The sequence below is a fragment of the Chlamydotis macqueenii genome, chromosome 7, assembly GCF_036417535.1.
Source record: "Chlamydotis macqueenii isolate bChlMac1 chromosome 7, bChlMac1.mat, whole genome shotgun sequence".
NCBI classification, from domain to species: Eukaryota; Metazoa; Chordata; class Aves; order Otidiformes; family Otididae; genus Chlamydotis; species Chlamydotis macqueenii.
Genome location: NC_141562.1, coordinates 24,238,037 through 24,356,239, shown reverse-complemented (window position 1 = coordinate 24,356,239; position 118,203 = coordinate 24,238,037). Strand labels below are relative to the sequence as shown.

Genomic DNA, 118,203 nt, shown 5'->3' with positions numbered 1-118,203 from the left:
GCTCAGCAGTCCCACAACACTGGGGACAGCAGAGCTGGGACTGGGGGCTGCTTGGGGACCAGCCCAGTCCAAATCTCGCAGGCTGCCGGAACAGGGGCTTCCAGAAGCACGAGTCGCCTTCTCCTGCATGAGCAGCTGTGACGGATATGTCAGACAAAACCAAATAATTCCAAAATACGGATTGTTTTTCTCAAAGTCGTTCAAGTACAGCTGTTTAAAGTCCGAGCCGAACGCAAATTCACATGTAAGTGCGTGCGAATGTGCTAATTTGAACTGAAAGTGGGTGAGAGACCTTGATGTTAAAAGTCACTTAGAACAATGCAAGGATTAAATATACAAATACTCATCAAATACTTATTCAGAAAGTGGCTTTTAGACAGTGAACAGACTGGGCTGCAAAAAAAAAATTATTTGCTGATTAGTATTGAACTCATTGAGGAATTTGTGCATGCGGCAGTATTTGCATGAATTAGAGAAGGGGAAGTATGAACAACGCCGAAGACAGAACACTCCTCTGAAAAAAAAAGGAAAAAGCACAAACTTGAGCCAAAAATGAGGCTCCACTTAAAAAATTATTCCTGGACTAGTGAGGACAGACAGGACTGAACCCAGACATAGGTTGGAAAGGTGGAAATTGAGGATTTTTATTATTATATCTAGATAGAATTATTCTTATTAACAATGTGAAAAATAAATTATAAAACTTATACTTATTCAATATAAAAATTACTGAAATTTTTCTTAAGCAAAAATAATTAGGTTGAAAACTATTTTATGGAAACTATTTTTATTTAACTTTTCAATTAGATATTTTGAAACAATTTTTTTCTTTCAGTTTCCTAAATCAGAAAGCTGTTCAAAATTTAAAAGAGCTGTGTTTTTGTCTTTTCCTTGCCTTCTTTTTCTCCCCTGCCCTGAAGCTGCTAGAAGACCGCCTGACGTTCGCGCCAGATTTCCTCCTCTCTTTTCTCATCTTTTCTTCCCTGCGCTGACACTTTTCAAAGCTTTTGCACTCTTGTAAAAGGAAAAAATAAAAACTTTAAATGCAATATCACTTGCTCAGCTATTGAAGGGTTGTAAGAATAAAAGGAATAGAAGAAAGAAGAAAAGATTTTCAACGTTTCAATAATTTTTCAGCTGTAGTAGAAGCAATTTGTGCCTACCTAGAAAATGGAGGGGCTTACAGCTGAATGAGCCTGGATTTTTTTCTCTTTTCTTTGCAAATTTCTTTTCTGAAATTCTTTAATTGTTTTGTTTTGGTTTTTGGGTGTTTTTTGATGGGGCAAAATCGGGGACTATTTTCTGGGGCACTACTCTCCGATTAGCCAGAATGATTAAGGCCCAGAGGAGACGAGGGCAGGGCAGAGCACCGGGAGCAGCAGCAGGGCGAGGGAGCGGTGATGCCCCAGCCCACCGGTGGGACTCAGCTCCCACGCTGCTGGGTGGGGAGCAAAAGCCCCTCTGTCTGCAGCACCGGGATCTGCGGCTTGACCTGCAGCCAGACCCTCCAGCCAAGGGAGTGGTGTTAAGCGGAGCAGGGCTGCAGGGCTTGGAGGAGACACGAGGCGTGGGGATGAACCCACAGCTGTCGCAGCAGTGGGCGTGTGGGGCTGCAGAGCCCCTGGCCCCGCAGCAGGGGAGATGCTGGCACTGGGCACAAGGACCTCACACACCTGTGGTGCAGCTAAAGGGAGGAAAACCACCACGGCTGGAGTTTGGGAAGGAGGGTGAGACGTCCCTTCACCTTTCCAGCTGGTCAGCTCAGTCCCAGCTCCAAGCCCAGGCACCACGAGCGCCGTGAGTGATGCCATGGGTCCCCACCCCATGCAGGGACCATGACTAGGAGCATCACCACTTCCTAGGGCCCAGGAAGGCAGGGGCAGATGGGGGCTGTGGACTTAGCCCCTCGCTCCCTCTGCACCGGGGTTCTGCCCCAGCTCCCCACACCTCCAAGTGTCCGCCGCGGGACAGGACCTGGGCAAACGCCGAGAAGGGGGACTGTCACTCTGCAGCGACAAAACAATAGTGAGTGACAATTATTTATTTTCCAAATAAATCAGCGGGTCCTGCAAGCAAAGGGCTGGAAAGCAGCAAGTTTAGATTAGACCCTCCCCAAACCCCGGCTGGGCCTTGAGCCACTGTCAGGGCTGCAGAGAAACAGCAGCGAACTCTCACGCAAATGGCCTATAAAAAAGGCCCCTGTCAAAGGCACCTTGACCTGGAGGCTCGGTTTGGTGCTGGGCTCCCCAGCGGCCCTCCCCTCCCAGGGCTGCGCTCTCCTCGCATGATGTATTTCCCCTGCCTTTTTTAGAGCTGCATTATGTTAGCTCCAGGAAACAGCCTCTTCCTTCTTATAAACACAGCCCTGGGTTACTGACCAGCGGCCCTGCCACTCCACAGCCACTCTCTGTCCATCCATCACACCTCGCTGTCACCCTGGCAACATATCTCTTGGACCGGTCCGGCTCCAGAGATGGGAGAGGCGGGAGGCCGGGGGGGAGCAGGGGGGGTCACATACACAGAGCACAATTCCAGCCTGCTGACTAATTCCCTGGAAACCCTGGGGCTGCACAATGAGAAAGCCTTTCCGAGGGTTTCTTGAGCGTTACTGGAAGGTCAGGCGAAGGTCAGCGCAAGGACATGGCTCCTACTTTCCCTGCCGTCAGCAAGGGCGGGTGCACGGGGCGGACGTGGGCGAGCCACCGGGGTACCACGGGTGCACGGCAGGAGGGATGTTTGGAGAAGCCAGGGTGCCTGGGCCTGGGCAGCCCCGTGATGCAGCAGGGTGCCCGCTCACCACTGCCGGCTGCGGGGGACGTGCCTGGGACGGGACCAGCAGGGTGTCCCGGCAGCCAGACAGGCGTCAGCGCTTCCAGCGGGACGGAGCATGGCCGGCGGCGTGGCCTCTTGCGTCCCTGGCAAAGGAGGGGATGAGGAAGGGAAGAGCTGCCTTGGCCTCATGCTAACTCCTGGCTGCCTTCACCATGGCCCCAGTGCCCTGGGACCATTGGCCTGACACAGCATCACTGCACAGGTCATTCCCAGTCCTGGGGAGAGCATCCCAGCTCTCCTTGGTGACAGTGACCCAGCACGGCTGCCCATGGCCTCCGGTGCACTGGGAGACCAGCGGCACAGGGACAAGCATCAAGAGACCCAGGCTGTCCTGTAACTTCTGGCACAGGGACACATTTTGGATGAGCCTTCTGTCCAGCCAACCTTTTGCACGCAAGCCAAAGCACAGCAACCACGGCAGGAGGGATCTGGCCATGCGCTGCTCCCGGAACACCACCCTCGCCCATCCCCACCTGCTTTGTCCTTCACGTTAAGCCATTGTCTCCAAGAGGAAATGCCATTTACAGGCAGGTATTCCAAGAGAAATGGGAGATCTCTGCTCTGCGAACAACACAGCACCTCGCTTCTACCCATTCCCAATGTAAAGCCAGGAGTCGGGTTTACATGGGGATAAAAAAAAAAGAAGGCAAAGCTTTTAAGGACAGATCTTCACAAACCCAAACCAAAGCCCCATGAGGGCAAATCCTTTCTAATCCGTGCTCTTCCTTAGAGGTGTAAGTGGAGTGGAAGGGTGAAGGGGGAAGGATTTAAATCTGGAAAACTGAGTTCCCTGTCCCTTCTGTCTGGCAGAGAGCCTGCCGATAGACTAACAACAAGTCTGCAGAAAAGCCTGTGTGGGATAATCCAGCTCTGGCCCCCGAGGGGATGAGAACAATTAGGAATCCTCTCTCAAGTCTCCACTCCAAGATAGAAAAACAGTTTATAATTTGGTCCAGAGTTGTTGTTAGAAAGTTCTGAATCATCAAGACACACTAACAATTTCTGCGCAGTAATTACAAGGAGAATTCATTAGGCGGACTCAGAGATAAACTATTAACAGAAGCTTTCGAATCTCCCACCTGCCTGCCTGCGTGCGGGACTCGGGGGCTGCTCTATTTATACAGCGGCCGTTGGTGTGGAGCTGTCGCAGGGGGGAGCAGCACGAGCAGCCATGGCAAAATATGAAAAGTATTTTAAAGGAAAACGAAAGAATGGGTGTTTATTAGAAGCGCGCAGACCAAGCACACGCTCCGCCGTTAACCTTTCCGGGGCCGGCAGCCGGCCAGGGAGATGTGTGCTGTCGCTGCCCCTGAACATGCCACAGTGCCCACCCGCAGCGACCATCCCGCTTCCAGAGAAAAACCCGCCACGGCATCAGAAGCTGGCCCGTGGTGACCTCTGGAAGCAGCATGTAAAATGCTTTTCGGCCGAGCTTGCCAGGCTCTTGTCCCGTATTTATGCAGCGGAGACAGAAAGGATGAGGTTCCCCAGCCCCTCTCCTCCTCCCTTGCCCCTGACTGCAGGTAGGTGCAGAGTTTCATGGCAAGTCAGGGGCTATTTGTGCGCAACCCTGCTGAGGTGGCCAGTGGCGACTTACGGCTGAGAAGATGAAGCCATGCAACAGCCCCCGGCTGTGGGTCCCCTCGGAGCCAGTGGCAGCCCCTGCACGTGACTGCCAGCAGAGCCAAGTGAGTGCCACCGCGGACAGGCAACTGCCTGTGCACCGCCCCATCGTGCGCTCAGGCGAGGCTGCAGCGCAGTTTTTGCCCAAGCTGGTTTCTGCATCTTTTCTCAGTCTGATTACCTGGAAACCACCCCGGGAGACCCCCAGCTGTGTGCCAGTTTTGGCACAGGTTTGCCGGCTATGGGGGCAGCCATTCCAGGGATGGCCTCGTCCGCACGGGAACAAGCCCTGCTTGCAGCCGGAAGAATCTTGATTAAGCACGGAGAGAAGTGGGGACTGGCTGCCAGGCAGATGCCCTAAACAAGAGGAACTTATCAGCTCTGTTTCCAAGATGAGACATGTGTCACCACCTCGCACAGATCCGTCCTGGCCGCTCGCTCCCCAGCAGCACGCCCTTATGGAAGCGCGAGGGCTTCCCTCTCCCTGAAGGACGCCTGTAGAAAATAGCCACAGAATAAGTTGCGAAATTTCTTCTAGAAAAGGCTTTGCTTGGGCTAAGGAAAGCATTGCACCCAGAATGCTTCAGGGGAAGGCGCTGGACGGGAACGGGAGTCAGCGGGCAGCTGCGCTCCCAGCCCCGTGCGTCTGTCAGCGGGCTGGCCCCCGCGGCTGCGCAGGGAGGTCCCCAGCCCGGAGGAACACCGAGCGCCACGGACAGCGAGGAGCCACCCCGCCAGCACACATGCAGCAAAGCTCGACATGGCTAATCCCTCCTGTTTATTATGTAATAAAACGCTTTCCAGACCTGTTAAAATTTAATTGGTTTAATCTGAATTGTTCCATTTTCTACGGCACATGCAAACACAGAGCCTGACCCTGCCACTCTCGTGTGAACCGTCCCGCGGGCTGCGGTGGGAGCGGGATGAAACCCGCTGACCTCAGCAGGATTACGTGCATGAATCAGAGTTGCAGGCCTGGGCTCGGAAGCTGAAATCCAGCGCCGGGCAGGCCGCCAGCGCAAGGCCCAGGGTCCACTTAGGCTCCACTTAAGCCTTACGGGACGCAAGCGGTACGCGGGCCTGCGGATGCGAGCAGTGAGCGAGCCTCATGCTGGGATCTGCTGAAGGATGAATTTCAGCCCAGCTTCTTAACCTCATAGACGCAAACGTGCAGCAACGGCTTCCAAGGCACGGAGCAAAGGCGCTCCCAGAAAGGCGGCGGGTTTTGCTCTAGCAAGGAGGTGGTGTACGTGTGTCCACAGCAGCGTCCTCCTTCGGCTGGACAGGGGACCTTCTCATGATGCAAGCAATGAATGGTGATTTATGACAGCTTCTCCTCCAGAGGAAGAGGTGTTTTGCTACCCTCTGCACGTCCACAGTCGCGGGGCTGGATTGTGCAGCAGGGTGGCTTTGTGAAGCCTGGATATCCTTTGTGCACAAGAGACGCCAAATAAAAGTGGGCGGGAGGGGGACCTTGGCACTGACACTTCCTATCCCATGTTGCCTCCGATGAGATGACCTTTACCTGCTCCCGCAATTCGGCTCTTACCGAGTGCGACGCATCAGCCTCAGTTTCAGAGGCCCATCGGGCACTGAAATCAAGGGGCAGCCTTCCCTTTGGGGTCCAAGCCTACAATGACCAGCACCCTCACACGCGCTGCTCCTGTCCCCACAATGTTCTGAGTGCTGAATGTTGCCCACGGCTATCGGTGCCCCTTAAGTGAAGCTCCCACCTTGGAAATGTAGGCATTTTTCAGGGCACTAAAGAATCTGACCCTCAGAAAACACATTTCTCACTGAGGCTTTATTTTAGGAGATTATTTCCAGATCGTACAACCCTGTACTGTGAAGAATTGTGAAGCAAAAGTAAATCAGCCAATGCCAGTGCGGCAAGAAAATACTGAAGAAAAGCGAATATTTGCAGTGATGTATTTCTCAAGAAAATGGGCATAACGTGGGTGGTGCTCAAAAAGCCAAGCCAAGGGGTTCCCAGGACGCTGAGAGGTGGAGGCAGGTGTCAACTGGAAGACCCAAGTGGGCAGGGCCACCTGGGCACTGCCCGAGTGGGCGGTGGGAGATGAAGACACTGGGCAAGCGCACAGCATCCATCGCCTAAACCTGGCTCCCCAGCCTACAGGAGCTCCCTGCTCTCCTGCCGAATAAAGAAATTAAAAAAAAAATTGTGGAAAAGAGTCATTCCTGGGCAAGCGGCTGGGATAAAAGCCGTCCCTTACCCCGGGAGGCGCGGCGGGCCAGGACCATGCCCAGACGGGTGCGGTGGGCCCAGGCTGGGAGCTGCAGGCGGTGCCGCTCCGTGCCCGCACCCCCCCCGTGCGTGGAGAGCATGGGCCCGCTGCCGGCAGGTGCCCGTGCATGCGGGACCGGTGCGGGCCGGCTCCCCATCGACGGCTTCGTCAGTGGGGTCGCTGCCCCGGCACCCAGCCGCTTCTCCGCGTGGCATCGCCGGCCCCGCCGTTGCGGGGGCGTCCCCGGGAGCGCTGCGGTTCTCACATAAATCAGGGCCCAGCCGCTGGGAAAGGGCCATCCTTCACCGGGCGCTGCTGACAGAGAACGAGAAACAGACGGGCCCTGAGATAAACCACGGCGCGCAGCGTTTACACAAGGGCAGGCTCAGTGTAAATAGAGCCGGGTGCGGTGGGGCAGCTCCCGGCGGCACGGGTCCGCACCGGCCCCGCGCCCGAGGGTCTCCGGGACGGCGGGCAGGTGGGTGCCGCCCGCCGAGGGCCTCCCGTCCCCCTCGTTGGCTCCCCCAGCAGCGGAGCTGCGGAGACAGGGCCGGATTAACGTGTTTGTTTGTTTACGGCCATTAGCGCGGGGTCGGCTCCAGCGCGAGACTAATGGAGCAATTAGCAGCCCTGGGGCTTGATAGCATCGCCCCGAGCGAGCCCTGCTACCGGGCTGCCAGCGCCTGCCGCCCCGGGGTGCGGGGTCCGGGGGCGGGACGCCAGCCGCGACGTGCGGGGCCGCTGCAGGGCTGCTCCCCCCGCTCCCCGGACCCGAGTAGGGGGGGTAAAGGGTGGGGGGGGGGGGTCTTGGCTCCGCTGCAGCATCAGCACGGCGAGCTCCATCCATTACAATAATCCCCTGTCTAAACAAGAGCGCAGGAGCGGTCGGGACAACAAGGCCCCGCTGTAAACAGAGCTCAGGGGACGCCGTTAATGATATAAATAAAATAACCATTAATAGCCTGCTGACCCCAACCCAGACGGTTTGGGAAAGCCCCGGAGCCGCGTACCGGGGCTGCGCCCTCCCCGGGTTTCTGCACCGCCGCGCCGTTGGCCCTGGTCCGGTCATGCCCCTCGGCGCCCGCCGCTCCGGTACCGGGGCGGCGGGCGCCGAGCGGCACGACAGGGCCCGAGCATCTCTCCGCTTCCTCGGCTTTTCCAGCCGGGAAATCGCCGCTCCCGTTCCGCCGAAGCGGGCCTGATCCTGTCCCACCAAAGCAGGGATGCCGGCAGGGCTCGGTTGCCGGCGTGGGACGGTGCTCCCACCCATGTCGGGCTCGCTCCCTCCGCGGGACGTAGGTTCCCCAAGCACTTTTCTAGAGTCGGCGGCTGCACGATTGAGGGAGATCCCGGTGGAAAAACCGCTCCCACTGCCGGGGAGATGTCCTGAAGCGCGTGGGTTCCTTGGGGATCCCGGGGAGCCTGGCTCGGTGCAAAGCCCCCGCTGGGCCTCCATGCCTGCAACCACCCGCAGGAGCAGGGCCCTGAGGCGGGCGGGAGCGGGCAGGGCCGCCGATGTGTAACACCGATAAAGCGCTAATTATTGCTAATTGTTATTGAGGCCGCGGCGGGCTTCTCCGCGCAGTGGCGGCACGGGACAGAGCCGAGTCCCGGTCAGGCCTGGTTACGGCTAGCGCCTTTCCCGTCCACCGTCCGGACCGGGCGGCTTCAGGGCGGGAGGAAGGCGGGTGGCACGGGGAGCGGCGAGCAGAGATCGATTCGCCGCGATTTAGGGCGAGAGGTTCGAAGCGGCGCGGTGAGAACGATCCGGGAGAACGGGAACCGGCCCCGCCGCGGCACCAGGAACGCCCGAGCTGCTGCGAAATGCGCAGGGGCCCAGGCTCCCGTTTCGGGCTGCGCCGACGGTAAACGGGTTCCTCCGGGGCGTGCGGGAGTCGGGGAAAAGAGGGCACCGACAGAGCCGGTAAACGGCGAAGCCGCCGGCCGGTAAGGACCCGAGAGAAGCGTCCGGGAAGGCCCCGCGCAGCCCGGCCCGGGGACACTCACCTGCCCGGTACTGGCGCCCGGCTCCCCGCGGCCTCGCCCCGGCGCCGATCCGAGCTCTGTGGGGCGGTAGAATTTTAATCACAACGAAATGTCTCTCCCGAGACCCCCCGCCCCGCCTTCGATGCACTCGTTCCCCGCGTCGCGGCGGCGCTGAGCCCTTGGCGGGGTTCAGGGGACGCGGGGCACCGACGGGGGGCCGCGGTAACCCCCACCGCGCAGCACTGGGGTACTCGACTGGTGTTGGGCGCAGCCCCGGGACCGAGGGACTCGCGGTGCGGAGGGGGATCGGCAGGCTCGCTCGACGCGTTACCGGCCAGCACGGCGGCGTGGCGGCTCGGTGGAGCCGCTCGCCGCCTGTCAGCGGCTGGAGAAACGAAACAAAACGAAAGAAAACGAAAGAAAACGAAAGAAAACACCGAAAGACGCAGAGTAGTGCAACCCACCCAGCCCCGCGCCTCCGCGGCCCCGGGCTGCCCACCCGACCCGGTCCGGCTGGGCCCGGCGGTAGCGGGGCTGCGGGGCCCGATCCGGTGGCGGCGGCGGAGCGCGCTTCGGCTCGGGCGGCCGCGCCACGCATCGGCTGCGGCAAGCCGGGGCGGGCGGCAGATTGTCCCGTTGCAGGGGGATCTGCGGGGTCACCGGGGACGCGGAGCGGGTGGACTAGGTGTACATCACTCGGCTACGGTCCGCCCGGGGCGGCGGGGCCGCCGTCGGCTCCGGGGGTGTACGGGGCGGCGGGGGCGAACCTCACTCCGCGCCGCGCCCGGGCCGGCGGGAAGCACTTGCGGGAGCGGGCGGCCGCGCTGGCGGCGCGGGGAAGGCCGGGCCGGCAGGCCCGCATGTGTTCGCCGCTCTCGGGGCCGGACCGAGGAGTGTGCGGACAGGGGCCTGCGGGGCGCGGCGGGGCGGGGGTCCCTACCTACCTACACGTGCTTAGCACTGGGAGGCGCGGCGGCGGCGGCCGCGGCTCTCTGCGGGGACCCCGGAGCACCGTCCCCGCGCCCCTGCCGGGCGCGTACCGGGCCGGCGAGGCTCTCGGCGGGGAAGCGACCTCCCCGAGCGCAGCCTTAATACATTGCTATTTCTGGCCGGGCGGCCGGAGCCGGGCAGGGGGCCGGCTCTGCCTCCCCCTCCCTCCAATGGCGAGGCCGCCCCCGGCCCGCGGCCCCTCCTCACCGTGACGTGCCGGCCCGGGGCAGAGGAGGCTCCCGAGCCCTTGGCTGTCCCTGCAGAAGCTGTAACAAAACGCAGACCCCCCCAAGCCGGGCTAATGGAGGCAACTTAGACAGGAGCAGGCGCGGCCCCTCGTCTCTCGGCGCTGCCTGCTTCCCTCCCCCGCCGCGTCCCGCACCGGGTGCGGCCCTCCCCGCCGAGCCGCCGCCGGGGCCCGCGGGACTGCCTGGCCGCTTGCGCTGCCCCGATGATGTTACCGAGCCCCGTCACCTCCACCCCCTTCTCTGTCAAAGACATCCTCAACCTGGAGCAGCAGCAGGACCCGCACTATGGGGCCCAGCTCCCGCACCACCTGGAGCACCACTTCCACCCCGCCGCCTGCCTGCTGGCGGCCGCCGACGGCGCCCGCTTCTCCGACGGCGAGGAGGAAGAGGAGGAGGAGAAGCTCTCGTACCTAAGCCCCATGGCAGCGCCCGGCAGCCAGGCGGACGCGCGGATCTCCGCCGACAACTACGTTCACGCCGTGCTGCGCGGCTCCTGCGAGGCCCCCGGCCCGGGAGAGGAGCTGGACCCCGCTACCCGCGACCCAAGTGAGTATCGGCCGCGCCGCGCTCCCCGCCACCCCAGCCCCGAGCGGGACAGGCCCGCGCTCGCTCCCTGCGGTGCCTTTCCAGCCCGCTGGGCATCGCCCCGCGGAGCACCGGTCCCGGCGCTGCAACCTGGTCCCCGCCGCCACCGCGTCCCCGGGCACGTCGAGCCGGGACCGGCATGTCGTGGGGCGGCCGCCGCGCCCCTCTCGCCGCCTCCCCGGTAAGCGCCTCCTCAGGGCCCCGGAGCTGCAGGATCAGGCCCGCGCTCCGCAATTTCGGTAGCGGAGAGGGAGGAACGGCGGCGGGTTGGGCCCGACCCGCGCCCGCTGCGGCTGGGCCCTCCGGGAGCAAAGCAGCGGAGCAGGTGTCGCTGGCCCGGGGTCGGCCCTGCCGTGCCGCGGCGGTAACCCCGCCGCCCGAACCGGCCCTTCGCAAGCGCGGGCGGTGCTAGAGGCGGCCGGTCCCGGCGGTTGCCCGACGGCGGGTCCCGTCGGGAGCAGCGAGTGCCGCGCGTCGGCGAGGCGCAGCCGTGACCTGTGCTCCCCCCGTGCAGAGAGCTGCGTCCTGAAGAAGCCGCTGGATGCGGCGGAGAAGGCGGAGGAGGCGGAGAGGCCGAAGCAGCGGAGCCGGAGGAAGCCGCGCGTCCTCTTCTCCCAGGCGCAGGTCTTCGAGCTGGAGCGGCGGTTCAAGCAGCAGCGTTACCTGTCGGCGCCCGAGCGGGAGCACCTGGCCAGCAGCCTCAAGCTCACCTCCACGCAGGTGAAGATCTGGTTCCAGAACCGGCGCTACAAGTGCAAGCGGCAGCGGCAGGACAAGTCGCTGGAGCTGGGCGGCCCCGCGGCCCCGCCGCCGCCGCGCAGGGTGGCCGTGCCCGTGCTGGTCCGCGACGGCAAGCCGTGCCTGGGCGGCTCGCAGGGCTACAGCTCGGCGTACAACGGGCCCTACTCCTACAACGGCTTCCCCGCCTACGGCTACGGCAACGCCGCCTCCTACAACCCTGGCTACGGCTGCACCTATCCGGCGGGCACCGGCGGCGCCTCCGTGCAAGCCGCCTGCAGCCCAGCGGCGGCCGCCGGCCCCTTCGTGAACGTGGGCGGCCTGGGGGGCTTCGGCGGCGGCGGGCAGCCCCTGCACCAGGCGGCGGCGGGGCCCTCCTGCGGCCAGGGAGCACTGCAGGGCATCCGGGCCTGGTAGCCCGCACGCACTGAGGGCCGGGAGCGGACCGGCAGGACGGCCCGGTGGCTCCGGGGCCCTGTTATCACCCGCAATACGCGCCCCGGACCGGAGGAGCGGCGGCGGTGGCGGAGGGACGGCGCGGTGGGACCCCGGCGCTCCCGCAAGTCGCGGTGCAGGGGCGGAGCGGCAGGACAGGACAGGACGGGACGGGACGGGGCCGCCCGAGCTCGCAGCGAAGCGCAGCCGCCCCACGGAACCGCCGCGACGGCCGGGCGGGCCGGGGCCGATCGCGCCGCGCCAGCGGAGCAGCTTTGCTTGTAAAAAGCCGACGGCGGGGCCCGGGGGTGGGGGGTGTCGCGGCCCCTCTCTCTCCTCTGTATCGGTTACCGCCAGCGCCAGCTCGCCCAGTCAGTCAATAAACCAGGTGCAATATCCGCCGCCCGCTCCTCCTTCGCCCGCCGGGGCCGGGGCCGGGGCCGGTGCCCGTCGGCGGGGCGGTCGCGGCGGCGCGCCCGCGGGGCAGGGCGGCCCGGCCGGGCTTGTGAGCGTGCCAAGGGCGCTGAATGGGGCCGCGCAGCTCAGAGCCGGGCCCATTGTGGCCGCCGGGCCGGCACTGAAAGGAGCCGCCGAGGAAGGTAGCGGGAATAGGCGCTTATTGGATTCGGGAACAAAAGGTGTGGCAGGGAGGCGAGGGACAAAGGGGCCCCGGCGCCGAGATTGACGGGCCGCTTTGCCCCCCACTGAGGCCCAGGCCCGGCGCTTTATGCGCGGGGGCTGCAGAAACGTGCTGGGTTTTGTTCCCCTTTCTGGGAGCGCCGGGGGAGAGAAGGGGGGTCCGCGGGCCGCTGATTAGGGCCGGCCGGGCCGGGCAGCCTGAATGCCGGGGCATTATTGCTACATGTTCAGCCATTTCACTCGGCTGCAGGGGGAGGGGTCGGCCGAGGGCCCCCGAGCCCCGCGGGACCGGTGGTGGGGTCGCCCCCCGCCCGCCCCGTCCCGGCCGCCCCGTCCCGCCGCTGCCGCCGCCGCCGCCGCGGAGCTCTCCGGGCGGTCCCGGCCCCGCCGCCGCAGCCGTGCCTCTGCTGTGCGGGTCCCGCCGAGCGCCGGGGCCGGGGCCGGACCCGCGCCCGGGGAGGGCCGAACCCCCCGCGGAACTCCGTCTGGCTCGACCCGGGCGGCAGCGGAGACCGGAGCCGCGGGCAGCTTTCCCGCACCGTCTGCCCGGCCGCGACGCCGCAGCTCCCGAGGATGTTTCCAGCGGAGCCTTCTCAAAGCCGCCGGGACGGACGCCGCCCAGCCGCTCGGTACGCCCCCCACCTTGTCCAGCGATGCCCACCGTGCCGTCCCCATGCCCTCCCCATGCGTGTCCTGTGGCGGTCCCTCTGCCACGGGCAGAGGACCGGGTTTTTTTTTGTCTGCTATTGCAGACTGTTCACGCTGTTAAGCTCGGTTTTACGCCGTGCATTTCCACCGCGCGAGCTGAATGCGCACCCTTGGGGTTTGCTGCTTGAGAGGAACTGGAGAAATTCTCTCATCTGCAACGTTTTGGGGATGGAGTGGGCAAGCAGCAGGCCCCGGCTGCCAGCCCTGGCTCGGCACGGCACCCCGCTGTCCGGCGGGCCACCCCGAGGCCGGCAGGCTTCGTGGGGCCAGTGCTGGGAGAGGATGCGGCACACCCAGCCGATTGTTTGCTGGATGGTAGCAAGGTGTCGCGGGAGAGGAAGCCCAGGCCCTGCTCTTGGCTTTCAGAGATGAGCGGTTAAGGCCCCGTGGTCTCGTGGGTAGGAACAGGATAGCCAAGAACAAAGATAGGTAATGCTCTCCCTGCGCCGCAGCAGTCAGGCTCGGGAGATTTGTCTCTGCCATAGGAAAGAGTTGCACTTTCCTCCATGTTCTGCCAGACTTGTCTGCAAAAAACAGGGGACCCGTGTGAGTTCGTGCCTTTGCGTGCAAACCGGAGGAATTGTAACCACAACAAAAGCTCCTCTGAAATCAGGGTGTGTCAGAGGAGCTCCCAGCTTAGCACATCCCCTTCAAGTACGTGGCAGCTGGTTAGAAATCCACTGCATCCCCAGCAGCTCCCAGAGGCTCCCGATGAGATGAGAGCCCTGCATGGGACACGCTGCCCACATCTGTAGCCACAGTCTCTGGAGCATGGACAGTTAAGTAAAAAAAAGGGGTACGCGGGGACCCCACGGCCGCATTGCAAGAGGTAACGCCGGGTAGTACCATCATTATCAAGCACCAACAGCACCCAGCATTGCCGTAGGCATGAGGTCAGCGTTGTCCTCATCCCACTGATGCCTGGTGACACCCATGTGTGCTCCCTGACCCCGCTCTCCCCATGCAGAGCTGGAGCAGTGCCCAGCTAGGGGGTGCCGAGAGGCCCGGCTGCAGGCCGATGTGGCACGGCGGTGGAAGTTTCTGGATGTCCACCATAGCAAGCCCCATTCCTGGGACAGATCCCAGCTGTCCCACCAGCTCAGACTGGGGGGAGGGCAGGGGCTTAGTGGGAGGGACCTCTCTCCAGATGCTCGTCCAAAGCGCCCGAGCCAGTGGGGAGGATGGCGCAGCACAGAGACGGCGATGCCGGAGAGCCTGGCGCAGGGCAGCGGAAGTGAAGTGCTCCAAAGAGGAGGAACAGCCGGCGGAGGCCAGTGGGAGGGAGATGGTGGGAGACCGTAGATTGGTTGGGCTGTCCAGGGAGGGGAGATACAATGGAGGGAAGTTGCTGCGTGGCTGCGCTGGAGGCAGCGCCTGCCTGTGACGTACCTTGTCCCCCGCGCCCCGGGGTGGAATGGGATGGCGCTTGCGGGTTGAGAAGCGAGAGGTGCAGGGCGCTGGTGGAAATCCCTCCGACATGGTCCCGCTGTGGCAGTGGTGCGGCTGGAGGGACATCGGGGAGGGAGCGATGGGGAGGGCCATGGTCAAGGGGCAGAGGGCACATGTTGTTTCTTCCTGGTTGATCGGGGGATTTACTGCTGTTTGGAAGTCAGGGAGGGGAGGTGCCGATTCATTTCAGACAGGGACGAGGTTCCCTAAAACAATGCGCCGACTTAAAGCAAGGGAGCAGCCAGGCTTTAACTACCAGGCCTCAGGCCTGCTCTGTGCACGGGCTCCAGCTCTGTTTTTCGTTCAGGTTTCCTGGCCAAGGAGGAGCCCATGAGCAGAACACGCCTCTGTCCAGCGGTTCCCAGGGAGGCTCTATCCAAACCTGAGTGCTAGCTGTTTTTCCGAGGCCTCTCCATCATGCTCAGGACCGTGCGGGAGCAGCACTGCTCCCTCTGCAGCACCACAGATGTGCTCTGTTTTCCTCTCCGTCCAGACATCTTTTTCCATTCCTGCCCACTCGCTCCCCATGGCGGTCATCCCTCCTCCTCATGCCCTTCGTCCTTCTCTCTTCACCACCCACTTGCTGCCATCAGCAAAGAGCTTGCCCGGGTGCGGAGCAGGATGCCTGCTCCCAGCGAGGCTGACCAGGCTGCCCATGGACCCCGGCAGACCTCACTGAGTTCTTGTCCCATCTGCTTCCACCCAGGCACAGCCACCTGCTTGGGGCCGGGAGCCCGGGAGCCCAGCTCCATGCTGGGGAGGTGCAGTGGTGCTCTCTCTGCGTTGGAGCTGGGTTGGAGCGGCAGCTCCTGCTTTGCGGCGCTTCCCATTGTAGCCGCCCCGCGCCTCGAACTGGGAGGCCGCTTGGCCTCTGCGGAGCTGTCGGTTCTCAGTGGGCAGCCGATGCCGGCAATGCTGGACGCTCCTCCTGCCAATGGCAATGCACGGCTGTGGCACAAGCACTCTCCAGGGGGCAAAAGAAGGAAGCTCTGGCCAGCCGTGGGTCAGGTAATTAAATAAAAATGTCGGTACTTGTGCCTCCTGCAGGGATTTCTCCCACTGCCCTTCCTTGGATGACTGATTGGCAGCCACAGACACACACCCCCGCCCAGTCCTCCAGCCTGTCCCATGTGTCATGAAATTACTACACCCGACTAAGCGGGGTGGGGGGACTCGCATGTTTTAGCTGTTCCTTCAGCTTCCTGCACCGGTGAGACCCGGCGCCGTGCTGCGACAAGGGATTCAGGTGACCCCTCCAGAGAAGAGGACTGCATCTTCCTTCCCTGCAGAGCAGGGCGATGCTGAAGGCCAGAGCCTCCCCCTGGGTCGTGCCCGAACCCCTCCCGGCTGCAGCGGGCCGTGGTTCGCTGTCTGGGACACAAAATTCCCGGTCGCTTTCCCGGGGAGGACCCCTCGCCGCGCCCGGGGCTGCTGCAGGCGGATGCTGCTGGAGCCGGGGAGGGTCCCCGGCTGGGACCCCGGGGCTGCCTGCTGGGACACGGCTGCGAGGTCCTGTCCCGGAGCGAGATGCGCCACCGCCATCTACCGGCACCCGGGGACGGGGAGCGACAGGTGCTCCCTGTCCCTGCCGCCCCGGGGGCTGCGCGGCTGGTGCGGGATGGGGTTGGGGGGGGTGGCCGGGTGCCCCTGCAAGGCTCTGCGGGAGCTGGTGGGGAGGGGGTCTCCTGACAATTTTGACGATTATGGTGTCCAGCGCCTGGTGCCCGGTGTGGCTGCATCCTCACCAGAGGGAGCTGTGTCCCTGCCGGAGGCACAGCCCCAATTTTGGCCCAATTCCCTGCTCCCTTCCCTTTTTGCAGCCCTTGGCAATGCTCAGGGTGACACACTGCTCAGGTTTAAGAAGCACCCAAAGGTGCCAGGGACAGAGGAGAAGGCTGCTTGGGTTTGTATTTCTCCTGGCACCCGCTGTGCCACGCCAGAGGCGACCTGCGCCCTGCTAGGAAGCTCTTATGTCAGCCCCCGTGCTGTAGATGTCCTGGGGGCTTGCAGGGTTTCTCCGGGGCCAGCACTGCCGCCAGTGCAGTACCTGCAGGTGTACTGGGCTGGAGTCATTAGGACTGGAGCTCCCCCCATCTCCTGGGACAGCCTGGCTGTTTCTGAGACTGACCCCAGAGCAGGCTCTAGTGTCACGGCACACTTGAGCTGTCCCCCCTGTACCCAGCCACGTGCCCCTGGGAGAGTAAGCCCTGCTGCCACCCCTGTGCCAGCCCCATCCGGCCCGGGAGAGGCTCTTATCCTGCCTCTGCCACCTTCCCAGAGCCACACGCCGCCTGCTTGCACCCCAGCTCCAGCCAGGCAGCACCTTCCCAGGGCCACTTTGCGCTAAGTACGGGCATTCCCAATATTTCCCCATCAAACCAGACACACTGAGAGCAGTTCCAGCCCGGCTCTGGGAATTGCTTCCTCTGGTGACTCTTTACAGCCAAGAAAGCAGGTTTTTGGCCTCAGCTTCACCTTCCAGGCTATTCCCTCCCTTCCTGCACCGAGATGCTCTGCTGGAGCCAGGCAGGCTGGAACCAGCCCAGTCAGGGGTTGTCTCTCAGTATTTTAACCCAGGCAGCAACGTGGGTCAGAAGAGGGTTTCCCAGGGCCCACCAGAGGCAATGTCTGCTCTGTGTCCAGGCAGCCCTGGTACCCACGTTTACCATTGCTGTAAGGCCATGGGGTCATGAGAACTTGTGCAACTTTATTGGGGTCTGACAGAGCCCTGAGAAATCCCAGAGCCAGAGTGGGTTGGGGCTGAAAGGAGGCTGGGAGCCCACCTCTGTGTTCCCCGTGGGCTCCCGCCACCTCCTCCCACCAAGCAGGGCTCTCCGGTACCCACTGCAGAGGGACTGGGAGGCAGGAAAGCTTGGAGTAGCCCAGGGGGCTGGCAGAGGAGGGGCAGGGATGTGGTTTGGTGGGATGGTGCCTTGCCTGCTCCCTGCCTCCCACCAAGGAGGGCTAGCAAAAGCCCCTGTGGGCTGGGACCCAGTGCCCTGCGTGGGGTCCCTGAGACAGGAGCCGCTCAGGAGCCCGCCAGCCCTCTGCTGAAGATATAGGGCAGACACACTGGAGGGGTGCCCCCTTCTTGCTCTAGGGGAGATGAAACAGCCCCAGCTCCCCTCCAGCAGGAAAGAGCAACTTGGTCCCCAGCGCTGCCCTTAACCCGCAGGAGTGCAGGCGTCTCCAGTTCCCCCAGGAAGGTGGCCGGGGTCTCCTGAGCTGCTCCTGGCACGGCAAACTTGGGCTGCCTGAAATAGCTTGGGCTTGTGCCACTGCAGAGCCACGGCAGCCCCAGATCTGTCACCCAAAACGGGGCAAGGCTGGCAGCGCTGCCTGTCTCTGCCTGCTCGGGGGGCTGCAGGGCTCATCCCCACCCAGGACCCCCCCAGCATCAGCGGCAGAACAAGGCTTGAGCGGGCAGTTGGACATGGGAAAGCAAGGCAGCAGATCCCTGCCCGTGCTGGATGTGGCTGGGAATCTTGCAAGGAGGCGAAAGGAAAAAAGGGGTTGTCTCCAAAACTCTGCCGGGATGAGAATGGCTTCCTTGCTGGAAAGCCAAAAATAGTCTCTTTACTCAGAAGAGGCTGTAGGAGGGATCTCACTCGAAGCGCAGCCAAATACCTAGGAGGCCGTAGGACAGACCCAGAGCAACACGGCTTTGCTGAGGCATTACCAGGCCTTGGAAAGGCAGCGGCCATGGCTGAATCAGCCAATAACTCCGTTACCTCTGGGCATCTCATCGTGCCAAAGGTGCCAGAGGAACTGGGCCGGCTGGTAAGGGGACACCGTGCCCCAGCAGAGATGGGGAGCATCTGTGCGCCGCCATGGCCAGCCCTCGGTCTGAAGCAGAGGTTCAGCTCAGGGCATGGAGACGGCAGCAGGACAGGGGCTTTTTCCAGTCTTGGACTGGCCCGAAGGATATCTGGAAACCCCCTGGGTGGCTCTGCCGTCCCTGCAGCGCCAGACCCCTCACAGGCAGCACCATCCTCCGCAGGGCTGCTGGTGCCTGCCCTGGGCAACACCCAGCTGCTGCTGGATAAGCTGGCAAAGCGCGAGGAGACCAGAAAGGCCATGCCCGTGCCAGGGGCCAAGTGCTCACAATCTCTGCGCTGTGCTGACTTATCTCCCCATTGCCGGGGGTCTTGCTTCCTCCCCCAGCATTTCTGTGGCCAGTTATTCCTGGAAACATCTTGGAGTCACATTCAATCATGCCTTCGCCCGCTGACATTTATAGAGCTTCTTCCAGCAGCTGATGGATTTAATACTGTGAATCTCTCCGCAGCCCGTGTTTATGCCTTTCCCTCTGCGGGGTCTCTCATTGCCCCGGTGAGTGGTGAGGGCTAAAGGTGAAGCTGCAGCTCCACTACCAACAGCTTTCAGCTTATGGACTGGGAAACCCGTCCTGGCAGAGCCCAGTTGTACTCGAATTCTGCCTAATGCCCTGCCCGCCAAGCTAATCCTCCCCTGGTCTCTCCCAGCCATTTCTGCTTCTCGGATTTCTCCCTCTTGGGTGGAGGAGCCGCAGGGCTGCCAAATCTTGCAATACTCAGGCTATTTCTTAAAGCCCCAGCTCCTGAAATGGTGGGAAAACTGGAGGCTCCCGCCTTCCGGTGGCTTTTGTTTCTTTAAGGAGTTTCTCATCCTCCTGCTTGTGCAGAAAAAGCAGGGCCGGGAGCGTGCAGCCCATGCCAGGAAGCAGAGGATGGGCACACAACCCAAGCAGACCCAGGCTATGGTGGCTGTGGCCGCTCTGTGCCCAGGGACGCCCAGACCTGCCGAGAAGCCAACGAAAACCCCACTGGCGGTTGCTCAGCATCAGTCACCCACGCTCAGGAACCAGGGACAAGAGAGCTTCTTAAGAGAAAGGTGGAGCTGGGGCTGGGCTGGGGCTTCGGCGGAGTATCAAGCACCCAGCCCTGCAGCGTGGGGGTCCCTGCCCTCCAGCCCCCTGGCAGTGCTGGGGCCCAGTGCCCTTGAGGACTGCACATCCCCCCCTGCTCACTCAGCAGCCTTTCCAGCCGCAGGAAAATCCCTCCTTCCCCTCGCCACCCTAGCAGCCCACCACGCAGGCCAGGCCAGGCCGGTGGATCCTCTGCAGCAGCCCCAAGCTGCTCACCAGCAGCACATACCACGGCTGTGAACGCATTTCCTCCAGGGAGTTATTTTGGGCACGGCACTGCGGGACACATGCCCCTCCTGCAAGCACTATGGGAGCATCCCGCGAGAGCCAGGCGTCACCCAGGGGCAGCTGGCTCCAGAAACTCAGAGCTCTTCTCTGGGAAGGTCAGCGCACCTAGGTGATACTTTGGTGCCCAGCACGCAAGACAACGAGGCTGGCTGACAGGTCCAGAGCTGGGTGGGACCCTAGAAGAACTCGTTATCAAGACAGCTAATAAAATGGTAAAAAAAAATCACGTATTCTATTAATTATCATCAGATTGGAAAAAATATTAGCATTTTGAGCAGGCGTGTGGATAGCGTTTTAAGATGCCCAACAAGGCACAAACTAGTTTCATTACTCAAAATGAGGAGGCAAAAGCCCTGCTGAGCCCCTGACCTCCTCTGCAAAGTGCACGAAGCCCTCCAGCCTCACCCAGTGCCAGAATTCTTGTTCTGTCCCCAGCACATGCAACCCAGGACCCTCCTGCCATCACTTCCATTTAGAGTGGTCTGGCGGCATCCTGAGGACCCCCATCCGACTGGGGGTGCAGGACTGCCTGGCTGAGGAGCATAAACCTCAGCTTCTCCAGTGGGGTCACAGCCCATGCCAGTGGCAGGCTGAGCCAAAGGTGATGGAGACCGTCCTCTTCCTCCCTGCATGTTGCCAGGGTGGCTGGGCCAGGCGGGCCTCCTCCTGCCATCGCCACCTCCAGACCCCATTTCTCTTCCCCCTCTGGCACCCATCAAAAGAGCTCAGCACCGGGCACAGTCAGAAAGGCGCAGCGCTGGGAGCTGGGCCATGCGGGAGTAAGAAGGGGACATGAGGATAGAGCAGAACAGTTTTTATTGGAGGTGTCAAGAGCAGGAACAAAAACAAACCTACAGGCTCCCCTCCTCAAGTGCCATCCTCTCCCCCCTCCACCACCACTGGGGCAGTCAGCATCACGTGTGCGTGCTACAAGACAACGGCAAGGCTTACACTTCGCTTCAGCCAAAAGCCAGACAAAGTCCCCAGCATCCTAGGCAGTGCCGCCCCCTCCTTGGCGACTGAGAGCTCAGCTTGACCCTGCCAGAGGCAGGGCAGGACATTCACCTTCTCCTCCGAGGAGGGGCAAGCTTTGCGCGAGAAAAGGTTTTTGTTAAGGGAAGGAAAGGAGCACAGCTCCACCGAAGTGCCAGGGGACATGACCTGGGCTGCAGCTCCCAGCGGGACATCTCAGAGAACCCTGGGAGAGAGCAAGCCGTGCAGCTTGAGCAGAGCTGCAGCAGCCACAGGCAAGAAATGGCATTGCTAAGCCCCGAAGGGCTTTGCTGCCCCCTCTCTTCAACACCAACCAAACTGAAAGGGAGAGGGGTCAGAAGACAAACCAGGAGGGGAGGTGAAGCAGGTCTGGAAGGGCGTTCGGCTCTGGCTCACTTCCCAGCCCGGCGCTCCTCCTGGCGCTTGGTGAGGATGTATTTGAAGAACTCGTACACGGACCAGGCAATTGCTGTCGAGGGCATCTGATAAATGACTCTCGCCTGGACCCCTCTGAAGTAGGCGGTCACACCGCCCACTTGGTACACCGTCCTGAAGGCATTGGCCATGCCTGTGATATGTCCGCTGATGTTGGAGCTCAAGGCCAGGGACTCCTGGGTGTTGAGCAGTGTTTTGCAAACGTCCAAAGGCGTAGTGGCAGCGGCAGCGACAGCCCCCGCACAGGCTCCGGAGACCATGTGGGAGCCTGGGTTGTACTGTCTGTGGGGGTTGAGCTGCTCTTGCAAGAACTCGTAGGTCATGAAGTGAATGGCTTGGAAGGGGATGTTCATGGTGAGCTGGGTGGTGTAGCTGCGGTAGAAAGCTCCGGCCCCTTCGTTGCGCCACACAGCCCGCACACAGTCCGTCACACGCTGGTAAGGCGAGTTGTACATCTGCATCCTCTGTTTGACCACTTGGGACAGACGGCGGCAGCCAGCAGCAGCAGCCAGGACCCAGGCGTGGAGAAGAGGAGAGAGAAAGGGTAAGTGTGAAGCCAGGCTTCCTGCGAGTGCCCAGAGTTTAGTCAGGCTGGCTTAAGAGCTAATGATGGACAAGAAAGACCAGCAGTGCCCTGCGCATCCCCAAGCAGGAGTGCAGCCATTTAGATCTGCTGAGGCATCATCGTTACACACACATCACCACCTGCAAACCCCACAGCTGCCGCAGCCCCCGGGAACACCCCAATACCCAGGCGCTTATACTCCAGATCCACCCTCGCTCCCAAGCGACCATGTCTCCCCATCCAGTGCTGCAGAGCTACTGCACAGTCAGGAGAATCCCCTCTGCATCTCTTATATTCCAGACGGCTCTCGATCTGGATGAGCCTGTCCCTCCCCAGCCGCCCCTGCCACAGCCCAGAATATCCACAGCACGTCACAGAGCCCACCAACCAGGCATTGTTAGTGACCGCTGCCGAAATGCAGATGCGCCAGGGCAAGAAACAAATGCCAAGCTCCCTCCAACACATCCAAGAGCAGGGCAGGGGAGCCCAGAGCGCAACCTGCCTCTGTCCTGCCTCCCCCTGTTTCAATATGACCACAGGAACTAAAAATGATGTGACTACAAACTACTACAGTCGTGGTAAGAAGACGAGCTCCAGGGAAGGAATGACAACGCTCTGGCCATGCAGCTGCCTGCTCCTCAGAGTCCCAGCCAGGCAGCAGGCAGGCTGGGCCCAGAAGAGCTGAAGCCTGCACCATCACGAGCCCTCCAGTTTCAAGAGGAAAAAAAAAATGTTTAAAATAAGTCTTTCCTTGTTATTCCTCCTTTTCTGACCACATTCACAGACTTTAATTACAAACTCTCTCCACCTTTTCCATACATACCAGGCTCAACAAAATCAGTATCTTCCAGACATTTCACAACACATGATCTCCCTTCTCCTGAGTTCTCTACCGTGCCTTCTGTAGCCTGTTCTTTTAACTGTCCTCCTGAACACAGGCCCAGAACCGTACCACACCTCCCTGAGATCTCAGCACAGCAACGGCCAATTTCCACACTCAAAATGAATTCAGCAGCACAGATCACACCCCTCTTGCCTTCTCTCCTGCTCCAGGTAACTGTCCCCAGCCAGCCCTGGGCAAAAGGCCGGTGCTCTCCTGGCTACTCCTAATCTGGGGTTTGCTGTGCTCCCTAGAATGAATCTCCTCTATCTACCCTCTCCGTAACAGGCAGCGACCGGACTCCTTAACTGGAGCCACAGCCACTGGCCCCCAAAAGATCTTTGCAGTCAGGTGAGCAACAAGCAGAGCACCCTCTGTGCCGTAGAGCGGACTCGAGTGGCCCGGGCAGCCCCTGATTCTCCCCTCCCCAGGAGGCCAGGACCACCGTTACCTTCAGCAGGGTTCATGGCTGCATCGTGGAGCAACGTTGCTACACACCCGGCTGCACCTGCAAAACAAGAACTGCCACATGTGAGGCTGGGGGGGGGAGGCGAGGGACCCCAGGGCTCCACCACAGCCCCGAGTCGCCCGCCAAGGCACAGGAGGAGGCCCCTGGAAGAGGGCAGGATCCGAAGGTAGCCTCCGTCTCCCCTCCAAGAGGCGGGCTGGTCCTCAGCAGTTCCCAGCCGGAGAGAGCTCAAGGAAGAGGGAGAGGATTGCGACAGGTTGTCAAGTCCCGTGGGCTGACCAGGACTCACTCAGGGACAGGCCGATGGGGACACACCACCAGGTGACTGGGGCCCAGAGGACAGCGAGCGTCCCCACACCCCACGGCAAAAGAGAAACCTGACGGCACTCTGCCGCATGCCTTCCAAGGGTGGGACATGCCCCGCTCTCCCCTTAGCCCCGTGCTTTCCCCACCACAGCAACTCATCAAGATGAGTAATGGGCACCACGGCAAGACGGGCTCCAAAACCACAGGCGCTCCTAGAGCGAGCTCCAGCACCGACCCACGCAGTCGCGGCCAGTCCCAGCACGTCTGCGGGCAGTTCCTGTCCGCCGGCATCCTCCTGAGCCAGGGCTGGTGTCGGCCACTAACCTGCTTCAAGCCAGATACCTGGGAGCAGCTCCAGCAGGCGTAGGACCAGTGCTTCCCGCTGCCCGGCACCGCGCCAGCACGGCACTGGCTCGCGGCTGGAGAGAGCGCGGGGCCTTAGGACAAGCACGGCCCCCCGGCCCCGCAGCGGCTGACACCCGGCGGCTGAGCGGGACCAGACCAAGCGTCCCTACGGCCGCGCTCGGCCTCTCCCCACCCCGCTCCCCACCCCGGGGTGGCAGGGGGGCGGCCCCCGGCCCCCGTGGCTCCCGGGGGGGGTCGGGAGCAGTACCGTTGGCCACATGGCTATTGCCCCCCGCGTGGATGACGTCGCTCAGCGTCTTTTTTAACTTTTCGTAGCAGGCGAAGTAGAGGGCGTGGGCCGGGCCGGCGCCGGTGGCGGTGATGTTCAGGCCCCGCATGGGCCGCCAGACGCCCTCGGTGCGAGCGATGCGCCACAGGGCCTCCAGCACATTCCGGTAACGGGCAGCGGGCTCCGGCCGCAGGCTCTGCATCCGCGTCTGGAACACAAGGCCCGGGCGGGCGGCCCGTTACCCCCGCGGGGCCTGGCCGGGGCACCTCCCGCCCCGCCTCTCTCCCCGGTAGGCTTCGGTTTGCCCTCCACCCCGTGTCCCCTTCCGCGCCGCGCCCCCGCCCCGCCGCCGGCACCTTGACGCAGTCGACGGGGTACATCACGCAGTGCTCCATGACGCCCGCCACGGCGCCCGCCAGCATGTGCGTGGAGACGGCGGCGCCCTGCGGCAGCGCCTCGTAGTCAGGGGCAGGCGGAGAGCGCGGCTCGGGCCCCCCCGGGCCTGCACCGGGACCGGGACCTGGCCCCGCCTCCGCGCCGCCCCGCCGCGCCCGGCCCGCGGCGCCGCCGCCGCCCATCAGCAGCAGCAGGACGCGGCCCGACTCCGCGCCGCCCCGCGCGCCGGGGCCCGGGCCCGCGCCCGCCCCCGCGCCCGCCCCCAGCTCCATGGCGCCGCCGCCACCGCCGCCGCCGCCGCCGCCCCGGCCCCGCGCAGCGTCGCCCCGCCCCCCGACTCCCGCCCAGCTCCGCCCCGCAGCGCCTATTGGCCGCCGCAGCCCGTCCCCCGCCTCCGCCGGGCGCCCACTGGCTCGGCCCCACCGCCCACCGCCCCCGCACGCCGAGCTCATTGGCCACCTCCGCCGCGGCTCGGACGCCGCCACTGGCCGGCTGCTCCCTCCGGCGCGCTGAGGCGCGCTGCCCGTTGGCCGCCGGGACTCCCCACCCCGCGCCTCTGCGCAGGCCATTGGCTGCCTCAACTTTACGTCCCGCCCCACCGCGCAGTTCATTGGGCTGCAAGTCAGCGACCTTTGGCCCTCCCGCTGTTCCTCTCCGCGGGGCCAGAGGGCCGCCATTGGCCTCCTCGCCCGCCATTCCGACTCTCGGCGCGTGTTGTTTATTTGGGCGCTTCGGATTGGCTGGGCGCTGGCGGTAGGAAGTCTCCCGGTGACGTCTCCCGGCGAAGGTCGGACGCGGGAGCAAGGGCGAAGCCAGGCGCGGCCCTCGGCCGCCTGGGGGCGCCGCTCCGCCCCGCCCCGATTGGTCACCGGGCCGCGTGGGCGTGGCTCCGCCGGCCGGCAGGGGCTCGGCGGCGGGGGCCCCTATTGGCCGCGCCCCTGGTGACGTGGCCGCCGGTGCCGGCGGCGGGTGCCGGCAGCGGGGCGATGCGCGGGCGTGCGGCGGCGGGCGCACATGGCCAGGTGAGCGGGGCCGGGCCGGGGGGCCGGGCCGGGGGGCCGGGCTGGGGGGCCGGGCTGGGGGGCCGGGGCTCGGCCCGGGCCCGGCGCTGAGCTGTGCCGTGCCCTCTCTCCGCAGGATCGGCGTTTCCTGCCCGTCGTGGCGCTCAGCGGCACCCTGCCCGTGGCCGCGGCAGCGCCCGGCGCCGCTGGGGCTGGCCCTCGTCCTCGCCGTGGGGCTGCTGCTGCTGCTGGCGGCCGCCGTCCCCCGCCGCTGGGCCGCGCCGCCCCGCGCCGCCCGGCGCGACGAGAGGTGAGCGGGGACGGGGGCTGCCGGGGGCGCGGGGCTGGCCGGTGCCCGCCGGTGCTGAGGCGCCCCCGTGTCCCGTCCCCGCTCCCCCGGGCCGCAGGAACCTGGCGCGGGTGGAGGAGCTGACGGCCACCGACACCGAGGACTCCGCCCTCAATTACGGGGTGGTCGTCGACTGCGGGAGCAGCGGGTCCCGGGTCTTCGTCTACTTCTGGCCCCCGCACAACGGGAACCCCCACGACCTGCTGGACATCAGGCAGATGAGGGACCGGAGCAGCCGCCCCGTCGTCAAGAAAATTAAACCAGGTCGGTGCCACCCCTCTCCGCTCCCCGGTGTGCTCCTCCGCCGCGCACCGGACGGGCACGGCCGCTGCCCGCGGCGGGGCTGGGCCGGTTCGCAGCCTCCCTTCCCCGGGCAGGCATCTCCGTGGCGGCGGCAGCCCCGGAGCGAGCTACCCCCTACCTGCGGCCTCTGCTTCAGTTTGCGGCAGCCCATGTCCCGGCTCCGAAACACAAGGAAACTCCGCTGTACATCCTGTGCACGGCCGGCATGCGGCTGCTGCCCGAGAGGTGAGCTCGTCGGCCCACGTCGGGGGGGGCCAGGGACGCGCTGGGGTCCCTCAGCTGCGAGAAGGGTGAAGAGAACTACCTTGTCTCGAGCCTCATGGGAGAATTAGGAATCCTGGGGGGGATTTGAGAAAGGAGCAAGCAGCGAGGGCTGCAGAAGGAGGGTTTGAGCACACTGGGAGCAAGGTGAGAGGAGACACTTGGGACTGAAGTCTCAAATGGACAGATGTAGTTTCTCATCTCCAAAGCGCATTGGATGCAGCAACAGGACTCATGGGGCTGGACGTGGGGTGTATTGCCACAGGATTCCCACTGTCTCTTGCGCTCCCGCAAAGGAGCGTCGCTGGCGAAGGTCCCTCAGCATCTCTTCCTCTCCTGTGCCCTTGCAGGCAGCAAGCTGCAATCCTGGAGGACTTGGTGAGAAATGTGCCCCTGGAGTTTGACTTCCTTTTCTCCAAATCACATGCAGAAGTAATCTCGGGGAAACAGGAAGGTAGGAGCTGCCGCGGAGCACTGCTTGGTTCCCTTTAGCATACTGCAGTAATGACCTTTTCTGTCTCGTACAGGTGTCTACGCGTGGATTGGCATAAACTTTGTCCTGGGCCGGTTTGATCACGAGGATGGTGAGTCTGACTGCTTGCGGGGCGGCTGGGAGGGGTCTGAGCAGAGCCCTGCTGCTGGGGCTTGCCCCGGCGCTGGACTTAAGAGCAGGCTCTGGAGCAGGCAGCATCTGCCCCTCAGGTCAGGCAATGCCTGACCCCAGCCATGCGCGTGAAACCCTCCTGGACCTGGGGCCTGGAGTGGCACCTGCCCCGGTCACAGGAACAAGTCCCTGCACGAGGCAGACACCTGCAGCATTTTGGGAGAAGAAGCAGGGAGAGAGGGTTTGTGGTGGTGTTCCTGTAGCGGCTTCCAGTGGTGGATGCTCTGGGGGCTAGTGGTGGAAGGGACGAGATGCCACCCCAGGCCCTGCCCCTTGCTGACATGTTGCTGTGGGTTGTAGAGGAGGATGCTGTGGTCACCGTAGCGCTGGGGGACCAGGGAGAGCCCTTGGTTCGGAAACGAACGGTTGGGATCCTAGACATGGGGGGCGCCTCCCTGCAGATCGCCTACGAAGTGCCCGACTCCGGAGCCTTCTCCCCGCAGCAGGTGCGTATCTGGCTGGCCGGTCCTGAGAGCAGCCTCTGCCTTCCCTGGGTCACTGCTGATCACAGACCTCTCTGCGTCCCCAGGAGGAGACTGCTAAGAGCTTGCTGGCAGAATTCAACCTCGGCTGTGACGTGCAGCACACTGGCCACGTGTACCGTGTCTACGTCAACACCTTCCTGGGCTTTGGGGGCAATTTTGCCCGGCAGCGCTATGAGGAGCTTGTGCTGAACCAGACCTCTGTGCACAACCGGTATTGCTGCCTCGCCTAGCGGTGCCCCGGCTGGGGTATTGTGAAATGGGGTGCTGGTTCCTTCACGCCAGCTTCTTCCCATTGGGTTTGCCCCAAGAGCTGCCCGTGGTGATAACAGCTCCCACAGCCACGCTGGCAGCAGCAGATGCCCTGGCTGGCACAGCGTGCACAAGTACTGCCCTTCTCCAAGCTTGGCAGGCATTACCAGTGCCACAGCACCCTGCCTTCCTCCTCCTCCCTTCTTGGCAGGCTGTGGGGAGGCCCCTCTGGTGGCTTTTGGCTTTTCTTGCTCTGACTTTCCCTCCTTCTCTAGCACTGATTCACTCAGCACATCTTTCCATCGCATCCCCACTTCGAGCTCGGTCTCCTGTCTCCCCTTCCCAGAGCGCTACGTGAAGCTGTTGCCAGAGGCGGAGAGGCTTGGTGCTCAGGTACTCCTGTGCCAGGAGCAAACCCTGCCTCCAGCTCCCCGGGGGCTGCGCAGGGGTGCGGATCTCTGCGAGCTGGGTGGGTTGGACTGTGCCTTCTTGCACCCCGCAGGTGCTCAGGGCACATAGCCACAGGTCAATGTGACAGATCTGGGGAGTTTGGCTTTGGCAGGAGGTGGCAGGGTGGGTGCCAGCACCATGGGGTACAAGGGGACATGACCTGGTCTGGTGCAGCGTGTATCCGGCTGCGGGCCACTGCTAGGTGAGGCTTTTGGGAGGTGGTACAGGATCCCCCATGTGATTGCCTTTCCTTCCTGCCTTGTTTTTCAGCCTGCACAGCCAGCAGACAGGGCTGAGCCCCGAGACGCCTTTCCTGGACCCTTGCCTGCCTGTGGGGCTGGAGGACACGGTGGCCAGGGGTGGCCAAACCCTGTACATGCGGGGACGAGGGGACTGGCCGGCCTGCAGAGAGCTGCTGCAGCCCCTCCTGGCTGGGCCCAACAGCAGCCAGGCCTCCCTAGTGGGGGCCTACAAAGCACCCATCGACTTTGGCAACAGCGAATTTTACGGCTTCTCTGAATTCTTCTACTGCACTGAGGACGTGCTGCGCCTGGGGGGCCGCTACAGTGCCCCTACCTTCACCTCCGCCGCCCAGGTGGGTGCTGCCCCAGCCCAGGGAGCTGGGACCCAGGAAGTTCCTGGGACCGGGAGGGAGTGGAGGCTGTTCCTCTGCTCTGACCCCCAACTTCTCTGTTCCCCAGGAGTACTGCAGCCAGCGATGGGAAGTGCTGACCCAGCGCTTCCGTGGCGGTCTCTACTCAGCACATGCTGACCAGCACCGGCTGAAGTAAGGGGCTTTGCTGGAGGGGGTGCTGCTGCTGGAACTCCTTGGCGGTGGGACTCTGGTGTAGGTGACAGCATCTGACTGATGCTCCCGCATGCTGTGTCTGCAGGTATCAGTGCTTCAAATCAGCCTGGATGTACCAAGTCCTTCACCAGGGCTTTCACTTCCCCTTGGACTACCCCAGCCTGCGCACGGCCCAGCTGGTGTACGACCGGGAGGTGCAGTGGACGCTGGGAGCCATTCTCTACAAGACTCGGTTTCTGCCACTCAGGTACTGGGGGTGTCACTCAGGGAAGAGTGGTTGGGGAGGAGCAGGAGTTACTGCACTGGGTGAGTGCTCTGCTGCCCCAGCAAGGGGAACAGCAGCGCAGGACCCTGGTAATACCCCATGGCATCTCACGGCCAGGCCTGACTCCTCTCTGCAGGGATCTCCGGCAGGAGAGCGTTCGGCAAGTACACACCTCCTGGCTGCGCCTCTCTTTTGTCTACAACCACTATCTCTTCTTTGCTTGCATCTTGGTCGTAGCGCTGGCCATAGTCCTCTACCTCCTGCGGCTGCGCCGCATCCACCGCCGGCAGCTGCGCTCGGCCCAGCTCACCCTGCTCTGGCTGGACAAGGTGGTGGTGCCGCCAAGCCAAGGAAACGGGCCGTGACACTGGTGGTACCCACTGTGCAGTTGCACCAGCAGAACCAGGACTGGCTGACAGCCTGGGCCCCGAGGGCTTGGACTCTTTCTTGAAGACCATCTCAACCCTGCACTCCATCATCTCCATGTCAGAACCAGAACTTGTGGGCTGAGGCAGCTACGGACACTGGATCTTTCCTCTCTGCCTCACCCCAGCCGTAATCTGGCCTTTGCCTCACTAGGCGGTGCAGAGCGAAGTCCTCTGCTGCCAGCAGGCTCAAGGCTGCAGCCCTGACACGTCCCTTAGATAAGCAGGTCACTATCACCGAGGTGGCCAACCCAGGGCTGTGGCCTGAAGCACAAGGCCACCCCATGACTCAGCCACCAGTTTGCAGAGCAAGCTGGTGAGCTGCTGCACCTCATGACCTGAGGTGGCCTTTCTGCAGTCCCTTACAAGCACATGGGCTGGAGAACAGCAGTTGCCAGCGAAGTTACTGCAGGAACCAGGTGAGCCACAAGCTCCACTGAGCTGCTCTGCCTAGCCTGGCCCTTCTTGGAGCATTCCTTAAGAGGTGTCCTGCTCCATGCCATGTGTTCCTCTCCCAGGACAGTCCTCTGCAGTCCTAGCCAACACCCCAGGCTCAGCACTGAGGGTTCAGGGATTGTTCCCTAAGGCACCACCGAAGGGGACTGCATTTCCTTTCACAGATTCCCTCCTGGGCACATTGGCCCCGTGGTGTCCCACACGTTAATTGGGCACTAGCAGCAGGACCAGTGGTTCTGTTCCCCGTGAGCACAGGCTGGGCCTGCCCATGGGGAACCCCCCTCACTCCAGCCCAGCTCACTGCCCCAGGGCAGGTCGGGGCTGTGGCTATGCACACAGACACAAGCCTTCCCTGGGGCTGGAGCCCCTGATGACCCAAAGTTCATCTTTTTACTTGAACTCCGCTGTTCCCATTCCTGTAGCAATAAAGAAATGCCTTGAGCCATCCAGCACTGGTCGTTTTCTAGCGAGTACCCCTCCAGCAGCGCTAACCCCAGGCTGGCAGCATGACTGGCAGCCAGTGCCTGTCTGCACAGCACTGCTGTGTGCTGCTGTGGTAGGATGATGGAGTGGCTTTCCTGGCTGATGTTCTCTGCTATTCCAGCAAAAGGACAGCTGAGATCCCCTTCCGAGCTGGTTGTGGCAAGGGAAGCACTGATCCAAACTGAACTGTTGTGATCCTTGGAGACAGCACCCTTTGCTGCCCTCCTCCCTCCTAAGAGGAAATGCCTGCCCACTCAGAGCCCCTGGAAGATGTTGCTCCCTGCTTTTTACCTTCCCCATCCTCGGAAAGAGGCTACTAAGCCTCTCTAGCTGCTGCACAGCCATGGAGATAGCCCCAGCACAGCTGCCCACCAGGAGGCTGGGCAGGTACCCACTTCTCCCTCTAGAACATGCTGTTAACCTGCCTGTGACCTTGGTCCCACAGGACAAGTGCACAGGTGCCATCAAGGATAAAAGTTTCCATGCACCACTGTGCTGCCAATGTCCCATTCAACAGCTGAGGATGCCAGCCTTGCTCTCATAGTGCAAGAGCAGGGTTGGAGGGAAGGGAGAAAGTCTGAATAAAGCCAAGACTGCTCCTCAGCCTCAAAGCAGCAAGTGACTCTGCCTCCAGCATCACTTACTAGAAAAAGGATTTATTTCCACAACACAAATTTAACAAACACAGACAAATAAATAAATACAGATAAATTATCTGATAAATAAGGGGAAACCTAAAACACAACATCCTACTTGGTTCTTCTCAGACCCTGGACACAGGTCGGGGGGGGGGGGTGGTGGTACCCAGACACTACTGCAGCACCCTCTCTGCTGAGGTGGCAGGAGACACAGCATCACTTTCACCCCCTCCAGCCGAACCCCCTGCCCAGCACCCCAGCACCTCCCTCATCACACCTAAGAGAAGGTGAGCCCTCCCTTCTCCCACCCACAGCTAGAATCTGTCTTAGCCAGGACCATCCTCACCACAGGGGACTGACCGTACCACAGAGGATGCTACGGACTCCTGCCTTCTCATGCAGAGGGGCAGCTGATGCCCGAAATGACCCGGGGTATGGTAACTAGTTGGGCAGCTTGGGCTGGGAGCAAAGGTTTCACTCAGGGGGCTAGGGCTGAGCGCACTGGAGGGAGCAGGGCAAGCACTGCAGGGACAGGATCTGCTGGCACTACATAAAGATCTCTCTCAGGACAGTGCTCAGTGTCAGTGACTGCAGCACTCAGCCAGCTGAGGGGGATCCCTCCCTGCCGCACAGCTGTTCCCAGGGCCAGGATGAGCAGGCCCTTGTCCTGGGCAGGGACATATTGGTGAATGTGGGTGAATATGCCATGCTCAGGGGTCCAGCCATCATTGGTCCAGGTTGCAGTGCTTGGGGTGCGCTGGGGCAGCAGGTCCAGCCTCTGTCCCAGTACCTCTGGGGGCTGCCTGGTACAGGAGGGTAGAGGCTGGAACAGCAGCAAGAGCTGGGGGAGGGAGAAAGAAGAAGTTAGCACCAAACTGCATGCACAAGGGAGCCGCCACAAGCCTAGAGAACCAGAGGGTCAGGAGGAAGTGCTTGGCTTGCTCAGGCCCAGCACAAAGCAAGCAGCCTCATGCTGAGGCCAGCTCACCACAGCACACAGAAGCCAAAACATTTTCCACCCAGCAAGGACCAGGCTGCAGCTCCCTCCCCAGCCAGACAAGCAGAGACATCTCTGCCACCCCAGCCCTCTGCCCACTCACGGTGATGACTCTGGGGGGTGTCTCTGTTCAGGTGCCAGCTCCCGGAGACTGCTCACTCCCAGAGGAAGCGCACGTACCAGATGGTCTCGTTCTTCAGCTGCGGCCCGAACAGAGGGTTGGCTTGGGCCAGGATGGCAATGAGCCAGCTGCAAAGGGAACGAACCTGCCCTCAGCCCCGGTAGGGACAGAGGCAGGGACCAGGATCCCGGGATGCTGCTCCCTCGAGGGTCTGGCAGAGGGACTGTTGCCCCGGGGGCTGAAATGCCCGGGAAGGAGGCAGGCCGCGGCCCGGGGAAGCCACACGGAGGATTGGGGGTAGGGGGCGGTATCGGGGCCGGGTTAGCGGTACTCACAAGAGGTAGCAGCACACGGCGGTGGTGACCAGCATCGTGATGATCACCCTGCGGAGACACCGGCGTTAGGGCGGTGAGGCCCGGCCCCGGACCCCCCGCCCCCGGCATCCCTCCGAGGACCTCACTCACCCGCGGTTCGGCCCCTTGGGCACGAACCAGGGGGCGGCGATGCCCACGAGGCCCCAGAAGGCGGAGAAGAGGACGAGCGGCAGCGCGAAGCTGTGAGCCGTCATGGCCGCTCCGCACCGACAGACCGACCGCCGCCGCACCGGGTGCCGCTCTGCCCATTGCCGCGCGCGGCGGCCAATCCGCGGGCGGCTCGCAGCGCGCTGGCACCATCGCCGCCTCCCATTCGCCGAGACGCGAGGCCGGGCGTACGCCTGACCGACGCTAGGGGGCGCCAAAAGGAGCCCGCTCGCCCTCCCTCCCCGCCGCGGCGGCGCGGCTCGGCCTCCCCCGCCCGCAGCCGCCGGGGCTCCCCGCACCCCTCCTCACCTCGCTCCGGCGCGGAGGCACCCAGCCAGACACCAGCCGCTCCGCACAAAGTCCTTTATGTTACAAAGTTCGCACTCACACCCACCGCACGGCCCGGCTGGGCGCACCGCACACCTCCCCGCCAGGCACCCGGGGTGTGTGTGGGGGGGTCACTGCCGGCTCCGGGCCCTGCGGCGCAGGTCCCCCGGGAAGGCTCTCCCTCCAGCGGGTTACTTGGGGACCCGCCGGAGCTCGCTCATGACCCAGAGTGCCGTGCTGAGCAGCGCCAAGGAGCCCGACTGGTGTGTGGCGGCCAGAGGCGTGGGGACGTACAGCAGCAGGGTGCTGATGCCCAGGCCCACCTGCCAAGAAGGGAGAAGCGGTAAGAACAGCTGCAGACGCAGCATTGACACGCATCCTCAGCACAGAGTGTGATGTGGGAAGGCTCACAGCTGCAGCCAGACTTCCCACCCTCACATTCACACTGCACATGCAGTACGGTGAGGACCCCGGGGTCTAGGCAGCTCCACCGCTCAGCCACAGGCTCTTGGGGCCAGCAAAGATCCAGGCTGGGGACAGCTTCGTCTGGTGAATGGGCTAGAAAGGACTAGGGGGAGAAAAAAGAAGAAAAAAAAAAAAAAAAAAACCCACACCAGACAGTACCTGCATGCAAGCCACAGCCAATAAGGAAGTCACTGCCATCCTGGTCCTGCGAGGGAGTGGGATCTTCCGTGAGAAGAGGTACAGTGCTGTGACAGCTGTGACGGAGGCGATGCCCTACAGAAGGGAAGGGAAACAACCACCCTTCAAGGCAGGTTCAGAGGAAATGGGTGCAGTGGCCTTCGGCTGTGCCTTCCACACAGTAAAAAAAGAATCTGTGAACTGTAGAAATGTGTTAAAGACCATGACCAAACCCCAGAGCACCCACACCTGCCAGGTTAACAACCCTGAAACTTAAATGAAGTTATAGAGAATTACATTTTTTTCTCCCAATTAAGGCTTTACTCGCCAATAGCTTTTCTTCAAGTCATTAGGGATTATTTCTGCCCTCTCTCCATCTGTCACCTTGACAACTAAAGGTGGAAGCTGTCCCCTGGAAAACTTCTCATTTGCACCACTCAGCTGTAGTTCACCAGTAGAATCCTGTTGCACAGGTGACCCCACGCGATTCCTCTTCTAAGGCACTTAATCTTTCTTTCTCATCTTAGTGATGGCTCAGGCCACAGGAGTGCCAGCAGTGGTATTTAATACCCGGATTGCTCTAACTGGCTGAGATATTTTCACAGGGCACTACCGGTGTAAAGCAACTTCAGAAATGCTGGAGGAAGCAGATTGCATTTGATGTCAGGATTTCCAAGTTTTATTTCACAAACTTTCCCAGACATTTCAGTAGCGAGGGCTACCCTGGGCTGTACCCAAGCTACAGAAAAGGAGACACGAAGTCTGTAACTTGCACAGGAGGAAGACGTCCTTAAGGAAGGCAACCACATTGAAATACAGTGCTAAACTTCCTCTTTCTGCAGAAACAAATTGCTAACAGGCTCTCAGGACCTTCGGACACCCAAGGATATCACTCAAGCTGACAGAACCACAGCCCAAAGATGACAGCTTGGCTGCAGGAGGCAACCAAGAAACAACACAGACACAGCAGGAAGACGGCACTTACCAAGATCCTGTGATCAAACTGTACAGTTGTAGGATTCTCAAAGATATTTCTCAGCACAGGGGAGAAGGCAAGGAGATCATCTGGGATCCAGCGCTCCCCCATTTTGGGGAAGGAATTGTACACAAGGCCAGCATCCAGCCCTGCCACAAAGGCACCTGCAATTCCAGAGCAGAGGATTGAGACTACCAGAGCAGGCACAGGCGGCACTCCAGGCTGCACAGCTCTCCAATTCAGCCTGACTCAAAAGCTCAGCTTGACTCCAGATTTCTTTTAGAAACACATACAGAGATCACACAGCAGTGGGCAGGCTGGAAGGCGCATCTCCACCTGCTCAGGCAAGACCAGTAAGGGAGGTTCTCAACTGTCAGCTCCCTGACAGCAATAAAGGTTTCCCAGAGAACACGATGGGGTTGCTCACAGTCCCCATCAGACCAGAAGAAAAACAAGGCAGAGAGGAGTGAGCCAGAGATAGGACAGCAGTAAGAAACACTCTTACCTGAAAGAGCAGTAAGAAAAATGAGAGCTGTAGTGCCATGAGCAAATTGTCTCAGGCGAAGGAGCTGATGGGTCTCAGGTAACTGTAAAATAATAATAAAAAAAAAAGAAATAATCAAGGCAAAGCATTTCCAGTGCTGTTTGTGGCTGGTAAGAAAAGCCTTCACTGCACATATGGGCCAAGGGGTTGGCCTGTGGTTGGTTTTTTTGGTTTTTCTTTTTTTTTTTTTTTCCCACAGGAGGAAACTAGAGACCACCACACAGCAGAGTTACACTTCAGTGGTTCCTCAAAACCACAACTAATGGGGTCTAACCCTGTGCAGAAACTGAAGTGGCCACCGGACAGTTACTGGCATAAGCCACTGAGCCTGGCCAGGCACACCCCTGCCTGAGCTTGCACGAACTCTTCAGATTAATCACTTCTGAGTGGAACAACATGAGTCAAAGGAAACATCCCATAACCAAGGGGTTTACAGAAAGGGTATTTTGTAACGCAGTATTTGATCAGAGATAAAACGGAAGCATTGTCACTCTTTGCATTTGTCCTCACGCTTCACATCACACCCTCCAACCCTCTGAACTGACACGACCGCGCGCTTTTGATTCCTGACACAGCACGACGTACCTTGTGTCGCGGAAGCAGCAAAGACAGCCCCGTCCACAGGCTAGCGGAGTAGAGAACCAGCGCAGAGCCCAGATGTGCTGCAAGACGGTACTGACTGACCCGAGGAATGTCGTAAGAGTCTGGCTTCTCTTCCAGCCCACTTTTCACCATGTACCATCCCAGCAGCCCCTGGCAAAACAGGAGAGGGGTGAGAGCCAGACAGGGCAGCAGCGACTGCTAAGGCCAGATAAACATTAGTGGCAAAGCAACTTCTTTCCTCCACCTTGAACCAGCTACCAGCACTGACACTCCCCCCAAGCTTTCACAAATCCCACTGCACTCGATGAGAAGACATTCACAGGAGACGCTGCCGCTAATCCCTGCGGCCGCAGAGCTCGCTCACCTGGAAGCAGACCAGCCCACAGAGCGCCAGAACGCAGCCCTTCATGGGGCGGCTGAGCCAGCCCTTTCGCCAGAAGTAGGCAGCAGGCAGAATGTAGGCCAAACCCACGACGCGGCCCCACATACGGTGCGAATACTCCATGTACCAAATGAACTTGAACTCTGTCAGCGTCATGTCATGATTCAGGCTGTTAAAGACAGTAAAACAAAGAGCCGTTTCATGTGAGCAGCAGCCCTATGCCGTACTTTCCATGACAAGGCATCACCTTCCTCAGAGAAATGAAATCACAGTGAAGGAGCCACCACAGACAGGCTTTGTGTGCCTGCCCAGCGATGCCAGAAAACATTTCAACTCTTACAAGAGTTCCCCAAGTAGCTCAGGCGGGATGCTCCCAGTTCACCCTCCTTGCAGTTTTGCACACTCACATTTTAAATTCTGGGAACTGCTGGTACTTCTTGAACTCAGTTTCCCATTCCTGCTGCGTTCTCGGGGGTTTCATCTCCTTCACCAGGTGCCAGTCAACCATGGAAAGGCCGGATTCCGTCAGCCTGGGAGCAGACGGAGACAGAAGCAGGCACAATTCACTCCCTGACAGCAGGCAGCTCTCCCGAGCCGAAACGGCAACTCTTGGCTGCACCAGACAACTCGTGAACTCACAGTCAGAAATAGGATGGAGATCAGGGGCTCTGTGAGCGACCAACAAACCCAAAACCACCCGTGCCGTGGGACGCCCAGCTGGCACCAACGCACCGGGCGGGGTCTCCCCGGTTCCCCTAGCCCTACGAAGCGGCGCCGGCGGGGGTGCCGCGCTCACCTGGTGACGCCGCCCAGCACCACGGCCCCGGCCACGGCGCCGCTGCAGGCCAGGAGCCATCGCCCCACGGCGGGCGGGGGCACGGCGGGCGGGGGCACGGCGGGCGGGGGCACGGCGGGCGGGGGCACGGCGGGCGGGGGCACGGCGGGCGGGGGCGCCTGCTGCAGGAGCCGCCGCTGAAGGCAGCGCTGCGGAGGGAGGCGGAAGGGGACCGGCGGGGCGGGGGTGGGGGTGGGGGCCGGTGCCGGCCCCCCCCGCGCCTCAGCAGCAGCACCGCCGCCGCCGCCGCCCCGCCCGGGCAGCAGGAACCGGACACCGCCGCGCGCCGCACGCAGCATCCCGAGTGACCCCGGAAGTGGCGCGCCGCCGCCGGAAGCAGGGCGAGCACTTCCGGACACACCTGGGCGTCACCATGACAATCCCCGGCACGTGACCGAGAGCCAGCAGCGACCCCCGCGCGCCGCCAGCGCAGGTGAGGGCGCGTGCGAGGCGGGGGCGGGGCCCGGGCGGCGGGGGCGGGGCCGCGACGCCGGGGGCGGGGCTTCCGCCGCAGCGCGCGAGCGAGGCGCGCCAGCTCTCCTTCCTCCACCCTCCCGCGCCCGCCCTCGCGCCCGCGGGCGGCGCGGGCCTGGGCCGCGAGGGGGCGAGGCCGGAAGCGAGCGCAGAGGGGGCGGGGCCTGCGGCGGAAGTGGGGCGGGAGCGAGGCCGCGGCCGGCGGCGGTGCGGGGCCGGACGAGCGCCATGGGTCGGGCCGGGCTGACGGCGCCGCTCACCCCCCCCCAGGTATGGACGATGGCTTCCTCATGGAGGTGTGCGTGGACTCGGTGGAGTCCGCCGTCAACGCGGAGCGCGGAGGTAAGGCCCGGGGGCCTCGGGGGCCGGGAGGGCGGCGGGGCGGGCCCGGTTCTGACGTGCGTCTCCCCAGGTGCCGGCCGGATCGAGCTGTGCGCGGGCCTCGTGGAAGGAGGGACCACCCCCAGCATGGGTGAGCCTCGCCCGCCCCCGCCCCGCGGCGGCCCGCGTCCCCCCCCACCCACCGGGGCCGCGGCCCCCTCCCCCCCCCCACCCACCGGGGCCGCGGCCCCCTCCCCCCCCCACCCACCGGGGCCGCGGCCCCCTCCCCCCCCCCACCCACCCGGGCCGCGGCCCCCTCCCCGGGGCTCAGCGGGCCCCGCGCACCCTCCTTCCCTTTCCCCGCTTCTTCTGGCCCGCTCCCGCCCCGCGTCCCCCGGCCCGCTGCCCCGTCCTGCCTCCCCCGGCCGCTGGAGTGGCTGTCGCTGGGTGTGAGCTGCCTCCCTCCCCTCCCCTCCCCTCCCCGGCCAGGCCTCCTGCAGGTGGTGAAGCAGTGCGTGAGAGTCCCCGTGTTCGTGATGATCCGACCTCGCGGCGGAGATTTCCTCTACTCGGACCGTGAGGTGGAAGTGATGAAAGCTGATATCCGCCTTGCCAAGCTGCATGGGGCCGACGGGCTGGTGTTCGGGGCCCTCACTGAGGATGGGCGCATCGATACAGAGCTCTGCACTGCGTTGCTGGGTGAGTGTCTGCGGTCAGAAATGCTGTGCTGAGCTCCATGAGATACCTGTGCTGTGACCGGGGGTGGGAGTTCAGTGCTGCTCTGTCTGGTGCTATAGGAAGAACTGCAGGGTGCTTTGGTCCCCAGATCTTGTCTGCAGCCCTGCCATCTTTCTCCAGCTGTAACATGTTAGATAGGTAAGAAGCTTTGCAGACCAAGGGCCACTGCCCCAAGGAGTTCACACAGAATTTGAGGCCACCTGGGACGTAATAGGGTCTAAGAAGGAGAGAGGCATAGGTGAGCTGCTTTGGAGGCACCAGAATAATAAGCTGTTGGATTTTCTCTTCATTTTTCTTGCCCTTTGTTCTTTTCCTTACACCCCTGCTACAGGTATCTAGCGTATGTCTTTTCTGGACTTTAGCATTGTGAGTAGCTGGCAACTCATCTTTATTTTTTCCTGTAACGCATCCAATGAGAAAGGATAATAAGAGAGAAGTGTAAAGATCTAAAAGGCTACTGAAGCTGCAGTGGGAAATTGTTAGCCCAGACCCCTAACATGTAGAGAGAAAGAAAATTTGCTTCTACACCTTTTTTTTTTTTTTTTGTGAGCTACAGGCAAAGCTAAAGAGGTCTGAGGCTTTTCCTGGTGTTGTGGTGCTGAGGTTCTCATGTGAAGGTGAACTGTAGGGAGTGCAGCTAAAGAGAGAGATTTTGCCAGGATTTGCCTCCACTAGAGCAATGAGGTGCTCTGCTGCAACCAGTGTTTCCAGTGCAGGAGGCAGCTGGATTTCTTTCAGAAATTAGTAAGCTTTGCCCAGTAAATAGAACACCACTGATGAAGTTTGCTGTGGTCTGAGAGCAGAAACTGTAGGTAGTGACACAAATCACAAAAATCAGGCCTCCTGCTTTCAAAGGGCATTGGTCCTGTCCCCTCCACAGGTAGATGAGACAACTTCCCTGCTTCCTTCCGGCACAGAAAGACATCTGTGGTGGGAATGAGAGTTCTGCATGATCCAGATGAGATGGGGGATTTTGGTTTTGCTCAGAAAAACAAATGTTTCTTGCTTCTTCAAAGGGCATAAGAACTACTCCCCACCAAAGGGCCTGGCCGAAGAGCAGCAGTTGCGTTGTTCCCAGCAAGTACTGGGACTCTTCTGAGCTCCCCAGGAATGGCTCGAGAAGCCTTTGCCCTCTTTAGTCTCACTGTTTGACTGACCATATGCCTTTTTATTGCAGCGGTGTGCCGTCCCCTGCCAGTCACATTTCACCGAGGTGAGTCGCCTGGGGATAGCAGCCCTGCTGCCAGGGGAAGATGGGGCTGGGAGGGAGCTGAGCTTAATGTGCTTTGGTTGTTCTTTGGAGGGGGGAAAGCTCTGTGTGCTGTGTAAGAGCAGGCTATCGCTGTGCTGTTCCCCCAGGACAAGAAAGGTCCAGGGGCTCTGGGCTTGGGGGATTGTACCCCTGCCTGTGTGTGGAGGAGGTGTCTGAGGAGGTGAGCCCGGTGGCTCTGGCCCTGCTGTGGGGGGGACATTATAGTCAGGAGCTGTGGCTCCCTGCGGAGATGGCCAGCTGTGAGAAGGATCCTTCCTGCTGTTGTCTCTTGGGCTGCTGAGCTGGCTGGGGGACAGGGCTTGAGCACAATGAGCTGAGTGATTTCTGAGCTGTTCTGTTCATCTCTCAGCCTTCGACATGGTGCACGACCCTTTGGTGGCATTGGAGACCCTGATTTCTCTGGGGTTTGAGCGAGTGTTGACAAGTGGCTGTGACAGCTCAGCACTGGAAGGATTGTCCTTAATTAAGAGGCTTGCAGAACAGGTAAGAGTCCCATGTGCTCCCCCGGGTTACTCTGGCTGCTTCCTGGGCATTGCCTGAAGGCAGCTCCTTTATGGTACCTCTCATTTCTGTAAGGGAACTTCTGTCCAGGAGCGCTTGCCCTTCTTGTCCGTCTTGGCCTTAATCTGTTTTCCCAAGTCCACATGAGCTGGACCGGGAAGTCTCCCACAGCTGATGTGATTAGCCCATGCAAACAGCAAAGAGAGGTCCCTGATGGGATCTCACAGTTTCTGTTAGGAAAATGCAACAGATGTACTGGAGGGGTAGCCAGGTGGGATAGAGAGGTAGGAGGAAATGGGGCAAGTTGTCTTAGCTGAAACTGCAAAGTCTTCTCCACTTTTCCTTGCAAAACATGAATAGTACAAAAAAAAAGATGGGTGAGAGTGCACAAATCGTAAGCCATGGTGACATCCATGAGCTTACTGAAGGTGCTGCACATAAAGGTTCTGTGCTGCCCCACAAACACGCGTGCAGATGTAGTGCTGAGCAGTATCACTAACATGTTGTTCTTCTTTCAGGCGAAGGGCAGAATTGTGGTGGTGCCAGGTAATGTTTTTTTGTCATCTGTAACGAGTCCCTTAGTCCTTAGCTCCTGCTTCCTAGCCTCTTGCCCTGGAATGTGCTGTCTGATCTGGCTTTTTAAGCTAGGTCCCCAGGAGGAGGAGCCTCCTGCCCTGGTGCAAGTAAAGGCTCCTGCAGCTAGCTGGGGAGGGCAAAGCCCTGCAGCTGCTGCTTGCTGAAGGATTTGGGGACAGCTCTAGATCTGTGGGAGAACGTGAGCCAAGGCTTATCCCATCTCTTCTCATGTGCTCAAATCTCTGTTGTCCCAAGGGCTGTCTTTTCCCCTCCATGTGGTTGGTGCTTGTCCCGTAGGGAGTGGGTCCCTGGGGTGATGTCAGGTCTGGGACAGTGCCATCTGCACTGGATGTGACATCGGGATTCTTCCCACCAGGGGGTGGCATCACAGAGCGCAACCTGCAGAGGATTCTGGAAGGCTCCACTGCTTCTGAGTTTCACTGCTCTGCTCGCTCAGCCCGGGACTCAGGAATGAAGTTCAGGTAATGGATTTTTTTTTTTTTTAATTATTTTTTAGCAAAACTGTACAAAGGAAAAGCTTGATTAATGTGAACTGAGTTTGTAGAACAGGCATAAATTTCAAACAGTTTTCTGGCTGCTAATTGTGCTCTTATGGTTGGGATCTTGATGCCTGGCTCTGTATTCTGCAGTGTAGGAATCCAGCGGTGCTCATCTGGACACAAGCTCCACTGGATCCTTGGGGCATTTCTGCCACTGCTGCCCCAGGGTTTGTGAGTGCACTTGTGTGCACTTAGGAAGGCAGGTTCTGGTGTTGCCTTAAGACCTTTTGCACTGGAGTGTGTAGGATTTGGGATGTGCCTCTGAGCAGTGAGTGAGAAGTGGCTTATATTTGTCCACAGGTCTGCACTGGGTTTCTGTTGATGCTATTGTTTCTTGCCTTTGGATTATTCTTCTTTCTGTTGCTGTCTCGTCTTTGGTCTGGGTTGCCACCAGCAGGTTCTCTGGCCACTGCTGAAACTAGGGGAGGTAGTGGGTTTTCTTTAGCATGTCTTACTCATCTGTATCGCCTGCGTATAGTAACCAGTCGTTTTCCTGACAGAAATCCGAATGTTGCCATGGGAGCGTCCTTCTCTGCCCCTGAATACTCCATAAAGGTGGCAGATGTGGCCAAAGTGAGGACCCTGAACGCGATTGCAAAGAACATTCTGTAGTGGAAGGCACCGTGCTGGGACAAGAGCGCTGAGACTCCGGGGTCTTCCCTGCCACATGGACAGATGGGTACTGCTTCCGTCCTCAGGCTGCAGAGGATGTGAACTAGGTGACGAAGCCTGACATCTCTTCCCTTGGCTTCCCCTGAACGACCAGTCCCTGGCCTGGAAACTTATGTTGGCCATTTTAAATAAAAGGACTCATTCCCAGATGTTGCAGCAAGAAGCTGTTCGGCAGTATTTGGGAGAAAGGGAGCTGAGCAAGCAGGGGGATTGAATTGTGTAGCACTGCATGTGATTGTCAAATAAACACTGCAGCTGCTCCCCTTCTTGCTGTGCTTTTCTAAAATTTGCTTTTGTTTTACAGATAAGACTGTGATGTATATTGCATAGGTTAGTACAATGTGCTTTGGTGGCCGTTCGAGACACATACTGCGAACAGGGAAGTCCAGATGGGCTCATCTGTGTGCCACGAGGCAGCTTGCACGGGAGGCAGAAGCGCTTCCCAAGAGCAAAGTCATAGCACATAAGCATTGGGCTAAATACATCACTCAAACTCTAGTGTCAGGAGAGAGGTTTGAGAGCTGCCTGCTAGGTCTGAGAGGCAAGAGCCTGCATTGGTCAGGCCCCTACTGCACCAGAGGAGAAAACAATCACATCCAGAGTGCCAGGGAGGGAAACATCGCAACCACAGCTGGAAAACAAGGCCTGCTGTGGTCAGCCAGGAGGAATGCTGGGGATTAGCAACGCAGGCTGCTAGGTAGAGAGAAGCACACTGATAGGCAGAGGGGATGAACACACTGGGTTCTAATGAGAAGGAGCTTCTAACCGCCTGACTGATTAGGTAAGCTAGTTCTGAGGCATGCTGGGCTGTGGGACTTGAGTGCGTGAGGTGGAATGGACATACGGTGAGATTCCTTGAGGAGGACAAGGTGCTTTTTCTCAGGGACTTTCCAGATCCTTTTCCTAACTTGAAGGACAAACCATCTGCTTGTTCTCCAGACAGTGCTTGGGGCAATGTGCCTGTTGGGTTATTGCTGCCTAATGAGAACTGAAGCCTTAGATTCATTTCAATTACCCTGCAAAATACCCAACGAACGGTCTGAATGATGTCAGAGCGATCCATTGAAAGAGTAGAAACCCAGAGATAAAGCACCTTTATTCTTGCTGTCTGCTCTTCTCTAAAAGATCCACAAAGCTGAAGAGAATCCCCCTGACAGCAGAGATAGTGGACCTTCTTAGGAAGCAAAAAGCAGGGTTCAGATTCCTCTGCCCATCTTGGTAATAGCATACAGCCTGGGAGGATGTACAGGAAAATGTAATATTTGATAAGGGGACAGCACCTTTTGTCACCTTAAACAGAATCTGGTCGTAGAAAACCTATAACCAAGACTAACTACATATCTTCAGCTCAAAAGGTACATCCACCTTTTCACACGGGTCTGTCAGATGTATCCGCGTCTCCCAAAACACACCTTGGGAACATATGTGGTAGTTCCAACACAGGAGCTGGGAAGGGAGTGGCTGCTTAGTGCTCATGTCAGAGCTTGCTTCAGCACTGTCAGATGTGCAGGCAGTAGGAAGGATCCAAGCTCAGAAGAAGAAATTACTTGATTTGTGGTTATATTCAGTTTAGTTCAGGACACCTGTGGTTTAGGAGTTCATGGCTTATGCTATGAGATTTCATGACTCATGGTGACGATTAAGATATTGGTAATTCAATTAACATAAATATTCTGCTGACACAGCCCTCTCAACATCATAAACACAGAGTTTGATTCTTTCCTTTTCTGTAAAGTTTAAAAAAAATTAAAGAAAAAAAGACTTTGGAACTCGTGGGGTTACAGCGTTAAAAGCAGAGAAACAAACCCTTCAGAAACAGAGCTGAGCAGTGAGAGCTGCTCTAATTTTTGGGTTACCTTGCAGAAGCCTCTGTCCTGGACCAGATGCTAAGTGAGATGGGCATGAAGCAATGCCTAATTTTGAAAACTTGGGTTATAAGATGGTGGACAACAGAGGGGTAAAGGCAGGGGAGCACAGGGAGATGGTGTGGTATCGTTGGCCAAAGAGATCTCACCACTTTGATTAGCTTGGTCCTAGTGAACATCTTCTGGGTATTGTAGTGAAGGAAGCTTTAAGAATCAGCTGAAGGACAGTGAGGTGGCTTTGTGGGTTTTTAGGAGGAGGGTGTCCCAGGCATGAGGATAGAGAAGGTGGGGTTGTGCTTGTTTTGAACTTTAAAGATGTCCGGCATCCTGTGCTGAGCAAAGCACTTCAGCTCTGAGTGAGAGACCAAAGACACGGTGACGTGTACTGAAAACCCAGACAAGCGATGGGACAGAGCATTAAATAGGAAGATGTCACAAGCAAGGGCTTCCCTTGGCAGCAGCATTCCTGGTGGGTACAAGCAAGGCCAGAGGGTGCCTGTGCCAGCGAGCAGAAAGAAGAATCATGTCAGCACTCTGGATGGAGAAGGGCTGAGGGAGTGACTGCTCCATTCACTTGTTTTTTATCCATTGCATCAAATTGCTGATCTCATCAGCAGTGCATTGGTTCCGACCTGGAGGATCTAGCGCTAGGGGTAGTTTTATTTACAAAAACAAGTGGGTTTAATCAGACAAGCCAATAATAATTAACCAATGAGTTGGACATTGAACCTTCCTCTGCTATTGATGGCAAGGGGGGTTGTTCCTGAGCAATTACTCATTGTATCACCCTTGACTTCTGAGCTACTAACTCCATGAACAATGAGATGGCAAAATCCTTGCAGTCACTCTACCGTCCCCTTTTACCTGCTGTCCCCCCAAGAGCATGTGTGATAAAGGAAATTCAGTTCCAGCCTTAGAGTAGCACCATTTCTACCATTTCTACCCACGCCTCCACCTTTCTAAGCAGCAGGGTGATGATTTAGTGGCAGTCATCCTCCTTGAGGATTGTCCTCCTGCTGTCTCAGATGTTCGGGATTGCCTTAGAATAAGGATTCAAAGTCCCTTCTGGGTTTTGTGGTCAGCCAGCTGCTGTAACATGCAGACAATACAGGGAACGGGAGAAGCAAAAGAAAGAGCTGGGCAAGTCTCCAGGCTGTGCAGGCCAGAAGTTGGTAAAAGGAACCTGGATCCCAGGGACCTAGAAAGACCGCTGCGGCATGCAGTCAGCTCAGCTGCCAGATCCAACTTCCCAGGCCTGGAGTACTGCTGGTGTCCTGGGCCTCCTTGCTGGGTGGTACATGAGAAAAGGGTGCTGTGTCTTCCTTGGCTCCTTAGGGACCAGCCTTTGCTGGACTTCCTGGCAGCATTCAACAGGCTTGTCCTGTCAGGAAAGGTCCATTGCACCAAAACAGGTTGTCTTTAGTGAGTCCATACGAGCTTGTCTTGCTTGATGTGCACTGGTGAAGGCTGTGGTTTCTGAGCAATAGCTGTGGTGTCCTGCAGTGACTGGAACAGCAGCTTCCCTGCATCTCCCCTTCCATCTCTTTCTTGGGCCTTCCCCTCATTTCCCCAGAGCCCATGCAGTTTCCAAAGCCCTTTTGGTCACTGCTTTCGTCTGTAGTGTTGTGCAATAGCATCAAGTTAACAATTAACTGTGTGTCATCAGGAATTTTGTCCCAGCACCACTTGAGGTTGTGTGGGGACTTTTATCCCAAGCATCCACCCAGGACTCTCGCAGCCAAGCAGAACGAGGGGAAGGAGCTGATGTCTCTTCTCGCTTGAGCCATGTCAGCAGCCCTGGAGGAGTTCTGTGGCTCCGTCTTTTGGGTGAGTGGCTGCATCATCCCCGTTGACTGTTCTTGGGGCAGGACGTTCAGGGGAAGGGGAGAACAGTAGATCCCAAGGCTCATGGCATGGGATCAGCCAGTGGGACCAACTGCCAGCTGGTGGCTGAGGTTCTGGTATTTTATCCAGGGCTGCCATGGCACTGAGCATTGTGCGCTGCCTGGGTGCTCTCCACAAGACAAGGATGCAAATGATAGTTCCCTGAGTGAGCCTTGTCCTGCTTTAGCCCCGCAGCCCAGCTGGGAACAGAGGACACCCTGCATGGACCTTTCGGGGAATGATCTGTGTCCAGCCGCAGCAGCTGGCTTGGCTCCAGCAAGGGGTGGTTGTGGGGGAGGCCCTCCCAGGTTCAGGCAGGTAGATGGGTAGGGGGACATCACCCGAGACATTGGATGAGTGTTGCAATGCTCAGCCAGGAAGGTGGGTGTTGAGGAGGGGGGTGCGATGGGGAGGAGCAGGGTGGGCAGGAGCTATAGGAGTGCTGGCTTTTGTGCCGTGAGCCAGATGAGAGTCAGGCCATCTCAAGTGACTTGGTTGTCTGTCCTTGCTGCCCCTAGAATGCGTCCTTCCTCACTCGTCCGGATGCCGACCTGCCTGTGTGCTTCCAGCAGACTGTGCTGGTCTGGATCCCCCTTGGCTTCTTCTGGATTTTGGCTCCATGGCATCTCCTGCCCATGTGGAAATCCAGAGCCAAGAAATCATCTGTGACCAGTCTGTACATCATCAAACAGGTAGAGTGGGGCTGAGGGGTCATAGAGGGCAGGCAGGAGCAGCTTTGGATGGAGAGGTGGTGAGTGGAAAGTCTCTGGGCTGGAGTCAGGTGTGGGATGGAGAGACGAGAAGTGCAGGAGAGAAGGAGCAGTGGTCTAGGGCACCATCTGGGACAGAAATGTAAAGGGGAGCCCAAAACGAGGCATATCTGGGACAGAGGGGATAACAGGGCTGGGATGCACTGGGAGGGAGGGCTGAGGTGGGTACTGGGGCCTCTCATCTTGTGGGCTGTTATCCTCCAAGCTTAAAATGTTGGCAGTGCTCCTGTGGAAGTGCTGCAGCTTCACAGAACCCTACAAAGCTCTCCCAGGCCAGGTTTGGGTTGGAAAGGGTGTGACAGCGTATGAAGCACAGTGCTTTTATGCTCAACCACATTGTCTCCCAGCAGTTCCCAGTGCCCACGATGGGCTGGGTTTCCCCTCATGGCTCCCCTCCCCGCAGGTGCTGACTACCTTGCTGATAATGATGGCAGTGGCGGAGTTGACCCTGACATTTGGAGAGGACACGAAGCAGAACTCCCTGCCAGCTGTCCGGTACACAAACCCCAGCCTGTACCTCGCCACCTGGGTAAGGGATCAGCCGATAAATGTGCTGTGTGTCACCAAACAGACAGGGTGTGAGGCTGCGGGGCCAAGCAGCAGAAAACTTCCCATAGCACGGAGATCAGCTGGAGACTATGTCCACGAGGGAAGCATAGCTTGGAGGATGGGGAGGGACTAGCCCTGAAGATGTGTGGGCGGTGCATGAGGGTGATGGTGTCTGGTTGTATGGTGCTCCGTCCTTTTATCCTTAAAGCTGGGATAGATACTATGCCTGTGAGCGTAGCTGGCTTTCTGGCAGAAGCTTAGTAGCAGCAGTAAGGGTTTCACGGGACCGGTTGCACAGCGTGAACATCAGACCATCGCTTGCTGCTCTGATGTCACAGCTTCCCATGGGTTGCTGCTCAGTTTTGTGCGAAGAGTTGAGAAGTGCTACAGGATACCCACGCAGAAGACAAAGCTGAGGACATGCGGGCTATTAGCTTGAGGGAAGTTGCAGATACATTCTAACAGTCGTAACCAAGCCATAAAGCTCAGGAGCTACACTAAAGAGTGAAAGCAATATGCCCGTTTGCTATCTTTTGTATTTTGTCATGTCATTTAGTTTCACGTGCAGAGTTCATGGGAGATTATAAGCCAAGGAGACTGCCCAGAGAGGCTGCACTGCTGGGTCTCTGATCTGGCTTTAGTTCTAGGTCTGGAGGCAATATGCAGGCAACAGGGAGTGACTCCTCACTGCTGGGCGTGTCTGAGCATCTGGGGTGAGAACAGCTAAAAAGAGAAACAGTGCCCTGCTGTAATGTCAGGGTGTTTTCAGACCTTTATTTTCCTGTGAGGAGGTCTTCCTGAAATAAACCTTTGCCCTGTGCAATTAACTCCAAAGCTTATATAGGGTTGGCAGCGACCTCAGGTGCTGGGAGCTCAGCGTCTTCAAGGCAGAGAATCCCAACAGATCATGTGTGCTGGCATCCCAGGACACATGCTCCAAAGGCATATTTAGAGCCTAGACCCTGTCCTGCAGCCCTACCTGAACCTTTGACTGGTTTTCCTTCCTCCAGATCCTGGTCCTGCTGATCCATCATGCGCGACGCTTCTGTTTGTGCAGAGACTCGGGGATACTTTTCTGCTTCTGGACACTGTCCCTGCTCTGTGGGATATTGCCATTCCAGTCACTCCTCCGGAGAGCCCTGCAGGTTGGTTTTGGCAAGAAGCTCTGCACTTCCCCATGGTCTTGTTCTGTCTCCAAAGAAAGTCCCTTCAGACTTCATCTCTTGACAAGCTCTCAGTGGAGCTGAGGAACCAGCTGCCCTAGGGACCTTGGAGAACTAGAAGAGACCTGAGAAGGAATGGCTCTTTGAATTCACCTTGTGTTTTCAGGGAGGCATAAGCTCCAGTTTTTCCCTCTATGGACTTATGGGAGAAGGTCAGGAAGAAGCAGGGATGGGTGGCGAAGGGAAGCTGAGGCAGGACTCAGAGCGAGTTTTGCGTTGCCCTGTTAGGCTCAGCCGTGTTCACTGTCCTGGGGATGGATCTTGTCTCTGAGGGCCAAGTAGCCTTGAGACAAGCCTCAACAGTCACCCTGGCCATTCCATTCCTGCAGGCACCAATCTCCGATGTGCCACGGTTTGTCTTTTTCTTCGTCTCCTATGGGGTCCAGCTGCTGCTCTTCCTTGTCTCAGGCTTCTCAGACATCGCCCCAGAAACAAAGGAAATCACAAAGAAGGTGCGAGGTCCATGTGAGAGTAGGCTTGGGGTACCACATCCTGGCTGGTGTTGTGTGGGGCAGGGTGGGGTCCATGCAGAGACTCCTCCTGGTCCTGTGGGAGGGCAGGTCTGCGGACTTCAGCAAGAGCTGGAGCCTGCAGCCTGGGGCATCTGCATGCGTGTCCAAGGAGGGGCTGCTTCTGGCTGTGAATGGGGTTCCTGGGGTTGCAGCTGGGATGATCTGAAACCTCTGGGGTTCCTTAATGGCTGGGGGTGCTGAGTCAACTCTTGTCAACACCATCCTTCAGCATCAATGATCTCTTTGCTTTACATCCTAGAACCCAGAGGTGACAGCCTCTTTCCTGAGCTCCATCACCTTTGAATGGTACACCAGGTGAGCTGGGCTCTGTGGGAGGTCGGGCTGGTGAAATGTGGGGGTCCTTTAGGGCTGGACCAGTGGTCTTTCAGGGAGCCTGCAGCACAGGCTGCTCAGAGTTAGTAGTGAGAGACACCACATTTGGTGCAGTCTGTACAGCCTGAGCTCAGGACCAGGCTGGGTGTGAAGGCTCTGCACATGCAGCAAAGACTCTCCTTGAGGTGTAGTGTGGGAGACTTGCTGAAGGGAGATTTCTCTGCCCCTCAGCATGGTTTTCAAGGGCTATCGCAAGCCTTTGGAGATAGAGGATATCTGGGAATTGAAAGCTAAAGACAAGACACAGGCTATTTACACTGTTTTGGAGAAGAACATGAAGACTGCGGTGAGGAAGGCCCAAGCGGAACTGGAAAAACGGAAACGCAAGAGAAGACGCCGGGAAGGTGACCCAGACCATGGGAACAACATAAGCAAGGCCCAGAGCCAAGACATCCTGGTGCTGGTAAATCCCTTTCCACTCCTGGCCTTACAGGGGAATGAGAGATCCAGATCCAGCCTTGGGGAGTAGGGTCACCTCACCTCCCTGCAGCCCCCTTTGCTGAGTTTCCCCCTCTTTGATTCTGCAGGGCCATGGCCAAGAATGGGGGAACACATGACAAGGTCTTCCTTGTCCTCAGCAGATCCCCAGGTTTTAAGAGACCAAGAAAGTCTCCGTCCTTCTGCCCTACAGAAGGACAAGAACCACCCTCAGGTCTGCAGTACAAGCAGCTCCCTTATCTCTTTCCCTGACCCTGAAACCTCCCAGCAACGAAGTCAGAGGGAGCATCACTCCATGATCACCCATGGCCTCAGGTTCTTCCTGGGGTGCCTGATTTTTGGCCTGAGGGGTTCAGACTGGGCTGGGGTTTGCATTAGTTGTCTTTGCACATCTGCACAAGAGAGGTGTTAGTATTGGGGGTGTATGACATGAGCAGAGATCAGTGAGAGGGAACATGACGAGGTGAAGCTAAGGTTTCATTCAGGATACCTGGGGGCTGTGGCACTGTCCTGGAAGCATCCTTCCAGGTGCAAGAAACCTGCACAACCAGCTCCTTTACTTCTGTGTGGGCTTCCCTCTAGGAGGAGAAGCAGCCAAAGAAGAAGAAGAAGGAGGACAAAGGGGGCTCTGGTTCTAGCAAGGATTTCCCCAGGGGCTGGTTGGTGAAAACCCTGTGCAAGACCTTCTGGCAGAACCTCTTGCTATCAGTGGCTTTCAAGCTGGTGCATGATGCACTTGTGTTTGTCAGCCCCCAGCTGCTGAAGTGAGTCCTTTCTCTCTGTCCCTGCCCTGTTCTGGCTTTGTACCCAGCCCCACCACCTCCCTATGTGCTTTGCATCCAACCCCATCATCCCCACATGTGTACCTCTCCCAGCCCCACACTCCAGGGAATTTTTGTGCCCTCACCAAGAATGTGAGAATGTGTTGGGTTACAGTTTAATGAAGAACTGATCTGAGCTGGCTGACAGCTCTTATGGGTGATATCTTGCTCCCTGCTCCTTACATCCTTTGTTATGCACTCCTGCTCTCTCCCTGGAGACATTCCTGGCTCTTCTTTGGGGCCCTTCTTGAGTCAGTGCAGCTCAGCCCAGCAGGACCCGCCCCGTTTGTTTTGCAGAGCTGCCCAGTCTCTGTAGGTGATCTGACACAAGTGACTTGCTGCTGTGTGTGAAATAGTGTCCCTGGGGTGGGGGTTCCCAGCTTGCTGAGTGTCGAGCCAGCTGTCTGGGCAAGGTCTCTGTCACTACTCTCGCGAAGATGCTCTCCCTGTGTTGGTTTGGAGCATCCTGCTTGGGTCTGTCTCAGTACGGTGGGGGTCTCATGAGCTGCTCTGGCCTCCAGGCTGCTGATCGCCTTTGTGTCGGATGAGGAGTCCTTTGCCTGGCAAGGCTATCTCTACGCCATCCTGCTCTTCCTGACGGCGCTGATCCAGTCCCTCTGCCTGCAGCAGTACTTCAGCTTGTGCTTCCAGCTTGGCATAAACGTGCGTGCCAGTCTTATCGCTGCCATCTACAAGAAGGTTGGTATGGCCCTGTTGTCATCCCCGTTGACTTCCTCCAAGCTGATCTGGGGACACCAGCACCCATTGCCTGCCCCATCAACCTGGGGTGACTGAGGTGTATGCCCTTTACTTCCCAGGAAGGCACAGGGAGAGTTTGGCTTGTGGGACACCCACCCACCGGTGGGGACAATGTGGGTGCTAGTTCTGCCTGGGACTTGGGTGCTGCAGCTGTGTGTTTGACAGCTACCAGGGGCCGAGGGAGGTTTCTCTCCACAGGAATCCCTGCCACTGGGATTCCTGCACAGGGATGTGTTTCTTTGCCTCCAGCATCCAGTGTCTTCTGGTGCACAGGCAGTGATGACAGCACCTATGGCCAGCAGGGAGGCACCAGGAGTAAACCCAAGACCTGTTTCAGCCTGGCCTGTGAATTCCCTGCTCTGTGCCATGCTGCTGGCAGCCAGGCTGCTCCCAGACCGGCTTGCGGTGACTGTGCTTTCTCTCTCCAGGCACTCACCATGTCCAGTGCCACCCGTAAGGAGTCCACAGTAGGAGAGACTGTGAATCTGATGTCAGCTGATGCCCAGAGGTTCATGGACATGGCCAACTTTGTTCACCAGCTGTGGTCATCCCCCCTGCAAATTATCTTGTCCATTGTCTTCCTCTGGGGAGAGCTGGGCCCCTCTGTCCTGGCTGGCCTCGCAGTCATGGTGCTGCTCATCCCCATAAATGCGTTCCTGGTCGCCAAGGCTAAAACCATCCAGGTCAGTGACGGGTGCAAGATCCTCCCTGGCCTCCCACTCCTGAGGCTCACTGTTGTTCCCCTCGCTCGTTTTCCACACTCCCCTACCCTTCCATGTTATGCTGGGGACCTTTCTCAGCCTAGGAAGTTCATCTGGTTTGGGCTGGGGGTGTCTCTAGCCTGAGCTGGGGGCTGGTCAGCTGAAGCGAGCAGGAGGCGGGTGAGACTTGTTCTACCATCACAGATGAACTTGAACAGGGCTGGGTACAGTCTTGAGGACTGAAAGTGAGATATTACCAACTGTAACATGAAGCTTTAGCTTCTGCCTGACAACAGGGTGCTGGTTTTTCCCAGGTTGTCCAGAGGCTCAGGAAGCCAAGGTCCAGCTTTGTGGGATGGCTTCTCTGGGCTCTGGAGCCCACTCTTCCCTTCCCTGTGACAGCCCAGATGTATTTCCAAGAGTAAGCTGCAGTCTGGTTTAGGTGACCTCTGGCTCTTCTGTTTGTAGGTGAGGAACATGAAGAACAAGGATGAACGCATGAAAATAATGAATGAAGTCCTCAATGGAATCAAGGTGAACAGTGAAGCGGAGACCCCTCGGGCAGCTGCTGCACCTCTTCTTCTTCCACTGTAGCTGGAGGCAGCACACCTGTATAACCCTAGAGCATGAGTGTCATAGTCTAGCTTGGGGGCCCTGTGTCTGGGGTAGCCAAGCCTAGGTCTCTGCAATTCCCTTGGCTTCCTCACCTTTTGAAAGGCTGGCTGGGGAGAAGCTCTGGCTACCTGGACCAAGACTTGGGAACCACGAGTCAGGTTTCTGAGGGTCTTCTGGATGGCTGTGGTAGTGAGCAGGCTGCCATGGTGGTAGAGGAGCTGGTAGTGACCTGTAAGCTGAGGATGAGGGAGTGGGAATGCTGTGGGGAAATGCTCTGAGCCATTGGGCAGGACAGGAGAGGGGGATGTGGTGGACAAACAGGTTTCTGAGCAAGTCAGGAGCTGGTGATGGAGGTGCTGGCCACCATGAGGCCAGCACCCAGTCACCCTGCTCATCCCACAGATCCTGAAACTTTTTGCCTGGGAGCCTTCATTTGAGAAGCGAGTCAACGAGATTCGGGCACGTGAACTCAAGGACTTGTTGAACTTCAGTTACCTGCAGTCAATCTCTATCTTCGTGTTCACGTGTGCCCCCTTCCTGGTGAGCACCAGTGGGTCTGGGGAGGGATGCACCATCCTCAGAACTGGGGTTGGGCTATGTCCAAGGGGATGGGAAAAGCATAGTCCTGGCTGCTGGCAGGAGAGCCTTGATTGGAAAGGGGTCCCATCAGAGTGATGAGATGGGGCCCAAAGGAGAAGAGGGGCAGGAAGGGAACAGGTCTCCAGCAGGAAGGCACTGCTGAGGCCTTAAAGGAGCCTGAGGGGCTGGGCTGCACACAACCATGCTGATGGTGGCTTTCCCTGCTATCTGTCCTAGGTCTCCTTGGCCAGCTTTGCGGTGTATGTGCTGGTGGATGAGAACAATATCCTGGATGCACAGAAGGCTTTTACTGCCATCTCCCTTTTCAATGTGCTGCGCTTCCCCATGGCCATGCTGCCCTTGGTCCTCTCTTCCCTGGTGCAGGTCAGCCCTCACATAGGGCAGAGGGATCTCATGATACCTTTGCCCAAACCAGCACGTGGGGCTCAGGTGTGCGATGGACCTGGATCTTGGACACCCAGGAGTGTGCTGGCAGTGGGGTGGGATAGGGCTCACACACGTGATGCAGGCTTGGGGCTCAGAGGCTGGGGCTGGTGCTTGGGTGAGGGCTGTGTGTGTATAGGGTGCTCTGCTTATGGGGGGCTCCTGCCAGCCCACCCAGCTATGCTCCATGCCCACATGCCATCCTCTTTCTGCCCCGGCAGACAAATGTGTCAACTGCGAGACTGGAGCGTTACCTGGGCGGAGAAGACCTGGACACCTCAGCTATCCACCACAACCCTATTGCAGGTAGGTGAACCTCCAGGTTAGTCCCTGTGGGTCACAGGCTGGGCCAGCCCTGGGCTTCCCAGCTCTGAGGGATGGCTCTCTGCTGACAGGCAGCGCTGTGCGTTTCTCGGAGGCCACCTTTGCCTGGGAGCGGGACGGCAATGCTGCGATAAGAGAGTGAGTGTTCTGAACCATGTTGGGGGCAGATGGGTGGGGAGAGGGAGTCTTCCTGTGCTGTCAGCTGGGGATGGCAGTCACCTCTCACAGTGCTGCTAGCGGCGAGTGCCCCAGAGGCACTGCTCCGTGCTGGTCCCATGCAGTAGCCGGCAGGTGACCCGGCAGTGCTGCTTTCTGAGCCCTTGTGTCTTTGCAGTGTCACCCTGGACATCACGCCTGGGAGCCTGGTGGCCGTGGTGGGGGCTGTGGGCTCAGGCAAATCTTCGCTAGTGTCGGCCATGCTTGGGGAGATGGAGAACATCAAGGGACACATCAACATCCAGGTGAGAGGAGCTGGCCGGCGTGGGGGGCTGTGGGGCTCAGTGGGGAGGCAGTAGGGCAGGACTGGTCCTGGAGTGGTGGCTCAGGGCAAGGACAGGCTGCAGTGTTCTTGTGTCTCTTTCCAGGGCTCGCTGGCCTACGTCCCCCAGCAGGCCTGGATCCAGAACGCCACACTGAAAGACAACATCCTTTTTGGGTCAGAACTGGACGAAGCCAGGTATCAGCAGGTCATCAAGGCCTGTGCCCTCCTTCCAGACCTGGAACTGTTGCCTGGAGGAGACCAGACAGAGATTGGAGAGAAGGTATCAGCCCTGGGCAGTGTGGGTTTCCCATAGCATCTCTAGGAGAGGACAGAGCTCAGAGAGGTTCCCTCCCTTCCAGGGCATTAACCTGAGTGGGGGCCAGAAACAGCGAGTCAGCCTGGCCCGGGCAGTGTACAGCAACGCAGACATCTACATCCTGGACGACCCGTTGTCTGCCGTGGATGCTCACGTCGGCAAGTACCTCTTCGAGCATGTGCTGGGACCAAAAGGGCTGCTGCAGAAGAAGGTGAGCACCAGTGCCCTCCTCCCCGCCACCCAGCCAGGCGGGAGTGGTACTGGCACAGTGTTGACCATCCAGGGAACTCTGAGGTTGCTTGCTTGGGACAGAGAGGGGTTCTCTGGCTTTCACGTGAGGCTACAGCAGGCAGGAGAGGTCTCATGGATCCCCAGAGGGGTGCCCCATGTCCCCATAGCCAGGCAGTGATAAGCAGAGGGGTCCCCAATTAGGAAACGGAGGGCCTGCAGGCCCACAGCTGGAGGGTGAGGGGTGCTCTGATGCTCACAGCCTTGCAACCACTTTGTTGTAGACGCGGATCTTGGTGACGCACAGTATCAGTTTCCTGCCCCAGGCCGATAACATCGTGGTGCTGGTGGGGGGAGCAGTGTCTGAGCATGGCTCCTACAGCACCCTGCTTGCAAACAGGGGGGCCTTTGCCCAGTTCCTGAACCACTACGGCAGCCAGGAGGAGGATGCTTCAGAGAAAAATACCACAGGTACTGTGGGAACACGACGGGTCTGAGGCAGTTAGAAGAGCTGTGGATGTGCCTTGGGGATATGAAAACCCCAAGACCTGATCCGTCAGTCTGACCTGGCTCTATCCAGCTCAGGCACCAGTGGTGGCTGCTGTGAATCCTTCCCAGCTTCTGGCAATCAGCAGCACAAGGACTTTCTGCCTAAGATTTGCATCCAGGCATTGTGTTGAACAGCTGGCAAAGGACCTGTCTAATTTTTTACCCCCTTTTTAGTTAATTTATATGTACGGGTCCCATAATCTTATGTGGCAACAGGCTCCATACCTTAATGGTGCTGGGGTGAGAAAGATCCTTTGATTTATTCTAAAGATGCTGTTGGATAACATTTCATCTTTATCATGTCCCCCAGTGCTATGGGGAGGAGTGGTGTCAGGTCAGGTGGACGCTCACCCTGTCTGGGCTCAGCCCAGTTGTCCAGCTGGAGCCTGTCTATTCACAGTCCATCCTCACAGGACACATCTCCATCTGCTCAAAGAGCTGCTGCTGAACTGGAGTGACGTGTCCTACCAGAACTTGCACCTACTAAACTAGCACAGATCTCTTCTCGAGGTCCCACCAGTGGCACTGGGATAAGTCAGCAGCAGGGACTGCCTCCATGCAGGCCTTTAGCCCTGCGTCCCCTATCAGTTCTCCCTCCAGCAGAAAGGATTTCTTCCTTCTCCTGCTATACTGGGCTTGCAGCAGGGTTGGAGAAGGTATGATGAGTGGTGGTAGGACACAGCCTGGGCCTGGGGTGCGGGGTGCAGCTGAGTGTAGCAGAGGTGTGGTGCGTGGGATCTGCTCTCTCCTCAGTGCCTGACCCTATATTCCCTCATCCCTGTGCTTGTAGCTGTTGCTGTAGCTGGGTATGAAGAGCAGGGTGATGAAGATCTTGAGCCTTGCGTGGAGGAGAGCCCTGATGATGTGGTGACCATGACTCTGAAACGAGAGACCAGCATCCATCAGAGAGAGTTCAGTCGCAGGTGAGGACTTGACTTGAGCTCTCAGCTCTTTCCCCCAGGCCCCTCCACTGCTCCCTTGGAGTTGGGGGTCTGGCAGCTTCACTGGGGGGATTCCTGTGGAGAAGGAGCTGGGAGCTTCCCTACCTGCTCCTACCACCAGCTGAGCTGGATCAGGAGCATCTGATCTTGCCTTTACTCACTTTACTCTGTCAGAGCCTTACTCTGTGGTCTTCCCTGAAACTTCTGCTACTGGCTGGTTCTGCTTTTGGGGACAAGGGCTATGGTTTCACGGCTGCAAATGCCTAGGGCTTCTCCAGGGCTCATTCAAAGCTGACCCAGTCAGGACAGTATTTCTCAGAGCTCCAGGACTGGTGTCCCAGTGCAGCATGGGGATAGACCCCCAGGAGAGAAAGACCAATCCAGCACCCTGTGACTAACAGTACCCATCACCTCCCTGCAGCCTTAGTAAATGCAGCACCAATTCCTGGAAGAAGGCCAAGGAAGAGCCCCCTAAGAACATGAAAGGCCAGAAACTGATAGAGAAAGAAGCTGTGGAAACCGGCAAGGTGAGGAGAATGGATGAAGTGGGCACTGTGCTGCTCTGGCTTGGTGCTACAAGATCCTGACTGTGGCTCAGAGGAGCTGGAGCTGGTGTTCTGTGGCCCCATTGCAGCCAAGAGGCACTGAAGGAGACAGAGCTGTCTGGGGCTGGTGGGCCAGGTGGTGGAGAGGAGCCCCGTGGGCAGCAAGGCGGGAGTCCTAAGGCTGTGCTGGGTGTCATTGGATATGGTTTGCTGGGCAGCAGTGACGGGCTGAACTGGTCCACAGGTGAAGTTCTCCATGTATCTGCGGTACCTCCGTGCTGTTGGCTTGTGGTATTCTTTCTGGGTTGCCATGGGCTACGTCGGAGAGTACGTTGCCTTTGTGGGGACCAACCTGTGGCTCAGCGCCTGGACTGACGATGCGCAGCGCTACCTGAACCAGACCTATCCTGTGGAGCAGCGAGACCTGCGGATCGGCGTCTTTGGGGCGCTGGGGATGTCACAAGGTGAGTGTGAGAGCACGCCCACTCACCTCAGCTGCGTGGTCCAGAAGGGATATGGCTTGCAAGGCCTGCAGCCAGCAGTGCAGCAAGGAGCAGGGGACCCAGCATTGTGTTCATTTACCTGCTGCTGCCCTCCTGCTGGCTCTGGCTGAACTGGGGACAGACATCAGCCTGAAGCCAGCACACATTGCCCCAGGAAGTCTGTGTTGCCCTTTTAGTTTGAAGATCACTGTCCTTAATCGATTTGGAGATGGTGCCAGGGCCTAAGGCTTTTCAAAAGGATTAGCCCTCTTCCCCTGTGGTGGGACACAGTTACTGGGGCCTCCCGAGAAGCTGGGATGCAGGGCTGTCACAGTGGCTCGCTGCAGAGCTGCTGGCTTGGAGCTGCTTGATGTGTCCCTTAGGCCAAAGGGTGCCTGGGGCGTGTCACACATGAGCTGGTGATGACCACCCTGTGATCTTCTTGCAGCAATCTTCCTGCTCTTTGCAACCATGCTGTCTGCTCGTGGTGCTGTGCGGGCCTCACGGGTTATGCATCAGCAACTGCTCAGCAACATCCTGCGTGTGCCCATGAGCTTTTTTGACACTACCCCAACTGGCCGCATTGTGAATAGGTTTGCCAAGGTAAGAGAACAACCTCAACATGGAAAAGGTGCTTGTTCCAGCAGGTCTGGAGAGTGTTGGGTGGTGGCATAACCCTGTTGCTGTTCAGCACTGTGCAAATGAGACCTGGAAGGGACCAGAAGGGCATAGTGGATGCGGGGCTGACTGTGAGGCAAAGCACACCCTGGGCCATACTAGGAGGAGAGTGGCCAGCGGATCACAACAAGCTATTGTCTCCTCTGCTCAGTGCTAGGGAGGCCACACCTGGACGCCGTGTCTTGTTTTGGGGCCACCTGGTCAAGAGGGATGTGGAGAAACTGAAAAGGGTACAGAGTAGATTACCAAGATAAGCAGGAGCCTAGAGCTCAGGACCCGTAATGAGTTGTCCTTCTGGTTATGGACTCTCAGCAAAATATGCAGTCTCTGTTGCATAAATGAGACTCACAAAACAAAGAGAAAATTAGAAAGGAGGGAGAATGCAGACAGATAGTTTCAAGTGTACAGCAACTCTACTTCTTTCTTTGGTGACATCTCTTGATTTTAGGGAATAAAAATCTCTCTTGAGATCAAGCCTGTGGGCCTGCTGCATTTATTCTGAGGTGAGGGACTATGTGGTGCCCAGCTAGGAGGGTGATGATGACCAGCTGGAGACCTGGGTGCACCTGCATGGACATGGGGTCAGCCCTGGCCCTCTTTCTGCCTCAATTCCTGTCCCTGCATCCTGGGCCCAGTCAAAGATGCAGTTCCCAAAGCTGATCTGTGCCACAGGAGAATATTACAGAAAGCTTCTCTGTTAAATCAGTGTGTCCCTAAATGAGGTTGTGACCCTAACACCAATTCAGTGTCATCCAATATTTTTGCAAGTGTCTGGCACCGTGTTACCACACAAGTGTGTAGGAACCCTGCATGTGTGGCGCCTCTGGGCTTCCCTCTCTCCCTGTGGTCACTGACTGCTTCTCCCCACTTCTTTGTATGCTTTAGGACATCTTCACGATAGATGAGACCATTCCCATGTCCTTCCGCACCTGGCTCTCCTGTTTCATGGCCATCATTAGCACATTGCTCATGATCTGCCTGGCCACTCCATTCTTCGCTCTCATTATCATTCCCTTGAGCGTCTTCTACTATTTCGTGCTGGTGAGTAACTAGAGCTTGAGAGAAGCTTCTGCCCTGCTTAGAACAGTATCTTTGTCGCTGCCAGGCTTTGTGTTGGTAATCAAACTATGTCCTTCATTTCAGCGCTTCTATGTCTCCACGTCACGCCAGCTACGGCGTCTGGACTCTGTAACTAGGTCTCCCATCTACTCCCACTTTGGTGAGACAGTGTCAGGCCTTTCTGTGATCCGCGCCTACAGACATCAAGAACGTTTCCTGCAGCAAAATGAGAGGACCATGGACATCAATCAGAAAAGTGTTTACTCCTGGATAGTCTCAAATAGGTGAGTTTTACTCCTTATGCCACATGCTGGGGGTGCAGGGGTGCTGGTATCACTGGTGGGCCCTGTGATGGGTGCAGGCAGATGCCTCTCGCACCGCTCCTCATCCATCCTCTCCTGGTGCAGGTGGCTGGCCATCCGTCTGGAGTTTGTTGGGAGCCTGGTTGTCTTCTTCTCTGCACTTCTAGCTGTGATTTCAAAGGGCACTTTGGAGGGCGGCATCGTGGGTCTTTCTGTCTCCTCTGCCCTCAACGTGAGTCAATGAAAGCTTTTCCAGGGCAGGGATGTTTCTGGGAGCTCTGGGCTGGCTGCAGGATGCTGCCCTGCCTCCAGCTCTGATCCATGGAGAGGGGATTAGCTGGGATGTCCCATCAACTGGGGAGCTGCTATGGAGCCAGGGGAGCACACTTCCCAGTGTGAAGGGGATACTTGCTGCCATTGGGTGGAACACGTTCCTCTTATGGATGAGAGATGCTACAGCAAAGCTTTTGAAGGGGTAGGGACAGGGGGCTGCAGCTGGGGAGTGGAGAGTTAGGGGCCAGGCCAGGGATGCTCACGCTTAGGCTGAGTCCCTGAGCTGAGGTGGGAGGTGGTTGTTCCCGGGTGCCACTGAGCTCTGCATCATCTAGGCTCTACCACACAGATAACCCAGACACTGAACTGGCTGGTGCGGACATCTTCGGAGCTGGAGACAAACATTGTGGCCGTGGAGCGGGTATATGAGTACACGAAGGTGAAGAACGAGGTGAGGAGACCAGGGTCCAGGCAAACACCTGCTGCACAGCTTGGTCTTAGCCAGCATCACAGAGTGCAAACCCCTAAATGCTTCTGTGCCCCCAGGCTCTGTGGGTGACAGAAAAGCGCCCACCCCGTGGCTGGCCCAGCAAAGGTGAGATCCAGTTTGTTGACTACCAAGTTCGTTACCGACCTGAACTGGAGCTGGTTCTTCAGGGGATCACCTGCAATATTAAGAGCACTGAGAAGGTGAGGACCTCTCCATCCCTGCCCTCACTGTGCCCTTTCTGTAGTGACAGTGTTGAAGTTGTTTCTGTCCTCTTACCGTCAGTCTGGGGCTGGAGAGAGATGGTGACTGGACGTGGCTCCTGGGGACTGGAGCTGTGGGGCAGGGACCAAAGGAGACAGTCTGGGAGATGGTGATTGCAGATGCAGGGCAGGAAGACCCACCAGACCAAGACAAAGAGCATCTGCCCTGTTTTCTTCAACCCTCTCAGCTGGTCTAAACTGCTGCTTCTACAGGTTGGGGTTGTAGGCCGGACTGGGGCTGGAAAATCCTCCCTCACCAACTGCCTCTTCCGGGTGCTGGAGGCTGCTGGAGGGACGATCATCATTGACGAGGTGGATATAGCGACGATCGGCCTCCACGACCTGCGCCAGAACCTCACCATCATCCCCCAGGTGAGCTGATCCCCACCTTTCCACATCCCACTGCTGCATGTCCCCCCCCTGGCTCTTCCTAGGGCTACACATCCCCGGGTGCTGTGGGGAGTCCAAGGGCCTGTCAGCACGCCATCATCACCTTCCCTGCCCAACTGTGGGCAGCAGGGTGGGCAGGATGTGGCCAAACTTGGGGGAGCTATCACTGTGGCATGGCTGAACCATGTTCTGTCCCTGGCAGGACCCTGTGCTCTTTACTGGCACCCTGCGGATGAACTTGGACCCCTTTGACCAGTACACAGATGAGGAGGTCTGGAAGGCCCTTGAGCTGGCCCACCTGAAGCCATATGTGCAAGGCCTTCCCGAGGGGCTGCTGCATCTTGTGAGCGAGGGAGGGGAGAACCTGAGGTGAGTGGAGGAGTGGAGGCATGCCCAGCTCCCCTCCCCTCCCCTGGTCCCAGGGAACCGCCTGGAACAGCAGCCTCCAGCAGAGTGGCTGTCCAGGGATGAGGACATGGAAGCTTCTGAGAGTGAAGGTGGGAGAAAACAGTCCAGGGATGAGGGCTGTCAGGGAGCCAGCTTGAGCCAGCCTTTCCATGGCAGCCCAGAGAGCAAGATGCTGAGGGACGTGGTGGTCAGGGTGGCAGATGGTCCACTGGGGGAAGGCCAGGGAGGGCTGAGCAGGCACAGCGTTGGGGTCAAGGCAGCGTGTGGCAGTAGGCTTGCAGAAGCCATGCTGGTGTCTGCCTAGTAACTCATGTTCCCCACCTCATCCCAGTGTTGGACAGAGGCAGCTGGTGTGCCTGGCCCGGGCCCTTCTCCGCAAAGCCAAGATCCTCATCCTGGATGAAGCAACAGCAGCTGTAGATCTAGAAACTGATCACTTAATCCAGACAACAATCCGGAGCGAGTTTGCTGACTGCACTGTCCTTACCATCGCCCACCGCCTCCACACCATCATGGACAGCAACAGGTACTGTGGGGTAAGGGGAACGGGGCTCTGGACTCCGAGGATGGGGCAAGAGGTGGCCAGCAGTAGAAGCAAGGATGCAGCCAGAGGCGCAGGGGTGGATGCAGTGCCCAGGACAGCAATATGCAGAGCTTCTAGGAGAGTAGAGGGATGGGAAGGATGACCATGCAGTAGTTACGCCTTTGTGGGGAGAAACGTTTTTTGGGGATCCTCCTCTACAGCAATAGGCCATAGAGAGAGTTGTTGACACCTATGTGTGTCACCTGCCAGCACAGGGAGGAGAGCTGTGCCCTCAGCTCTGTGCTGAGAGGTGAACCACGTAATGTGGCTGTAGGAGTGAGGGGGGGTGGTGGTGCCAGCAGCTCGGATTCCGGGAGCTCAGGCCTTCTCATTCCCTGCTGCCAGGGTGATGGTGCTACAGGCCGGGAGGATTGTGGAATATGACAGCCCTGAGGAGCTGCTCAAGAAGCAGGGCATCTTCTCTTCCATGGCAAAGGACGCTGGCATCACGAATATAGAAACCACCACACTGTAGGTGGAGCGGAGCAGCGTGCAGCTGCGTATGTGTGCAGCTCTTTCCCGCTGGCACTCACCAAACAGGCACCAGCGTCTCCCTGCACCTGGACTGCCCAGGAATTGGTCTCTCTGCAGCTGGAAAGTGAAGGGGAGAGGATGGCTTCTCTGGCTGCCAGGGAGAGAGGATCTGAACTTGAGTGAGCTGTTAACCTTCCTACCACATCCTGCCTGCTGTGCACAGGAGGGTCTGGAGCTGCATAATTTATTCCAGTATAGAGGGGAAAATGTATCTGCCAGGCAGCAAGACCATGGCCCCCTGGGAGTCTTCATTTTTGTACTTCACCATGCTGGGGAAACCTAGCTGAGAGATGCTGTAGCACTATGGAATGAAATTGAGTTTGATCTGAGACTGCATGTTATAATTTATTTACTTTTTGTAACTGTTTTTAATCTTCCAACTAAAAGTTTGACTTCAAGGCATGCTAAATAAGCCTCGGTTTACCTTTAAACCCGGGTAGTGTTTGGGGGAAGCTGGTAACACAGGCTCTCCACAGACACACACAGACACACACAGAGACAGAGACACACAGACACAGAAGACACAGACACAGAAGACACAGACAGACACACAGACAGACACAGACACACACACACACACACACAGGCAGTCCAGCCTGGGTGGTGCCGCTGGCAGGGGAATTGGAGAAGCCAGGGCCTGCCTGCCTTCACACACACACACGCACGCACGCGCGCACACACACACACAAAATACAGTGCTTACTGTTGAAAGCTGGGAGCTGCAGCACTGACATGGGCTGCCAGCATGCCCGTCTGCACGCTGCTGCCGCCCACCCCCGTCCAGCAGCGCAAACCCCTTCACCGCAGCTGGTGGCAGGAGGGACACAAGCTACCTGCAGCTCTGGCTGAGTCATGTTGCAATCACTTCATCTTAATGAAGAACTTTCCTTTGAGGGTTTCCTAGTGCCTGCGCTGCAGCTGGCACAAACACCAAGGCAGAGGCACGCTGGACCCCACTGAAATGGCAATATTCTTCCTGGCCCTGCAGGGTCTGCATGACTTCTGTGGGCTTTGTCCCCCCACCAGCCCAGCACTGACCAGGCACTCCTCTTGGCTCTCCCCACACTTGCACAGGCACCTCTTGTACACTTGGACACATCTTTATTTACAGAGCAGCAGTACAGGGGATAGATACAAACATCGCCCCAAGAGAAGGGAGCCTCCCTCCCTCAGGGCACAGCAGCAGCGGGTAAGACACACCACTCTGGCAAAGGGCGCCACATCCCTCCCAGGGCAGAGCTTGCCCTCCCAGAACATCAGCACCATCTCCCGTGCCCTGCAGGAAAGCATAGGTGAGCCAATCCTGGTCAGAGTCCCCAAAAAATCAGGCTGGAGGAGAGCCTGTGCTTTGCCTTCTGCCCTGCCACAGCCCAGAGCAGCCAGTTGGGCAAGTCAGTGCAAAGACGGGTCTTGGGCACTGGAGATACTGCGCTGACAAGGGAAGATGGCGTTCTGGGCCTCTGGCTCAGCTGGGGAATGTGAATTCGACAGCTGCTGCTAGCAGCAGAGCTTGGAGAAGCCTGAGCCCCTTGGAGACCAAGTATGGGGATGAAGCACCCACTGGGGGCTCTGCTGTGGGGGCTTTCAGAGGCTGGGCCCATCCCAGCCCTGGAGCTCAACTGCTCCCAGCAAACCTCAGAGCTGCTGACCCAGGCAGTGTGTAGATGTTGCACGCTGGGGTCCTGCACAGACAGGTGAGACCAGGCTCCTGCTGCTGAGAAGGCACATCCACAGGGCCCAGGTTGCTTTTAACACTAGTTGGCTAAAGATGGACTCCAGCAACTCAGTATTAGCCTTCCACAATTTAAACCCACAGCAGCTCCTCAGAGCCTTGGTCCAGCCTTACCCTCCTGGGCCATGGCCCTGTGCTTTGCCCCCCTGCTCCCAGCTGACATAGGAGGCTCAGACAGCACAGGTGAACTCACCCCCGCTCTCACGCAAGCTGCCTGTTTCTGCCTGTCCTGCCAGCCCACCTGTCCTCTTCCCAATTGCAGCCAACACGATGAGGCCCAAGAGCACTGCATGGCTGCAAGGAACGGAGCCTCACGGTGAGCAGTGGGGGCTGTGGGGCTGGCCAGTGAAGCCCTGGCAGTCCCGGCAGGAACAAGGCACGAGGTGCAGGCTCTGGCCCGCCACCTCACGTATACTCTGTCTTCCGGATGTAACTGGAGGGCACGTAGCCCTGCTTCCCGTGTGCCTCAGCCAGCCACCACTCCCGATTGCCCGTGATGTCCTCAAACTGCAGGATCCTGAGTCTCTGGTTAGCTGACACACTCAGCTCGTTGGTGTTTCGGCCTTTGAAGGTGTAGAGAGCGTAATAGACCTGCCAGGCAGAGGGAAAGAGGGAGAGCATCAGCTGGATGGTCACGCCACACAGCCTCACTGTCATGTTGCAGAGCTCGTGCGCACAGCACTTTGCAGAAAACGAAGGCACACGGCTAGGCTTTTATTCCTCCTCCAAACAGCGACAGCCCCAGCTCCATCCCCATCCCGGCCTCAGCAAGAGTTGCCCCCACCTGCCACCCCCACTTGCAATCTAGTTCTCTGCGTCTGTACCTCCACTGCTAGAAGAGGAGGTCTCATCCTCCACCTCAGCCCTTTGGGACAGAACACCCTCCACGTCCCACCTCGCCCTGGCTGCTGCCAGGGAGAAGGATGACTCAGGCCCCACTGAAGAAAGGGGGTCAGCCCTCAGCATCCTCAGACAGCTCACCTGGTTGCCCTCTGACTCGCTGCTCTCCAGCCCAGAGTCCCTGTCCTCCACCGAGGGTGCAGGCCTGAGATGCGTTTTGGTGGGGTGCCCATTGCGAGAGCCAGGGCTGCAGCCCAGCTCGGGGCGGCTGTAGCGGCGCTGAGACGTCACTGTACCAGCCTCCAGCGGGGCTGTCCTGTCACCAGAGCCAAGCTGGGGGAGAGAGGGGGAGTCCGTCTCTGAGGGGGGCTGCGAGGACTGGTACAGGTCTGCTGGGAAGGTTGAGTCCTGCAGGGGTTTCTGAGTGAAGGTGACGGCTGCCCCACTGGGGCTGAAGGTCAGCATGGTGTTGCTGTGGGGAGAGGAGCTGCTGTGCTCTGACTCATTGGAAGAGTGGCTGGCCACGGAGACATCCGACTGGCTGCGGCGGGGGTTGTAGGGCTTCAGAAAGGAGCTGTACACAAACCCCTTGGTCACTGCAGAAAGGGAGAAGAAGTGAGCTCAGATTGAGGTGCAGGGGGACCAGAGGAGGGGAGTTGTAGCAGGCGCCAAGGGCAAGGAGCAGCCACCTACCCCCGTTGTCTATGAGCCAGCGATTCTGGCTGCCCATGGGGTCCTTCTTCTTGATGACACCCACGATGTCTCCTTCCAGCAGTGAGACATCCAGGTCTTGGGCAGCATTGAAATTGCGGTCTGCCTGGAAGAGACTGTCTGGGGGATAGCGGGCCAGCAGGGCAGCTCGGATGTCATCCGACTGCAGGAGGTGGCTGGGCTGCAGAGGAGCAAGATAGGCATGAGTGGTCATCCTGGGCTCTGCAAGCCCTGACACGGGGCAGAGGGAACTCACCAAGCCAACAAGGGGCTGCCGCCGGGCAGACTGCCGCTCCACACTCTTCCTTTCAAAAGGTTTCTTGGGAGCTGCCTGGGACTCTGGGAAGAAGGTGAAGGCTTGGAGCTGCTGGAGGACTCGACTGTGCTCATCCTGGAAGATGGCAATGAGGTTCCCCTCCCTGCCAGACACCTTCAGCAACTGTAATTAGAGCAGGGTTGGGGGTCATGGTTAGGCGACAGCTGCTGGGAAAAATGGCCAAGAGCTACAGCAGAGACCATGCCAGCTCCCAGGCCAACTGGGGCTCTGAGCCCTGCCCATGACTTGTATCAGGCCCAGATTTGCAGTCTTGTCTGGACCCAGCTCTGAGTGGTCCCCAGACTCAGGATCTGAGATTCTCCCAGGCAAATGCTCTCCTCTCACTGCTCCAGGAGCAGACAGAGCCTCCACCACCTCCACCCACAACTGCATTGTGACCCTGCAATCCCCGCCCTGACAGCATCCCACAGGAGTCCTCCCTAATGCACTCAAGGCATGAAACTCCAGCAGCAGCTTCCCTGACAATGGGATGGGTCCCAGAGAGGCTCGGGGACAAGCTTTGTGCAGAGATTAGCACTGCAGTGAGCCCAGAGTGCTGGCTGTGTTCAAGGAACCCACCGACAACAGGGGTCTCAGCTCCTCCAGTGCCAGGCGCACGAAGTCGCAATGTGCCTCGGCATAGCCCCGCACGCAGCTGGCAAACAGCTCTTTAGCGAAGCGCAGGAACTTGGGCAGCTCATCCAGCAGCTGGGCATTAAGAGCCTCGTAGTTGTTGCGGGCTGACTGCAGCTCCTCCAGCGTTCGTTTGTCCTTCAGCTTCTCTGCTCGCTCCGTGCAGTTGTGGAAATCGAGGAGCTTGTCGAAGCGTTTCTGCACCAGCTTGTGGGGCCCCGCAAACATGCTCAGAAGCTGGTTCAGGGGTGAGCTCACCAGCCGCTCCGTCCGCTCTTTCTGGTGTGCAGAGATAGAGGGAGCAGGTGAGACAAGGTTCTCCCTTCTGCCATGCTGTGAACACCAGCAGCTCACTCTCCAGCACACAATTTCCCCGGGACAGAATAGGGTCTATCTTCCCCACAGCACCCACCAGACCTCCAGAGGTCCCTTCCAACAGGAATTATTCTATAATCTTATGTAAATGTGCCAGCATGGGCAACGCTATGGGAAGTACCTGAACCACTCAGAGAGCTGAAACGCTTCAAGTAGGGCTGATAAATGCGTATCTAACACGCGTGCTCAATACACATCATAAACCCACAGGCATCAAAGGCCTCAGGAGGGAAGAGCTGAACAGGGGTGCTCACACCCCGCCCAGGCTGTGTTACCCTCCCTGCAGCCTCACAGCGGCTGCCCATCTGCAGCAGGCCCCCAGGGAGGGCCCCAGAGGGGTGCCCCCAGCATGTGAGAGCACAGCCTCACTCACAAAGTTGGAGAAGAGCTGGTCGCTGATGAGACGATTCACTTTCTGGAACTGGTCCAGGTCCCCGCTGCCCTTCTCTGTGCACAGGTCCCACATGCTCACTGCTGCCAGCGCCTTCATGCAAGCCGACTCCTGCACCAGGGACAGGCAGTCAGCACAGCCATGCTTGCTGTCCAGGAGAAGAGCACCTCCCAGCAGGGCTGAGGTCAGGAGCACAGGCCAGAGGCACTGCAGGTACACACCATGCAGGCAGGAGGGGCAATGCGCAGCAAGCCCCACCGGTTAGGCATCGCATCCAGACTGACTCACCCGGACGTGCTGCAGGTAGAGGGAAAGGTCCCGGATGAAGGACTTGATCAGCCGCTCTTGCATCCGGAAATTTTTTTCTGTCTCCTCAAAGGCTTCGTCTTTCAGCTATGAAAGAAAAAGTCTCAAGGGAGGCAGAGCTGGACTCCACCACCTCCCAGAGTGTGAGATGTGGGGCCTCCTGCCCACAAACTGGACAGCAGAGATGGGTGGTTCAGACCCTAAGCTCACTCTGCCTTGCTGGCTGAATCAGAGCTACTCATCAGGGAAGGGATGTGAAGAGACAGCAGACACCACCACCTCCTCAAGCACTGCAGACTGTAAGTGCACCTGCAGCTGATACACATTACCTGGGGTGCAAAGCCTGTGAGATGCTTGAGGTGACTGCTCACACGGTTGGATTTCTTGATGATAGAGTGGAAGTTGAGCTTGGAGATCTTCTCCATGAGGCTATCCTCATCCCCTTTCCGGTATTTTAGCACTGAAGAGATTGATGTAGAAATCAGAACCCTTGTCAGCACAACGCCCATGTCTTACAGTGCCTCATCAACAACTGCCTTGCTGGCTCTCCCCTTCCCTAAGCCTCTGCAATCCCAAGTGCCCCTCCTGCTCCAAGCAGAAGGCTTGACAGGAGACCCCAGAAGGCTCTTGCAGCCAGCACCTCTGCAATTGTGTCCTGTCTAGAGATACACCTTCAAACTTAGTCTCTAAATCTCAGTGAGACAGAGGCTGCCCTAGCAGATTAATTCCCTATTTGTGTTGTTTAAAATTGCATTTTTAAACTTTCAAATACACATTCTTTTGTCTTATCATTATTTTTGTTTTCAGTTGATAGCCATGTGGTGGTCAGCAACTGCATAAATTTCCTATTTCTATATCACCAGAAATAGTGAAAGTTAGATGCGTACCGTGTTACACTGTGTATTGTATATCATGCTCAGATTTTTAAAATCTACTGCCCTGCTGTGAGGGCACAGTCTATCAGGGCAGATTCGCTCCATGACTGTGGTTGTCAGCTAATGCTCAGGAGCAAACAGACACCAACTTCAGCACGCTCACTCCTGTCCCTTGCTCCCCAGTCCAGCTACTCACCCAGGTCCTTCCTGCGCTTGTATTCGTTGATGTTGACGTTGATTTCTTTGACTGCGAGAACAGCAGCTGTGAGCGGTGCCTTGTCAGGGTGACCCTCAGGGGTGGCGCTCAGCAGCTCCATCAGCAGCAGTGGGTACCGCATCACCCTTTGCACCGGCTTGATGAGGAAGGAGCCCAGGTTAATGTAGTTTGTGCAGCCCCTGGGAAGTTGGGACAAAGAAGATGCACCGGGTTTCAGTCCAGCTCAGACACACAAATTCTGTCCACTCAAATGAACCCCAACTTGACCCAGAACACCAACACCTCAAAATCTACCGCATTCCCTAGGTCACATCTCCAAACACACTGCACTCCTGAACCCCCGGAATCTCAAATTAACCCCCGATTTCCAGACCTCACGTACACCAGGTCACCCTTCCCAGTCAGGATCCTTTCCATCACCAGACCCACATAAGCACCCACACTTACCAGAGCACCACCTGCTTCAGACTCTGTCCCACCACCTGACTGTCCAGATGTGACTCCCAGTGCAGGACACACTGATTGTGCTCAAGACTGCAGCCTGCACAGGGCTCTCCTGGCTCCTTGTGACTGACAACTCCCAAAACCTTTTTCTTGCCCAAAACCTCCCCTCACCTCATCACCTGCCTGTGTAGCCCGCTCATTGCCTCTGCTGTGATCACGCCATTCTTCCCAGCCATGCCTCCACAAGGCAGCATTAGGGCCCCTGACATGCACCCAGCTGGTGGCAGGAGGTTAGTTACAAGGGAGCAGCCAGGCCAAGACAGACAGACAAGCAGGGACTAACAGGAAGGATGCACTTACCACTCACTGTACAGGCTCCTGCCGGCCCACAGAGTGCCAAAAAGCAAAGAAAAGCAACCAATTAATGGGGTGGCAAGGCGTGCAACTCCACAGCCAGTGCCTTCGCCCCGCCCACAGTGATGCTGCCAGGGCAGTGGGCAGCCCTGCCCCCCCAGAGCAGCAGCTGGTGCTGACAGCTCCTGGGGCATTAACCTCCACAAGCTGGAGCCCTGGCAGTTGCTGAGCCAGGCAAAGCGGCTCCTTCCTCACCAGCCATGGTGGGGTAGGACTCGGGGAACAGCAGCCCTCGGTCCAGGACACGCCACCTTCTCTGTACCTTGCTGGCTCCTGCTCAGAGTTTAAGGGAGCCTACAGGTATCCCAGCACCTGTGTGTTGGAGCAGGGGGGCATTTGAAGCCAAAGCCTGGTCAACTATGCAGTGACACAGCCAGCTCCCCTCGCCAGGTCACCACCTGAACTGTCCAAGCACTACTGACAGAGGGGCAGAGATGTTGGAATCTGATCCCCCTACTCCAGCCCAGTAGCTGCCACAGCCAGACGCTCCAACCTGAGGCTATCCAGTAGGTCCAGGAGTAGTTTCTGCATCTTCTCATCCTTCTCATAGGTTTCCAGCAGTGCGATGGCCTCATCATGGTTCTGGCAATACACTCTGTAGACGCTCTCCAGCTCTGCACGCTGTGCCAGGAACACTGGCCCTGCACACAGCAGCAAAGCAGGGCTTCAGTGTCTGCTGGTCCCCACCTGCCTCCAACACTGGCACATCTCACGGTGAGATGCCCAGTGTCCCCCTTCCACACACACAGCTCAAGAAGACAGTGTTACAAGAGCAACGAGGACACCCTCTCATCACCCATTAGCACAGAGAGCTTGGTCAATCCAGCTCTCCCAGGCATGAGGAGTGGGGACACTGGTCACTGGAGTGACACGGAGAGCAAAGGCACAGGTTGCCCAGGGCCTGAACAGCAAAAGCTGGCAGTGCAGGAGTAAGGAGTGGGGTTCCCTTTGAGGCAAGGGGCCACGGAGGGCCATGCGTACCATGTTCCTCAGCACAGTGACTCATGGGGCAACATAGATCTCCTTGGCTTCGCTGGTGGACTGATAAGCAGACATAAGGACCAGCAGGGAGGAAGCCCAGCCTCAGTGATCCTCTCCCACCATTTAAATGGTTCTGCCCCACCACCAGTAAAGCTCATCCCACCCCACTGAGAAAAGGTAACAGCAGAATTCATACCGATGGCATCGGAAGCCTCCAAGGTGGACAGCAGCTGCTTGGAGAAGCTAATTACCATGTGTATGTTTCCAAAAAGACCCTCAAAGTCTATGTTCTGCATCTGGGGAACGGGAAGAGAGATGTCCTGGATGAGGGAACATGTTCCATTCAGACCCAACAACCCTCCCTTGGCCTCCTGCAACCCATCAGTCCTCAGATTCACAGCAGCCACCTGGTGTGACCTCCTGCCATCACAGTGACTTCTGTACTCACTCCCTCGTCCCCCAGCGCACTGAAACTCTCACTTCTTACGCATCCTACCACAGGGTCTTCCTCTTTCCCAGCAATTTCATCCCTGCCTCTCTTCACCGTTATGCTCCCTCTCCTCCCACAAACTGTCCCCATGCCAAGACCCCATACTTTATTTCTTCTGACAATTAATTTAACCTACAAACCAAATGAAGAGGAACATTTAGTGCCCCAGGAAATAAATCTGTGATACTTGCTGCCAGGTTTCTTGCTCTCAGCAACGGTGAGAGCTCAGCAGGATCCCCAAACAGATAAATTATTTCTGTGAGTGCAGTGAGCAGCATCCTGCTCCCCTCACCATAGCTAAATTTCCTCTGTGGGTTCCCGTGCTGCTGCTTTGCCACCTCCAAGAACAACGTGGACTCAGTAACCTCAGCCCATGCCACCAGTGCTGTATCGTAGCCGCCCCACACTCCTACCTGTGCCTGCTGCAGGGGCACCATGATCCTCTCCACGCACATCTCCAGGTCTCTGATATAGTCCCGCTCTGTCTGGAGCAGTTCCTCAATAACCTTGGACCTCTTCTCCAGCATCCTTTGCTCTGGGCTCTCCGTGGCAGCCAAGGACGTCTCCAGGGATGGCGTCTGGGAGGACAGGAGAGTCATCTCTGCAAGACACACAAGGAAGATCAGCATTCTCCAGCGAGGATGCAAGGACAGGAGACAAGTAGCACCTGAACCGTTCCACACGCAACCCGTAAAACTGCCAAACACGAATGTTAGGGAGCAAGATGGAACACGCAAGGACCGTTCTGGAGAGCCCATCCCCGGCTCTCCGTGGCGCGGGGCAGCAGGGAGCCCCCGTTTGCTCCCAGCCTGCCCTGGCAGCACCAGTAACGCCGCAGTGCCCGAGCATCGGGGCAGCAGGCACCAAGCAGCACAAACCTGCTCCAGACTCGTCTCCCAGTGCCGGCCGCGTCCAGACCCCTCTCCTACCCCCGCTCTCCAACTCCACCGTCCCTGGAAACTCCCGAGGGCCGAGCAGGCAGAGAGAGGAGCCCCGCTCCCCTCCTCGCCCTCTTCCCGGCCCGGCAATGGCGGCCGCTCCCTCCCCTCAGACCGGGAACAGGGTCTCCATTCTCCAGCCCCGGGCCATTTCCATCTGAATGGCCGAAACGGCCTCGGGCACCCACAATGGGGCTGCCGGCGGCAAAGCCTGGAGCTGGACCCCGGCGAGCGGCGCAGCACCGGGCCTGGAAGGCCGGGAAGGCGGCGGCCGGGGCGGGGCCCCCGAGGCCTGGCTGGGCTGGGGCCGGGGTGGCTGCATGCTCGCCGTGGGCGGCCCCCCTGCCGTGGCTGGGGGCCCCGGGGCGCGGAGACCCCCTGCACAGCCCCGGGACCTGCTCTGTGCCCGGGCCGCCGTGCTGCCCGCAGCAGGCTCCCGGCCCGACCCCGGCAGGGTGCTGGGGCACAGGCAGCGTGGCTGCCCGGGCTGCGGGGCTGTGCGGGCTGCTGGCCACCCTCCTCTTCCCTGTCCCAGGACCCCGGCAGCGAGTTTTCCTCCTGGTTTTCTGTCCCACCTGCGGCTCCCAGGCTGGCCCAGCCCCCTCCAGTTTTCATTGAGACATTTTATCCCCTAGCAGATTCCTGGGCCCCCGGCACTTTCTTCTCCACCTGCTTGCTTTCAAAAACATATACCCCCTGGCCAAAATCACAGCAACAGTACCCGCAGCACCTCCCCGAGACAGTGTCTGGCCCAGAAACACTCAGATCTCCCCCGTTTTATGGCTCCTTTACAGAACTGAGGCCCACGCCCCCCCCCCAGCCCCCCCCCCAGCCCCTTGCAGCACCCCAGCCTGCCTCAGGTATTTGATTTAAGCCAGTTGCTGAGTTTACAAATGCCTGTCCACTCCAGCCGTCTCCCACGGATCCCCAGCTGCTCTCTCTCAATGCGATTTTATTAAGCGTTGTGGGCTTGTCTCATCTCAGACATTTGTAAAAATATTTTTGCAGGGCAGGCACTTCCAGATCTCCACCTCCATGACCTCTCCAGTTACAGCCTCAGGCAACAGCAACTGAGCCTGGGAGACTCCCAGGGACGCTCAGCAGGGTTTGGGACATATCCTGGTACCCCACCACCCGCCATACCCAGCCCCATGGGACCCCCGTGCTCCCAGCCGCTTCTGCTGAGGTGCAGGCCAGGCCCTGCCCGCCTGCTGGCAGCCCCCAGCCTTGCCCTGCCAAGGGACAGCAGTACCCAGCGGCAGCATGAAACCTGGGATGGGAAATTGCTGCCTCAGCCCAGACATCCTGCCCGCTGCTCTGCCAGGCTGTGGTTTTTGCATTGAAATGGCCCAGGACAGAGAAGAAACACGTCTGAGATGAGACACCAACTCAGCCCATAACTAGCTGAAATCGTGCCACTGCTTCCAGCCCTTCCAGTTGCAGAGCAGCAGCGACAGACACAAACCAGCAGCAGCAAACAGCACCTTCTCACAGCTACCTGGGCTGATGAGGAACCGCTGTGCCTCTTGCACAAAGAGCAACTCCAAAATCAGTCCCCGACACCCCCTCAACCACAGCAAATGGGAAACCCAGCTAAAATGCTGCTCCAAAGACGCCCTTGACACCGGAGGGAAGATACTTGTCTCTCTAAGCAGACATCTGCGGCCTTGCCTTGAAATTGAGCCTGAGGAGAGCCAAAAGGGCCAGCTCTGTGGAGGAGGACTTAGTGGCACAACCAGCACTATATTTAGTAAGCAACTATTGGGAAGAGCAGGCTTCACTGACTCCAACTAGCAAGTGTCCTTAAAAATACCCCCATCACACCCACTCTGCACAAGGGAAAAGGCTGGTTTCAGCTAAGTCAATGGCTGTCTTAGCTGCCCACCAGGTAAGTCTCCAATGATGAACTTAATATTAACTCAAATGCAGCAGGAGCTTGCAAGGAGGGCCTGAGAGCAGCTGCTGGGTTTAACATTTGCTGTCTGCATTTCCACAGCATCTGCAAACCTCAGTAGAAGACCAGGCCCTGGTGTGCAAGGTCCTCTACGAACACCCAACAGGGACATCCTGGCATAGTGCTCAGAGCCTGAACTGGACACAAGACAGAAAAATGTTCAGGAGGGACAAAGAAACACCAAGATAATACAGTCAGCAGGTCTCTGCTCAAAGAGTTAAGAACATTAACAACAAATTTGTTATTTTAAATAAGGATATATATATTTTTAAGGAATGGCATTTGTTTTGCAGGAGAGCAAGCTCAAGTGGGAAGGCAACCTGGAAGAAGCAGGAAGGTGCTAATCTGAAATGCAAACAGGTGTGTGTGAAACCCAGTCGAGGAGGTGTGTATGTGAGCTGATACCGCAGCACGGGGGTGGCCTGCGAAGAATCCTGAAAATGAAGACCAGCCAGAACAACAGCCAGAAATGACCCAGGCAGCAGCTTTTGGGAAGACAAATGGAAAGGATTATATATGCCACCAGATGAAGCTTTGTACAGGACATCTCAGGAGTTTACTGTACCAGCAGACAACACTGCTGTGCTCCCAGATTTAGCCATAGCCAAACTGCACCCACATGGTGTGCCTGGCTCCAGCTCACCAAACTGGAGCTGAGGATGCCCAGCACCACCAGCGAATGCAGCAGCTCCCCACGCTCCGCTGAGCAAACCCCAGGCAAGTAAATCTAGGTCAGGCCTTTCAGAGAGCACCCTGCGGTGAGGCTTCGACTGACACTCGTGAGATTGCTAGCTCCATGACACCCTTCCTCTTTAAGTCTCAAATCCCTGCCTGCGGAATGGAAATTAAAACCTTCCCTGCACAAGTTTTAAGTCCACAGCAGTCATCAGCTCAGCTTGCCTGACCCGGCACAACGCTGGCCACCAGTGCTACCCACTTATGCTGTACCAGCATTTGCATTATTTTGAAAACTTACAGAAATTAATTCTCCTCTGGCCTTTTTGCTCTTTCTGAATATTTCAAGATTAATTTAAAAACAAGGCTACACTGCAGCCATGTCTCTTAGGACTCTTGCTGTTTATCACTAGTCTGGCATCCTCATTCAGCAATGAACTCAAAAGTTGTCCTGCCTCTTTCCAAACAATCGCAGTTCAAAACATTCAAATATTTTAAATATTTGGCTCTTCTACCTGACTGATGTGTATAATACTTAGGATTTGTTTCTGAGGCATTTAAAAACTCTCACTTTTTGTATTTCATACCATCTCTGTCAATTGCCGTCAATTTCCTTCCTCCTGTTTGACACACATTCTTGTATATCTAATAGCAGCTTTCCCTAAATGGGGCTTATTAAACATTTAACTAAACTCACTCATTTCATAGCTGTGGGTTTTGGTCATTTAATAAACGCTTTTTAAACAGATCTCCATTTTACTTCACATATTTTCTATTTAAATGTTACCTTTCAATCTGAGTCATCGTGCCCATCAACTTTGGGGGCACTAAGACATACACCACTGCTGGAACGTCTCCGTTAGCCTGCAGGAATGCAACTGGCATTTCTAATGAAGCCACCAAATTCCAATCCAGTGACAAATTCATGTTTACCCGTGACACAGATGCCAAATGGGCATTCAGAAATACATTTCCAAACCCAATGTTCTCAATCTCAATTTTCAGAGACTCTTACAGGTTGCGTGAGCTCTGCAATCTGCCTCTCCAAATTAAGAACTGTAACAACGTTGTTTCCTCTATCCCCTTTGGCAAATTTCTGACAAGTCCTTGGCTCTCTGGATCGGTTTGATGGTCTGCGACAGCCTCCCAGGAGCGCCTGCTTTTGAGCTTTGCTAGTTCGCCTGCTGATGCATGGGAGAACTCATAACCCAACCCCTGGCAGCGAGGTGTCAAGATGGAGCACACTTTCACCTCTGCCCTTCCCGTGGAGGCCGTGATTTGCTATTGCAATCACATGGCTCATCCTGCTTGTCCCAGAAATGCCACTGTCACCTACTTTCTTCCAATTAACAAAAACCTCTAATTCTTATTACCCAACTTCCTTGCGGGAGCACACACGCAATCAGAGGTTTTCTCCCTGACCTGCTCCAGAAGCAGAGTTGGCCCATGAAGATCAGATGCAACAGGATGCGTGTCCGTCACACGCAGGCTGGGGTGCTCACTGAAAGGGCTGCATTGCTCCCCAACTCCTCCTCGACAGGGCTCACCTGCCAGCATCCCCTGTGGCACGGCGCAGCCTCGCAGGGTGCTAACACAATCTGAAGAGGGATGTGCTGCCCGTTGGTGCTGAGGACAACCCCTCGCACAGACTCTGTAAGCATAAACCTCCGACAGGAGCTGCGCCCACCCGCGAGGCGAGCCCAGCCCAAGGCTCACAGCTCAGCAGAGTCAAGCAGTGACTCAGGACAAAACAAACCAGCTGCAAATATTTGAAGTATGTGGACGCCAGGAGGGGAGGAGCCACTGCCTACCACGAGAGAAGAGGGGATGAAACTAGGGCAGGGAATAATTAATCTGAGTGAAAGGCTAAGCTTGCTGCCAGGAGCAGGATCTGGCCAGGGTGAAAACTCTCACTCTGGACATTGGTAATAAGCCTGTAACAGAATACATCCACTGCTCCAAAAGCAACAGACTGGATACATTCAGCAGCTCACTGCTCCTTAAGAGAACGCAGGGGTTGCAGCGAGAGGTGCCATGGCAAATAAGGACTTCAGCCCACAGAAGTGAATTCAGCCTTGGTGGAGTCCTGAGACCAAGGAGCAGGAGATAAATCCAGACAAACCATAAAAATCAGCTGAATGGGAACAGACCAAGGACACTTCTCCAGGGCCAGTGGAATGGCCTGATGTCTCAAAGATGTCTCATGCAGAGCCTGCTTGGTAGGGACATCTCTATGCCAGGTAAGACCACAACCATCATCCCAACACAGCCCCACCACATTCAGCATGAACAGGGGATGGCCCCAAGCTGTGACAGAGAAAAAAGGGAAGTAATATAATGGTCTGCAAAGAGTTAACCTTCCAAAGCTGAGGCAGAGCATCAACAAAAGCGACTGTGAGAAAAACACTGATGGAAAAAAAGAATGAAAACTGGAAGTTCTTTAAAAGAATGTTTTAAATAGATAATAAAAAAAAACATGGTCATGTGAGCAAGAAAGAGAACAATATTGATGAAAAATCTGTCCTAGGTCTGTACCTCAATAAAGGCAGCAAATGTAAAGAAATGAATGAGTATAGAAGATGAGATAATTGACCATAGACACACCGGGAACTCTGAAGTACAGAAAAATGAGAAAAGAAAGGTATCAAGAAAAATCCATGGATGGTAGAATTAAGAATTCAGTTTTCATTTTTAAAATAAGGAAATAAAATTATACTTTATAATAGACTTATTTCCACCAAGATAAAAATAAACTCTTTCAATCGTGCAATCCCACAAGTAAACAGAGACAGTAAAATTCTTGGTATGTTTGGCAAAAAGGCAGAATTATACAATAAACATTCTGTTTCTTTCCATCCAAAAAGCAGAAATAAGACCTTGCTAACTGGCACCTCAAAAACCCATTACCAGTGGAGAATATCCAGAAAAGAGGGCATTCCTAATCAGATTCTCCACGGATTGTATTTAGAGTTGATCCTACATGATATTTTTTAAAGTAAATGGAAAATCACTGCTGTCATGTAGAGAACTGAACACTGATTCAACACTGAGTGACCCAAGGTATTCAGAATAAGATGGAGTTATTCAAACCAAGCAGGTTTAATGCAGACAAATGCATTAATGTATTAATGAGGACAAGAAATGCAGCCACAGGCAGGACTGTATTCTGGGGAGTAATACTTTTGCTTGGGTTGGCCAAAACTCACCAGGAGTTCCCCCAGCAGAGGCACACTGGGGTCCTCAGAGAAGGATACAGGAGTGCAGCAAGGTATACCTCTGTGCAAGCACCACCCAGAACGCCTCATGCAGCTCTGAAGTCCACTATTTTAAAAGAGTATGAAGTTAAAAATGAGTGAGCATCAAGAAAAATAAAACACTGAAAGGTCTTCCTGTGAGTCTCTGCCAGGAGTATTTTAAGACTCTATTCGCTATAAAGAACTGAATACTGAAAATTACTTAATTACAGTACCTGCCTGAGAAGAAAATACCATCAGCTAAAAAGTTATATTTTAGTAGAAAAAGGTTGGTATTTAGAGCTGAAAGACAACACATCAGCATGCAAAACATGTAAGAGTGACAGTGACTAAGCAGCAAAGCTATGACAGGAGGGTTCTCTTTCTGTCGATGTGGCAGGCAGACACATCTGAGTCTCATCCCAGCAGAGATGCTCTAACCAAGTAGCTGTCACCGGGCTGCACTACAGAGAAATCCCTAAGGAGTGTAATCACCCCACCTACAAAAACGATCAGGCCATGTCGTCTCCAATGGGGCTTTCAAGTCCTAAATTCTGTTACTCTGTGGAGAAGAGGAAGAACCTGGGAGAGAAGCAGGCAGTGTTAGAAAAGGTGCCTGGAGCAGACAAAATGGAGCAGACTTCTTGCTATCGGCTGGACAGGAGGGTGTCTGCCACCAAGTGCAATGTGAGGGCTTTTGGAGAAGCTCCCAGGTGTTGGTGAGGTCTTACAATGATGCAGCAAAGAGGTGCTGATGCTGGCAAGGTCTTACATTGAGGCAGCTACGGCAGCAAAGCCTATCTGCCAAGGAGGGATGTTGCTGGTGCAGCACTGTGCCCTAGCAGGGCGGGAGAAGAAACTTAATAAGGAACAGCAGCCAGAAATGTGCACCGGACAGACAGTGTTAGAAAATGCCTGGAGCCTTCCTCCTCCCTTTCCTGCTGTGGGACACCAGCCCTGACGGTGAGGGCATCTTGCCCCACACCTCCCACAGCTGCTCCTCACCCCTGAGCCTGCCACAGCAAGGAAAAAATCCAACACCCCCTCCCAGCACAAGCGTGGGTGCACGCAGCGTCTCATTTAACATCAGAGGAGCCAAGGCTCTCGCCCAGCATCGCAGTCTGTCCCCTCAGCTCTTGCAAAAGCCAGCCAGGTCAGCACCGCTCCAGTCTTCTAAGGCCTTGTGGGCCATCTCCCTCCCCGCTCTGCTCCTGGCTCCTCCTCGCTTCCCTGCTGCCCTTTGGACGTCCTGGCACTGCAAAACCTCTCCCTTCCCTCGCCCTGGGGACACAGCCGAGCAAAGTCCCACCCTACCAGGGCGGCTGAGAGCACAGAAATGCAGCCGACAGAGCCTGCTTAATCAAATACCTCCAGAGGACAGATTTCATGCTGTTTAAGCCAACAAGCAGCAACAGCCTCCCGCTCTGCCACCTCTTTGGCCGCTGCACTGCAGTGCTGTTTTCCTCTGTGTTTCAACCACCCTTCATGGAGAGTTCACACATGTGCCCAAGACAAACTCTGGCAGAAAGGCTGCAGAAGCCAACAGGTTTTCAGGCACATAGCTGCTCAACGGAGAGGCCAGTCCACCAAGAAGTGCTTTGTCACTCCCTCTGCCCAGCCCCTACCACCTTGCTGCCCCTTCCCTAACACCTTGCAATGAGCCAAGCCCCACAAAACTGTCTGCAGCCAGCTCTGTCCCAGCCACGGTGCCAATGGGACAACTCTGCCCAGGCCAAGACAGCCTGAGCTCTCCAGCCTTGGTATCTCTCCAGTTCCAGGGTACCAGTGACAGGACTGGAGACCCAGGGACGGCTCAGGCACCCAGGACACAGCACACAGCTGCTGTAGCATGGGTAAGAGACCACTGCGGTACTGAGGGGCTGGCAATGCAAGATGTACCATTCCCATCTGCCACAGCCCCTCAGTGCGTAGAGATCCCGGTGTCCTGCCCCTGTGTAATCACACAACTACAAGTACTCGCCCTCTGCGTGTGTCCAAGTGCTACAACAACTTCCCCTACTTCCTGCTTTGTGCTGCCTGTGAAGACTAGCCATACTCGCCCTCCGCAGGGTCAGGAGTTCCTACACACAGAATCCGTTCACGACGGGTTATAAAAGTAAAGCAGGCAGTGGGAATAACCCCAGCACCTCACCCCTTCCCCCATAAGGAACCTTCTAGGGGCCCTGAAGGAGCAGATAAATCAGGGCCGCAGGTTTTAGGGTGTACCCAAACCACTCAGGGCACAGATGGAGGAGCGATCGAAAGGACAGCAGTGAGCCGTGTGTCCGTGCTGCCTGGGCTCCCCTCCTGTCCCGGGCCTCTGCAAAATGGGGGCAAGAGCCCTGGCATGACATATAGGTGACTGTACAGAGAAGTAATGATGATGATGCCCATTTCAGCAAGCTCCAGGGTTTCCCACAAGAGCCCAGCTACACTGGCCACTTGCCTGTGCCGGAGTTCCAGTGCTGCCCCAGTGCCAGGGCAGGATGAAGGCACAAGCAAGGCAACTGCCCAGCTTTTCCCCGCATACCTCGCTTCTCCTTCCTGGTCTGCACAAACTCTGAGTGCCGCAGAGTGCTGGGAGCCGTCCGTCTGTAAAAGCTGTTTCGCTGCAGCACAGAGCCCGCACTGTTTGCTTCCTTGGCCTCCTGCTCCCAGATCTGGCTCCAGTCTGGCCGGCCCATGCGTACCCTTGAGTGCTCTGCTCTGCCACTGCTTCTGGCTGGCATCCCGGGTGCTGGGGCTGCTCCTTCCTGCTCCTCACAGCTGTCGTAGTCCACATCCTGCATCTCGGACTGTGTATAGCAGGTGCCTGACCGCAGGCTCACACTGCTGTCTCCTGAGGAGCAGACTGCAAATGCAGGAGCTTCACAACCTCTGTCCAGACTGCCGTGGTCCATGACGTGGCCTTTGGGCTGCCTGTGCCGCTCAGTGTCTCCTTGGTCCCCGACACCTATATACTGCCTTTCCTGCTGTCTATATGCCCCAGAACCTCCATCTTTATACCACTTCTCCCCTTCCCTATATACTTTATTGCCTTCATCCTCTCTATACTGCTGTCTCCTTTCCCTATACTCCCCAGAGTCACTCTTCCGCCTACACCACCTTTCCTTTTTCCCATGTCTTTCATCTTCACTGTAGTCCCTAGGATCTCTGTCTTCCTGATACCACCTTCCCCTGTCCCTAGAGTCTCCTAGGCCTCTATCCTCTCTATACTGCCTTCCCCCCTGACGATACTGCCCAGGTACTCTGTCCTCTCTGTATCGCCCTTCTCTTATCTCAGAACTGCAGTCTCTGTATTGAACGCCCTCTCTCTCATACACCCTGCAGTTTCTACCCTCTGTATCCTGGCTTTTGCCTTCCCAAGCACCGTCTGCTCTCTTGCACTCCATGTACTGGATATCTTCCTTCCAAAAACCTTCACAGTCTCCATTCATGCTCCATCGGTCCACAGAGATGCCTTTCTCTCTCCTGTAACCGTCCCAGCCATGGTCTGCTCCCCGGCAGCCTGGGTACTGCCTCCTCGCCCTGGGCCTGTCACTGCATTGAGCCTCACCGCGCAGCACGGCCGCCCCAGCCACGTCCTCTCTCCGCATGGCACAACAGTCCTCATATTCCCAGCCAAGGAGCTGCGGCTCCTGCCTCGAATCCTCCACACCGTGTTTCGTCCCGGGATAAGTGCACATAGTCCTGCTGAGGTGCAGCACAGGTGCTCACTCCCTTCGCTGCCTGCTCCCCAAGCCCAAGCCTGGGCTGACGCCGCTTCTCCGCTCTGCTCCTGCGCTCCTGTCCCAAGTGAAACACAGGCTCTGCTTCCTGAAACCAGCCAGCAAGGGTACGAAGAGGCGCAGGCCCAATCACTGCCAGCCCCAGCCTCCTCCACCTGCTGCCCCAAGTAATCAGTAACCAGCCCTGAGGAGGGAGGCCAGGGCTGGGCAGGCTCTCACTGCCCAAACCGGCTCCACGGCTTCGCCAAAGCCTCTCTGCAGACAGCTCAGAGGCAGGGAAAAGGAGCGCACTGCAGCATGCAGAGGCCCTGCCCCAAGACCAACATCCTCAGGGAAAGGAAACAGACAATGTGTGAGACCGCAGGAAGCCACAAACCAGCGATAGGATGCCAGATCTCCTTCCACTGCCTTCATGCTCCCGCTGGCACGGAGGCAAAACGATGTGGTCTAGCAGAGGCTGGGCTCTGCTCCACAACTCATGCGGGAAACTGAGGCCTTCAGACTGCCCCTGGCTCACATCTGACGCTGAGCCCACTCTTTTCCCAGCCCTCACCCACAGGTCCTGGGAAGAGCAGGAGAGGAGCAGCTCCCTGAGTGACAGAGCCTCGCCGAGCAGTGCCTACGCAGTGCCATGCAGCCACAGCTGCCTGGTTCCCTGCTCCAGGGCGAATGGCTGTTCTATCTGCTGACAGGAACAGGCTTGAAGCGGCTATAAGGGTACAGTGCCAACATACAATATAAGTTTCCAGGAGGCTATAGAAACACGCATTCCAGTAACTCTCCTGCTGCAGAGCGCAACATATTCCCAGTTTTCCATGCCAAATGCAGGCCTTCCTATAAGAAACCAAGAGATGACCACAACACACCCTAGACAAAAAGCGGAGGAGTCCATGGATGTCATCCACGTCTCAGGTTCTTACACCACTTGTCACGTATGCACAGCCAATGCTCCCAGGTGGTAGAAGACAAAAATAAAACCAACAGACCCTCCTACTCCAACAGCAGAAGGGCTAGCACTAATCCTGTCCAAGCTTGGTGACCAGCAAAACCCCCACTGTGCACACAAGACATACCAAAGAAGCAACCTGCAGATTTTAAACCTGTGTTTTAGAAAATTACATACTTTCTGCTCTTCCTTTGGCTCCCCAAAGGACATATCAAGGGGCTGGGTTCTGCCAAGGCTATGCCAGCCCTACTTTTTTGCTGGTCAATGCTTAGGGAAAGCTTTTCTCCATCCAGCATGCCTCCGTGTTCCCCTAACGGCAGCAAGGCAGAGGCCACCAGCCTGAGGCATGGTGCAAACATGTTTTGCTGAGCTGGTGCAACACTGCATTACTGATCTGGCCCACTGCACTAAGGCTGGGCTAGCAAGGCTGAGACATGCTCTCTGGCCACACTTAGATGTGGCAGGAGGGATGCGACAGAGCTTGGGTAGGGCACTTCTTTAATCATAGGACCACAGAGGCTACTAAAAATCCTCAGGTCTCTTGAAGTGGTGAAAAATCACCTGGGACTACTAAGAGGATAACTTGACAGGGAGGATATCTCAGCATTGTGTTAGTTCCTGTCTGAAACTTCCTGTTCCACTAACCACCAGGGCACAGGTTCAGCAGGACCTGTCCTCTGTCAGGAGGTGCTGGTACAGCAGGAGACCTTTTCCAGCAAGATCCATCCCACCAGAAAATTTCCCTTGAGATCCAGCCTAGGTTTTCTTCTTCCTACCTTAAAGTTATTTCATCTAGCCTCAAATCCTCTAAGCCTCCTTCCAAGCATCACTCTCGCACGCCACTGACATGGAGGCTGTTTGTCACCCTGTTTCCCTGGTGCACCCGTATCATCCTTCATTCCCATGTGCTCTGCATCAGATGCAATCCTGCAGCAAAGCGCCTGCGCTCCCCAGTGCTGATTAAACAGTGGGAGGATGGAGGCAACGAAGTCAGAGTGAGTAATCCCCAGGCAGGAGTTGGCATTTCACTCCATCTCCCGCGTGCAGTGCCCACATTTCCTGCACATTGTGGGTTTCAGTAACAGAACTGCAGTGTCAGAGCTCCTGGGAGAAGCTGGGGAAGGGACTGTGGGAGAGGTGCGTGGTCCTGTCTTTCTACTTTGTCTACTGTAATATAAAGTATAATGTAATTACAACAGTACTGAACTTTATATGGCATCTTTGTGTTTCAGAGCCCAATTGTGCTGGTAAAAACAGGGCAAATTTCTCCTCCCTGAGTAATTCTTCTGGGCTGCAAGGACAAAAGTAATCTTTTTGGCTACAGACATGCTGCAATTTAAAGCTCTTTGTGGCTGTTACCGACAGTGTAGCATCCAGCATTTTCTTGTCCTGAAATTGTGGACTCCATGGATGGCAGGAGCACAGAGGCAGGCTTTACTTTTTGCCCACTAAGCCTCCCCACTCCCAGGCCAGGATCAGTACCCTTCTGTGCATCCCCTCTGATATGAGTGACAAGTCCCCAAAGGTCTGTATCACTACCAGGGCAGAAACCGCAGGAAAGCCACTGCCTTGACAGGCTGAGCACAGTTGTGTCACAGACATCAACTCAAATCTCAACAGCAGGACCGCCAGCAGAGCCACTCTGAAGCTGCTGCTCATTCCCCTACAGCTAAGAGAGAGTGAGGCAGGGAAGTTGAACCTGCAGCAGCTGTGTTTTCCCTTGAGAGCAAGGATGCTCTGGGAATGGATCAGATGAGGGCTCTGGATGTACAATGGGAGAGTTGGAAGTAAATGGGACTGGGGAAAGCCAGGGCTGAGGGATGTCCAGAGAATGACACTGTGATTCTCTGAGGCAAAATCATGATGATTTGTACTGCAACAACACTTACAAAATGACCAAAATCAGGAATTAAAGAAGGAAATAAAAGACCGGCTCAAACAGTGCCTGTACACAGCAAGGGCCAGCTGTCCCCCTGAAGCACCGTCATCCCATGCCACTGCAGACTCACCTCTCAGCTCCTGCAGCTCCATGCTGAGGCTCTCGATGTTGGAGTCACAAAAATCAAGGTTTTCCAGGGCCTCCGCTCTCACCAGCTCATCCTGCTGCTCCTCCAGCATCAGGCGTAGCTCAGTGCGGGTTTTGCCGTACGCCTCCAGGTCTCGCTCAACCTCTCCAATCCTCCTCAGCAGAATGGAGCCGGGGGAAGCTGATCCTGCCCGTGTCAAGTCCTCACATCCCTCCTCTGCCCGCTGCTCCTGGGTGCTGGGCTGAAGCTGCGGAGGGGCCACGTTTTTCCGCTGGTTGCTTGATGGAGGCCGGGGTGCAGGCCGGGAGGGCTTCACCGAAAAGGACAGAGACCTGCCTTTGGGCACCTGGCCACTCAGCGTGTGCACAGGTGTGGCTGCAAGGCTGCTGGGCCGAGGAGGGGGTGGCCTCAGTGCCTTCCTCCTCTCTGGCTGCCTGGCATGCGGGGCACACTCAGGAGACCCACGGACAATGTCCTTCTCAGAGCTGTAGTCCAAGATAGAGAAGTGTCGGGAGACCTTGTCCTGCTCAGCGCTGGTACTCGACAAACTCTTCTCAAACTGTGCCAGCTGCTCTGTCAGTTTGGAGTCAAGGTCCGTGCAGCCATCCCCCTGCACTGCAAGTGGGCAGCATTCTCCCCAGCTCCCAGCCCATGTGTCCAGGCCCACTTGGGCACCTCCCAAGCTGGAGGAACAAGGTTTGGACTTCTCCTGTTGACCATCCACCCAACCATCCAGGTCCTGGGTGCTGCTCTGGCTCTCCTGTGGCTCAGATGCTGCCCAGCTATTAGGAGAAGATATCGCCTGGCTCCTCCAAGGTTCTGGACGTGAGCAGGGAGCATGCAGGGGCACAGTGGGAGTGTCTCCATCTTGCTCAGGCAGGGCATTAGTTTCTGTGTTTCCTGGGGAGGCTGAAACGGACCCCTCAGGCTCCAACTCACCTGCCTGGCCAGGCCTGTTGCTCTGTTTGGGAGGAAGCTGAGCAGAGGGGAGAAGGCCATTGATTGAATTCGTGTGGTCAAAGGGGAGGGAGTCCACTGCGCCTTCAGGACATGGCTCTTGGTGTGCTGTGCTGGGAAAGGACTGATGGTGTCTCAGGTCAGTGCCAAGAAGACTCTCTGACCTCCCTGCTGTGTGAGACAAAACAGTGTCAGGCACAGGGTGTGCAGTTGAGCCATCCTCCTTTTCCCTGCCATCTTTCCCTGGCAAAGAAAGAGTTTCAGAACAGGTGCTTTCCGGGTCTTGGTGGATGCTTCCACCCTGGGGATCCTCAGCACCCGCCTTTTCCCTGCAAGGCTCAGAGGCTTCCAGCCTCACAAATCTGTGTGGAAAGATGCCACGTTTCCCCCTCAGCTCCCCCTCCAGCCATCCATCCTCCAGAATGCCTACAATCCGAATCTTGTCACCCACATCAAAATCCAGCTCCTTGGACTCCAGGGCTTGGAACTGATAAAGGGCAACACCATAGGTGCTCCCTGGCTCCTCCTCCTCCTTGGGGGGCAACTCCACTGTCCCATTGGTGTCACAAGTCCCTGGGGGCTCTGGATCCTCTGAGACTCCTGATGCTCGAAGAGGAGTAAGTAGTTCCACAAAACCCTCTGGGAAGATGCCCCTGCGGCCTCTGAGCTCCCCCTCGAACCAGCCAGGCTCTGGGACACCAACAATGTTGATGACATCCCCTTCCCTGAAGTCCAGTTCCTCCTCCAGCTGAGCAGACAGGTCCATCAGGGCCCGGGCTTGGCCCAGTGAGTAGGCAGGCACCTCGAGGAGAGCACTCTGGGACAGCTGACGGCTCCGAACTGAAAGGCATAGCTCCCGCACACATGATGAGGGGAAAAAGCCCTTGGAACCCCAGCTGCTTCGGCCCTGGAGCCAGCTGGAGGCCAGGGACCCACCTAGGATCACCAGATCTCCTGCAGGGAATGAGACACACAAGTTCAAAACTGCCCTCATTCTTGCTTCTCACCTCTTATTCCTGCCTCATCACGCCCCTCCTGGCTGTGGGTAAGGTTTGGCATTCTGCACAGAGCACAGTGCCTGTTGGGGCTGCACAACAGCACAGAGTGGAGGTAAGGCATGAAGCATCGGCAGTCCCTTGCATGCACATATCTAAGATACACAGTTTTGACTCCATTACTTTCTAGCTGCTAAGCCATGAAGCTTTGATTTCTCCCCCAAACGCAAGTGTAAAATTTGGGAACTGGAGGGCAGTTAGAATGCAGCTGTAAGTCTACTATGATCACACAACTCCAATATTTGGGGTTTCAAGAGTAATGACAGATCATGAGAAACTGGTATTAAGGTGGGAGGAGCACAAAGGTCCATGGTGGATGTGACATGACCCATGTCATTTATTAGAAAATTCCCTGTCTCTCCTGCCACTCTAGGCAGGATGCTGTGACTAGGTTCATACTTCTGGAAGGCCAGGTGAGGGTTTTGAGATGCAAAGCAAAGGGAAGGAATGGAAATTACCTCTCTGCAATGACAAGCTCCCTGGCTCTTGAGATGTGAAGTCACTGGTACAAACAAACAGTTTTTCTCCTTGCTTCAAAGAAGGAATATCGACAGGTTCCACAAAGCTGCTAGGAAACTGCCCTAAAACGAGAAGCAGTTGTCAGCAACGAATCTTTCCTGAAGCCCACCGCCACCACTCCCTCCACCCTCTTTCCAGATTTTTTGATCTATTAATCTCTTGCTAAAGGAAAATAACCAGCTATGCAGGACGCTTCAATAGCATGGTGGAAGAGAAACGAGTTTGGGAGTCAGGAATTCCTGAGGTTTTAAATGCTTAAGAGCTAATACAGAACAAAAAGCTTTGTGCTCTCAGTTCACTCCAGGCAACCAACAGGCTGTGTTCATTACTGGGACTGTGCCATCAGCATGGTGTCTGTCTGGGACAGACACACTAGGTGTTCTCTGCTTTCATTGCTGCTTCCCAATTCAGAGCCACGATGAGGACTGAGATCCAGTAGTGCTGGACCACGAGACCAGTGTCTTGTGACTGGGCACATCCACCTGGTGCTCCTCACTCTGTAAGGCTTTGCCCTGCAGCCCCAGAGCTGAAGTCAGGCCACCACATTTGGGATAGCCACATCTGTGAGCCACAGGCTCTGTCACAGCTTCAGTGCTGCTCAGGCTCCAGGGACCCTCCCCAGTTTATCACCTCTGTGCCCCTATTTCACCATGGTGCCCGTAGCTGGATGCCCAGCTATTCTGAACAGGCCACAGCCAGACAGGACAGCACACACTTGTTTACCATCACAAGATACCACTCAGCTACTAATTTCAGTCCCAGGAGCACAGGATGTGGCAGAGCCCACTGCAAAGGCCACTAAAATGTCATCCCTATCTTTTATAATTTGTGGCAGGGGGATATGATGGAGTACAGGTTAGTAGCACTTCCAGCATTCACTCGATGACCCAATATGGCATCCATGTTCTCCAATAAAATCTGGAGACACCATATCCTAGACACCCAGAACTTTGCACTGGGTTTAGGCAGTTTGGCATCTGCTGTCATTAACACGAGGTGCAACCAGCAGCCCACAGGCTGCTAGCCTCAGTGGCTTCCCTCACAGTTTTAACCAACTCTACCTCTTCTTCCATGTCTTAGCTTCCTGCTCTGTACATGGAAACAAACTAATGCTGTTAGAAAGGAAGTAATGGAGATACATTAATTATTTCCCAGAGTACTCAGAATTATTATCAGTAGGCTGCAGCACCTCCACAACTTCTATTCAAAAGCGCTTTTTAATCCCCTACAACTTTAGCTTAGAAAACTGGGCAGAAAACTCCAATAGCTGTTCCACAGGAAAGAAGGAATGCAAGTGGGTTTCGAGTTAAAGGCCATTAAAAACCATTCAGTTTGACTTCAGTGTGTTTCTTTATCTTTGAGCTATGACACACATCTGTTGATTATTCCTTAACAACTCCATCTTCTTGAGAACAAGCACATCAGTTATGCTGGGAGACAAAACTATGGTGAAGTAGCTCCTGGTGATTTCAGCAGAAGTAATTTGTGCCCAGTGACTCCAGCAGCTGCAGGATCATGCACACGCCCATTCAATGCCATTTATCAGCTACATGGAGCACTGGGGAGAAGTCCTCCTCTCCACCTTTGCTCCTGTCCATCTTTGTTTTAGCCAGGAGACAACTCGCGGCTGTCAGCAGAGCCCAGACTGCTGCTGCAACAGCAGCCCCATCTCCACAGCCAGGGATGAAACTCCAGTCCCACTTTCATGTTGAAGGCAGAGTCAGTCAGGCTTACGCTCTGAAGTGGCCTGGTTTTCATCTCCCTGAGAGCTCACACATCCTCTCAACATCAGTACTAAGATGAGAAAGAGCTGCTTAAAAAAGGACTACAAGACTAAGTGTTTCACTAAGAGCATTCCGCTGCTTCAGAAGTTTCTCTCACCCCTCCAAAAGTTTAAGAGACTCGCACACTACTTCAGGCACCCAGATTTGACAGCAGCTTGTGCAGGAAAATGCTTTAAAGCAGAAAGGAGGAAGTGGGGCTGAGTCAGAGGGCTCAGAGGGAGACATGGACTCTGTCGCTGCATCTCCCACTGACTTGACCTGACAAGGTCACTTGGATGTGGATGCATTTCCACTCTCAGTGCATCTGTTTCCTTTCTCCCCTTACACCAACACAGCGGGTCAGTGCATAAACTAGCCAGGAAATGGGCTGTCCCACCCACAGAGGATGAAGCACCTAGTATTGTGACGATCTCACCTCCTCAAGAACTGACACTCCACTAATCTCTCTCAAAAAACAACAGATGAGTTATCTGAATAGTTCACTTAAAGCTGGCAGGAGACCAGTGGTGGGGAACTTGTACCCTCAGTCCCAAGCAAAGTCCAGTGAAAGATTTAGTGAAACAAATCTGGTCCTGCACAGTGCTGGATAAGGGAAGGTGTGCTCATGGGGTGGAAACTTAGCTGGCATGTCTATAGATCCAGGTGCAGGCATTTCCAGCTCTTACCTGTGACACCTTCCTTTTTGCCGAGGAGCCAGAACTCATCCACCACAGCCAGCACCTCGATGACATCTCCCACGAAGAGGGGCAGCTCTTCAGAGACGCTGGGACAAAAATCAAAGACGGCTCGTACCACAGAGCCAGCCTCCATTGTGTGGGGCCTGAAGGTGGGATCAGAACCTAAGGCTGAGACACAGTGGAAAATTTGTTAGCAGTCAAAACCACCTGCAATTATCACATACGAGCTCAGGAAGTTAAACCCTCCCTGAGCATGAGATGCAGGTGTGAGAGGGTCCTGTCCTGTCCTGTCCTGAGCTCCTTGAAACCCCCTTGCCATGTGAAGCATTCCACAGGAGCCAGGGGTCTCCAGCAATGCAGCCCCCATGATCCAACCTGCCTTGTCTAGCCCCTCTGGCTATCTCTGTGGGGACACATGTTTGTGCTGCAATGGCGGGAGACGCAGCAAGAAAATTGGAAGTGAATTCCCGTCAGGAAGGAAGCAAGAGGAGGGGAGGAAGCTCAGCACTTCCCTGACATGCAGTGCAGGGCCCTGAGCCTGCCAGGGCGGGGCAGGCAGACAGCACCACTCACGCAGTCTCACCGCACACACTGGTAGGACAGGCACAGGCATCCCTGCCATTCCCACGCCATCGCTCAGGGTCACAGGAACCATGTGCTAGAGCAGCGTCACACTTCTGCCCAGCAAAAGAAAAGGCACAAAGGCAAGCTCACCCCACCCCACTGGCAAACTCTTCCCGCCTCTGCCTGGACTGACCCAGCCTGAGCATCCTCAGACCTGGCTGGAAATGCCCCTTCTGCCTTCCAGGTAGCAGGCTCAGCCATCCCCTGAGAGGCCTTACCACAGCTCTTGGCAGAAGCCAGGCTGACATGAGGGTGCAGACCCCGTCCACTCTGGCAGCCAAAGCTGAAATCCTCCCTGGCAGGGGACCTAAATGCAGGCAAACACATCCTCATCAAGGGCTAAGTCCTACACCCAGCAAGATTCCTCCTTCCTCTGGAAGCAGCTGCTGAGCTGGGACACTTTTCTGTATCACCTTTGCTTTGTAACAAGCAGCCTCACCATCTGCAGCTTCAGCTGCTCCTTCCCCTCTTCCCAGATCCCTCCGGAGGGGAACTGAAAGGTGCATCCGTCCAAGGCAACCAGGAACCCTAAGATTATTCCTCAACATCTGCACCTCAGACCGGTGAGCGCTTCCCTTCATCTTCCTGTCCCACTGCAACTACAGGCGTGTCGGAATGTCAGCATCCTCCCCACCAGCGCCCCTCGACACAAGCTGCTTTTCTCCCATACCACAAGGAGAGTCCCTGCTCTTACTGGTCGAACACAACTTCCCCGCAATGGGACACAACCTCCTCCCCTCCCAAAGCGCGCACGGTGAACAGGCACCCTCCAAGTGCCACCCAGCTGGTGATACCCGTGCTGTACTCAGCATGGCTTGACAGTCCCGCTTAGCTACCAGCAGACAGAGCAGGGTGACGAGACACACCACCACCCATAGCAAACACTGGGGTCCCTTGGGTCCCCATTTCTCCCTACAGCCGCGCACTGCCCATCTGAGCCCTGGAAAGTCAAATCAGGAAGAGGGGACTCTAACACAGGGAGGAGAAAAATCTCCCCACTGGCGAGGCGCAGCCAACTTCCATCGAGAGTGCCAGCAGGGGATCCAGCGAGGGAAAGGCTTTCTGCTGACGGGACGGCTCTGTTTATCCAGTCCGACTCACCTCCTGGGAACAAAGCGGGTTTGTACTCGGCAGGAACAGCTTCCTCAGCACGTCCCTCCCTACCCCAAAACGTGCCCCTGCTGTGGCCAGCATGCTGCACACCGGCCCCCTGCCACCCTCACCTCTGCCGTCCAGTCTGCCACTCCTATTGCTCTCCGCTGCCTTTCCCGCAGCACGCGGGCTCCTTGGGGCACAGGCTGTCCCTTTGTCACCAGCGTTGTGCTGGCTGTACAAACAAAGAGCCCAATATCCAGCAGCCCACAGTACTTTGCCACCAAAAAGAGATGAATGGACTAGAGTGAATCAGGAACACAAAGAGCTGCAGTTTAGGGTAGCAGGAACCTACTGAGGCAGAAGGAGAAACAGTATTAAAAACATGACCATGTGGAGCAGGGAAAAAGATGGAAGAGCCATCAATTAGCTCTGAAGTACTAGAGACCAGGAAGGAGCCTCACGCTATTCAAGGTGGGGTGGCCGGGACGTGCTGCTGCATGCTCTGACAGGAACGGGACAGCAGCAGCGACAGGCACAGCAGCAGCAGCCCCTCGCAAGCACCCGGGGCTGACCCCCACCCCACAGACAGGCTGCTGACTGCTGCGGCGCAGGGCACCACTGAGCTCAGGGTCCTAGAAATCCTTCCCTTATGCTGAATATGCAAACTTCACAGCTGCGCCGGACAAACGGAAAAAAAAATCACAGAGGTAACTGCTGCCTTGGGGTAGTTTCTCCAGGAACACATGATGGTACAGCGAGATTTCTTGCATTTCTTCTGCCAAAGGTGTAACATAAGAGTGGGCTGAGGAGTGCAAGGATTACAGCATGTGTGCTGCAGACCCAAACCCTGGCTTTGCTGCAGTCACTGGGGCTGAGGGTGCGGCCCCCCCTCCCACTCCCCGGTGCTCAGATCCTGCCCATGAAAACAACAGCGTCAGTACTTAACTGATCTGCAGCTCTGGGGACTCATTTCTTAAAATGGACAAGATTTTCCAATGAGACAGAAGACAGAGAGGGGCAGGCAGGGTTGCAATTGTTCTGCCATGTATATATTAATTGCAGTTATAATAAAACATGGGCACTAACATATTCATGTGAAAAGCATTCCCTGAGAGCCAGCTCATGAGGCAAAAAAGCATGAAGTAATTTCTGAAACTGCCAAAAAAAAAGGATCCCAACAAGCGCATGTTCCCGCAGCAGTACCAAGAGCAGGATCACTCCCTGATTCCATCTGACTCTAGACAGTAAGCCCCTGTATTCGAAAGCAGTGAATCAGTCTTGTAGGGTTTGCTTGCTCCATAACACAAATGGAACACAAAATATTATGTTTTTCAAAATCTTGGCCTTGTCTTACTCCATGGAATGCTGCCTGCCAATGTTTTCTCCAAAGTCCCACCTAGAGAAGGACGCCTCACAGCATCTTCCAAACTGGAAACTTACTGAGTGAAACGCTTCAGCCTTAATGGTGGACCCGAGCTTCTCCTAGATCCACCCGAGATCTGGTGAAAACAAACATCCAGCAGCAGTTTGCGCAGAGGCTCCAGCAGGAAGAGCAGATTGCTGGGAGAGCCGGACTCCGCCTGCGATCCCCAGTGAGTCATGGCTCCTGACAGCTGGCCAAGCACCATCCCCTCTCACCTCAAGGATGAGGGTGATCCCTGCCTGCCAGGGGGAGGGAAGGAGAGTGGGCTCCTCCACAACTGAGCAAACACCAGAACTTCATGCTGGAGGAGGTCAGGACTGTGAATTGCAGGACTCCTTCCCCCCGCCTAGCAGCAGACCCACATCCAAAGAGAGCCTCCCCGTGCAAGTACGAAGCTGCAGCGCAGCAGCGAACTTGCCGTGCTGAGAACACGCTGTCTCTGTCTCGCTGCCTGATCCTGCACAAACTAGGTAACGTGTTCCTGGCGCCCGACTGCAGCCTGCCCGGTGCCAAGCTCCCAGCCTGACACAACAGCATTGTGCAGCAAGGCAGAGAGCGGATTCCCAGAGCATTAATCACCGCCCCCAGCTTGCCTGCATGCATGCTCAGCACACATTAACATTACCTCCATGGAAGACTGCCTACCCCACTTCACCATTAGCTCTGGAGCGTGTCTGGTCCAGCGTGGGCTGATGAAAGGAGGGACCAGAATGAAACGACAGCTATTAACTCTGTTACAATATTGTTTTGAGACCTTCAGCAAAGACTGTATCAAGCCACAGCAGCCAAGAGAAGGCAACTGAAATCAGGCAGGGTAAGAAGTCTCAAACAATGGACTCACCGGCACAAAATTATTGCCAGACGTCTGCTCAAAGTGTCATCACTTTGATGAAAGCAGACCTACTGAAGACGGCAATAAAAATGCCCTTTTTGTATCTTTTTGATGGTACGAGCAAACAAGTTTAATGCCTGTTCACTGAAAACACAATCCACGCCCAGCGACGGAGATGCCCCTTGCTCCCATTCAGTGCATTCTCCAGCTGCTGGATCTGGCTTTGAAATGAGATTTGCTGCAGCTCTCTGCCCTCTGGGCTGCAGGATCAGTACCTAACATGCCATGGGAGGAAAACAAGAGTGCTGCTTGGCTTCTCAAGCAATTCTGTCAAGCTTACTAACTACATGTCGAGGCACTCTTTTCCTCTGTTCCTCTCAATGGTCTCCAAATCTGGCCCTCCTTCCCCCCTCCTTACCCAGCTGCATCTGCACAGCCTTCACAGTCCTCATCCACACTTCAAGGGTAGGACATCGCCAGCACATCAGCACGCCCCGACCGCTCATGCCAGCCTTCAGAGCCACAGCCACTGCCACCGGCAGTCACTCCCCCTGCTCGAAGCAGAACATGTTACTCTGCGAGCTCCCGGAGGTCCTTGCTCGCCTGCACATTCCTGGGTGGGATAAACAATACCCCGTTGAGCCAGGCCGCCCGGGCCCTGGCTGGAGATAATGCCAATGCAGGGACTGTAGCTCCAGCAAACTGCAGAGCTGACCCTGTGAATCCCAACAGAACGGACAACGCAGCAAGCAGGGCAAAAACATGACTACTGGTGCGGAGGAGAGAAGCCTTCTCCCACCAGGGCAATGCTGACTGCTGCAGCTTCTTGTTAGGAGGTGTTGCTTGTCTCAGCAGATCCCAAAGAGCCTCCCTGCTGAGCTTCACACAGCGGGAGACACGAGATCTCCTCTCCTGCACTCCATCGCCTAACCCCATATGGCTCCCAGGAGGAAGAGGCATCTCCGCACTTTAAAAAGAAATAGCTTCTTTTCCTTTGTCTGTGACCTGACATACAAAAAATAATTAAAATTAATAGATTTAGGTTGGATTATCAAGAACCAGGACCGCCAAGAACAAGGGCTGCGTGAGCAACCTCTGGCCTCTCACCGCACATGTGTGACAGTTGGGGTATTTGCCCCAGGAACAAACAAGTCATTCAGACCACTACTTCTCTCCAGCTGGGTGCTGGCTGTCACAATGTTCTCACCTGCTCCATCACAGGACACAGCTGAGGGCAGGCCGGTGGCAACTGCATGGGGTAAGGGTAGCTCGGAGAGCAAGGAAGAGGAGCTTGCACTGGGCCAGATGGTAAGCAAATGAAAGTAATCTGGAAACTAGAGCACAGCATCAATTTTTAATGCAAAGCAGAATACCTTGCCACAACATGTGATCAAGGAGACTGTGACGGATATTTAATCTCTGGCACTGAGGACTCAAGCACGCAAAGGCCAGAATATCATCTTAGGAAACAAGACTTTCCCAAATTCACTACAGAGTGGCTGCACGCACCTTACAGACCCCATTATTGAGTCCTGTCTTCTCTCACCCTGAGGCATGCAGTTGTCTTTCTTGCCGTTTTTGTAGACAGGCTAAAACTATATGACTTTGAATAAGGAACAGACAAAATCCCAAGAGCAGCACCACTTCTGCTGCGTGGTACTCGTGGTTGGGCTCCCAGGGGTAGGTAGTATACAATCAGAAAATTAGTCCTTACACTTTGACTACATATCCAAAACAGGTTGAACTGGGGCTACGAGGACATTCCTCAACACTGAGGCACTCGACTTTGAACCCTGAACAATATTTTTTAAGATAGGTTTTGGACAGAAGCCCATTGTGATGCTTGGGTTCCTGGGCAGGGAGTCCAGAAATCTGGAAATTGCTCCAGTTTGACTTGGAAGCTTTGCTCTTTGCCCGCCTTCGCTCCTGTTCTGCACTGCTTATTATCTCCAAAGAACCTAAATCCCCAGCAGGATTCAGAGTCCTCGGCAAGGAACTCTGCTGATACCTGGCATCATGTGGATCTCTTCCTTTCAGAGGCCCTAGGTGCTCCTAAGAAGGAAGAAATAGATTTTATTTCCTAACAGAAAGGTTCTAAAAATAAGATAAAGTAAAAGCTGTGTCACTCAGAAGTGGGGTTGAGCAATCCTTAGCACATGATTAGAAAAATACTTTTGCTGGAGGTCGGGGGGAAATTATCAGTTAAGGTAGTGAACTGCTAAGGTAAGCACAGCTCAGGCTGTCCCACCCAAGCTCACATCACCACCATCACAAAGTCCATCTGAACAGTCACCCATGGCAGGGACACCTCAACTGCATGCAGAACCCTGAGACGTCACACAGCCACTCTTCCCATGATGGCTAGCAGATGTGGTGCTCTGCAAGTCCTTTCCTCTCCCCTACTTGCTCAGTTCCTCCCGTCTCACTGCCAAGTTAACATTTCTCTAAAATCATTATATGTTCATACTACTTTTTAATGTCACTGCTAATCCTACACAGAGCAGCTGGAGAGAGAACCGAAACCTTTGGCCTTGGCAGATCAGAGAATTTCAAGAACAGAGCAGGAGAAGCAGCCAGCTCAGAAATGTGGGCATTATTGGCATTACGGAGAGCTTCGCAAACAAGCAGGACATGTTTAGACACCATTCCTAGCACGACTTGCAGCCAGAGGAGTGAGTCAAGATGAGGGGGATGATGGTGACATCTTGTAGTACAGTACAGAGGCTGTATTTGGCAAAGCATCTGCAAAACTGCAAATTCTGTATCTACAGATTTTCAGGCCTTTTGCAAAGGAAAAGACAGAATTGTAACAGAAGCGAAGGAGAGAATGGCAGAGGCAAGAGGAGAGAGAGCCTGTTCGGAAGAAACTGAAAGTCACAAAACATGACAAACCTCAAAACAGACGTTAATGCTTATGACACAACTAGAGGCTTCCTAGGTACTACAGCAAGGACAGCGAGACATGAAAGGACGGAGATGGGGGGAGTACTTCAAACACCAGGCATGACAGCATGTTTGAACTTGGAGGCCAAACTGTGTCAAGGACGGGATCAGCTGAGGGGTCAGCAACAGGGTCAGCACAGGAGGTGCTAAGGGTGAGCCAAAGCCTTCCATCCCCTGGCGAGGCCACTGGAGGAGGAACCCCCAGTTCACCTCTGTTAAAGTACAAGACAACAGCACCAGCCTGGCAGCGACGTAGAGGGATTTGCGTTTGCTGGAGTGAAAACTCTCGGGAGTTTCTCTTCCCAGGCTGGCACAGGCAGAGCGGATGCTTTCAGAGGAGCAGCAGAGGAAGGCACAGAGCTGCAGCCTGGAGCTTCTGCTCCCCGTGTGCAACCACCTGTGCCACCCTTCACCAACGCCTCCGCTCCAGGCCCTCGGTGCCAGACCACTCCAGGCCCTGGATGTCTGCACTGTTTCCATAGGGCCAGGTGCTCCACTGCGACAAGTCATCACAGACACACCAGCTCCCACCAGCTGCGTGCCGGCCCGGCAGGTCACCGCCTCGGGTTACCACCGGCGGCACAGACACGGCTTAAGAGACCAAAACCCCAACGGACTCCAAATGTGGGGAGTAGACGGGCGGCTCTCGCTGTACCCCACAGCTGCCACACGCTGCCGAGGTACCCACAGTGCTCCCAGAGCAGCGTGGGCACCGTGCAACGGAGCCGGCGGGGCACAGGGGGAGAGCACCCACCCGAGCTAGCAGCGCCCCAGCCAGGGGCACCCGCCATGCCTGCGCCCCGGCCCAGGGCGGCCCTCGGGGCAGGCACGGCCTCGGCTTCGGCGGGGCGGCGCGGGGGAGAGGGTGCCGGTACGGGGTGCGAGGGCGGGGGGCGGCGGGCTGAGGCGGGGGCGGTAGAGGCGAGGGGGTCGGGCCGCGCCGGGGGCCCGGCGGAGGCGGAGGCGCAGGCCGTGCGGCCGCGGGGGCGCGCAGGGCGGGGGAAGGCGGGCGGGCAGGCGGCGGGGCAGCGGCTAGGCCGGGCGGCGGCGGGCAGGGAGCGCCCGGCTCCCCTCCTCCGGCCGCTCCGGCGGGTCCCTACCTTCTCCCGGCCCGCTCCGGGCGCCGCGGCCGCTCCGGCCCTGCGGGTCCCTCTCCCGCCTCCGCCCCCCGCGGCCGCTCTGCCCCGCCCGCGCCTCGGCCGGCCCGGCCCCCAGCGCCCGCCCGGCCGCGCAGGGCCCCGCCCGGCCCCGCGGCCCGCCCCGCCGCCCGGCTGCCTCTGCACGGTGCTGCGGGGAGGCGGCGGCCGGGCCAGGCGGGACGGGCTGGAGCGCCTCCGCGGGGCCTGTCCCGCAGCCCGGGGACCCCGGGTCCCCCCCGAGTGACGTGGGGACATCCCCCTTGGCAGCACCGCTTGGGCTTGGGCCCGCGGGGTCACCCCGACGTGGGACACGCTGCCCAGCGTGGGGTGGCAGGCGTGGGGACGTGGGGTACAGCCACCCCTGGAGCGGCCGGGCTGGGGCACAGCACCTGCGTGCCATCTCCCGTGCTGGGGTGCTGGCAGAGCACCCAGGAGCCCGGCGCTGAGCAAGACAGGCGGGTGCCTGTGCAAACGCTCTTTGACTTCTTCCCCACAAAGCGCTGGGGCCTTGCAGGCGTGAGGAGCACCTGGGGTCCCCTTCCCCACCGTTGCCCTTCTCCTAGGAGTCTCTCGCTGCCTCGTGGGCTTCAGCTTCGGTAGCAGCTGACGAGTGGGTCTGCACTGTCCATCTGCTGCAGTCTCAGTTTTGCTGCTAGGAGCTGGCTTTGGCTGCTTAGATACACAATAAGATCATGCCAGAGCCCCAAGATAGAGAAAACCAAATAAAATAAAACCCTACGTGCCAGTCAGGGCCAGCTTGTGCATCACACAGGGGTCAGGCACACCAAGTACACTTGGTCCCACACAGGTTTTCCTGGCAGGCTAAAAAAAGCCTCTGTGCCCCAAGGGATACCATCCCTCAGCAACACGCTGTAAAGCCCCGAGTCTCTCAGCCCCCGGAGCAGTTCCCGCTGCTTGGCACTTGTTTGTGCATTTAGCTGCACATCTCCATAGCAACCGCCCAGATCCTTGGCTTGCCACCAGCCAGCAGCACACACCACTGTCAGAATCGTGCTGGGCCACGCCGACTCCCCGTCTGCTCTCCTGAGGCGGAGACCCGCGCCGCTGGCACGGGGCGATGCCGTGAGCAGAGGGACCAAAACTGCACAGGGAGCTGGGTGCTCTCTTCCCCACAGGTACGGTTGCTTGTGTATGGTTTCCTGCAGCTGGAGAATGGATGCCAGCTCCTGCCACAGGGTTTTAGATGTTGTCCTCTGAGCCCAAAAGTTCTGCTGTTCTTGCCTGACAAGACAGGTTTTGAGCTTTTTTTTTGTCATTCCGATCCCTCCTGGAACTTTTCAGGTCACCACTATGACCAACCCACCTCTGCTGACATCCCCAGCAAAGCTGCCTCACTCTTCTTTGATTTCAGCTATTTGCATTTTCCCTTTTTCTGCCTCCTTTATGCCGGCTACAGAAACCAGCATGCTTCGCATGCAGAGTCCCATCCGCCCTCCCCACTGGCGTTCCTGCTCATCCCGTCTTGCTTGTAAGAATTTTGGTTTGCTCTTCTGGGCTTGGTTTCACTTAGTTTACATGTTTCTCCAGTGTCTGCATACAGTTCTGGTCCCCTCATCTCAGAAAGTGTAACTGAGAATGGAAGAAGGTTCAGAGGCGGGCAGTAATGATGCTCAGCGGTACGGGAACGGACTGTTCAGTGAACAACTGTGTAAGCTGGGACTCTTCAGCTTGGAAGAACATTATAGGGTGTAGCAAGAGGTGTACAAAATCATGACTGGCCCAGAGAGGATGGGGACACAAACCTGCAGTCAACTGCTTTTGCCTTGACTGGAGCCTCAAAAGAAAGTGAAATCATTGGGCTCCAGATGTTATGTCCAAAAGTTAGTGTTCCTTTTAGCCCATGCTTCTTGCAACACTGAGGGCTAAGTTCATGGCAAGCCTTTGAGAGTTGCGCCTATGAGAGCACTGCCTCGGAAACATTTTGTAACCATGTTTTCACGTGGAGAGCTTGGCCAAGGCCAACTGGAGCTTTACCAAACTGTTCAACACATAAATATTCAGAGCTGGGAGGAGAATGAGCTGGACAAATCCCAGCCTAGAAAGAGAGAGTCCTCCAGAAGGTTGCAGCTTGTAGGAACCCTCTTGTAGCAGAAAAAGCTTGCCACCAAGACTGACTTTGCTGCTGCTCTGCCGACCCTACAGCAGCTGGTGAGGGTGAGTGATGTGGCCTCCTGGACTGCTTGTCCTGTTTCAAACAGAGAAGAAATCCACCTCCTCTGACTCTGCCTTGCAAAGTAAAGGGAATTGAGATGTGGTCCTACATTTTCTAGGACCACAAGAGGGCAACATGAGAGCACCCTGCAGCCAACAGGCTCAGAAAGGCGACCTGTGACAATGCTGGGATGTGGGGGGCGTGGGCAGCTCTGTGCTGGCTGAGAATCGCCCAGGGAACACCCAGCTGAATTAGCCGACTGAAGGCTGCTCCCTGGGACCCCTTTCCTTGCTCTCATATCCATACACGTCCTCAGAGGTGAGCAGATACTGCTGTCCCCCAACCACAGCACTAGCTCAGCAGTTAGCCAGCTGAGCTAGTGCTGTGGTTGGGGGACAGCAGTATCTTCCCGTGCGTGGGTCGGATGCGTGGTGACAGCAGACCCTTTGGCATGCTGCATGGGGCCAGGCTGTGGGACCCAGGGTGGCCTCCCTCATCCTGCCTGCATGTTCACCAGGAAATCTGGATGAATGCGCACTCACACGTGGCTTCAAACAGGAGGGTCCAGCATCTGGAGTGATGCTGCTGGGCTTCACCAGGGGAAGAGGTGTTAAACCACACAGGAGGTTGAACGTTTCAGCCTCACTGTCTTTTTATACTTCCTTCCACCACCAAAAGAAAAAAAAAAAGGAGAATCTGAACTTAGCTTTGATTGTGAATGTGGAACTGGCCAGCGTCTCCAGCCCACACTGGCCTCTGCAGACCAAAATCACTCACAGCCATGGCTAAGTGCACTACCATTTCTGCACATTTTTGCAATAGCCTGAATAGATACCCTCCGAGGGATACTTTGCTCTGCTTTTCCAAGAACAGGCATGAGAGAGAAAAGCTCCTGTTTGCAGGCAGAGCTACAAGAGTGCGTGTGCTGCTAGGGCTGAAAATGCCACTAGCTTCTTGTAGCGGAGACAGAGGAGGAGGTGACGGCGAGGGATGAAGTGCAGAATATTGCCTATGCAATAGGGTGGTAGAGGTTGCTCACAAGAGACAAAGAGATGTTTGCAAAAGAGGAGGAGCAGGGAGATGTCTCGAGGATACTTTCTGGACAAGCTTGAGACATGGAGAGAGCCAGCGCAATGGAAGGCTCCCTGGGGGAGATAGGGATAACCAGTCCCTCCATGCACTGAGGTACATGGGTGGGATTGTTTATCCCTCTGGAGTTAGTTATTTTCTGTGAAGAAATTTAGAATGGTTTTTCCTGCTTAAGGTATTTTTACCATGGAAATAACCAGCTTTATTTCTGCTCTTGCTTCCACTCCAAACTTGCCCAGCCAGCCTGAGCAGAATTTTACGGCCCAGCCTGTAGTACCCCACCTCACTGAACTATGGATCGTGTCTTCCCTAAGCTGGGTACAACTCACATGGCTCGTACTGTACCTGCACAGCACACTGCTGGCATCAAGCATCCACACTTCCGTGTTGCACGTTGATAGGACCAGGGTTTAGGGTATTTGTCTCAAAGGAATATCCAATCACCTGTCTTGCACTCCTACTCATCACTGGTTGTCAGACCTCACCTAGTTGCTCCTGTGCTCAGACTAACAGTTTGTGTTGGCTAGAGCAGACCCTTCAATGAGCCATCTGGTTTGGGTCTGAAGACATAAGGAGACAGGATAATCCCTGGATTTTGCCAGCATGTATCATTTCAGCCTGTCTGACTACAAATAATCCAAACCAGCTACCAGAAAGTCCCATCTGGATGTCAAGATAAATGTGACATCAGCCAGCAGATGACCTTGGACCACCACCTCCTAGTGCTGCATTCCTGCTTGTAGTGTTGCCAACCAGCGACAGCTGTACTACACGAGACCAACTGTGTTCAGAGCTGGTCACATCACTGACTGCTTTAAAACTGACATCCCCCTAACTTCAGGGTTTACAGGCAGCAACCATTCTTACCTGCGGGAGAAGCATCGCACTCACACCGAGAGGACTAGTGCCAGGATTCATGTGCACAGCTTGTGAGTGCAGCAGTCAAAGACCAGGGCCTGGATTCGTTCTCCCTGGCATGCACTAGTGTCTGGGCATCTCACATGAGCTGTAGCAACTGAGTCCAGGAGTAAAGGGAGCAGAGCTCTCCGAGATGGAGTGAGTGCAGGGGAAGAGCTCAGCAGCTACAGACACACTGCCCGGGGAAACCGCAGCCCAGGCACATTTTACTGTGAATTATTTCACGAGTTGCTCAGGGATTAAATACTTCCTTGTTTAATAACCTGATATTCTGGGCTAGATTCATGCTGGGCTGTTGGAAAGTTCACTGGCTGGAGTCATCAGCCAGACCTCATACAAACGGCTTCCCCCAGCGCTCAGCCAAGCGAGCTGTCCTCATCTTCGGGTCCCACGGCGGGTGGCTCTTGGCACTATCTTCTTCTGAAGGGCTTTGTTGTTTGTGCGCGTGCCTGAGGCTTTACGCTCTAGGGGCTTCTTCACCACATCTTGTTTGAGCTGGAAATGCACCTGGAGAAAGAACAGAAACAACTGTGTAACACCCTGCGTGTGCTCTGCTGGCTCAGGCGTCGGCAGGACCTGCCCCTGCCACCAGCCTTCGAAGCTCACTCTTGGGCCAAGACAAGCAACAAAGGGCCTCAGCTGGCGTTACAATACAGTGGGAACTCAGTGCTTAAATCATCTGGGAATGTTGTTTTTTTTTTTTTTTTCTTTTCTGTGGAAAATGTTGCACCAACAATCAGCTATGTTTCTTATGCATATAGTTACTCCTGCGGCAATGCGATGTCCTAGGATAGTTTGGAAGATGAGCTGTGAAAAGCAGGGGACTGAGCTATGCTCTTTCTTTATCTTTTCTTACCAGAGGGTAGAGAAATAGCATTGCTTTGCATATCTGTGAATATTTAATACACAGAATACTTTAGGACAGATAGTCCTTTTTCAATTGCATGTCATTAGCTGAATCCTGCTTAATCAGTCTTTCAGCAACTAGTCCTTCTAAGTAGATTCAGGAAAAAAAATTCCAGGAAAGAAACCTCCATCCATTACAGCCATGCAAGCAGTTACGAGAGGGAGAAGGGCACAAGGAGCATGCAGGACACAGATAAACAGGGAATGGGGAGGCCATACAGAAAGGTGAAACTGTCTTGGAGCTGTGTGGGCTTCCTGGAGGAGGGATGGGGTGAATGTTACATACGGCAGGTGCGGCAGGGGTGGAGGGAAATGGGGATAGGTTGGCTGCTGTGAGGGGTGATCTGCAAAAATCAGACCATCAGGGAACAGATCAGTCTTCTACAGTAATGTGGCAAAAGGAAAATCTATTTTACAAAAGAAAGGCAAAGAGCTGGGTGCTTAACCTAGCAAAACAAAGGCTAGGACTGGGCTTGACAGCTTTCTATAAATACATCTGGGAATAAATACCAAGGAAGAAGAGAAGCTATTTAAAGCACAACATTGGCATAAGAACAAATAGGGATAAGCTGACCATAAATAAATTTAGGATGAAAATTAGAAGGTTTCTAATCCTGAGAAAAGGGCAGCTCTGGAAGAACTTCAGAGGCTGGGTAGGGTGGGATGAAGAGATGGAGGGTGGGAGAACCACCACAGTGTATTTACAGCAGAGCCTGACCAGTACATGCAGTGAAGCAAATGATGTGCCAGAATGCCGCAGCCGGGGGGTTCTTGCCAGTCCTCAGAAGAGGCGGCATCTGTGGTCCTTCCAAGTTCACAAGGCAACAGCAGGGGCAGGGATCACCATCCACTGTTTTTATAATGAATTTCTAGTTGTCCAGCCTGCCCTGCAGGGGCCACACTGCTGTCAGGAGCACCTGCTTTCACTTCATCTCCCAAAGGTGCTTGGCCATTCTTTGTCGGCTCCCATCTGGCTTGGGAGCTCTTGTCAGAGAGAAAGGCAGACCTCAGGCTCTTGCTATGAGTCTGATAACGTGTTTGGTGCCAGGCAGGATGCAGATGATAGGAGAGCACTGAAACCCACAGCGCCAGGGGGATAACGAAGCCTTGGGGAACAGATGCTGCCTCCACATCATCATGTCCTGAGGAGTGGGGAGAATGGAGGGAGAGCTAAAGAGCAGCAGCCCCAGCCAGCCAGGGGCTCTCCCCATGGCCAAGAGGCAGAGGGACACAGGAGCTGGCAAGGCAGCCCAGTGCAGCTGCAGGCCCTCCATAAGGAATCGAGAGGCACACAGCATTGCCCTCACCCTGTCCCTCTCTGTGAACTGGGGGGAGCCCTGTGTCTGCTAAAGCAGACAACCTGTAGTCACTGGCAATGCTCTACATCCTCTCTCCTTTCTCTGCTGCTCACTAGACATCTCTCACTGCGTTTCTTTCTCCCTGGGGTGAAGTCATTTTGAGACACCCTTGTGTCTATGCAGCCTGACTTACCAATGAAGGGGCAGCTGGGCCCACTGTTGTTGTCACCGTCTGGGGCTGGTACCCCTCTGCAGAGGCTGTGACAGTGTAGGTACCAGGCAGCAGCAGCCGGAAATAATCCCCCATATCACCTAGAAGACAAGATGGGGAGAGAAAGCACTCAGGACGCACAGGGAGCAGAGCAAAAGATATTCCAGTAGCTCTTGCTGAGCATACTTCCTCGAGGATGTGTAGCCTTCAAAACCTAGGCAATTTTTGGCCTTCCTTCCAAATCTGCTGGCTACTGTGAGGCTGGATTCACATTGGGAGACTGCAAGTGATGTCTCATTAGTGTCACAGAGCAGAGGTCAGTCTGCAAGTAAACGCCAAGTGAAAGGGGACGGTGCAGCAGCGTTGGCTGTGCCTGTTCTCCGAACAGGGAGGCTGCAAACCTGAGCGCTCGCCGGTCAGATGACAGCAGACCTAAGGGCATCCACAGCTCCAGTCTGACTCCTTATGCATAATGTAATCTCCAGTTCCTGTCATATACAATTTTGCCACGTTTGGATTATCAGCAGGGTTTTAATCGCTCACCAGCTCAGCTGCTCCCCTGCTGGATTCTCCCTGCGTAAGGAAGCCCCAGGAGCACTTTGACATACCGTGTACTGGGGTGGCGGGGGACGGGGGACGGCCAATAGTGAAGCAGCAGCACATTACCATTTACTTTGACAATCTGAATATATTCCCATCTATGGAACTGAATGGGTATTGCAAATTTGAAAAATCATTACAGGCAGCCTGTGTCATTTTGGGTTAGGCGGGGCTAATTGGAGCAAGTGAGACACACGTAAGTCGGAGGCTTCCAAAGGAAAAGAGGGAAGGTGCCCAGCAGGCCAAAGGGAAAAATTTTTTCCCTTTGTTCAGTCCTGGGGAGGCTGCACTTGGATACGGTGCCCAGTTTTTGTGCCTCAGGTCAAGAGGGATGTCAGAGAACCAGAGCTCCTGACCCACAGGGAGAGCTCAGGTCGCAGTGAGAGCTGGGAGCCAGGTGGGCTCAGCCTGGCTGGGAGGAGGCGGCGGGGCATCTGCTCACAGCTGGCAGATACTTGAAGAGCAGCTACAAAGGTGATGGAGCCAAACTCCTCTCAACAGTGCCAGGCGACACAACGAGGGGCAGTGGCCACAGACAGCAGCTTGGGAGCTTCAGGGTGGATCAGGGAGCACAGCTTCACCTCGAGGGTGGTGCAGCCCTGGCCCAGGACAGCAGAGAGGCTGTGAAATCTCCATCCTTGGAAGTCAGTGAGAACTGGGTGGATGGAGTGATGGCTGATCAGAGCCAATGCTGGGACAACCCTGCTCCAAGCAGGAGACTGGACCAAAGACCCCAGAAGGCTCTTGCAACCTCTCTGTGATTCTCTGATCTCTTGCACCCTTCCCTTTCCTATGCAGGTTGGTGTAATAAGTGCCAAATATTAGAGTGTCACTGAGTCACAGACCTAAGGCCAGAAGGAATTTTGATTATTTCATAGTCTGACCTCTGGACAGCTGGAATATTGGCTATTTTCTGCATCCAGTCTGCGATGTTTGGTCGGGTTGGAGAAGGGTGTTTATGAAAAGAAGGCTAAATTCAGCCAGCAAAGGAGAAACAACCACCACTTGGATAAACTAAAGTGGCACTACATTCGCAGTCTAAATTTATCTTGCTTGAACTTTCAGCCTCTCATCTTGTTCTGCCATCGTGTCCTGTGCTATCAGCTATTTCAGCTCTGTGTAGATACTTAGATACTTGAGTAGATTATTCCCTCAATCTTCTCTTTGGTTATATATGAATGTATGTTCTCCTCTCTTAGAGATAAAATTGGAGGTGACTTTCTGAAGAGCTTCACAATAAAGTTTTCATTCCAGTTCTCATCACTTTTTTTCCTAAGTTTTCCTAAGCCCTCCTTGGTCTAGCACATGCAGGCACTGTGCACTGTGTTTTTCGGAAGCAAACCATGCTGGCCATACCTGTTATAGCCTCACCTGCTAACCCCCTCCCACATACCCAGATAGCCTCTGAGAGGCTGCATCCAAAAGCGACACCAAGCAAGGGGTCCAGCAACTCACCAGAGGTGATGTCATGGCTGATTCCTTGCACAGAAATCACTGCTCCTGCAATGCCATTGTTGTTCTTGTCTGACACCATCCCTTTGATGCCCTGGTGAACCTGCAGGGAGGGAGACAGACTGCCGGTCAAAGGACCCTCTTTTGCTCAAGAGGCATTGCTGGGCACTGGAAAAGGGCAGAGCTCTGGGGACAGCCCCATCTTGCCCCATATCCTTGGCTCTCCTGGTTCTTCCCAGCAGAGCCAGTCTAGTACACAACAGCCACCCCAAATCCCACCAACTAGAGCACCCAGTGAGCTCCATCACCACCTCCCTTCCACCCCAGTGCTCCCAGGTCCTACTGGTCCCCTGCCATCAGGGCTGGGGCCCACAGGGGCCTGCAGGAGGAGGGTGTAGGTCCCAGGATTGCCCTCTTACCTCTTCAATGAAAGCAACAAGGGCCTCCCGGTTGGCCATCCACTGCCGCTCCAGGTCCTCCTCAGGAGGGAACTTATTGCAGCTCAGCTCCAGGGTGATTTCAAAGCAGTTGGTGTAGAGGTAATTGAAGTCCTGCATGCCTGGAAGAGAAAAAGAGCCCATGGCCAGGGGAATGCAAGGCTCGCTTCCCTCCTGACTCCCGTGTCCCGGGCACCCTGGACTCTGACTATCTTCTACCAGAACCATCCTGCTCTCCCTCTCGGCTCTGCAGGTGCAGCCTCCTCCCTTCACACCAGAGCCTTCTTTCCCCGTGCAGCCCCTTCGCCTCATGGCTGCCCGACTCTCTCCTTCAGCCAGATCATTCACTGCTCTGCCTTCAGAAGCTCAGGAGGTTGGCTACCACAGGAGCTATTTCCAATTCCTCTTCAATCTTTTTTCTAGTTTAATTTTCTGATTTTCAGTTTCCTCATTGTGCCTTTTCAAATGAGATTTTTCAGGAGTCAGCAGCTACAAGAAATGTCTTCCCCTTAGTCACAGTTTTGGGTCTTGATGGAGTTATGCCATAGCATTTTCAAATACACTAACAGATTAATGGTTCCTTCACCCAGCAACACACAGCAGGTCTCTGCAGACCTCATCTATTTCTGTGGCTCTTTCCCAAGCCACTTCCAGTCTTCCCAAGCCATTTCCCGGTCTGAGATGCAAACACCAGAATGTTGCCTAGTAATGGGTGCAGTGCTATTGCCACAGCCCTTCCTTGACTCAGCCTTTCCTGAGGTTTCTTGTCCACCCCTTCACCTCTCTTTGGCTCAACACCTTGCTGCAGGTGCTGCTCACTCACCCAGCCCTTACCTTTGCTGAGCGAGTACCAGGACGCCCCATTCGTGATGCCATCGGCAAAGTAATCCCCACAGTTCCAGCCACGGTGCATCCATCCATGGGCATATGAGTAGGTTTTGGCCAGCTGGAGAGAGAGCAGCCATCAGTTACTGGTCCAGCACTGTGTGGCCAGGGACCCTGCCTGTCTCTAAGCAAAACATCCCCGCTCTTGCACAGACTTCAGTGAGAAGCGTGGGAGGGAAGTCAGACAGGAGACAGCTCCTGCATTTTACTGCCATGAAATACAACACGAGGTGGCCAGGACCTCTACAAAATGTAGGCAGATGAAGGCGGAGGAGAAAGAGCAGCAATCTGGCAAGCTGGAGGCTTGCTGATGGCACAGGCAGCTTCTGCCCTGCTCCTGCTGAGACGAGGGGGAGCGGAGGGCACCGTTCCCACGCAGGGGCACCCAGCCCCATCAGTGCTGGCCCACACACAGCAAATGGCACTAACGGGGAGAACGCGCGCGAGGAAAACTAAGCAGTGTCACCCCTGATGCAAATACCAAATATATCAGGGGAATTTGGATTAGGAAAGAGTTTGGGCAACTTCTGGTTCTAGCAACCGCTTGTTTATTGCCCTTATTAAGATTACTGCTTATTTTTAGTCATAAAGACAGGGCTAAAATTGGGCCACTGCATCCAAAGCCTGTCCTTTGCATAAGACACAGTTTAAGAGAGATTGGTGTTTGCATTTTCTAATGCAAACTCTATACCCTCGTATTATGGTTCAGATGCTGGTATAACCTCGTTCTGTCAGGAAAACAGTTACTTCACTACATTTCTGACTTCTGAGGCTATGTGGGTATCATTAGCCTACGCCCCAGACTGCAGCCTCTCTACATCTGGGTCCGAGTGCAGCCCTGATCCCAGCAGGTCCTGGCAAGCCCCTGCACAGCCTTTGCTTCCAGAGAAGGCTGAACTCCAACTCAGACTTATTTTTCTCATTAACTGTTCTAACGCAGACTTGCTTTTTCTTGTGCTGGCTATTTCCTAATGGAAGCAGTGACTGAAGGCATTGTTTTCTGGGATGTTTTAACAATGGAGAAAAACCACAGGCTTCAGCTAGCGCTAGCAGGATCAGCAGCACATCCTGATACATTCCCTGACGTCTGCCTATGCTCCTGGTGCTCTTTTTGTTGTATTCCTTATTCTTCACCATCCGCAAGCCCCTGCTGGGCACCTGCCTCCCTTACCTCACTCTCAGCAGACCACCAGCCAGACCCTGCCAATCCTCTAGGAAAAAAACCCAAATACATGCTCTGATAGTGAAGCAAATCTGGGGCAGGCTCCAGCTCTGGCAGAGCAGGGTAGTACTGAAGACACTGGTGGTACTGGGGTTATGGGGAACCCAAGCACGGCACGGGTGAGGAAGGGGCTCCCAAGGGTGAAGACTGGCCTGTCCATGTGGTGGGACTGGCTCACGGTGGGACTGCCCTGACCTGGCTCACGAGCTGGCAGTTGGCAGAAACGCCATAGCCTGCTAGCAGCTCTTTCCAGCACGTTTCTTGGCTCGGCTCCCGCATGAGGCAGAGACCCAGAGCCTCCCAGCCAGCTCTCGCAGGCTGCACCCTGCCAGGGCTGTGCGAATGTCCTCGCCTGCCGGGGCTGTGCTCACCTTCTGAAACAACTTGTCGTCAGGGGTCGGCGTGTTGACCGTGCGCCGATGGCTCCTGAACCGCTGGTCCTGAGACTTGTCATAGGGGTAGTTTGCCACCACTGCTCCGCCGTGCAGATTGGCCGAGAGCACAAAGTTGTAGCTGCTGATCCACTGGATCACAGCCAATGTCTCTGGCTCCACCTGTGAGGAGAAAACAGACAGGGACAGGGAGAAGAGCTCAGCCATCCCTAGGCCAGCCACTGCTGCATGCTGGGCTGCAGCACGATCGGTCACATCACACCCTGCCCCGCAATGTGCAGCCCTTGCAGCTTCCTCCATTGCCCACCACCTGCCCTGGTGTGCAGAGCTAGCTCCTCTGGTACAAACCCTGCTACAGCTCTCCCAGCACAGCCCCAAAACCCGAGGCACAGGCATTAGTCAGCATGTGCCACCTCCTCTGCCCTGTGCATTGCAACCACCTCCCCAAGCCAGCCGCGATGCTGGCCTCTCCTGGCGGAGGTGCAAGCTGCAAACCGTGGCAGGATTGCATCGTCTCTCTGCATGCAGGAGGCACAAGGAAGGAGGAAAGCACCATGCAAGCCAAAGGACAGTATCTTTGCTTGGGTGCTGGCCACTCTAAGAGGATGCTGTGGCCCTCTCAGCACCCCAGACTGGTACCTGGCTTTTCCAGTTGTCGGGCAGCGGGATGTGGTGATTTGGCCCACTGATTTCCCCGCTGTAGTACATGAACGTGTTGAGGTCTGGGAAGTTGCGGTTCAAGTCCACTCCATTTGCATTGTTCCTCCCTGTCAAGTACCCGTTGCTGTCTGGGCCCTGTGGGGCAAAGATGCATCACAGGAGTGAGTAAAAGGTGGGCAGAGGTACATTGGGAGTCTGAGAGGCAGGGACCAGTCGTCCTTCACTGCCTTTGAGTCGCAACACGTGTGTTATTGCTGGCAGGAGAATAAAGAGTATTGGTACTGACAGAGAAAGTCAATAACAATATCTCCATTTTCCAGGGTGACAGAGCAATGCATGAGCCAAATTTGCCTCAACTGAAAGAGCCATGAATAAAATATTTTCCCAAGTTCTAGCAGTATGAAGGGTTTTGAGGGCGAACTGGAGGGGTTCCCCCCTGCCCCATCCCTCACATCCCTGTCTGCTCATGCCAGTGGCATTCAGCTGCCACCTCCCCAGTCCGGGGCAGGGGTTTGCAGTGACCCTCCTGTGACAAATAACTTCTGGGGAGGGCAAGGCAAGTGTAGGAAACCTTGTCCATCACCTGCCAGAGCCACCTGGGCAGGACACATAGTGCGAGCCCTTGGCACAGGAGGTGAGGAGTGACGATGCCAGTTGAGGAGGCCAGGTTGGACAGGGCATGGAGAGGAAGGATGCCCCCTCCCCACAGGCATGGTGAAGGGGATCTCGCAGGGATTTGAAGGGCTTTCTGCCCCTACCCGGCTGGAGGAGGCGATCGCTGCCTGGTACCTGCTTGGCAGCCACTTCGTACCCGTCGGGGTTCATGGAAGGCATGATGTGGATGCGCGTGTCATGGATGAGGCGGCTGATCCGCTCGTTGCCCCGGCGGTACTCTTCGCACAGGAACTCGGAGAGCTGCAGCAGCAGCTCACGGCCCAGCACCTCGTTCCCGTGCATGTTCCCAACATACTTGAACTCCGGCTCCACTGGAGAGAGCAACAGAGAATGACATTATCAGCCAGGGATGGGACAGTGGAGAAGAGCCAATTCCTACTGCAGGGAGCCCAGGAAAGCCTAAAGGACTCCCAACAAATGGTGTGAAATGGCCGTTTCCCTTGGAAAATGCAAACCTCAGCGAAGCAGAGTGGCGTGTTTCTCACATGGGCTCCCCTCTGTTTTGCCACAGCATCCCTAGGAGCAGCTCAGGCTCTCCACTGGGTTGCTGCTCGCCTTTGGAGCGCACAAGAAGATGTATCTGCAGGTCGTTTGGTCTCTTGCTGGGAAGAGGCAGCACAGATGGACCAGGGAGCACGGCAGGACAGCAGCCGCTCCAAGACTGGGAGTGAGGGGGCCTCCCAGCTCTGTGGTGGGTGACAGTGGAGAGGACAGGCCATTTCTCCCACCTCTGCCCTTTGCAGTCAGCTCTCAGTGCCTCTCACTAGCATGGCACATTCCTGGCTCTGCATGCTTTAAGGAGCTTCTCATTACTCTGCAGGATAAAATCAATCCCTGGCTTGGGGCAAGCTTGCTCTTTCACTGGAAGGGCACGATCGCCTCTGGCTGCTGCCTGTCAGCCCCTGGCTCCCATGTCAGTGGGAGGCATCAGCAGTTTCTCCTCTCCCTCCCCTTCACCTGCCTCCAAGGAAAAGGCTCAGGGGCTTCCTCACCTTCAAGCGACAGGGACAAGAGCCTGGAGAAACCCTCGGTGGCTGAGTTGAATATGGATCAAACTGTCCCTCGGGCAGCTTTGTTACGAGCAAAAAGATCTCTTGCCACTGACTTTTCTAAAATGAGGTCTTGAAATACAGATTTAGAGACTGCAGGTAGACAGTGCCCAGAGCAGGACTCGCTGCTTTGTGAAGGAGAGGCAGCACACGTGAGGGATGGGTTATGCTTTCCCAGAGGGGCTTTTAAAGCAGTTACTTGTGGGGAAATAAAATGTCCCATTGCAGGCTGCAGTCAGCACTGGCAGGATGAGATACACCAGGGGAATTCAGTTAAAAAGGGAGGCTGACTTTCACACAAAGGAGTCAGGGAAAAATAGGGTGTCATTACAAATGTCGGCTTGCCAGAGCTTGAGACTCCCATGACACCTTGAGTTTTCCAGCCACCAGCAGCAGTCAGACTCACAGCGGCAGCGTGCGGCTGCCCTGTACGGTGTCTGTCAGGATCCCTAGGGCAAAAGCACTGCAACCCCATGCACCACACATCTGCTGCTCCCAAAATCCCCTGTGCCTTTGCTGCGTGGGGAGAAAACACCGCTTCTGGACATACTGAAGACAGATTCTAAAAAAAATCAAATTTTGACAAAAGATTTTGCTTTTCCATATCTTTTTATCGCTGTGCCTCAGCATAGGGGACCACAGGTGGGCAATGTGTTTTGACCTGGTTAGATTGCAGGAGACATGAGAACTGATTTAATTAGGTAATCTAGTTACAAAATCTATAAAAACGTCCTGGAGATATGTGCAGCCTTCATTTAAAAAATAAAGTCTCAGCAGGGTTTTTCCTTCTCTGCGTTGTTCAGGTCTGCTGCAGGACTCGTCAGCCTTTTCAACATGCGGACCCCTAGACGTTATCCACGTGGCCGCACAAGCCGTAATCGCTGCACGGAGGCCCACTGACTCTAGGCTTGCTTTTCAGACTTACTTTCTGTGGCCTTCAAGAGAGTCCACAGATTCCCAAAGTCCTCATGCTACACAGTGAAAGTGCCAGCCTGAGGGTGGCCCACTCTACAAGCAAGGTCGCAGGTCTATGCTGCCCACCTGGGGCAGGGGAGATGTCGGTCACCTCCTGTGGCCCTTCCAGCTGCTCTCCTGTAGCTCTGCAGGTGTAAAATCCACTGGCGCATTGCCAGTGCCCTTTGCTCGCTCCTTGCTTTGAATCAGCCCCCGACGTGCTGTGGAGGTGTCCTCAGTGCCGAGCAGGTTTCCCAGCACCAAACGGGGCTGGCATGGAGGAGGTCAGGGTGGGAAGCCTCCCATCTCGCCTCCCAGCACGCCTGAAGGCGATGCTCTGGGCCGCAGCAGGGGAGCAGTGGGTACAGCGGGGTTTGGGAGTGCTGCTCCGCTGTGGGGGGTGCAGGTATGGGTCCCGCTCACCCCTGCAATGCTGCTGGCAGTTTTCCACGCGACCAGGCTGTCTGGACTTGTCAGCCCCTGTGTTTAACCACGCCAGCGAGCGAGTCAGGATTTGAAAAGGCAAAAGATCCTGCAAAAAAGTAGGCAGAGCCCGTCTCCACCTGCAGCCCAGGGGCACAAGGCGGGGAAGCGAGGGAGCCCTGCGTGCACGGCCCCAGCCTGTAGAGCAGCCTGGTCCCCTCAGCCCCCCGGCGTCACCTGGCTGCCAGCTCGGCGGTGTCTCCGCGCTGCTCAGGCTGCAGCTCAGGGGCCGCAGCTGCCAAGGCTCCACAGGGCCACGTGGCAGCACGTAGAGACCCCTGGGACCTGCTTGTCACCGGGGTCTGCACAGCCCGCGGGGCTGGCGGGGGCTGTGGGAGCCCACCACCCGCTCTGCCGGGGTCCCTCGCTCACTGCCTGCCTGGCTTTGGGGTCTGGAGGAGGAAGGGCTGAACTTTTCCTTCCTGCCTCTACTCAACAGCAAAGGGTGGAGGGCGGGTGCTGCCCCCTCTGCCTGTACAAAGCTGTCTTTTGGGAGGGAGAGGGTGGCAGGGCGGATGGGGTGCTGGGATGGACTCGCACGGGTTCTGCGTTGGCCTGTGCTGCAAAATCAGAGCTCCGTCCAAAGTACGCGCCTGGGCCATGCCACGGCTCACGCAAGCGTGGGGTGTGTGTGCGGGTTTTGCATACACACCCATGGACCGGCTGTAGGGTCCCGGCACTGCCCGACAGCCGGGCATCGCTGGGAGTCCTGCCTGGGGAGAGAGACACCCCCCACGCCCTGCCCCGACGGTGCCGCGTGGCAGGGAGCGCGGCGACGAAGCCCATCCTCTTCCAAACCACCGTCTCCGTCCCCCTCTACCCTTTCCCCCCTCAACTTACGGGGCTCGTGGATGCCCGGGTAGTCGCTGAACTCCAGCACGTAGAGGTGTCGGCCCTCGACGCTGCGGCCGATGCTGTAGATGCGGGTGACGTAGGGGCACTGGCTCTGCACGCGGAACAGGGCCCGCACCATCTCCTCGTAGCGGTGGTGGAGGAAGCTGAGGGCGGCCGCCCCCTCCAGCAGCAGCAGGGCTCCCAGGAGGGCCCGCAGCCACCGAGCCATCCTCCCACGGCGCCGGGCGCCCCCGACCAGCTCCCAGCCACCCCCGGCTGCCTCCTTCCCGGCCGGCGGCTTAAAGTGCAAACTCCAACCGGCTCTTTCCAGTCGCCGAGTGCCAGCCCCCTGCACCTGCGGGTGGGGGGCGGCGGGAGCGGGGCGCGCCGGGCCCCCGCGGGTCAGGAATGCTCCCCCCGCCCGCTCTCCGCCGTCGGTAGAAGTTGTTCCCCCTCCCCGCCACCTCCCCGCTGCAGCTCACATATTAACCGGACAGTAAGCAGGGCCCCCGCAGCCACTGGCTGTCACCGCAGAAGAAGCGCAGGGGTGGAAAACTGGCTGCGGAGGGCGTCGGGGCTGCCAAGCGCACGGCAAGCGGCGGGGCGGGGGAGAAGAGAGAGGGGCGGTGGATTGGGGTGGGGGGAGATGCCCGTCGCCAAGCCCTTGTGTGGGGGCAAGAGCCAAGCGGCGTACGGATGGCGCCGGGACGGCCCCGGTGCCCTCACGGCTCCCGCAGCCCTGCCCGGCCCCTGCCCGCCCGGCTCCCCTCCGGGGCCCGGCCGCCAGCTCGCAGCCGATCCTGCTCTCCTGCCCCATCTCCTGGGGAAGCAGAGGGAGACGTCGCCGCAGGCTGTGCCGGCCCCTCTGCCCCGGCCCCTTTTATAAACAGAGCAGGACCGCATCGCCCTCCAGGCAGCTGCCTATCCGAACAGCCCAGATATGGAGTTGCTGGGGCAGGACATGGCAACGTGGGGTTTGATGTAGGAGTTGTTTGCTGAGCGGGTACCGGCAAGGAGAGCTCTGCTCAGAGGTCTGGTATTGCTCCGCTGTGCGCTGGGAGCGGGCACAATAACCAGCTCCTGCAGGCACTGGGCAACTGGCAGCAGAAGAGAGTGCAACAGCCTAAAGGGAGGTGAAAATGGCCTGCTCTCTCTTAATAAGGAGTTGCAGACCAGTTTCTGGACTTGGGGGAAGCTGGTACCTCTCCAGCCCTCTGCCACATACACTCTTGCTGCGGTGGGCAGCAGTCACCTCGGGGTCCCTGTGCTCTGCCCAAGACAGGCACAGCTGCAGGAGGCAGCTTTGCTTGCAGCCTTACCCCGTGGACCTAAAACTCCAGCAGCTTAGCGGCTCTGATGGAGATCTTTATTAGGACATCCCTGACACAGAGCCCAAATGTGAGCACAAACAGCTGGAAGATTTACAATCACACCTGGACTTGCCAGGAGAAAGGCTCCCTTTGGTAACATGAGTGTGCCATGCTGCTCTGTCCAGGCCCCCCTGGAAAGGAGCTCCTCCTGCCATCAGCAGTCGGCTTCTCAGGATGCTCAGTGCCATGTGCAACAGCTGCCTTCCCTTCAGCCTTGAGGTGGATCTGACCCCTGGGACAAGGGTTGCTTTAGCTGCCTCTTTCCCCAAGAAAGCATCTTCTACCAGTGCTGCCCAGGACAACTGCTTTCCTACCTGTCCTCCTCATCTGCGTGGGTTGCTGACCGCCTTTCTGCCTTAATTTCCCAGCAGTGGTAAAACCAGGGAGCCTCTGTTTGTAGCTTCTAATGCAGTGCAGGCTGGTGGGCAAAGCACACGCTTGCCTGTTTCTGGCTTGGCTCACTCAGGTTTTCCCACTTGCAACTTTCTTCTGCCCCAGCCCCACCATAGTGGTCCTTTCTCTCCTATTCCCTGTGCCTTCTTGGTCTCCCCCATCTGCACAGCGTCCTCCTCTCAATTATGGCCCCTTTAAAAAAAAAAAGTTTAAAAGTCCTGGTTTTGAACAAATATCTTCTGAAGGCATGACTGGAAAGAAAGAATATTATACATATATAAAGATAGCAGTAACTATATTAATACCTTCTCCCAGTTAAGCTCCATCCCACCACATCCCTACTTGTCAGTCAGTCTCAGAGTAACATGCGTTCAGGAGCGGGAATGGCATGGAACCTGTCTTTATTCAGGTAACAAGAAACAGTGGTGGAGGTGCCAGCTTCTGCCAGCACTTGTAGAAAAACATGGAAAAACAGCTGAGGCTGTGGCAGGGCATAGCGAGCATGGGTATGGCAAGCGTGGGTATGGCAGGGCAGCTCCTATCTCTACAGCAAGCCGCGCCTGGTGATATTTTGTGGAGCTGGTGGCCCACGTAGTGGTGGGAAATGCCCTTGCCTCCTTCACATAGCTTCTCCCAGGGCTGCTGGGTTCCTGGGGAGCTGCTCTCTCCCCAGCTTTCAGCAACCAAGACGATGCAAAGGAGGCGGGCAGGTTTCCAGTGCTAGCCAGTGTTACTTGGCAGCCAGAGAGTGCTAGGCAGGGCTATAGTAAAATAGCGCAAACCCCATGTTTGGTGTGTCTCCCCCCTCCCCTTTTCCTTCCCAGGCTGTTTCCAGTGGCCTGTGACAGCAATGGCAGAGTTGGAGCTGCAGTGCTGCCAGGGAACGCATGAGAAAAGGACTCACTTTCCTATGGAGACAAGCAACACTGATGTGAGAAACAACAGGGAAAAAAAAAAAAAGAAATGCCAGACTGTTAGATCCTAAAAAGGAGCCATGAGCAAAATCTGGGGTGGGTGGAAAACGCATCTCACGCACTACTACGTCTGGAGAATTAGTCAGTGTTATCGGTAGCATAGGGATAGAGGCAGCCTGTTATCAGGCAGCAGGTTTAAATCAAACAAAAATAGTTTTGTACACTAGGCACAATGAAATTACCTTGTCAAAGCTGCAATTTAAATGAATGCAAAAGATGATAGAATGAATTCATAGAGAATTGGGGCACAGAGGACATTACGCAGATCCAGAAGCAACCACTTGATTACAAATTTCCTATGCTGGTGACGGCTAGAAGAGAAGGATCATGCCCTTTCCCTCTCCATCTAAATCCTCTCCCACCCTGCAGCTGGAGACAAGCGCCAAAGTGCTGCCTGTCTGAATAGCGTGGCTCCTATTACATTCTAGGAAAACAAGATGCTAGTGAAGCTTTAAGCCAATAATCAGTTTGGACATGTTAAAAAACACTGATGAAAGCAGAAACAAACAATATAGGATGTTAGCTCTTAGAAACAGCACAGGAAATAAACAAAGACTTAATTTGGAAAATGCAGCTAATACATCTGGGATGGATCATCCACACCATTCAAAGATGGTACACCCTCCCCCCGCCCCCCCCAAGATGTTCAAAGATGGAGAGACCTTGAGGCACTGGAAGAAGGAGGACAAGCAGGAATGCGCCGTGCCATGGCCAGAGTGAGAGGAATGCGAATGCGAGCCCCGTCCCCCACATCCCTCCGCAGCTGAGGGTCACAGGCAGCAAGGAGCCTATCCCTTCAGAGCCAGCTGTGGAAAGACTCCACCTGGTGCATTTGTTTTAATTCTGGCTGTATTGTTACCAGAGGAAGACTGGAAAATTTGAGGAAAGTTCAAGCTAAGAGCCATAAGAATGAGCACACTAGGGAGAGTGTGCGCTGAAAGAAAAATGATGAGCCGTGACAAGTATGTTTGCCTTGGCAAAGCTACAGCTGGGGCTGCATGCAGAGGCACGCAGCCACACGGCTCCGTGAATGAGGGGCACAGGCCCCCCATCCTCCACCTATTTTAGGGGGGTTGCAGTGTCAGCATGATGCCAGTGGTGCTGCCTGGGGGAGGGAGAGGGAAAATGAGGACAGAGGACTGCAGCCATCCAGTGCGCAGCAGGGAAGAACAAGTTGCTTTGGGGTGGTCAGGGTGAAGCTAAAGCAAGGAAGACAGGGTTTGGGCACTAGCAGCCTTCCTGGGAGCGAGGCCACCCATGTGAGGTGCCTGGAGTCTGGGAAGGACCGTGGTGCCTTTCCTTGCCAG

At 56.6% G+C, this 118,203-nt stretch overlaps 10 protein-coding genes across 16 annotated transcripts; 4 read left to right on the top strand and 6 right to left on the bottom strand.

Annotated features, from left to right (window-relative positions):
• Positions 1–7,003: 7,003 nt before the first annotated feature.
• LOC147600102 (uncharacterized) lies at positions 7,004–8,157 on the bottom strand. Its single transcript, XM_086752422.1, is given in 7 exon segments — positions 7,004–7,114; positions 7,116–7,220; positions 7,222–7,303; positions 7,305–7,339; positions 7,341–7,417; positions 7,420–7,564; positions 7,798–8,157. Coding segments are annotated over 7 exon segments (915 nt in total).
• A 1,809-nt stretch (positions 8,158–9,966) lies between these two features.
• NKX2-3 (NK2 homeobox 3) lies at positions 9,967–12,081 on the top strand. The gene is made up of 2 exons (XM_086752354.1): positions 9,967–10,471; positions 11,025–12,081. Exons 1-2 carry the CDS (start codon positions 10,129–10,131, stop codon positions 11,663–11,665), a joined length of 984 nt encoding a protein of 327 aa, XP_086608480.1. The 5' UTR covers positions 9,967–10,128; the 3' UTR covers positions 11,666–12,081.
• Positions 12,082–20,472: 8,391 nt separating this feature from the next.
• SLC25A28 (solute carrier family 25 member 28) lies at positions 20,473–24,638 on the bottom strand. The gene is made up of 4 exons (XM_086751763.1): positions 24,312–24,638; positions 23,935–24,163; positions 22,998–23,054; positions 20,473–21,576 (listed from the first exon to the last, which is right to left on the bottom strand). Exons 1-4 carry the CDS (start codon positions 24,621–24,623, stop codon positions 21,059–21,061), a joined length of 1,116 nt encoding a protein of 371 aa, XP_086607889.1. The 5' UTR covers positions 24,624–24,638; the 3' UTR covers positions 20,473–21,058.
• A 375-nt stretch (positions 24,639–25,013) lies between these two features.
• On the top strand, positions 25,014–30,516 carry ENTPD7 (ectonucleoside triphosphate diphosphohydrolase 7). Its single transcript, XM_086751759.1, has 12 exons — positions 25,014–25,373; positions 25,489–25,662; positions 25,760–25,965; positions 26,079–26,229; positions 26,616–26,719; positions 26,793–26,849; positions 27,230–27,375; positions 27,459–27,625; positions 28,384–28,708; positions 28,815–28,900; positions 29,007–29,168; positions 29,323–30,516. Exons 1-12 carry the CDS (start codon positions 25,366–25,368, stop codon positions 29,549–29,551), a joined length of 1,815 nt encoding a protein of 604 aa, XP_086607885.1. The 5' UTR covers positions 25,014–25,365; the 3' UTR covers positions 29,552–30,516.
• A 670-nt stretch (positions 30,517–31,186) lies between these two features.
• Positions 31,187–32,924, bottom strand: LOC147600100 (V-type proton ATPase subunit e 2). Its single transcript, XM_086751765.1, has 4 exons — positions 32,771–32,924; positions 32,642–32,689; positions 32,289–32,434; positions 31,187–32,029 (listed from the first exon to the last, which is right to left on the bottom strand). The coding sequence occupies exons 1-3, from the start codon at positions 32,872–32,874 to the stop codon at positions 32,341–32,343; spliced, it is 246 nt and encodes an 81-aa protein (XP_086607891.1). The 5' UTR covers positions 32,875–32,924; the 3' UTR covers positions 31,187–32,029; positions 32,289–32,340.
• Positions 32,925–33,176: 252 nt separating this feature from the next.
• COX15 (cytochrome c oxidase assembly factor COX15) lies at positions 33,177–37,608 on the bottom strand. 2 transcript variants are annotated; one of them, XM_086751760.1, is made up of 9 exons: positions 37,254–37,450; positions 37,098–37,193; positions 36,709–36,831; positions 36,284–36,470; positions 35,902–36,069; positions 35,278–35,359; positions 34,782–34,936; positions 33,779–33,892; positions 33,177–33,477 (listed from the first exon to the last, which is right to left on the bottom strand). In XM_086751760.1, the coding sequence occupies exons 1-9, from the start codon at positions 37,433–37,435 to the stop codon at positions 33,346–33,348; spliced, it is 1,239 nt and encodes a 412-aa protein (XP_086607886.1). In that variant the 5' UTR covers positions 37,436–37,450; the 3' UTR covers positions 33,177–33,345. The 2 variants fall into 2 exon arrangements, with proteins under 2 accessions (XP_086607886.1, XP_086607887.1); XM_086751761.1 differs by lacking the exons at positions 37,098–37,193; positions 37,254–37,450 and adding an exon at positions 37,498–37,608.
• Positions 37,490–42,517, top strand: CUTC (cutC copper transporter). Its single transcript, XM_086751762.1, has 9 exons — positions 37,490–37,569; positions 37,881–37,952; positions 38,023–38,082; positions 38,421–38,630; positions 39,847–39,882; positions 40,292–40,425; positions 40,962–40,989; positions 41,396–41,501; positions 42,080–42,517. The coding sequence occupies exons 2-9, from the start codon at positions 37,883–37,885 to the stop codon at positions 42,189–42,191; spliced, it is 756 nt and encodes a 251-aa protein (XP_086607888.1). The 5' UTR covers positions 37,490–37,569; positions 37,881–37,882; the 3' UTR covers positions 42,192–42,517.
• Positions 42,518–42,668: 151 nt separating this feature from the next.
• Positions 42,669–62,974, top strand: ABCC2 (ATP binding cassette subfamily C member 2). Its single transcript, XM_086751758.1, has 32 exons — positions 42,669–45,943; positions 46,519–46,692; positions 47,174–47,299; positions 48,330–48,464; positions 48,872–48,994; positions 49,314–49,369; positions 49,619–49,850; positions 50,471–50,649; positions 51,228–51,405; positions 51,894–52,148; positions 52,635–52,700; positions 53,184–53,321; positions 53,598–53,744; positions 54,026–54,110; positions 54,200–54,266; positions 54,463–54,589; positions 54,713–54,889; positions 54,969–55,136; positions 55,438–55,624; positions 56,493–56,625; positions 57,065–57,170; positions 57,433–57,652; positions 58,119–58,273; positions 59,234–59,389; positions 59,492–59,691; positions 59,815–59,941; positions 60,332–60,433; positions 60,529–60,672; positions 60,946–61,104; positions 61,325–61,491; positions 61,862–62,056; positions 62,459–62,974. The coding sequence occupies exons 1-32, from the start codon at positions 45,902–45,904 to the stop codon at positions 62,586–62,588; spliced, it is 4,656 nt and encodes a 1,551-aa protein (XP_086607884.1). The 5' UTR covers positions 42,669–45,901; the 3' UTR covers positions 62,589–62,974.
• A 752-nt stretch (positions 62,975–63,726) lies between these two features.
• DNMBP (dynamin binding protein) lies at positions 63,727–97,912 on the bottom strand. Of its 6 annotated transcripts, none has more exons than XM_086752487.1 (18): positions 97,883–97,912; positions 91,713–91,932; positions 89,854–90,033; positions 87,344–87,466; positions 84,856–86,784; positions 71,786–71,973; positions 71,079–71,178; positions 70,395–70,542; positions 69,848–69,865; positions 69,023–69,222; positions 68,281–68,411; positions 67,934–68,038; positions 67,628–67,756; positions 66,826–67,158; positions 66,187–66,369; positions 65,913–66,111; positions 65,361–65,815; positions 63,727–64,970 (listed from the first exon to the last, which is right to left on the bottom strand). In XM_086752487.1, the coding sequence occupies exons 3-18, from the start codon at positions 89,996–89,998 to the stop codon at positions 64,785–64,787; spliced, it is 4,572 nt and encodes a 1,523-aa protein (XP_086608613.1). In that variant the 5' UTR covers positions 89,999–90,033; positions 91,713–91,932; positions 97,883–97,912; the 3' UTR covers positions 63,727–64,784. The 6 variants fall into 6 exon arrangements, with proteins under 6 accessions (XP_086608613.1, XP_086608614.1, XP_086608615.1 ...); XM_086752488.1 differs by lacking the exon at positions 97,883–97,912 and adding an exon at positions 92,046–92,141 and having other exon boundaries at positions 91,713–91,935; XM_086752489.1 differs by lacking the exon at positions 97,883–97,912 and adding an exon at positions 92,046–92,105.
• A 4,428-nt stretch (positions 97,913–102,340) lies between these two features.
• Positions 102,341–114,815, bottom strand: CPN1 (carboxypeptidase N subunit 1). Its single transcript, XM_086752274.1, has 9 exons — positions 114,166–114,815; positions 110,954–111,150; positions 110,144–110,299; positions 109,484–109,666; positions 107,840–107,951; positions 106,988–107,127; positions 106,572–106,671; positions 104,499–104,617; positions 102,341–102,608 (listed from the first exon to the last, which is right to left on the bottom strand). Exons 1-9 carry the CDS (start codon positions 114,386–114,388, stop codon positions 102,477–102,479), a joined length of 1,362 nt encoding a protein of 453 aa, XP_086608400.1. The 5' UTR covers positions 114,389–114,815; the 3' UTR covers positions 102,341–102,476.
• Positions 114,816–118,203: the final 3,388 nt, after the last annotated feature.

Excerpts from the sequence above, each read along its gene's own strand:
- NKX2-3 (XM_086752354.1), top strand. The coding sequence starts at position 10,129 with ATGATGTTACCGAGCCCCGTCACCTCCACCCCCTTCTCTGTCAAAGAC. Across the intron at positions 10,472-11,024 it reads CCCCGCTACCCGCGACCCAA|AGAGCTGCGTCCTGAAGAAG; the intron begins GTGAGTATCGGC and ends CCCCCCGTGCAG.
- SLC25A28 (XM_086751763.1), bottom strand. The coding sequence starts at position 24,623 with ATGGAGCTGGGGGCGGGCGCGGGGGCGGGCGCGGGCCCGGGCCCCGGC. Across the intron at positions 23,055-23,934 it reads CAATAGCCATGTGGCCAACG|GTGCAGCCGGGTGTGTAGCA; the intron begins GTACTGCTCCCG and ends CTTGTTTTGCAG. Across the intron at positions 21,577-22,997 it reads AGCCATGAACCCTGCTGAAG|TGGTCAAACAGAGGATGCAG; the intron begins GTAACGGTGGTC and ends GTCTGTCCCAAG.
- ENTPD7 (XM_086751759.1), top strand. Across the intron at positions 26,230-26,615 it reads ATGCGGCTGCTGCCCGAGAG|GCAGCAAGCTGCAATCCTGG; the intron begins GTGAGCTCGTCG and ends GTGCCCTTGCAG. Across the intron at positions 28,709-28,814 it reads CCTTCACCTCCGCCGCCCAG|GAGTACTGCAGCCAGCGATG; the intron begins GTGGGTGCTGCC and ends TCTGTTCCCCAG.
- LOC147600100 (XM_086751765.1), bottom strand. The coding sequence starts at position 32,874 with ATGACGGCTCACAGCTTCGCGCTGCCGCTCGTCCTCTTCTCCGCCTTC. Across the intron at positions 32,690-32,770 it reads CCCAAGGGGCCGAACCGCGG|GGTGATCATCACGATGCTGG; the intron begins GTGAGTGAGGTC and ends GTGTCTCCGCAG. Across the intron at positions 32,435-32,641 it reads GCCGTGTGCTGCTACCTCTT|CTGGCTCATTGCCATCCTGG; the intron begins GTGAGTACCGCT and ends TTCCCTTTGCAG.
- COX15 (XM_086751760.1), bottom strand. The coding sequence starts at position 37,435 with ATGCTGCGTGCGGCGCGCGGCGGTGTCCGGTTCCTGCTGCCCGGGCGG. Across the intron at positions 36,832-37,097 it reads GTGCTGGGCGGCGTCACCAG|GCTGACGGAATCCGGCCTTT; the intron begins GTGAGCGCGGCA and ends GTCTGCTCCCAG. Across the intron at positions 35,360-35,901 it reads TGCTGCTTCCGCGACACAAG|TTACCTGAGACCCATCAGCT; the intron begins GTACGTCGTGCT and ends ATTATTTTACAG.
- CUTC (XM_086751762.1), top strand. The coding sequence starts at position 37,883 with ATGGACGATGGCTTCCTCATGGAGGTGTGCGTGGACTCGGTGGAGTCC. Across the intron at positions 37,953-38,022 it reads CGTCAACGCGGAGCGCGGAG|GTGCCGGCCGGATCGAGCTG; the intron begins GTAAGGCCCGGG and ends GCGTCTCCCCAG. Across the intron at positions 40,426-40,961 it reads TTAAGAGGCTTGCAGAACAG|GCGAAGGGCAGAATTGTGGT; the intron begins GTAAGAGTCCCA and ends TTCTTCTTTCAG.
- ABCC2 (XM_086751758.1), top strand. The coding sequence starts at position 45,902 with ATGTCAGCAGCCCTGGAGGAGTTCTGTGGCTCCGTCTTTTGG. Across the intron at positions 52,701-53,183 it reads AAGTCCTCAATGGAATCAAG|ATCCTGAAACTTTTTGCCTG; the intron begins GTGAACAGTGAA and ends CTCATCCCACAG. Across the intron at positions 58,274-59,233 it reads TTGTGAATAGGTTTGCCAAG|GACATCTTCACGATAGATGA; the intron begins GTAAGAGAACAA and ends TGTATGCTTTAG.
- DNMBP (XM_086752487.1), bottom strand. The coding sequence starts at position 89,998 with ATGGAGGCTGGCTCTGTGGTACGAGCCGTCTTTGATTTTTGTCCCAGC. Across the intron at positions 68,039-68,280 it reads TCACAGGCTTTGCACCCCAG|CTGAAAGACGAAGCCTTTGA; the intron begins GTAATGTGTATC and ends TTTCTTTCATAG. Across the intron at positions 66,112-66,186 it reads GGCAGCCCCTTGTTGGCTTG|CCCAGCCACCTCCTGCAGTC; the intron begins GTGAGTTCCCTC and ends GCTCCTCTGCAG.
- CPN1 (XM_086752274.1), bottom strand. The coding sequence starts at position 114,388 with ATGGCTCGGTGGCTGCGGGCCCTCCTGGGAGCCCTGCTGCTGCTGGAG. Across the intron at positions 109,667-110,143 it reads CCGACAACTGGAAAAGCCAG|GTGGAGCCAGAGACATTGGC; the intron begins GTACCAGTCTGG and ends TTCTCCTCACAG. Across the intron at positions 106,672-106,987 it reads TTGTTGCTTTCATTGAAGAG|GTTCACCAGGGCATCAAAGG; the intron begins GTAAGAGGGCAA and ends CCCTCCCTGCAG.